Source organism: Caloenas nicobarica, chromosome Z (assembly GCF_036013445.1).
Source record: "Caloenas nicobarica isolate bCalNic1 chromosome Z, bCalNic1.hap1, whole genome shotgun sequence".
In the NCBI taxonomy this organism is placed as follows: Eukaryota; Metazoa; Chordata; class Aves; order Columbiformes; family Columbidae; genus Caloenas; species Caloenas nicobarica.
In genome coordinates this window covers 82,923,647-83,067,825 of record NC_088284.1, presented here as the reverse complement: position 1 = coordinate 83,067,825, position 144,179 = coordinate 82,923,647, and the positions used below count along the sequence as shown (strand labels likewise).

At 43.3% G+C, this 144,179-nt stretch overlaps 1 protein-coding gene and 1 long non-coding RNA gene across 6 annotated transcripts; one reads left to right on the top strand and one right to left on the bottom strand.

Annotated features, from left to right (window-relative positions):
- Nucleotides 1-21,045: 21,045 nt before the first annotated feature.
- Nucleotides 21,046-30,823, bottom strand: NR2F1 (nuclear receptor subfamily 2 group F member 1). 5 transcript variants are annotated; one of them, XM_065655817.1, is made up of 4 exons: nt 30,373-30,823; nt 28,286-28,400; nt 26,872-27,399; nt 21,832-22,116 (listed from the first exon to the last, which is right to left on the bottom strand). In XM_065655817.1, the coding sequence occupies exons 1-4, from the start codon at nt 30,821-30,823 to the stop codon at nt 21,921-21,923; spliced, it is 1,290 nt and encodes a 429-aa protein (XP_065511889.1). In that variant the 3' UTR covers nt 21,832-21,920. The 5 variants fall into 5 exon arrangements, with proteins under 5 accessions (XP_065511890.1, XP_065511893.1, XP_065511889.1 ...); XM_065655819.1 differs by lacking the exon at nt 21,832-22,116 and adding an exon at nt 26,196-26,229; XM_065655818.1 differs by lacking the exon at nt 28,286-28,400 and having other exon boundaries at nt 21,046-22,116.
- A 4,084-nt stretch (nt 30,824-34,907) lies between these two features.
- LOC136002566 (uncharacterized) lies at nt 34,908-97,282 on the top strand. The gene is made up of 5 exons (XR_010607924.1): nt 34,908-34,983; nt 78,404-78,451; nt 92,461-92,622; nt 94,128-94,206; nt 97,215-97,282. It is a non-coding gene; the product is annotated as an uncharacterized LOC136002566 (long non-coding RNA).
- Nucleotides 97,283-144,179: the final 46,897 nt, after the last annotated feature.

Below are 144,179 nucleotides of genomic sequence, written 5' to 3'. Positions count from 1 at the left end.
GAAGAGAAAACTAACCCCCAAATTTCATGGGTCACCAAACTGCGACAATCAATGTTTTATCACATATGCTAAGCAAAACCTAAGGAGCTATATGAAGTTTCTTGGGGAGTTTTTGCTCCTCAGAAAATTAAAGATTTTGTGCCTCTTGAATAGATGCAAAATCTTTCCAAGCTCTTTGTAACTGAATTCCGTTTGAAGGCAAAACTAGAGATTAGCTCGTAGATCTGGATTTCAGACCCACTAGCATTATTACTTCAAAGTGGATTCAGACAAGCAGCTTTACTGCATCTCTAAATTTCGCCGTCCTAAGGACTGTCATTTAAATGATTGTTAAGAAAAAAAAAAAAAGTGACCAAATGTGAAAAAATGCAGACAATCACCCCCTCTCGCATCGTAGTGTCCAGTGGGTTTCATTTTACCCGTTCAGAACTGTTTTAGTCTTTCTGTTGGACGCTCCATCCATCTCCGCCCCCCGTATAAAGATATAGATATTGAGCATAAACACGAACAAAAAGCATTTCCCGAGCTGCAGAATTTGTTCTGGTCCATGAGCTGCACAATAACCGCACGCTCCAGTTATGACACACACACTCCAAGTTTCCCTCTCGGTCAAAACGCCTTGTTATGAGGAGGAAGAAACCTGGTGATGGGGACTGGCCGGCGTCGAAGATCCCCCTTCTCCTCCTCCTCCATCCACACCCGGAGTGCTGGAAATGTTAACTCTTGCTTTGAGTCAATTTAAAATAAAATAAGATAAAAGTATTACGCAGGCGCCGGGGGGACCTCCCAGGCGTATAGATGAACTAAAATCCTGGGGGACATGCCACCCAGGTTTAACTTTAAAGAAAAAAATAATAATAATTTCTCTGGTCTCCAAGAAGGGAGAAGTCCCCACGGTTCGCAGCGTTGCACTTGCGGACCTCTAAGCTCTTGGGAAGGAGAAATTTTTTTAAAAGGGGCTTATTTTCGGTAACATAGACCGCAATGATCTTCTGACCCCGCGGTGGGGACAGCTGCGCCCTGGAAGGACCCCGCAGCCCCACGACACTGCGTGGGCTGTAAGTCCGGAGGGGAAAAGCGTTTCTGCTACCCTGTCGGTACTTTTTCTTTCATTAACATCACTCCTAGAAGCTTTTCCCGAGGGATTTGGGTTTCCAGCAGTAGACTGGCACCCGGGAAGTTTGCGGGAGTTACGTGGGGAAGTTTTGACTCCGGAGCGGTTTCCAAACGCCTGCTCCAGGCAGACACCAGCCTCCCACCGCCTCCTCGCCTCGCAGGAACAAGGTGAAACACGAGTGGGAAATAAAAAACAGTGCTGGGAGACAAGAGTCTCTTCGACATCTCTCGCTGGGTCCCAGGGAGATGCGGGACCGGGGGAGACCCGCAGAGGAGACCGCGCTCCCAGTCACCCCCTGCCCGGCGGCAGATTGAAATGAGGCACTTAAATACTCCCGCACGCCCCCCGCACCCCTCAGCCGGGGTCAAGTAAGTATGAATATTTCCGGGGAACGGTTCTGCAGACTGGTTTATCCTGGCGGAGACAATAGCATCACTTATTTCCCACTAAATGCGGCGCAGGAGAGAGCTGACCCCTCTGAGGAAAGGCCTGGGACGTCTCCTTTTGTCTTTTCCATCTCTCTTTACTCACGCCCCACCTAATCCCCTCATGCCTGGCAAAGGACTGTCTCCAGACTTCAGCCTTCAAACTCCTTCTTTAAAGACGCTATCTCTGACACAATTAGATAAATAACCTTCCTGCGCATCTCCCCTCCTCCCGGGACCGTTTTACGCCTTCTTTTTCTAAGCTTGACTCGCCAAACCGACGAGATATTGTTTTGTTTTCTATAGCAAAGCCTTCGATGTAAAGGGTCCTCCGTGTAGCCCTGCAACATGCAGGTACAAAAATAACTTCCTCCGCAATATTTTCCACGGTCCTGTTTGCCGGCATTTTGTGGAGAAAGCCGCTAAAATTACACGGAACTTGTAAACATTGATCTGGCGGCTTGCACCAAGTCAAGCGCTGCCAGTTCGCCGATCGCTTTCGCCAGCTTTCCTTACCCCTCCATCCCCTTCCCTCACCTTCGCTCTCACCGACTTTCTTCGCTAATTCAATTAAGATCCAGCCTTTGTTCCGATCTTGGTGAACCGCCCCCCCACTCCTCACACACCTCTCTCTACGTGCACTTCGGATGTTTTTCGTTATTACGAAGTTTATTCGGATTATGGATGGTTTCCCCTGTACTTTCTGCCAATTTTGCGTGCATCCTCTCTCCGTGGGGAGGGTTGGGGGCAGCACCAGAACTACCAGCAACGACAGCCGCGGGTGGGGGTTGCGGTGTTCACCGTGGGGTCTCAACGCCACTGACTTAAGTCCAAAAAGCCACGACCGTTCCGGAAAAGCGACGGCGCGGTCTGGACAGGGCCCCCCGGCCAGGATGTTGTCCTTCCCAGGGGTTTTCGGAGCATCAACCCCCTCCTGTCCCCCTTCCCGCCCCCTCTTTCCCGGGGGCGGTGGGACCGGCGGCGCTCGGGGCGGGCCCAGCACCATGGACAGCGCTACCGCCGCCGCTGCCGCCGCCGCCGGGACTCGGGGGGTCCCCCCGCCACCCCACGTCACCCCCTGGGGTGATACTTTCTCCCCAAACGCAGCCCAGCCCCGCTGAGCATCTCCCAGAAGTGTGGGGACCGCCCCCGAGACCCGACCCCCAACCCTCCACTCGTCCCGGGGCGCCCCTGGGAAAGGGGTCGTGTGGTGGGGGGTCTGCGCGGTGTCGCTTGGTCACTTGGCTGTCGTGACATAAGTAGAGCAGAGGGGATGGCAGGGAGAAGCTCCTCGTCTGCCTGCGGCTGCCGGGCAGGGGAAAAAGAGGAAAAAGTTGGTTGCGCTTCTCGCCTCCCGTGTGGCGGGAAGGAGCAGGGGGTGTCACAGCTGTCCCGGGGCTGTGTGAGCGTCTCCCGGCCCCCATGGGGCCCAACCCCGGAGCACAAGACCCCGCACCCCGTTCCGGGGAGACACCGAGCGCGGTTCCCCTGGCCCCAGAGCAGCGCACCAGGGTGCGGGGACTGTCCCTGGAGGGGCTCAACGTGGGGCCCTGGCGGCTAAGGGCACCCCTCCCGGGCCACCCCCCGAACCAGGGTCCACTGGAGGGGCCGGGGGCCGGGAATCCGTTTGCTCAGTGCCCCTGACCCACCGTCCCACCGCCGCGGCTGTTTGGGGGCTGTCCGGTTGTTCGTTCCCCCACCCCCATTGTGGTTTGGGGGCTTCTCAGGTGTGGTCTGGAGGTGACACCCGGCCTATCTCAAGACACCACCGTCCCACAACTCCGCGGAGGGGTGCGGGCTGCCCCCGGGGGTACCTGTGGTGCGACCCCCGCTGCGGGAGGCTCCGGGCACTTTTGTCTGCACAACCCCCCCACCACGTCTCCCCACACCACAGGGGGCTTCGCCCAACGACTTCAGCACGGAGGGAGACGCCTGCATCAAAGGCTTCGCCACAAGCACACGAAACCGAAGGCTGTAGTATTTTGCAGCGCTGAATATTCTTCTAGAATGGTTGGGTTTTTCCTTTCAATTTCTTTTCATTCCTTTTCTTTTTTTTCCCTTTCTCTCTCTTTCTTTCTTGCTCTCCTTTTCTTCTTCTTCTTCTTTTCTTTTTCTTAAACGGAAGGTGGAAACAGAGCTGGCTTCCACTCTCCACTTTACTATGGACAGGAAAATAGGACCCACAGACCTCCAGCGAGCCCCGGGCTCTCCAAGCACTTTGCAAGCAAAAGTAAACGCTAGAGTTTCCTTAGGATCCGCCCCAACTTCTTGGATTTTGATCCCCACTGCTCAGATTCAGTTGCATCTTCTGGTGGTTTGAAGGGTATGAGATTGGGGGGGGGGCGGATTTTTTTTTTTATTAGATCTCTGTTACTGTCTCCCTTCCCAGGACCGGATCCATCTCTGTCTCTTATCCCAAGCCGGTAGAGTCAGCGGCACCATTGTCTCCCCCACGCCCCCCGGCGCTGCCCACCCGCCGTGCGTGCCCGTGACCACGGCCCCGCTCCCACGCGGAGCCCCGCGCACTTGGCCGCGCTCTGCGGGAAGAAAAGGGTCGTTCAAACGCGTTTCATCCCGTCTGAGCTCCCCTCCGCCTGGGGAGGACAGAAAGTTTCTCATACGATTAGAGTAAAATGTATTTTATTTTATTTTATTGATACTTTCCCCCCTCACTCCCCTCTTTAGAAAGAAATAAACAAATCTTCCCCAGCCCGAGCAGGAGTCCGGAGACATCCTCTGCTCTTTCCCTGCAACCCTTCACAGTCGTTGGAAATTACTTTTCCTGTCTTTCGGCCATTTGTCAATGTCACATCCACGCTGCCCGCTCAGGGGGTGGGAATGTCCCCGCGCGTTCGCGATCTCACTGACCCACGCTCCATCCTTCCCCCCCCGGCCCCTTCAGTGCGGATCCGTGGCAACCACCCCTGACTTCGGGCGACCTTTTTCTTTTTCTTTTTTTTTTTTTTTTTCTGTCACGACATGCGGCATCTTCGGGACGAGCGGGGATGTCCCTAACACGCACCCCCCGCACGGGGAGAGCAGCGGAGACGTCGGCCGGCAAGCGGGGGGGGTGAGAAGAGGGGGCCAAGCTTGGGATGTAGCCTTCCTCCCGAAAGGCACAATCTTCCACAGCGAAGGGAGCACTAACCAAGGCTGCCGTATGGATTTTTGCGCTGCGGTAGGAAGAGAAAGAGGAGAAAGAAAAAACAAATCCAGACTCCTGAGGTGTTGACAATCCTGGGGGAAACGGAATGCTCGTCTCTCTGCGGTGACACCCCCGATGAGCTGGGGGGGCTGTTCTGGCTTGGCCATCGAGCAGCGCTCAGCCCCAGGAAAGCACCGACCCCACTTCTAGTTCTTCCCTGAAACGAATATCTGGCTGAACTTAGCTGGCGAGAAATTCAAAGCTCAAGGCATCCACAACTCCGGCAGAAGGGCGGTTGCCACGGGTCTCTTCCCACCTAGATGAAGTTTCGTGGGTTTTTTTGTCTGTTTGTTTTTTGGCTTTGTTTGTTTATTTGTTTGGTTTAATTCTTTAATTTTTTTTTTTTTTTTTTAATTTCCCGCAAAGGTAGAGGAGGTTTGTTAGCGTTTAAGTAACTGGAGTTAGAACAAAAGCCAAACTCTTTAGCATATAAGTTTTCATTATCATCTTTCAACCTCGCAAAACTAGAGCCATTTGCTTAACTTAATCCGTAACATATGTTTGCAACAGTAGCAGATTTTTTTTTTTTTTGGTGTGTGTGGTTTGGAGCTGATCAAGTTGTAAATTTTCCGCCTTAGGTTTTCAGCGCCTCCTAGTTACAGCCTAACACCTATTGAGAGAGAGAGAGACTCCACAAAGATCCCACGGCACCAAATCCGAATAATCCGATCCAAAATCCCTAATAAAGTTTACCAATCAGGCCACTCAAACTCCTTCGGATTCATCCCACTGAGAAAGGAGCTGCCACGTCTCTGAGAAAATGAGTTCAAATGAGCAATTCAGTATCATTCCCATCCCGCCTTGTCTGCGAGGCAGCGTCTGGTGATTCACTGTTTACTATTACTTTTCCCTATCTCATAGGCCACTTTCCTCAAGGTATCGCAGAAATGATGCAAATGACAGAAGCCTCCGATTCAATTAATAACAGTGATAACAACAGTGGCAGCTTTAGTGGTGACCGCACCGCAAACCGATAGTTTAAAGCCTAATTCGCTCTTTGTTAGCTTTATGTCCTACAATAACTTTAGAAATATCTGTCCTGGAAGAAGAAAATTTCTGCTGCACAAAACTAACGATTAGTCTTTAAATATGGGGGTTGTGATGGAGCCCTAACAGGGCAGGAAGTGAATTTGGAAAATATCCCCCCCTCCTCCATCTTTACCTCGGGTGCTGACACTGACCAAAGAAAAAAAAAAAAAGAAAGAAAGAAAGAAAAAGAAAAAAAGAAAAAAACCGCACAGAATGCCTCACAGCCCTGAAAAGATCAAAGGCCCGTATTTAATTTTTTGGCCCTTGCACTTTGAATGCATCATAATTGTTTTGATGGGTTAATGACAGAGTGACATGGAGGCTAACTCTGGGTGACGTGATTATATTCCTGCTGAAACGGGACCCGAGGAGCCTTTTCCACCGCACCCTCGGCGAAACACCCTCAACCCGCGGACCTGCGCCCTTCGCCCGGGGCCGCTCAGCCCCGAGGGGATTCACCGGCTCATTTAGGACACGCGTGGGCCTCAAGGACCCTCCGCATCCCCTTCCTTCCCGCGGCACAGCGGGGCCAACCACCCACCCGGCAGCGCAGCCCCTCCAAGCCCCAGCCGGTCGCCCCTCTTGCGCCCCGCGGGACTTTCCGCGGATGCCAGCACGGGCGCGGTGCTGCCCGCCGCGACGTGGGCAGGTGGCGCGGCGAGTCCCGCGTGGCCGAGCGCCATCTAGTCCCCGCCGCGGGAAGCGGCAAGGCGGCGGCGGCGCGCAGCGGGCGCGGAGCGGGTGCGGAGCGGTCCGAGGGCGCGGAACGGTCGGAGATGCCCGACGGCGGCCCCGGGGGCCGGGGGAGGTGCGGGGGGAAGCGCCGCTCGGCTTCCGAAGGGACCGCTCTGCTCTTTGTCCTTCGTTTGTTCGCCTGTTTATTAGGATAATCTATGACTCCAAGTTGTTATAGTTTATTTATTTGTTTGTATTTAGTTAAAAATATATACACATGTGTGTGAAGACGTGCGGATTTGGGCGCTGGCGGGTGGGGGGGCTAGCGGCGCGCACCGAGCTGTTCACCTCCAGGACTCGCCATCCCAGCTCCAGAGAAAACAACAACGCACAAAAATATATATGTTTATACCAAGAAAACCTCTTCTTGGTGTTATCCAGAGGAGCAATGGCTCAGTCGGGTTGCGGGTGCCCAGGGAGCCAAGGCAATTTGTCAAGGCACTAAAGGGAACCAAATAGTCTGCTTGAAATGTTACTTGATAGCAGCAGCGGTGCCTTGGCTGAAACTTAGAAACTGAAAATGTCCTTATCTACAAACAAGCAAACAGGCGAACAAACTTTGCGGGGTTATTTAGATCCTCCTCTCAAAGAGAGCAAAACAAAGGGGTGTATTAAATGACCACTGCGGCTCCCGTCCTGTCAAGGGTCGCCTTTTATTTTTGAGACTCGTAGGGATCTCAGGGACCAAAAAAAAAAAATCCAAAACAAAAACCCAAGAAAAGAAAAGCAAAGCTTCCACGCCGTGTTATTATTTCTGCAAAAATAAACCAGGCGGACACCGGAGTGATGTAAGTGCATCCGAGCGCTCAGGTTCATCACAAACCCTTCGCCCGAATCCTCGCCCGAGTATCGGGAAGAAAATGACTAACACCAATGCACGCCTATATTAAAATATCTTTATTGTCAAGTCCTTTAAATTTTTTACTCGATGATTTCAAAATTTTGAATCACCTACAGGTACTTCCTAACAGAAAACCACGCCGTTTTCTCTCCTACAATATTGCTTTTGTTGTTTGGGGGTTTTAACAACTTATTGATTCACGTTGTGTCTACACCAGCGTGCTAAAATGTTACTGCAGGTCTCTAGCTTTTCTTTCTTTCTTTCTTTCTTTCTTTCTTTCTTTCTTTCTTTCTTTCTTTCTTTCTTTCTTTCTTTCTTTCTTTCTTTCTTTCTTTCTTTCTTTTTTTCCTTCTTTCTTTCTTTCTTTCTTTCTTTCTTTCTTTCTTTCTTTCTTTCTTTCTTTCTTTCTTTCTTTCTTTCTTTCTTTCTTTCTTTCTTTCTTTCTTTCTTTCTTTCTTTCTTTCTTTCTTTCTTTTTCTTTCCTTCTTTCCTTCTTTCCTTCTTTCCTTCCTTCTTTCCTTCTTTCCTTCTTTCCTTCTTTCCTTCTTTCCTTCTTTCTTTCCTTCTTTCTTTCCTTCTTTCTCTCTCTCTCTCTCGCTTTCTCTCTTGCTTTCTCGCTTTCTCGCTTTCTCTCTTTCTCTCTTTCTCTCTTTCTTTCTCTCTCTCTCTTTCTCTCTTTCTCTCTCGCTTTCTTTCTCTCTCTCTTTCTCTCTTTCTTTCTCTCTTTCTCTCTTTCTTTCTCTCTCTCTCTCTCGCTTTCTCTCTTGCTTTCTCGCTTTCTCGCTTTCTTTCTCTCTTTCTCTCTTTCTTTCTCTCTTTCTCTCTTTCTTTCTCTCTTTCTGTCTTTCTTTCTCTTTTTCTCTCTTTCTCTCTTTCTCTCTTTCTTTCTCTTTCTCTCTTTCTTTCTTTCTCTCTCTCTTCTCTTCTCTTCTCTTCTCTTCTCTTCTCTTCTCTTTCTCTCTCTCTTTCTCTCTCTGTCTTTCTCTCTCTCTCTTTCTCTTTCTCTTTCTCTCTTTCTCTCTCTCTTTCTCTTTCTTTCTTTCTCTCTCTATTTTCTTTCTATCTCTTTCTCTCTTTCTCCCTCTCTTTCTCTTCTTTCTCTCTCTTTCCCTCTCTTTTCTCTTTCCCTCTCTCCCTCTTTTTTTCTTTCTCTCTTTCTCTTTTTCCCTCTTCCTTTCCTTATTTCCTTCCTCCGCCCTCTCCCTCTTTCTCTCTGTCCTGCTCTGCTCCTGTCTCCTCTCCTTTCTCCCTTCCCTCTCTCCTTCATCTCCACCTCTTCCAGCGTTTGTGAAAACAAACCACAAATGTGATCAGGCGACCAACGCCCGAGGTCCCGTGGCGAGCAGGTGCACCCAACTTCTTCACACTCACTCCTGAACACTCTTAAAATGGAGAGTTATCACTGAAAAAGGGAAAAAAAAAAAAAAAGCAGAGACTCCTGCCCCTCTGTGCCGCACGCCGTGCATCCGTCTCGCGGTGCAGAAATTATGAAATTAGTACGGGGATAAACACAATATCGGGCTATTTTGCGATATTCAGCCCACCCGCAGGTGTGGGCTGGGGGGTTGGATCGGGGGGGTGTCACCGGGAGCCCTCCCGCCTCCCCCGGCCGCCCCCTTTCTCGGCTGCCCCCCCGTCCCCCTCCCCGGGTTGGGGGGCAGCCGGGGGAGGGCTCGCACGGAGCGAGGTGTCCGGCTACACCTCTTCGCCGGGGTTTGCTTAAACCTGAAACCTTCTCCTATATAGGGAGCCCAGCTGTTTAATTTAACATTGATTTATTGCTTTTAAAAGTAAATTTACACACATGCCAACAGCACTCCGTTTTGTTTCCCCAGACCTAAAGATTTATTTTCTACTTAGCGCTTGTCTGACAAAACAATGTCCTTCAACTTTATTACACATCGATGAGGAAACCTGTCTTATTTTTGGTTGGATTTATCGCTCCGCTACTTGTGGGGACTTTTTGTGATACGGCAAAAGCTAAGGTCAGAAAATACACATAAAATGAGAGCCAGGCGTGGAAGCAAACACCAATAACGGTAGCAGCGAGCTGATGCTGCTACCGCCCCTGCCAGAGTCCATCTGCAGCCAGGATCACAATTAGGAAAGGGGGAAATAATTTTAACTTGGAGTACGCAGGTAGAGGTTGTGTGGTTGGTGTGTTTTGTGAGTGGCGTAGTGGGTTTTTTTGTTGTTTGTTGGGGGGGGTGTGTTTGTTTGTGGGTTGTTTTTAAATTTATTTTAATTTTTTTTGTGGTGATGACTAGCTCTTCCTTCATTTGTAGGAGTAAGAGGTCTCCAGTATCTCATGACTGTGCAAAGACAGTGAGTGAAACGTATCTATTATTATTGAAGGGAAGAAATACAGGGTTATCCACACCGCACTGCCTTTCCTCTTCGCAGTAAACTCCCAATTACCAAATCTATCTGATGGCTGAACTCGGGGGAATTAGACTGTACTTTGAAGCAGCTTTTACGGTACACTTCATCTATGTTTTGGTTTTCTTTAGTTCTCATGTAAAGGCCACTTTCTTCTTTTCACTGATACACTGTCTTTGTGTCCTTCATTTCACACTCTCGGGGTGGGGGGGTGGGGGAAGTTCACGCATCTGGAGGGTGACAAAAATAATAATAATATTTTTTTAAAACTATGAGCTGGATTTCCTATTCTTGTCCATTTTTTCCCACCCCTGGTGCAAATCTTTTATTTTAAAGCAGGGGTTGTTTGCACTGCACTAACGAAAGGTCCTTCAATAAGAGTGCGGGCGGAGGGATACTCCAGGGGTATTGAGAAGGTAAAATAAGAGATGGACACAGTGTGAACAAATCTCTCTCTCCCTCTCTCTCCCCCCTCTCCCTTTTTTTTCTTTTTTTTTTGGTGTGTGTGTTCCAGGCTCGGTCTCACAAACTGATTTCTCAGAGAGGCATCTAATAATCACTTTAGAGATGTTCAAATGAGGACATTCGCTCTTTTCTAGCAAGAAGTAAAGATGTGACAGGTTTTGTTATCGGGGGTATAGTGAGAGCTTTGTGAGATATTCCTTTTCTTTCCCTATAAATACACCGTTTTAAAATAAAGACCCCCTGTCTTAAAGCGTGACTCTCGCTGCTGGCTCTGTCCACTTTCTGTCTGGTGTGTCCACAAAAATCCAAACTTCATGTCACTTAACGTATTTTAATGATTTTTACCAACTCAGGCAGGGTTATGGGAGGTTTGGAGTGTTGGGTTTGGTTTGCTTTTTTTGTGTTTTGTTATTTTCCCTCTCCAGAAATTGTATATGATTTTTCCCTGCTGACCTCCAAGTCCGCATTTCCCTGGACCGGCCTCGGTGTCAGAGAGAACAAACTACCCCACCAAAGCAAATACCAGGGGGGCTCTGCGGAGCGCTGGAAATTCCCCTGCCCGTATTAGCAGCGGTTTTCTAGTCAGCCTTTGCGGGGGGAAAAAGGGCAAAAAAGGGAAAAAAAATAATAAAGAAGCACCCTGTCACTCAGAAAGGGGCCGTTCTCTTAACCTCTCTGCCCCACAACCACGGGGCAGGCCGACCGGCTCTGCTCCCCACGCACATGGACACGGAGGGGCACAGGGACCCCCCCGGGGAGGGGGCAGCAGCCCTCCCGTCCCCTGCCACCCCTAGATTGTGAGGCAGGGCAGAGTAGGCCCCAGGCCTGGGGGGGCAATGAGGAAGGTCCCCCCGAGACCAAACACCTTGCCGGGGGAGCATAAAAAGTGGGGCTGGGATTTGTTCCACACCCCACCACGCCCTGACCCCACACCGAGACCGCCCCAGCCGAGCTCAAACCCCCCAGGTACAGCTGCAGCCCCTGAGGTCCGTCTCCTCCGCGCCCCCCACCCCCCGAAGCGTGGGTCAGCCCCGGCTGGGGGTCGCCTGGTGGTCCCCCCCGCTTCCCTTCCCAGACTCGGTAGGTTTTGACATCTCACTTCTTGGGGGACAAGGGGAGGGGAGCATCTCAAAGCCCTTTCCTAGGGAGGGGGGAGGAAGCATCAGCGGGTCATTTTGGGTGCAGAGAACATCTGCAAAACGTTCCGGTGGCTCCTCCGGGAAAGGGTCTGGCTTTTTATTGCAGAAGTGGTAAAAAGACACGGGTGGTTGTAGATCCCGACCCCCCCGCCTCCCCTCTGCCCCCCCCCCTCCCCAAACAAAGGACAAAGCTTGATGAAATAGCCCGGGTGTGAGCAGCGCCGGGAAGCGTCGCCTCGGTCCCCGGGACAAAGGTGGGAGTGGAGGAAGGAGAAGGAGAAGGGAGATGGATCGCACCTCCCGGGCATCTGGTCTGAAGGGAAGAGGGGAGGACGTGTTGAGGACGCAGGTAAATAACGTCTGAGTTGGAGCGGTATGAAACGCAGCATCCGGGGCCATGCCTGTGCACAGTTCCGCCTTGATATGCAATTAAATTACAGCAAATTCCTCTTTAAATAATATCGTTGGGAATCCTTCTTTAAGATGCAAGGATGTCTGAGGTTAAGTAGCTTTTAAAACGTCAGTTTTAAATGGCTTATGCAATGAATAGCTACCTTCAAATCCTAAAACCATTATAAATACGCTATACATATGGATGCCAGTTTATCTCTACATATTTCTTTTTAAAATGAGGGAAGCATTCATAAAAACCTACTTGCAACACTTTATTTTAGGAAAGCAGATGTTAATTTTTTTCACATATCATTTTATGACCAAGTACATGTGTAACATTGGAAAGCATCCAGAGCGCCTCTATTATTTGCTAAATGACTGTTAGTCGAGGCATATTATTCTCGGCATAACCAAGGCATAGGTTATATCAATAAAATAAACATCTGTGATTTTAGCAGGAGAGGAAAAAAAATTTAAGAGTTCCTATAAAAGTGGGGAAAGCGTTTGTGGACGGAGAAAACACCTGCAAAGGAGTAAATGGGTATTTACACAGCCACGCCAAAATCCGCTGTACAGTAAAAAAAGGGAGTTGCGAAACTCCATGAGCAAAACGCGATCCTGGCTGCAGTTTTTCTGCACGACTTGCTAACATATCCCGGGCAGTGGATTAAGAGCCCCTGGACGTTTTCTAGGCAAGGATTGCCCTCTCTCTCCTTAACAGCACAGCGTTTAGCTCGCAGGAATGTATTAGCCACAGTTTCCTCCTGTCAATGTTTAAGAATTCCCCGAGACTTCAAGGGAATGGGTTTTTCTCTCTTCGCAGCAAAATATCTGTGAGAGATGTTCTCGTTTTCGAGGAGTTTTACGAGGGGCTTGAGTACATAAGAGGAGCGAGGCACAACGCGACGGCATAATAATTAACCGTATGCAATATTTATCGCCCCTGTGATGTTTGTTATCAGTCAGGCGAGCGCACTCAATTGAGGTTTAACAAATAGGAGCGTTATTGATCAAATATAATGAATAAATATGCATATGTATTATTTATCTGTGCACACATGTATACACACAGGCAGGAGCGTCTCATTACTGAAGATGAGATGTCTGTAAATCCGGAGGCAGCAGCCGCCTCTCCTGCCTCTGTCAGCCCTGCCCCTGTGCCAAGGGGCCGCGAAGGACAGTTTTGATTTGCGGGGTTTTTTTGTTTGTTTATTTGTTTTGTGGCCTTTTAAAAAAAATGCTGCAAATATGAAAAAAAAAATAGGTCACCAATAAAATTGGTCTCAGCATGGAGTATAATTGTAACAAAACGCTGCTGAGTAAAAACCGAGGAGCTCGCTGGCTGGGGCAGCCTCGTCGCGAGCCATCTGGTGCGTATTAAAAGCGGTTGCTGTAAATATTGCAGAAAACTAATGCCTTATCAGCTCCTATAGGCGCAGAGGCCTGCGAGCTTTCCATATGTTGGGGTATGTAGATGCGGCACACGGAGGGAAAGGTGTCGCCTCGGCCAGGAGCTCCTCGGGCGCGGTTTTGCATAATCCTTATGGGAGCTTGTCCCGACAGAGCGGGGGAAGGAGGCGGGTGGGCAGAGGGGAGGCCCCTCTCTCCCCGTCCCGCTCTCTCTGACGACGATAGGGTACGCAACTGCTGACGTCACTTCACATCAGGGCCGGGGAACAAACGTGACCCAGGCAGGAGCTCATCTGTTTCTCATCACTTGGGAAGTTTCTCTCGCTCCTCTCTCTCCCTCCTTCCCTCTTCCTTTCTCTCTTTTTTTAAAAATTCCTTTTTTATTTTATTTTTTTTTCTTTTTCCCCCCACGTAAATAAGCCGGGACAGGCCCCATCCCCATCTTCGCCCCCCGGCTTTCCTGCGGGGAAGGGACAGGGGGTTGGGGCGCACTCCCACGCGGGGTGTACCGCTGTCGCCCCCGCCCCGTTCCCCGTCCCGTCCCACTCCTCTCCCCATTCCCATGCCATTGTTCGCACTCGCAAGCCAACTTGGGCTGCTGATTCAAAGCCAGGCGGTCCCCTGGCTCCTGCATTGTACTGAGGGTCACTTACTCTTTTCTCGAAGTGGGGCTCTGCTCCTTAATCTCTTCTCTTCTCTGCTCCTCATGAGCTGACGCCTTCTCCCCACGCACTCGGAGTTGCCAGAGAGGCTAGTCTTGATAAACCTGCTGCTAATGACGGCCCAGTGTAACCAGCACAAAAATAAGAGCTCTCTCGCTCTCTGCTCTTTTTTTTTTTTTTTTTTTTTTCCTCTCCTCCAGGCTGCATTCCCCTCTGACCGCTGCCTTCTTTAATTATGGGAGCTATATTTCTTCCCTGGGAGTCATTCGTGGGGATTTTTTAGGTGGAAAGGCGTTTCGGCGGAGTTATTTTTGAGCAGGGACCAGTGCCCTATATCCAGAGGCTTTGAGTGAAGTGCAGATTGAGACATATCGGGTTCCCTATAAAAGGATCATTTCTTGTGGGAGGTTGGACACGAAGTTTGGACTCGTGACTTGCATTCCTGAGAGACATGCATATTTTAAAACAACAAAGCAAGCTCGGAAGAAGGCTTAGAGGAAGGGAGAGGGAGGGAGGGGCGAAAAAAAAGAAAAAACTTGGAAAGAAGTTACTAAGTGACAAACATCTGTCAACATGGACCAATTTGTATGGATCTCTAGGGGAAAAAAAAAAAAAGTACCTTCCTAGTTTTATTTATCACTTCAGGGAGCCGCAGCTACTTTCTACTTTGCTGGAAGTTTGTGCGGCTCTTCAGTCGCTCAGAATTGCAGTTTGTCTCAAAACGGGGAGTTTAAAGCGCTTTTCTGGCCTGTGGATTTAAGTCCCAGCTCCTCTTTATCGGCTTTTTGCGTGGAGCACTTCAAAGGATATCTCACCCCCTCAAAAATAATAACCCCGGGAGAGGGGCTAGGGGTGCGGGGAAAGACAAAAGGAAAGCGAACGGGGATTCATATGTCTGTTGAAGGAAGCCACCGACACACCCGACCCCTCAGCGCAAACAGCGTCTCTGGAAAAGTGAAGAAACGCGGTGAAAAAGGGGCTTATTGTGAACCCTGCGGGACGTGGGGACGCCGTGGGGCCCTGAGCAGCGCTCCCCACTTTCCACGACCAAAGGGGAAGGGGTGAAAATATATATAGATGTTAAAAAAAAATAAAAGTAAGCGGTCAGGGAAGTGCGTTGTGGGGGGGACCGCAGGCAGCGGCAGGTGGGGGGGTGGCTGGTGGGCGGGCAGCGGTGCGGGCAGCGGTGCGGGCAGAGGGGCGGGGGGTCTGTGCTGCCGGCGGGGGTCTGCAGACAAAAGGAGAAGGCCTAGCGCTGAGCTGGATATCTCTGTTAGTTGTCAGCGCAGGACCACGGGCTGCCGGGGAATGTAAATCAGCCCCTCGGCGAGGGGGATGCAGATCCTGGCACAGACACACACACACAGACAGACACGCAGACACAGCCGAGGGGTCTCTGACACACACCCCTCACTGCTCGCAGGGATCGATCGTGACCCCACGTTTTGGCCGGTGCATTTATTTATTTGGCCGACCCGCGGTATGACCGGCCTTAAACGTTATATATAGCAAATGTCTTCCTAAATCAACACAATAGGATAGCTCACAGCCACCAGCTCGCTTCTCCTTCAAGAAGCCTTCCCCCCCCGCACTTCCTCATCCTTTCTTCTTTTTTTTTTTTTTTTTTTTTTTAAACAACTGGGGATATTTTATACCCTGTAGTTTTGGATTTGATCCATTGCTTTAAGCTTGATGGAGGGTTCTGCAGACAAGGAGATGTATATACACTATTATACAGCCATCATTGAGATTACTAACAGTGAGTCTCTTGTCAGCCAAACGGTCCTGCTTTGAAACACTACTCACATTATCCTGATTTTTCAAAATTGGGGATAAAGGAAGGGAGGGGAGATACAATTTCCCACTGTCCCTTTTGTTAATTGTTTTCTTTCCTCGCAATTACATTCACAACCCGATCGGGCCCATTTTCACGTAGTGTCTTTGTATTTCTAGTGGAAGCCACGTGGGGGTGGGAGAAGAGATTCTGACATCCCTCCTCAAGCCTCCATCCGAATACTCTCCGCACACAAGCCCTTGCGCACCAGTGACCACAAAAATGGGGCAACCTGCCCCCCACCCCCACTGCGGTCCCGAAAGTGTCAGGTCGAGGAGCCTCCGACCCCTCCCTACAGCTGGGTAATGTCATTTTATTTTTTCAGGTGGCTGCACCTTGCACCGAGGAATCCACGGGAAAACGTCCAGCGGGGATGCCCTCATTTAAAAGAGAGACGAGGGGTGAAAAACATCCCCAAACCATTGTCAGACAAGCCTTGAGAGAAAGGGGGAAAGAGGGAGAAAGGGACAGGAGCTGTGATAAGGGAGTCACCTTGGGCAGTGGTTGCCTTCCCCACCTCTGCAGTTCCAGCCTTATTCTCCAGCTATTTTGCGCTGAAGGTGATCACAAGGGAGAAGGGGTAGGTGCTGAAATATTTAAGGAAGCATTTAAACCCAGAGTCTTCAATGAATGAAGAAGGAGGTGGTGGGGGAGTGGGGGAAAAAAAAAAGTTGGAAAATGGATTCGCTGACAAGTAAGGATAATAAATGAGAGGCGCTTTCAGATAGATATCTCAGACGTGAAATTGCACCCAGCTGGTTGTGTAAGCAAACAAATAGTTTCATGTTAGGGACTCTCGACTTGTGGCTTGATGAATAGAACACGACAGAGGTAAATGGCTCTTTAACTCATTTAGGAATAAAACTCTTTGGCTTCCTAAGTAAAAGACCTGGTGACGCCATGGATCCTGAGCAAGCACTTTAACAAGAGTTTTATTAGTTTCCACTTGTACTCTTGGATCTCCACCCTAGCTCGTCTCCTCCATTACGTATCTGGATTTTTTTCCCCCCCTTTCCCCTTCTCTTCCACCTTCTTTCTCTCTCTCTTTCTCTCTCAATCTCTCTTTTTTTTTTTCTTTTCTTTTTTCTCCTTTTACATTATTTTCCCCTCGAAAATGCATTTTCGTAGGAGGAATCCCCCACGTCACCAGGAAACCTGGCAGATTTGCAAGGTACCCAGGCAATTCGGGCGAGGGGTTTGCTGGTGGCAGCCGTGGAGTTGTGGCTTTTGAAATGCATTTATTTCTCACTCTTACTGCACTACGGAATCACTGCAGAACACTCATTCTCAGCCGCCCTGACCCACTGGGGATTAAATGCGGGGGGGGGGGGTGGTGTCTAAACAAAAAAAATCTCACGTCAAAGTCAGTGACTGTGAAGCCAATTAGAAAAGGAGACTTTAAAAACGAATATATAGACACGTTTTGTGGAGGTCACGCCGCTTCTGAAATTAGCCCCAAGATGGAAAGAAACGGGAATAAAAGTGGGGAAGGGCGAGAGGACCGACTCCTGCCTCTCCCAAAAAAGTAGACACCAAATAGGATAAAGATACGGGACGGGGGAAGAAAAAAAAAAAGACCACCAAGAAAATCCACAAAAAACAAACCCCCAAACTCACTATTTCAAGACTTAAAAACTAACCCTTTGAATAGTGAAAATGCCCCATGAAACCGGAGGAAGCATGTCGACAGTGTCTGTAATAGCCGTGCACACGCGTTCGCGGACATTGCCTATGAATGGTTGCGCGCTCGGACTCCGCTTGGGGGGCGGCTGCAGCAAGAACTGACCCCCCCCCCCGCCTCCCTCCGTCCCTCTGTCCGTCCGTCGAAGAGTCCATCCCCACCAGCCTTGCCTGCGCATCCCTCGGCCGCGGGTCACATCTGCTGTGTGTTGGGAAGTTGCCTGGCTGCCGTACCCCACAGGTAATGTAAAGTATATATATGTATAAAAAAAAAAAAAAAAAGCCAAAAAAAAAAAAAAAAAAAAAGCCAGAGGGTCTGTTAAGCCCTTCCCGTCGGATAATATATATTTCTCTCTTTGCGTGAGGAGCCAAACTCTTTCCTGGGCGCGAAGCAACGCGGAATTTACTTTTTCTTGCATTAGTTCTGCTGCCACTGGCTATGACCCCGAGCCGGAGCTTTCCACGCGAGACCCTCCACGTACCTCGCAAAGAAAGACCCTTTCTAAACCTGGCCCCGCCGCTTTTCGTGGCGACTGCGAGAGAGGCCACTCGCCGTGGGGTCACATCCCCACGCCCGCCAATTCCACTTAATTTCGAGGGGTCCGAGGGAAGTTTGTCGTTACCTCTCCCCACGGGAGCGAGCTCATCGCCTTCTGCCCTGCGGAGCCCCCCCGCCTCACCTCGGGTTCAACCTACCATTTAGCAGCATTTCCAAATATTTATTCGATTGCACATGTAGAAAAGGCCTAATTGGGCAGTGGGAGGAGGCGAACTAGTTAGCGAGGAGCTAAGAGGTGGGGGGGCCTTTTGTGTCTGCCGTGCCCTGAGCGAGTCCCCTGCCTTCACTGGGGTGGGAGGGTTGTTGCTCCCTCCTCCGTCAAATCCCATCTACCCCCTGCTTTCCCCCCACCTTGAAGCGCTGCCCGGGAGAGTGCGGAGGGGCCGCGGAGCCCTGCGCAGCAAAGAGGGATGGAGAGGTGGAGGGATGGAGAGGTAAAGGGATGAAGGGATGGAGGGATGGAGGGGTGGAGGGGTGGAGGGATGGAGGGGGGAGGGATGGAGGGGTGGAGGGATGGAGGGGGGAGGGATGGAGGGATGGAGGGGTGGAGGGGTGGAGGGGTAGAGGTATGGAGGAATGGACGGGTGGAGGGATGGAGGGGTGGAAGGATGGAGAGGTGGAGGGATGGAGGGGTGGAGGGATGGAGGGATGGAGGGGTGGAGGGATGGAGGGATGGAGCAGGGGGCCCTGCCCAACCCCCCAGCGGAACTTGTGGGATCCGAGCCCTGGGGGCAGCGCCCGAGCCCCCAGCGACAACAAGGCAGGAAAAATATACCTGGAGTTGGTTTTAAATCAATATATTGTAGGTTATGAACAACTCAGCAGTAACTTGCAGAGGGACCCCAGCCCCTCTCCATATTAATATATTCTCTTTTTTTTTTAGCAAATAGCGCTCGGTGACGTGATGATACAATATTTTTAGCCACGGTATGAGTGCCCAAGAGGCTGGAGACTGGCAAAGGAAAACATCCACCAACACAATGCAGACTGGGGTAGTTAACGCTTCAGAACACGATACCGTCTTATAAGCAAAGTTTAATAAGGGATTGAAACACTTCTTTCTAGGCACATACATGGAAATAAGTGCATCTCGTACACCCCCTCTACACCTGCAAGTTTCTGGGCAATCGGTGTGTTATTATTATTCATAAATATGAAAATTAATTGAAAAATACGTTTCTGACCTACGAAAAAGTTTATCTGTTTTCATCAGTGGGATAACACTGTAATGAATATATTTACATCTCATTGGAAGAAACCAAGACCTGTCTTTCTCTTCCATATCCCCATTTGGTTTATTTTTTTTTCTGTTTTGTTGGTTCTGTGTGTGTGTGGTTTTTGTAGTTGTTTGTTGTTTTGCTGTGTTTTACGTTGTTGGTTTTGGCTTCTGTTCGTTTGTTTCTAACTGCCAACCCAGTTGAGTCCCTAGTCACCCATCCCACCAAAAAGCGATGCTGAAGAACTGCTCTCAGCACCTCCCAGGGCTGAACATCCCCCTTGGCAGCCTGGAGGGGCTCCTGGAACCCCCTCTGCCCGGGGAAGGTGACCAGGGTGAGGAACAAAGCTGTCGCCTGCACAGCGTCCATACGAGAAAAGGGAGGATGTATGTCTGTCTGTCTGTCTATTTCCCGTCCTTGTGCGTCCAGGTCTGGAATCATCCATTCCCTGCCCCCAGCACCTATGAGTACAGGCCGCTGTCACCCTGAAATGGGCTCTACCCCCATACAGGATCTGCCCGCAATGTTGATTATCCAGCTATAAGTGCCTACTGTATAGAGCTGCTCTCGCCTCGGATCTGCTGCGCCTAGAATATTAAAAACCCCAAGCGGGTTGGATTGAAGGATCTTGTTAATGCAAAAAAAAAAAAAAAAAAAAAAGAAGGGAGAGAGAGAGGGAGAAAGAGAAGGAGAGTATGGAGGACAGCAAATTAAAAGGAAAACATTGCCTGTGACTCCACAAACTGAAAAGCCTGCCTCATCCGAGCTTGTTTGGAGGGCACAGGAGGTGTCTGTGTGAGGGGGGGAATGTTATTTTTAAAGATCCAGCTTTATTAATACGTTAAGAAAGAGCTCCCTTGGTAGTATGTGTTCTTACAGCTCCGTCTCAGATCCTATAAAACATTAATGCACTGAAAGCTGTTACAGAGATCTGCACCACCAGCTAGAAGCATTGTGAAGCCTTTACCTTCAAAGGAGCTCCATTACAGAAACAATTCTAAATTTTCTTTGCCAAAAAAAAGGATGAGCTGAAACCAAGCAGGGCTTTTGGCACAGGGCTCGGGCCCCTGAGGTGGGCGACCACAGCATGCGCGGCCATGGCACATGAGCACACACGAAACACGCCGGCTTGCCACCCAACGAGCAAGCATCCAGTTGGATTTCTATATTAATGGGCTGGGAATACCCTCCACACGCAGCGACTGGAGTCAGGAGAAACAGCGAGAGGGATGTTTCGGCTGACAGCAAGCACAAGGCATGCACATCGGAGCACACGCCAGGGTCTGTGAGTCCTTGGGGTGGAAAAGAAGAGAAAAGAAGCAAAAAAAAAAAAAAAAAAAGAAAACCACCCCAAGACCCCCAAAAGCAGAAAGTCACCATGTCTGCACTGAGCAAGAGTCATGGTGACGGTGCGCTGCTCACTGCACACGCAGCAGTGGTGGCATATGGTGACTTCAATCCGTGCGCGTGGCGTCTAAGAACAAGCAGCAAGGTGTGAACTTGGCAGAAGCTCCAGCTGATGGGGAAAAGGTGTTTCAAAAAAAGGGGTGGGCCAGCATGGTGGGCTCATCAGCCTTGTTGGAGGGGACATTCTGAAGTCCCAGACAGGTGAGGTCACCTACAGCACTGCACCACATCCCTCTCCCTCTTCTAGGCCTTAATAAGCTCAGTCCTAAGCTCACACAGTCAAGTCAGTGTTGGAACATCACGTGGTTTGCACAACTTGGTTACCCCTCACAAGTATTTCCTAAGTTCTCCCTTTTAACACCAATACAGGAGTTAAAAATCCAGGGAGATATTTTTTATTTTATTTTATTTCTTTTTGGTGAACTGTTGGCATGTTTCAAGCAACAAGACTCATGGGTTGTGGGGTGATAAGTTGGGGTTTTTTTGCTAAATTCTTTTATTTTTGTTTAAATTCTCACTTCAATTTTAATTCTTGAAGAACAGCTTCGACAACATATATCGCACTCATTATAAGAAGCAAAGGGTTATATCAAAAATTATTAGTATAGAATCACAGGAAACCTGGTTTGGAACCAGAAAAAAATACAAAACAGATATAGATACATAGACACAGGACAATTTTTTTATAATTATTTGGAAAATGTTATTTTCCCCTAATTCTCGTTTCTTTTTTTTTTCCTTTATGCGCATACGATGCTGTAAGTTTTACAAAAAATGAAAATAAAGACTAATATTTTACAAAATGAGTAACAATGCTCGTGGTAAGTGTTTGCGCGTGGAATTTTTTTGTTTGCTTGCTTGCTTGTTGGTTTTTTTTTTCATTCTACACAAGGTTCAGTTCAGTTTCAACGCGTTTTGTTTTGTTTGTTACTGTACAGCATATATCAACAACAGTCCACAATAAATCCTGGAAGATCCAGTATCCCCTTCAGGTGTGATTAATATCCCCTCAATACTCATTTTTTTGTTTGTTTTTTTATTTTTTAATATTTTTTTGCTTTTTTTTGTCTCTTTTATTATTATGATTTTTTTCCTCCTCTCCGGAAAAAAAAAAAAAAAAAAAAGCAAAAGAAAAAAAAAAAAGCAGAAACACCACAACCTCCACGGACGCGAGGTCCGTCCTTCTCCCCACCACGGCCACACCTCTGCTCCTACTCGGCCCTTTCTTTTGTTCAGTGTCCGCCTCCCGGGCCCCCCCCGCACCCCGACTGCCCCTCGGTGCGAGCGCTCCCGCCTCCGCCGCTCCGCCGCCTTTCCGCCGGGGGTGCGGGACGGGCTCTAGGAGCACTGGATGGACATGTAAGGCCAGTTGAAGCTGCTCCCCGACAGTAGCATGTCCCTGATGAGGGTTTCGATGGGGGTTTTACCTACCAAGCGGACGAAGAAGAGCTGCTCGATGACGGAGGAGGAAACGGTGCGCAGGGAGGGCAGCCGCAGCAGCAGCTTCCCGAAGCGGCTGGGCTGGTTGGGGTACTGGCTCCGCACATACTCCTCCAGCGCGCACTGAGACTTCTCCTGCAGACTCTCGATGTGCGCAGCATCCGACAGGCCGCAGGCATCTGCCCGCCGCGCACCGCGCCCGCGGAGGCAGCCGCGGAACGGCGGCGGCGGGGTGGGGGAGGAAGAGAGGAGGAGGAGGAGGAGGGGGGGAGATGGTTAGTGGCGGACAAGTGCACGGGGAAACGCCGCTGGGATGCGGGGGCACCTCCAAAGGCGCACCCCCCACTCCCTCTCCTTCCCCCATCATCCCATCCCGCATCGCCACCGAATAAATAACGCGACCTTTCCGCGCCTCGCCGCTCCCGTGGGTATTTCCACGAGGGATGCGGTAGGGTGCTCACACCCAACTCAGCGCCCCTATTTCCCCCCCAACTCGTCCCCGGACACTCCGACCCGGCGAGGGCGGTCCTGGCTCCAGGGAGCCTTTGGCCAAGCTGCTGGAAACCGGGACCAGCCCCCGTCAAATAACACCGAAGGAGGGTGAAAAGGGGAGTATTGAGGAAAATAATAATAATAAAAGATGAAAAAATCAGAGGCGCGCACACGCAGAGGGAGGCAGGGGGAGTTTGTTGACATGGCTGCACATCAGAGGGAGGCAGCGGCTGGGACTGCAGCGGCTGGCAGGGAGACGGCCGGGGGGTGCCGGGGGAAAAGGGGGTCCCCTCTGTCCCTGCCCCACCGTCAGCGATGGCAAATCGGCCGCGTCTTTGCGGAGCAGTGCGATAAATCGTGCGGAAAGCGGCTGGGTTAGTCCGGGTTTGAGCTGAGCCGGCGCCTGCAGCTCTCAGACACAAAGCTGCGGCGGGTGAGCCTTGCCTAAGCGTGGCCTTCCTATAGGTCCCTATGGCACGTATACGACTAGAAACATCACCCTGGGCACCTTGCAGAATGATGCGATCTGGGCAAATGCGTACTAATCCGAGAGCAGAAACCCTTCGCATCCGTGCATTTGTACCTATGTAGGTTATTCTGCGTGTGCGTGCGTGTGTAGATACAGGTAGAAAGGTATAGATGCATCTGTGCGTTCACACACACACGTTCACATCCTATCTCTGTGAACACATAACCCCAAACAGGGCATAATTCTGCACCGGCTGCTTGTTGAGGGACTTGTGCAGGAAACTGCGGTGGTGGAAAAGTGGTGGTTGTGCCCGGATGGTTGTAATCATCCACATTGTTTCGGAGATTAATAATAAATATTTAAAATAAAACATCAGGATCAGAGGGAGGCAGTCAGCTGGCAGTGCGGTTTAACACAGATCAAAGCCAGACTTTGCTAATATATAGATCCGAATATGAATTAATGCATGTTAATGGCCCCCAAAAGGACATTACAAAATTTTGAATGTAGAATTATGACCCTGGAAAGACACCACAAATTATTCAAAGCCAAAGCAAAAAAAAAACCAAAAATCTGTCGCAACCGCATTTTTGAAGTTTAAGTCTTCCCACATGAAGAACTGGCTTTACAAAGATTTCTGAACACCTTCATCTACAATACTATGGCCTCGAGCAAAAATACAAATAAAACAAGCCATAATTCAGGAACTTCTGAGAAGGAGAACCTTTGACCTGAGCTGCGGACTTGGCATCCCTCAGATATACAATTATCTGAGCCAGGCTGCTCTGCTAATCCATACTGTACCTTTAATGCAATGATATTTTGCAACATCTAAAGCACCAGGTTGCAACATATATATCTATCAAAAGCTCAGGCCTGTTCTTGTTTGCAATATATATCAAAAAAACCAGGCCTGTTCATATGTTGATTGCCACAAATCACACTCCATATTTACATATATCTTGCTATTTTACATGCATTATCTGCCCATTATGCATTAGGATCCTATTCAACTTCCAAACAATGCAATATGAAAGGGTCTTACTGACACCCTAGCAAGGCTTTTTTCTTTATGCCCCATATGTCATACCCTTAAGGTTAGTAAAATATTTATCAGATATTTATGATAAGTGCACCTATAACTGCAGGTCACTGGACAATGTGGATGAAGAAGTTGTTTGCTAGAAGGGCAGCAGCCTTGGGAGGGGGGCGGTTGGAAAAATACGCCATGGGTTTTGCCTTAGACATCCAAACACTCAGGATTTTCTCATGCCGATAATATCTATTGAGTTTTAATTATTTTAAATGGCCTGGCATATGCCTTTACTCGAGTTTTATTCTGCTTCCTTAAAGGTGGCAGAGCGATGGCTTAACTCTTCCCTCAGAACAGGATTAAAAATAATAATAATTAAGGGATGTACAGCTCGATTAGATTATGGAGCCCAGAGAGGTGCAATCCATGGGAGAAATAAAGCAATCCGTGTTTACTGGATGTGAATTATTATTCCATTTCAGAAAGTGGGCTAATGTGAAAATCCTGTGTGTGCCTCACTTTTTTATATGGCAGTGTGTCAATAAGGGAAAGCTCTATATTTCTTCCTGCAGTCTATGGAAAAGAAATTATGTAAATAAATAACCATTACTGTTCAGCACACTCCAGCCTTCCTCTTTGTAGTGGCGGGAATGTATTTCATATTACACGTTCAGAAGAGTTTAGTGTTCAGAAAATATAGATGTAATCAGCTGGCATCTAACTAGAAATCAAAGTTCTTATTGCGCTGCAAATAGATTTATTGGATTTATGTTGCCTGGCTTGGTCTCTTCCTGGAAACATTTATTTATGATGAGGAAGAGGTAGGTGTGGGAATTAATAACTTTAAAGTTTGGGGACCAAAAAAAAAAAAAAAAGAAAAAAAAAGAAAAGAAAAAAAAAGAAAAACAGGAAAAAAAAAAAAAAAGAGGCAAGAAAGGAGCAGATTTTGGGTCACGACCCAGTCGTTGGATGGTGTCCAGAATTTTACGGATTAAATACATGCTATCCGGAGCCCGAATGTAAAAACCACAACAGGAGAAACCCATGCCAGCTTTAAGTACTTAGTCCTTAGCAAAGGACTTAGGACAATATGCCTAAAAATGTCTTTTCCATCAGTCAAAGTTTGTTTAAAAGTTGGATGACTTTGAGAAAGGCTTCCCATGAATTCCCCTCTGGCTAAGCAATCAAAACAAGTTTAGTGAAAAGTGGAAATGTGCGGATGGGGGTAAGGGGTAGATTACTCCTGACAGCTGTATTTCCATTTTCTGAGATGCCCCGTGCGATCCTGCCCCAAAATAATATTATTGTTCCCTTCCTCAGCCCCATTCAGGCTCCACACCATTGTGGGAAGGAGTTTCTCCCCTCGCAAACAATTAGTTATTACATTTTTTCCTAATAGATGTAAATGAAAGTCTCCCTTAAGGCCACTAACTGCATTTCTAGCCAAGGTCGATTGTTTGGGGAAGGTGAAGGGGGGAGATGGGACGGGTAAGAAACGAAAGTGAGGAAAAAATAAAATACCCCCCTCCAATAAGTCCCAAACCGCCTTCCTGGGGCCTTCGATGTGTGGAAGGGCCAAGGCACAGGCCAGCCCTTCTCTGCTTGGGAAGAATCTCTCGAAGTTGGGTCTGGCAAAAAAAATAATGATAATAATAATATAAAAAAAAGAGGAGAGTTCTCCCCCACTACTGTCCCTGTTGTATTGATGGGCACCCTGAAATGAATGGGAAAGGAAAGTCTCTGAGTCTGCAGGCAAGCTGCGGAGTTAAATCAGCCTGATAAATGCCGGCAGGTCTCTTTGTCACTTTTGAAAAACATGTTTCCATCAAGAAGACTTATTAAGATAAAACACATTAAAATGTCGAGCTGGCTATTCAGTAAATCTTCCATTTGTTTTAAGATTTGCACTTTATCCTTTACAAAGAAATATTCCCTCCAACGCTGCGAGACTGCATTTGCACTGGAAGTAAAAGGGGGCAGTCACAGTACATGTCTCCGACCACCCTGCATACAAATTAGATACTCCTGTCTAAATAAATTATCTGATGTTCAAATCGATATTTATACTACATTTGCTACATTACAATATTGTGCAAATTTAGGAGTCATTTTAATACAATGTAAATACTATTTTTCATGCATGAAAGGCAACAAATATTGATGGATTATAAACTGCTTACTGTTAAACAAGGCCTTTGAACGATTTGCCATCTTTGTTCAGGAATGCTTTTAATTTTGCCTCGGCCTAGTTTTAAGCCAGATTTATCGGAGCTGTTTAGTCATTGCTAACCGGGACGACTGGTTTGGAAAAGGCGGGGAGAAACCGGGACAAGAGGGGAGCAAGGGGACAGGGGAGAGGGAGGTGAAAAAAAAAAAGAAAAAAAAAAAGGAAAAACAAACAAGCAGAAAAAGTGGCAATTAGCCCCATCGTGGCGATAATTAGAATAATAATTAAAAAATGACACTGCCAGGCCTCTTATCTCGCCTTGTTTCCATTTCCTATATTTCCTCCACATCGTTCGCCTTTGATGTTTATAAATTTCTCCCTTGCAGGTTACAATAATAGAAGATGTATTATATTCTTATAGGCTACGACCAGAGCACTTCAAAGGCGATGCTAATGCACTTTCCCGCTAGTTAATTCGAACCATCTATCACAGGGAAAAATTGTTAACATGCATGTTTCCACCGCCTCCACTTAATTTTTTTTTTTTTTTTGGGTATTTTGGGGAGGGGGAGGGGAGTGCAATACCAACATTGTGGGGCTGAGGAGGAGGTTGATCCCTGGGCCGGGGTTTACCCCCTCGGGCGCTATGCTACCTCGGCCTTATGCCTTTTTTCTTTTTTTAAAAAATTTTTTTTTTTCTAATTTTTCCGCTTTTTGTTTTTTTTTTCTCGACACGACCGTCCCCCACTCCCCCCCCCGCCCTCCTCCCTCACCTGAGGTGAAGAGCACGATGGCTTTCAGGCAGCTGTACTCGGCCGAATCGACGTGCAGCGCCTTCAGCTTCTCCACCTGCTCCTGGAAGATGCGGATGTGGTCCATGAAGGCGACGACGCGATCGGCCGACATGGGGGAGGCGTGGAGGCCGGCGGCGGCCAGGAGCGGGGCCACATGGAGGGGCATGGAGCACTGGGCGGCGTTGAGGACGAAAAGCTCGCTCCAGGTGAGCCGCAGCAAGGCCACCTGGTCGGTGATCTGCAAGTCGGGGAAGAAGGGGATGTTTCGGGCCCACTCGACGGCGCTGAAGAGCAGGCGGGCGGCCAGCTCGCAGATGTTCTCGATGCCCATGATGTTGTTGGGTTGCATGCACTGGCTGCCGTAGCGGGAGGTGGGGTAGGGCTCGGCCCGCAGCAGCAGGGAGATGTATCCCGAGAGATAGCAGTGCCCGTTCAGGGGGTCTCCGTTGGTCAGGGCGTACTGGCCGGGGTTGGGTTGGGTGGGCGGCATCCTTCCTCGCTGAACCGCTGACAACAAGAAGGAGAGAAGGGAGAGGAAATGTGCATCCAGGAGGATAGCAGGCATCGCCCCGGCGGCGCTGCCAGCCAGCCGGAGACAATGCCGGGCTTCTTTAACACACACCAACCTCCCCCCCACCCGCCTCGCCCCCGGCACACGCACAGGCACGGACAGACAGAGGCATGCGGAGCCGGGCAGCTGCAGCCGACCTGCATCGCCCCCCCGGCCCGGACACGGCCCCGACCCCTTGCTCGGGCAGCCCCAGCCCAGCGGCAGCCAAGCGCTCACCCCCCCACTCCCTTCCCGCCCCCAATGCAGACAGGCTTCACAAAATAAACACAGATTAAAAAGAAAGAAAAAAAGAAAAAAAAAAAAGCCAAGGCAAACAAGACAAATCCGTACCTCCCCCCCTCCCCTCCCGTACCCCCTCCCCTCTCGCAACAAAAGGCAGCCCCGCACGTTAAAAAAAAAAAAAAAAATTAAAAATATTAATTAAATCCTCCGGGTAGTGAGAAAGTGAGGTTAAAAATCACAGCCAGCTGTTAAAAATATAGCCAAGCTCTGTTGTGGATCCCAGTTGATTGCCCTGGTAGCACTGAGATTTACAAGTGAACTGCTGTGCCGCTTTTCGAAATAAAATGAAATTTTAAAAATAAAATTCATAAAGGTGATAAATGCGTCCGTATTATTCAAAAATACCGCGTCGTTACCCTTCAGGCTGGAACAGGTCGCAGCCCCCCAGCTCCCCACTGCTAACTTTATTACACAGAACCAGCTTTCCATAGAGGACCCCCCCTCCCCCGCCCAGCAAAGTTCTCCCTGCTAAAAGGAAGAGAAAGATTAAATATTATCAAGGGAAGGGGAGAAATAAAACAAAAAAAGGTCCGAACTTACAATAGCCAAACATTCGTGGAAAAAAAAGGGGACGGTGTAATTAATATCTTTGGTGCGCTGTTGCCACTGCAAAAGCCTGCAGTCAGCGTTGCACAGTGAATGCACAAGCTTGCAACTGCAAAAACACTGGATTCATTAACCATCTCCACACAGAGCGTAAGCATGCCTCGAGTCCCGAAAGCTGACCAAAGTTTTTTTTTTTTTTTAGTGTGTGTGTGCGTGTGTTTTACTCCATCAGTACCACCGTTTGCAGCCGCATGCCATGTAAACAAAGGTAACTTCAGGGGGAGATACAGCTACTCAGGCTCGTTCCCTGCATACACAGACACGCACACGCACACCCGCACACACACACAGGTCACTCATCTTTCCGGCGTGCCACATTTTCCCAACTTTCTCTTTTCTTCCCCAAAGAGCCCTCCCGGGCCGGACCTCTCTCCTGCTGCCCTTCAGCCCACCTCTCCCTCTCAATCTCCTTGTAAACTTGGCAGTTATTTTTCAATTAACTGAGAGCACAATTCTAACTTTTTTTTCTTTTCCTCCCCCCCCGCCTCCCCCCCGCCCCCCCCCCCCCGACGCCTCCTAACAGCCCCTGAAGCTATCAATGAAGTCGTCATATTTGCGAGCTCTTTCAGATCTGGAGCAGCTTCAATTCCTTTTTCTCGTGGCATATAATATATAATTTTAAAACCAATTAAAGCAGTGGTAATCCCCGCTCCGCAAAACTGACTGTTTCGCTGATGTGACTCTAAGACATCTTTAACGACAGTCACAGGGTAAACTTTAACTGCAAACCGAGATAACACATTTCGAGGAGAAAGGAGGGCAGGAAATCTTCCTACGCGAGAATGAGCCTGAACGCAAGGAAAACCACAGTGACTCTTGGAAAGGAGGAGGGAAAAAAAAATATCAGAGCAGTTGGAAATGGTGAAGAGCCCGCTGCCAGATGCAGGCTGCGGATTCTGCTAAAACGAGAAGGACCGGTAAATAGGTTATAAATCGCGATTTGTATGCAGGCTTTAAGGAGAGGGTGGAGTTTGATGAAGAAATAAAATGAGCAGCGTGCTAAAAAAAAAAAGAAAAGAAATGACAGAAGTGCAGCAGAAACCCGGTTCAGTCACAAACTTTCCTTTGAACGCATGGAGTGAAAACAAGGCCAAATCTCGCACAGAAACACACTCCGGGGCACAGTAAAGCAGAGGGAAGCGGAGATACAGTAGCACATTTCCCCCTCTTTTTTTTTTTTTTTTCCCTTTCCTCTTTATAACCCCCTTTCCTCTTTTCTTCCCTACTTACACGTCTTTCATCTTTCTTTCGTGAAAAATGAGGCTGGGAAATGGATCTACCGAGAAGTGTTGCGGGTTTAAAAAGAAATGATGGGGCGGAAGGGGGGGTGGGGGGGAAGGAAGCTGAATGGAAGCATATCTCGTACGGGAGAGAGATGTATCTCCCCCCACCCCCCGGTCTCATGCCAACAATAGACAAAACCACATCCAAACACACACACGCACACACACACGCGCGGGAGCGGAGACAGCGGCTAAATGATAAATATTTAGCGAGCGATCGCAATAATTAATAATAATAATAATAATAATAATAATAATAATAATAATAATAATAATAATAGTAATAGTAATAATAATAATAATAAATTTTCGGCACAATGAGCGGGGAAGGGGTGAGCGCGGCAGCGCCGGGGAAGGGGGTGGGGAGGAGCGGGAGGAGGGCAGGAGGCACAAACCGAAAAGCAAAAAAGAAAACACCACCAACCACCATCAACAATAACAAGAAAACCTGGCGCAAAGCTGCCAGATGGAGTGCAGGCAAAGGGAGAGATTGACATGTGCATGGAAATACAGAGAGACCTAGATCGCCACGGAGAGCCGTAAATTTTGTATATATGTATATATATATATGCACGCCGCGCGTGTGCGCGCGTGTATATATATGTATATGCATATAGGTGCGCGTGTGTGCGCGTATGCACAGGCAGACACACACATAGAGGGAGAGCCCTGGCACACGCACGCCTGCACAGCCGCGGGGAAGAGGGAGCGATAGCATAGTAGGGAAGAAATATTCACCTTCCCGCCTCATGCCCACTTTGAGGCACTTCTTGAGGCGGCAGTACTGGCACTGGTTGCGGTGGTGCTGGTCGATGGGACAGTTCCTGTTGGCGCGGCATGTGTAAGTTAAGTTCCTGCGGACGCTCCTCTTGAAGAAACTTTTGCAGCCCTCGCAGGTGAACTGGCCGTAGTGCTTGCCGCTGGACTTGTCCCCGCACACCACGCACTCGATGTGCTGCTGGCTCTGCCCCGAGCCTTGCTGGCCCGTTCCCTTGTCCCCGGCCGTGCCCGGCGTGGAAGGGGGTCCCGGCTGGCTGGGGGTCTGCGGGGTGTGCGGGGCGGCCGAGCCTCCCTGCTGCTGGGGCGGCTGCTCCCGGGCCGGCTGCGCCGCGGCGGGGTTGGGGCCGCTCGGGGTGCCCCCGGCCACGTCTTCCTGCGGATCTCGCCAGCTGCTAACTACCATTGCCATATCTCGGGCCCAAAAAAGTGCTGGGGAGCGGCGCGTCTCGCTGCGGGCTGCCGGGGAGAGAGGCGGGGGGCGGGGGGGAGGCGGCCGGCCGGGCGCCGGGGGCGAGCGGGGAGCGAGGGGACCCTGCCTGCCGCCTGCCTCCGCCTCGGCTGCCGCCGCCGCCGCTGCCCTGCTGCCGCCGCTGCTGCCGGCTGGAGCCGCTCCTGCCGTTTTCTTTATTTTATTTATTTTTCGCCGCGAGCCCCCCTCCTCTCGCTCGCGCTCTCGCTATTTTTTTTTTTTTTTAGGGAGGGGGAGGGGGCAACGGAGGATTTTCTCCCTCTCCCTCTCTTTTTTTTTTCCCTTTCCCTTTCCTCTTCCTCCCTTTCCCTTTCCCTTTCCTTCCCTTTCCTGCGCTACCCCCCCTTCTTTAAAAGACCCCCGCCTGGCCGCTTCCCCCCTCTACTCCCGCTCTCCTCGCCGCCTCTCCTCGCCCTCCCCCCCCCCCCGCCGCCACTTCAAGTTGCAAAATCAGAAACGGCAAACAAGGCTGTCGGGAGAGGCATTCAGGAGAGTCACACGCCGGACACGCACACGCAGGCACACGGCTCCCCACTCGCGCACACACGCACACACACGCACGGGCACAGGCACACGCGGTCCGGGCGCTACGAGCGCGGAGGATGTGCAGGCATAGAGGAAACCGCCGCGCCGCCGAGGAGGAGGAGGAGGAGGAGAGGGAGGAGGAGGAGGAGGAGGAGGAGGAGGAGGAGGAGGAGGGGAAGGAAGAGGAGGAGGAGGTCGCCGCTCGCCGCTCGCCGCCGCCGGGGCCCGGCCGCCGCCGCTCCCGCGGAGGCTGCTGCCGCTGCCGCTGCAGCCGCCGGTGCCGGTGCGGGGCTCTCGGGAAGGCGGGAGGTGCAGAGAGGAGCCGTCCGCCGGCGATCAGGGCATGGAGGTGTCCGGGGGCCAGGTCCAGGGCAGGGCGCCGTCAGCCATTCAGGGCGGTGGAGCCGGGGAGCGCGGCGGAGGCGGGCGGGGAGCTGAGGCAGTTTGATCTCCTGTCGCGGCGGCGGAGGAGGAGGAGGAGGAGGAGGAGGTTGCCGGTCGCTGCTCTTTCTCTCCCGAGCTGCTCTCTCTCGCTCTCTGTCTCTCTCGCTTGCTCGCGCTCTCTCTCTCCCCTTTTTTTTTTTTAAAAAAAAAAAAAAAAGAGAAAGAAATTCTCAAAAAAAAATCGGATGTGACTAAATTCGCAGAGGAGACGAATTCACGGCGAAGTGTAAAAATAGAGAACGGGAATAATAATGACACGCGCAGGAAAAAGAGAGATCCAAAGTAGGTCGGGGAAATAAATCCTCTTCTTTTCCTCTTTCTTGCGCCTTCCTTCTTCTTCTCTTGTGAGAGCGCACGATGCCGGTTGCGAGGAAAAAAATAATTTAAAAAATCGGTGGAAATCGCCCCCCAAAACGTTCTTTTTTTGTTTGTTTGCCTAAAAAAAGTATTTCGGGTAAAAACTCATCAGCCAGAAGCGAAGCCCTCCCCCAAAATAAAAAAATAGGCAGGAATGGTCAAAATAATAACGGTATTAAGATGTGAACGCGTTCTCTCTCTCTCTCTCCGGGCTTTTTTTTTTTTTTCCCCCGTCTCTCTCTCTCTGCTTTTTCCCCTTTTTTCTTTCTTTCCGAGATTTTTTTTTTTTTATAGTTTCACCTCTCTCCTCTTCTCCTGCAGGAATGAAGCGAAAGACACAAGGAGGAAGGGTGGAAAAAAGAAGAAAAGGAAGGAGAAGAGGGAGATGAAGCGGGGGGGGGAAGCACACAACTAATAGAATATGCAAGAAAGGGGAGGGGGGGGGAAGAGAGAGAGAGAGACCCAAAAAATGAATGCGTTTAAACGGGAAGCCTAGCAGAGCAATGTTTCCGAAAGGGGGATCTGCGCGAATGTCTGTATATAGTGAACTTTGACACTACTATTGAAACTGACACGTTTCTATGGAGATCGCTGCCTTATATGGAGCTCGTGTCAAGGAGCCAAGAGAAGGGCTGCTGGCAACTGATAATCAAAGGCGACTGACTGGTCAGAGCCCTGAATTGGGGGGAGAGAAAATGGGAGGCTAAGGTTAGCCAAGCCTCCTTCACTCCATTGGTTGCCCCCCCCAGCGCTTCACAGCCCCCCTTTTTTTTTTTAAATTTTTTTATTTTTTTATTCTCCGCTATCTACCGACTGGGATGGGGAAGGGAGGGGAGGGAGAAGGGTGGGGGGGAGCGAGCGAGGGAGGGTAGAAGGAGGGAGGGAGAGGGGATTCTTCTGACAAGCACAATTTACATTGAGATCGCCCTGCGCTGCTATTTACTTTGAGACCTGATTAGTATGGGTCGTCTACGGTCTCTCTCTCTCCCCCTCTCACACACACCCCAGCACACACATCGACAGAGGAGGATGCATTGCGATAGGCGGAAAGGGGGAATTAAAAGGGAACGATGTGGGCTCCCCGCGAAAAGTTGGTGGTTTGGGTTTGTTGTTGGTTTTTTTTTTTTTTTTTTTTTTCCCCTCTCCACGTCTGAAATCAGGATTTCTCTCTCCTTTCACAATTGCAAAAGCCACGCCAGGGGTTTTAATGATAGAAAAGAAAACCCTCTCGTTACGCGCACCCTTGCACACGCACACACGTTCGCGCACACACCGACATCCCCACACGCTCCCATTCCACTTTGGGCTATTTTTTGCCGCCCACCCCTCACCCCTCATTCCTCACCTAGTATGCCCCCCCCTCTTCCCACAGCCCCGCTGGGCTCCGCGCTTCCTGCGTGGGAAATCATCACTCCCCTCCTCTTTAATTCTCTTTAATTTTTTTTGGGGGGGGGGGTGGGAGCGTCCAGAACTACCCCAACCGTCCTGCGCGCAATGCCGCATCCCGCCCCCTCCGCCCCGACCCGCGGATCCCCCCTCCAAAAGTGAGTTGATCAGCGTGGGGAGCGGGAAGGGAGGGATGCGCAGGGGGGGCGGTCACCTCGTTCCGCTCCTCTCCTCTCCTCTCCGCCCCGCTCCGCCCCGCTCCGCTCCCCTCCGCGGCCCCGGCGGTGCGGAGCGGGAATCGCTGGCGCCGGCTGCCATCTAGTGGCATCGATCCGCCGGCCCGGGGGAGCCCGGGGGGGCCGCCAGGCCTGTTTGCGGCCTTGCACACCCCCTTCTCATTTTTTTCTTTTTTTTTGTTTTTCTCTTTCTTTATTTTTAGTAGAAAACCACACTAGAGAGAAGAATCTCCTTTTAATTTCTGTCTCTTCTTTCTCACACGCCTGCATTCCTGCAAACTTCCCTCTTCTGCTCAGAGGTCTGAAATCCGCTTTGGGTAGAAAGACTGCATGTGACAAAGAAGAAACAAACTTAGGAAACAAAAAAACAACAAAACCAACCAACCCAAATTCCCCAAACCAAACCCTACTCTCCTCTTATCTCCTATAAAAGTTTATAATCAGATTGGAAGCCAGGGGAAAAACCTGCAGGGGGAAAGGGGATGAAGTGTATGTCAGAAATTTTATTTTATCTTATTTTTTTTTTTTGTAAAGGGATGTTGCTTTCAAAGAAAGAAGGGAAGAAAGAAAGAAAGGCCTCAACTCTGATGTATCGTGATCACTTTTTTTTTTTCTTTTTTTTTTTTCTTTTTTTCCCCCCTTTCTCTGTCAGCTCTGAAATCTGAGGCTGAGAGCCGGCTGGAGAGGAGAATCCTTCATCATTTCTGAGATTAGAATAAACGCTTGATTTTGTCTCGAAATAATGAAGAGATTTTCAATGAGTCCCTTGGCCAAGCCGTCTCTATTGTATATTGCATTGATAAAAAGGATGTTATTGACTATGCAACAGTAGGCTCCTTTCCTCTCTCTCCCTCTTTCCAAATAACTCTCGGTCCTGTCTCTTGGTCAGTGAAAAGGTGAAACGAATAAGATTAAACCGGACAAAAAAAGCAAGCTCGGTATGTATATCATCTAGATTTTACTCCCCAGACTGTGAAGAGACAGGGAGTAAAAGAGGCAGAGCAAGGCACGGAGAGAGAGGGGGAGAGAGAGAGAGAGAGAGACAGAGACACAGACACAGACAGAGGCAGAAAAGCCTGAGAGAAGGTGGACGGACCCAGCAGCCCGCAGCTCCTCCCGGCCCCGGCTCCCGGACACCCTGGGACACCCCAGGCAAGTCACCGCTGCTCTCCTCGGGCTTTCGGGGCGGAGGGAGGGGAGCGGGGCCGCGGCACTTGGCGGGGAGACCTTCCCCAGCCTCCCACATCCCACCTCGGGCTGCCCCCACCCCCGACGTCCCGTTATTTGGGCGGGGGAGAGGCGCCTAGACCTTATTTTGTCCCGAGACTTTCTTCACCCCCCACCCCTCCTCCCGGCGCCCTCTCCTCTCCCTATGTGTGGGTGTTGCACCCCGCTTCACCCGCAGCTCACACAGCGCGTGTCTCAGGTCTGACCCCGCGGGTTTCCACGGGCACTGACCCCACGGCGATGCGAAGCGCAACTTCTGTCCCCAAACAGCAGCAGGACGCCGGGGTAGCGAAGTGCGAGCATCCTGACGCTCTTCTCTTTCACCTGCTCTGTTTGTTATTTGATCACCTAATGAAAAGATCGATGGCAGCCTGTTTATCTGGGTGATAGTGTCAACAGATTAAAGGGGCAGCGGTCAGATGCTTCCCAGCCGGGCTGGGCGCAACCGCAATCAGGAGGAAGCCTAAACCCGCTCCAATTGCGCTGGGCTGGGGAGGGGGGGGTGTGCGGGAGGTGTTTTCTCCCCTCGCCTGGCTGTAAATGCTTGGCGGTTTTCATTTGCTGCGTGCTGAAGGAAAGCTGTTATTAAATGTGGGTTTAAAAAAAAAAAAAAAAAGCCGATACGTGAAGGGCCGGTGAAGTTTGCGGGAATCCCGGGGAAAATCCCGTCTGCGGCGTCCTGTGGTTGTGCAGGAGCCTGGGGAGGGAGCCGGGACGGAGGGCATCCATCAATAAAAGTAGCCTCATGCCTCAGCTGACCAGGTTAAAGCACAGTTCAATCGACGGGAGACATTTCCTCTCCCCGACAAATTACAGGGACACTTAAAAATGGTCACAACTCACATTTAATTGGGAAATGAGCTTTGATTGCTTTTTAACCTCTGCGGATCTGGAATGGGTAGAGGAGACGGCGCTGGGGACATGCTCAGACTTAATTTTCCCTTTGTCGCCCCAGACGCCGCTTTCCTCGGGACCGGCTTAAGCTGGGATCTGAAAGTGGCAGGGTTTTGAGAGAATTTTGTGGCTTTTTTTTTTCTTTTACTTTTTCCCCTTCTCTTTTGCTTTCTATGTCTCTCTTTCTTTCTCCCCGGTGTAACTCAATCCGGGACGACGCTGGCTCCTCTCTCCTCTGCAGCCTTCTTTTCCCCTCTGGAAAGGAAAAGTTCCTCTGGAGATTAGTGGTGACAACTCCTACACGTTATTTCTGTATGGGGAGGAAGGCGAGGGGGTGTAGAGTATAATATAAAAACCAGTTGAAGGTATTATTATTATTTTGTAAGTGGCACGGCTGCATGTGAGCTGGGAGCTGAGATCCGTAGCCTGCATTTTCCAAAACGAATGTTACGTGCCTGCTTCATCTGCCAAGCTGCACAAGGCAATATATATATACATAAATACACTCGGGCACGCACGGATGTACATATATACATGTATATATATATATATATACACATACGCATACATGCACGGAGGTAGCAGGGTAGATAGAGGACAATAAATGTGCAGGCTGCTGTCACAGGGAGCGACAGCAGCTCTGGTGTGCAAAAATGTCCGGCTCGCTTCCAATTTTTAGCATTTTTAGCCCTCTTCTGCTCTGACCAGCGGACACCTTCAATCTGGGATACTGTAAAACCAGAGGGTCGCTTTTGGGCCCCTTTCCCTGCCTCCCCAACCCCCCCGCTGGTGCTCCTCTCTGTCGGAGCCGTCGGGGGAGCCCCTTCCCCGGGCCGGGCTTGTTGCAAACGGGGGGGTGACCGGTCACAGCGGGACCCCCACAGCCGCCACCGTGTGTCCCGACCCTGCTGCCCCTCCCGGGGCCCCCGCAGCCGGGCTGAGGGCGGCGGTATCGGGCCAGGCCTCGGCAGCCAGCGATGCGCAGCCAGGCCTCATTTCCCATCAGCGGTGCTGGGGCCTTTCCTCTCAGGCCTTTTTCTTCTTTTGCCTCCCCTTTATTTTTTTTTCTCCCCTTCTTTTTCGCCTTTTCCCCCGCCTCCTCAGCCAGACCTAGAGGACAACCAAATTCTTTGAAGAGCGCAATACAAGGTGTGCAGGGGGGAAGTGGTGCTTTACGAAGGGAAGCGGTGTGTGTTCTCCCCCCCGCCCTGGGAAGGAAGTCTCCGGTGGGTTGCAGCACCCTGGGCAGCCGGGGGGGCCGGGCTGGCTCCTCCGGGGACTGGTTCGGGCTGCTCGCTCGCTGCCGCCCGCAGCACCTGCCCGCAGCCGCCTTGCGGAACGTGCACCGCCGGGGACGCTTCGTGCCGACCCCCGCCGTTTTCTAAAGGAGGCCCGATGCCGGGGGGATGGATACACCCCCCCGCCTCCCTCCCCAGGCCTCCGGAGTGGGCATCTTCCCACTCCATTCCAGGTATCCCTGACACTATCGCCCAAGCCCATCGCCCAGGCCGTTTCACGACATCCCACTGAAGGCGAATGGCCTTGGGAAAGAGGGGTCTCTGCCTTTCCGCCGCTCAGCGCCCCCCTGCTCTCATACCCCTGGTCACCTCTCCACGCATATCCTGCCTCATTTATTTATTTTATTTTTTTTTAAATCACTCGTGGCTGCGGACTTCTTCCTTCCCCGTCTCACTCCGAAACACGCTCCTGGGGTCACGGGCGACATCCCCACATTGTCCGGAGCGTCCGCACATCCCAGCGGGTTCCACGACCCCCGGGAAGGGTCCCCTCCCAGTCCCCCCCCAAACACACTTCGCTCTTCGCCCTCCCTGTGTGCTTAACCCAGAGAGGCGACCGCGCACGCCGCCTGCTTCCCTGGAATTATTTTAGACGGGATTGGAAAAAAAGCGGCGTGACAGCGGCCCCCCCAACCCGTCCCCCCCCCGCACCCCCTCGGGAAGGCAATCTGCCGTCCCCGCAGCCTCCCCGGCAGCGAGGCCGCGCCGAGCCGGGGGTTTGTCATTTCTTAGAGCTTGAAAGTACCGGGCTGCGGTGCCAACCCCAAAGCAAGACGCTGAATCACAAGTTTTCATTCACCATGCATTCAAACTGATAAGCCTGAGCATCCGAAAAACTGCCTTTTTTAATTAAAAAAAAAATTAAAAAGGAAAAAAAAATCCGTGCCTGGAAGTAAAAATATTTTTTTTTAAAAAAAAGCCACAAAACCCAACCAACCAACCAAATCACCAAACCCTAAACCACGTCTGCGTGGGAAGGGGAGAGAAAGCACCCAAACCCAAGGCAACTTGTCTAACAGCACAAGGCACGGCAATTCCCAAGTAGAGCTCCAGGAAAAAAAAATTTATGACCTCTTGATGCAAATCAAACCTTCCTATATAAGGCAAATCTGGGAATAATTTTCAACACGCTGGTGGATCCAGGACCAAATATTTACTTTCGGCACAACTAAAGCTGCGGTGATCTGAGCGCCGAAGCCTACAGTAACAAAAGTGTACAAAAACCATTAGCACGAGGCTTTGCGTTGAGACACCTCTGACTGTATTTTAAACCCCCGCCTTCTGTTAGGGATGAATTTGGTGTTATTTATCATTCCGAATTGGACTGGAGCTTTTGATGAAGAGCTGACGTTTGGAAACGAGTTTGAAAGTTGTGAGATTGTCCTGACAACGCAATCGACGGCAGTATATAATCATTTCCTTAATAGTTACCTGTCAGAGATCCCATTTCTTTTACTGCGGGGATTAGTCCGTCAGGAGGAGATTCGAGCTGGACTTTCCGCAGACCAGACATCGGCTCCAAGACGTTTAAGTATTTAATGTCACTTTCTCCCCAGCACCCGAGATAAAAAGGTGCAAAAGTATTTTGCTGGGGAAAATGCAGCAGTGCGGCTGGTAACAACAGTAGCGCTATAATCATATTTACCTCATCAGAAGTTGATCTGAGTAATAAACCTTAGAGTTTTCACTTAAACTGTCAAGAGTAAGATATGTTTATTACAGCGTATTCTGTCTGCGTGGGGAGGACGGGGATGCGCTTTAAATAAAGTTTAAACGAAACAGAATAAACAGAGCAAATCGCTCGAGCCCAACACAGAAGCTGTAAATGACTGCTATGTATTGTACCACGCCAAGGCTTTATTATTATTATTATTATTTTTTTTAATTCACACGTTTCTAGGGGTGAAGCCCGGGCATATCCAACGGTGTCGTTAATAAGGTATACAAAATTGCCTGATCCTACCAAACGGGGCTAGAGTTATATGTTTTATTGTTAACCCCTTGCACTGAATCTTCTGAAGCTGAAAGGGAAAAGGAAAGGGCTTTTGTCCGAGTTGATCCTTGACTATTCTGGGGCTCAGGTTGGTGTGAAAGGGACGAGGAGGTCACTTGAAATCTCCTTTTATCTACTCCTATTTTCTCTCTGGATCAGCAACTTTGAATAGACACCATCTAATCGCTCGTAATGGAAAAAGAAAAAAAAAAAAAAAAAAGAAGGATGCGTGTGTGCTCTGGGAGCAACGAAAATGTTTTTGCGCTGGGGCTGCCCGGCCGGAGGGGTGGGTGCCCGTGGGTGCGTGCACGCAGGGACACGCGTGGGCAGCCTCTGCCATGAACGCACCCTGCGCGCCGGCGCAGACACAGGCGCGCACCCCGCGGGGCAGGTTAGCCCTTGTACCCCTTGCCCAAATCCGGCAGGGTGGCTTGGGGGTGGGGGGGGCAACCAGGGCCACAGAGTCCCCTCCGATCCCCCATCTCAGCGCCCGGCCAGTGAGGACCCTCCCCGAGGGGCGATGCTCGGAGGCGCAGCGCGGAGAAGCGGCCCGACGTTATTTTCCCTCAGACCCCGGGATTTTGGTAGTTTGCACTTATTGAGGGTGGCGGGACTGGGAGAGGCAGACACGGCCACCAAGACAGGGCGGCTTTTGGAGGGGGTTGCTGCTCATCGGTGGGCAACCGGCTCTGCTTTGCTGGTTGCCCGAGCCCGGCTCGTCTGCAGGCGGTGACGGGGGTGCCTGCGATTTTCTGGAGGTCATCTTGCAAAGGATTTTTTTTTATTCCCCTAGGCTTAACCAAAAAAAAAAAAAAAAAGGTGAAAGAGAGGCGGACAATATTGGGGGTCGCTGGCAAATAGAAAAAGCTTTGTTCTAGAGGCTCAAGCCAGGGTACTATCTCTTCCCTTCTAGCCGCTCAGAAATTGGTGTTTCTTTCTCAGTCTGGGATGCTTTCGCTCTAAATTCCTTCAAGTGACTACTTTGTTGCTAAGGCTACAAGTTCCCATCCCAACACACAAATCTTTTCCACTCCAGGACCAGCTCGGGCCCTGGGCAGAAGTCTTGACTTAAGAGACCTATTTCAAACTCCTTGGAGTGCCTCCGTGCTAAATACCTGCTAAAGTCTGCAGTTCAAACGAAGGACTAAACAATCCTCCCCCGTCCCCGTCCCCCTCCCCTCTTCTCTCCTGTGGTACGTTTTGCTGGGACTTCTGGTGAATAGATGGCGAGAAGAAACCAAGTCCAATAAAGATTAAATTAAGTAGAAGAAATCCAGCCGGTGTATATTTTGAAGCTCCGGTGGGGCGTCAAACCGATGTTTAACACATTTTTTCCACTCACTGTGCACAAGTCCTCAGCCGCCGCTACCTTGTTTAATTTTTCCACCCTCCAGGAGGAGGTAGTTTCGGGGGGAGATGGGACAGAAAAGGACTCCCCCGACCCACAGACCTTTCCCCGTCCTCCGGTGCCATGGGAAGGGGCAGGGGGGCACCGTGTCACCAGGCAGGGCTTGAGTGGGACACACGGGCTCCTCCAGCCAAGAGACACCTGCTATTTGTGGTGCTGCGGGGTCATCCAGGCTGTGCCTAAATGCAGAGCGCGGGTGGAAGGGGGAATTAAGGTCTTTTTTTTTTGTTCAGGATCAACCTTCTTCCTCCCTACCGCCCTCGCCCTCCCGCTTGGCTGCACTGGCCGGAAAAATTGGGTTTTATCACCCGGCTCAGCAGAGTGGACACAGGTTTGTGAACCGCTGAGCCCTCCAGCACGGCCAAGATGGGAGCGTTGGCTCTCCTGGATGCAAAAAGGAGAGAGCGAAAAAAAAAATAAAAACAACAAGCCAAACCCCAAAACAGCCCCAGAGACGCTCACCGCCTGGAAAAGTTAAGCATGACTTGGTAAACGTTTGTAAATGCAAATAGAAATGAAGAAATAAACCTCAAACCAGGTAGTTTGGGTGTAATAGTTTAGCAGGACTAATTGCAGACAATGGAGCTGAAATGACTTTTCCAATTAGCTGCTGGTTGGAGTTTAGTTGGAGGAACCGTCAGCTCCAGCGATGGGTAATTGCTTTATTGCTCACAAAACTATCATCTATTTAGAACATATGTGCTAATTACTCTGGATGGGCGTCAGAAAAGAGACCATAAATCTATTAGCACTTTAAAAAGTCTAGGGTACTCGTAAGCGACCAAACTCCCTTCCTTGGCGTGTTAAGAGCGAGATTCGCTCCTGGATGATAGTCTCTCCAGAAAATAAAATAGTTTCAGCCACATGTGTGCTACGGTATATTTGCGACCTCAGAGGGGAGGAAGAGCGGTCATCTCCAAGCAAAGAAAGCCTCTTTCTATAGACCAGACTGGTGCAATAAATCACTGTCATAAAACAGATTTTCCTTCTCAGCCTTGCACTATTTTTTTCCAAAAGATTAGTTTAGAAATCTTTTAATTGGATTACTCTGGAAAATTAATCTCCTTTAGGCTCCTAAGTTTGTGTACCAAATATTTGGAATTAATTCAGTGCCACAAAAAGCATCCTGGATGCCTTTTGTTCGAATTAGCTAAGAAAAGGGACAGGTAGGGAAGGTGGCATTTTACCGTACACATTCATGTCCCCTCGCAGCTTTCTATGCATATTCATTGCTGTATATGTCGCATTGTGCCGCATAAAATGGCTATTACAAAGGAGATAAATAGAATTGTTTGCTGGACTGTGGTACGGATTAGGGCTCCAGCACGGCGTGAGGAGTTTAGGGGGGGGGAAATAGAAAAAGAAAAGAAAAGTTTTGGCAGCTCAAGAAGGAGTCCGCCAGGTACACGATCCTTGCGCCGAAGCTGCGGCCCCCGCCCCCGGCCCCTCCGCTGCTGCCGCCTCCCAGCGCGGGTGCACACCCGCTCCGCGCCCCGCGTCGCTCCGCCCGCCTGAGCGCAATTCGTCTGCACGGCTCCCCCCGTCCGGGCCTGACCCTGCCCCGCTCCAGGGGGTACTGCCCGGGGCGACCTCCTCATCCCGGGCAGACGAGAGGATCCTTCAGTTTTCAGCCCAATTTAGCTGTTAGCGGCAGGCCCTTGAGGTGTGGTTAATTGGTGGGGGATAAGGGCGTAATGACTTGTCAGGGAGGCGATAGTGACTCTTTAATGTACTTTCTTCTTCCCCCCCCCCCTCCTCCTTTTATAAGCGGAGACACGCAATCTCTCTACTAAAAGAGCAATAAAGCCGGCTTCATTTATTTATTTTTACTTGTTTATTTTTCCCCAAAGGAAAGGAACCTGTGGCTTGTTCTCCGTGATTTATACGCAGGATGTGACACCGCTCGGAGTCATGACGGCCGCGCGGGGGGCAGAGGGGCAGGGAGTGGAGCCGGGGGGGAGCAGAGACGGGGAGACAGGAAGCTGGAGCAGTTAGGGACCAAGTGTGTGAGTGTGAGTGCGTGCGTGTGCACAGGCTGAGCAGGTTGAGCGAGGCACGACCCGGGCTGCAGCGGGATGATAAGGATGATGATGAGGATGGTTTTTAACCTCTTCGGCACTGGCCGAGCTCGGCGCAGAGGGGAAGCAACGTCTCTCCCCAGACTCAAATCCTAGCCGCTCTTCCAGAGGTCCGTGCCCGACGCACCCCCTAATTAGCGTGTCCCACTTCCGAATCAGCATTAAATTTTTAGCGTCAGCCATTGCTGAACTGTGAACAGGCGAGCGGGATTATCTGCGTTTAATAAAACATGTGACACGGGATGCGCGCAGAGTTACACGGAGGGAAAACTTACAGAGAGAGGTGCATGTGAGGAGATGGATGTAAATATCCACATCCCACGCTACAGCCTGACACTCGGGTGTATTACAGGAGACAAAAGCCCGAAACTCTGCTCACAGGCGGGACACCAGCGCACGCTCGCAGCCGTAAGCGCACGACACGCGTGAGATCCCTGCGCGAACGCGCACAAGCAGGTCGCTATTTCCAGCCGGAGTTTATGTGCTTGCTAAACAAACCTGTGGTCCACAGTGAATTAATTATTGCGGCGCCGATCCTGCCGTTCATCAGCCCGGATTCTCGCTCACCTTGTACCCCACCTCAGGTTCCTTCCTGCTGCGCACAGGTAAAAGTTTCTCAGCTCTGTGTTGTAGCTAAACAGATTAATACACGTTGACAGAGTCTTTATCCCTCCTCGCACGTTGCTAAATGAATCTTAACGTCCCTTCCGAGACAAACGGGGAACTCTCTCTCTCTCTGTCTGTCTCCCTGTCTATCTGCGTGAGCTTCGGATGTGCCCTGTGGAAATTGTTTACAGTTTGGAAGACTCTAACCTTGATTTTCCAGCTTTGAGCTCCCTCTGGAAGCGGAAAGAGCAATTACTCCGCATTACTCTACATTGTTCATTGCCGTGATAAATGGCAGGCGTTGCAGCCGCCGCTATTATCTGTCTCTTTCCCGCAGCCCAGAGGATGCTCCGACTCCGGGTCGGATGGTGGCTCCGAGATGGTGCCACGCAAACCCCTCGGGTTCCCTCCACGCTAACGACCCACGGAGGTGCAGGGGGGTGCAGGCTGGCGTTCTTAACCCCCCCGCCGCTCTCCGGCCGCCTACCGACCTCTCCCTGCGTGTACCCAGCGCGGAGATGTTGCCCTTCGCCCACGCGTGGAATAGACATCTCAAGTGTGGACAGGCATCTTTCTCAGTTTAATATCAGGAGCGCTGAACGCCTAACGCGGGGTATAGCGCACGGCAAGGCGCGGAGATCCCCCGATATGAGCCCTTCAGCCCGAGTTTGGGAGGGGGGGGGTGAGGACAGCCGCTGGACTGAAGGACCCGAGGCAAAAAAGAGTCGGGAGACACAGGCAAAACAAACTCGAAACAGGGAAATAGCTGGAAACCCCGAACACCGCGCTTTTGGCCAGAAAGTGACCGGGATGATGGCTTTTAATTTAGGCTGCGCAGTGGTCCTTTGGAGAGGATCCAGGGGACACGTTTGCAGCGAGTTACAAAGGTGCAGGGTGAAGGCAAGAAGCTGTGATGTGCCGGAGCATCCCCGCATAGTATTAAACTGTGTCATGGATCAGTGTCATGATGACGTATGACACACCACAAGGAATCATGATGAGTGACTGGCATAATAGACATGGATAGTGGACCAAAGTCTCCTTGACAATTCTTAGTCATATGTCTTGGGGGGATAGTTTTACATTCGTGATCCGTTTATTTGGAGCCGATTTCGGGAGAGAGACACACGACTGAAATCTGTCTAAGTAGGATGAAGACGGGCTTAAATGGCAAAAAGGATTGCGGGGGAAATCTGAAGAGGTCACTGGTTTAGGTGCAAAGCACTTGGCAAAAAAACACCTGCTACACCTAATTAAGCAGGAGTCCCCTGCTTTCTCCTGTCAGCCTAGGAAAAGGACGGTTCAACTAAGTGTAACTCAGAGCATAGCTGCTGCAGAACCGCTGAAGAGCCGCGCACCTCCCAGACCCCACGCTGGGATAACTTTCTATTCCATCACAACTTGTGGGATGCCGCTCGTGTCCTCCTCATCACCCGTGGGCTTTGCTGCAGGCTGCGAAGCGCCGAGACCCGCTGGGAAGCAGGGAAAAATCGCATCCCCCCAGGTTCTCCGCGCAGGCAGAATGCCTGCCTCTTAAACCACTTAAACTGAGGGAAACACGCCCCAACATGCCTCTCACTACGAGGTGGAGAGCCCGAGGAGCTGACGCTGCGGTTTTTCTTTTGTTTGCAAACATCCCAAGCTACCAGCGGGAAGTTAGGGACCTTTTTTTTTTTTTTTTTTTTTTTCCACCCCGCCGCACACTTGTCCCCAAGCCTATGTCACTCTCGGCGGGTGTCTCAAGCAGGTCAAGCGGGCACCCCGAAACCCGCCTGGGCTAGCTGGGAGTTCTTGTCATCCCAGTGGGGATCCCGGACAAGCTTTTCCCCTGGATAGGGAGTTCGCACGGCTCTCTCTTCTCACAGCCCCGTCGGGTACACTGATGACCTCTACAAATATCCAAAGGCGGCATTTATCCCGCCTGGAGCAGAGTGAATGGTATTCGCCCCGAAAAGGAGAGTCACAAGGGGGAAACCACCTTTCAGTGTGACACTGCAGAAAAGGGAAAGAAAAAAAAATCTGCTGATCCAGATGCTGTAAGAAGTTCACTAAATGCGTGAGCAGGTAATACAGGGAATAGCGACATTGTTAACAGAAAACATCTAATTAACAATGACTTCATTTGATTGGGAGGATGAAAAAGCCTTTTTAAATCAGTCCAGATTTACTGGCCTAAGCACAGCCAATTTATGAATATGGAGGCTTTATTGAGTCTGCCTTCTTTCAAGATGTCATCTGAGGGGTAATAGTATAGGTGAAGTCATTTAGTTACACTGTGGAAACTTTTATAGTCCCTTTCTTGGGAATTAAATTCAGTGCTTCTTCATTTTATTAAGAACAGACTGACTCCGTCAACGGCGATCTCCATGTTTAGAGGCACGACTGCTTGAAGCAATTAGGCTTCCCAATTAGCATAGTTCTACTGACCCCAGCAGCACCACCAGGTCCTTACGTTATCCATCTCTTCAAAGTAGGGGAAAGCCAGAATAAAACATGCCTTCCAAGTATCCAGGGTAGTGAAACCGACATGCAAGCGGGCTACCAAAATTACCCTTTTGCCTATAGAGGGGAGAGGAGGGAGCGAGTAAAAAAAAGCAAAACCAAACCAAACCAACAAACCCCTCCCGATAGCACCCTGGTGTCCGTGTTTCGGCAGTTTTACTGTTTCACGTGTTTTGCGTCCATTTCCAGCGTATTGCCAAACTCCCGCCGTCGCGGGGGTGTCCCAGGGAGGAGTGTGGGAGGGTGGTCGTCTAGGAGGGTGGGGGATGCTCCCGGCTCTGCCCCGCTCCCGAGACGTGGGTCACATTCACGCGGTGAGGGACGAGCCATCAGCGAGGGCACCGCGGCCTCTCCACGGGTGGTGTTTTGGTTTTTTTTTGTGTTGGTTTTTTTTTTTTTTTGGGTGAGGGACCGTGGCCAGCAGCCCCTTCCCTCTCCACCCCCTCCAGCCCTTTGGGTACCACCAGCTGACTTTTAAGCACGGGTCGATGGTTTCAAATCCGTGCCGCCTACCCCCGCTGCGTGGGTTTCCCGAAGAGATGACCGCAGGGGGGTGCGAGGATAGGGAGTGGGAGGGTCTGGTCTGATCCTGCCCGGCCTTTCTCCCCCTGTGCCCCCCCGCCTCTAGCCCCACATCCATCCCATGGAGCTGAAATGGTGGATCAGGATCAACGCCGCCGGTGCCCGAGGGGCCCGATTCTGCAAAGCCCGCGGAGGGGCTTCGGGGACCCTCCTCTCTCCCTCCACGCCTCCAAAAGTCAGTATCATCCACTCACCCATCACGGGTAAAAATACTTTTTTTGTTTTTTACAACCCCTCTGGAAGCCCATGGAGGAGATCCGGGCAGCCAGCATTCAGCAGATAGAGCCATCCGCCCAGGGCTTTGCAGCACTACAGAAGAAAAATCTCTATAAAACGAAATAGGCAATCAACTGAAATCTATCCTCTTTAAATAAACTGATTCCTTAGTATTTTCCCAGTGTTGCTGTAAGTTGTTGTCTGTGATGTCCCCCAGGGCTCTTTCCTCTGCTCTCTGATTTGGTGTATAAAAGCAGCTCTGAATGATGGATTACTGTGTCATTGCAGCCTGCGAAGGATTAATTTGTTTCATTGATTTCTCTTTAGGCAGATTGCCAGAATTCTCTGCTTCCCACCTTTCCCCGGGACTTCCAGCAGTAATAGACAGTAATAGCCTAAGACAAATCAGCCCATTCTTGTAAAAATAGAAACACAGAATCCTGAAGTCCCGGGAAAGCCATAAAGAAGTTTTTTCCTTGTTGTGCTGTAAACCCACCGATTCTTAAAGTGAGTCCACCTTGCCTTGTCTCCCCACTCCCCTTTCACAAAAAAAGGTTGCTGGGTCCTTGCGGGGGCTGGTTTAGTCTCAAGAACAATTTCAACAAGTAGCTGCGTGTGAAGAGTGGGCATTTGACAGTCACAGAGAAATGTTTTGTTCACACTCAATAACAGGGGTAGGGATCACAGAAGGACTACATAAACCTTGCAGTTCATTCTTTCTTAAAATCACTGGGCCACCTATAGCTAATCTGTTATTGATCCGTCTGCCTGTCTGGGGTATCGAGAAGAAATGTAGTTTGTGTCAGGTCCCAGAGCCACCGGTCTGATGTGGGAACGGGTTGAACTGGACTCTCCTGGATCAATTCATCTGCCTGCTGAAAGCAGGATAACCTGATGGGAAAATCCAGCCTCTGAAGGCTGGGATGTGGTGGAAAAAGAGACCCAGGCACCCCTTTCAGTTCAGGCTGTGGGAGGAGAGGGGATCCTACATTATATGTAGCCCACTGCTGCTCTTCTGCCCACAGTACTATTCTTTTCAGACCTGCTTTACCGAGAGCAGACATGGGTCAGCTGTGCTAATCTAGTTGTTTCCACCACGCGGCACTAAAAATTGTATTGATTTAGTGTTCTCAAGTAAAACTTTGGATGTAATTAGTCCTATAGTAAAAAGTAACGTTGTTGTGTGATAATGTCTTTCTAGCTCAGGCTTCTGTAAAGCTGTGCTGTGCCAAAACAGCATTTTTAGATAACATCGAGGGTAGAGAAGCATTTATTTCACCTCTGCATCTGCCTTGTGATAAGAGTAGCTCAATAGATACTTTCAAAGGGATGGTAAATTTGTTGTACTGGATAGCACACATTCGCTGCATTGCAAACACAGGAAATTCTGAAGATACAGTCTTATTATTTCTCCCCCACTCCCCCAGCTCTCCAGAAGGCTGTTAGCCTGCTACTTCCCATTTTAATTTACTGTAATTTCAGATTGAATCCAAATACCAGTACTTGGGTCACAGCATGATTTCCTTGATATCATGCCAGAAAATATGCCTTGCCCTGCCTGAGCGATGTTCTTGTATTTACTCTCATGAGACCCCTCTGTGGTGTGTAGAGTCTCACTTTTTCCTTCTCCGCTCAACACAGGTTCTGAAGGAAATATAACGGTATTTATAAAGAGGGTTGTCTGTTTGCTCCCGGGAATCCCTAGAAATCCCTACATTGTCTGGGGAAACCCTGCAGAGTGGGTTAGCCCGCAGTAAGACAAGGGTGGTTGCCTCCAGGAAAGTGCTGGTGTCCTGAGGAATGCCTCAAGTCTCCCTTCAAAGGCTTCTCTAGTACAAGTGACTCCTCCCTTTTTCTGGTACAACACAGACTCACTCTGCCTGGCATTCCCACTCCTGATGGTTCTTCACTGTCACGCGACTTTGAAAGGAAAAGTACAAAATGCAACAGTTCACTTTTTTTCCCTGCTTGGATAGCCAAGCCTCAGGGAGGTTTGGCTCTGAACACATGGCTTGTCTTGCTTGGGAGCAAATGCTCCCATCCCCTCTGCCCCTTCCTCCTTTTCAGCTCACACAGGGGAATCCTTTTCTCCTTTGCTAGGCACTAAGGAAAGTTTTGCTCTTGGTAAATAATGATAACAATATTCTTGGCTTGGAAAGCCTGAGTTAGGAGCAGAGACAGATTTCCACCCCCATCCCTCTGGTTTGCAATAAAACAGGCAGAATCCATCACAGAACCAACTTAAAAAGCTTAAGTGAAGCTCACATCCTTTCATCCCTGCAGGACTGGAGAGAAACAGAGTCTGTTAGATTAGCAAACATTAACCTCTCGCATAATTCTGGATGTAGGATTAATGTCTACTGAAGGGACAGCTGTATGACCCTTGCACATACGCTAACTATACATTAGGGCTGTCACCCTATTGATTGGGAGAAGTTTGTGTGAAGAAGCACTCCCCACCAGGCTGCAAAAGACTAGAGCTGGAAAAAAGCTATTTGTGCTCTGCTAAGACACACTTTAAAAAGCTCGGTTCCCCTTTCTGGCATCCACAGTGCAGATGAGCTGAAATCTGCGTGCTTCAGCCTGGAGTTCTGCCGCATACAGACCACACACAATTTCCAGCTGTGACCCTGGGATCGGCTCATCTTTGGGCAAAACACAGACCCATGCCAATTCTGGATTTGCACATAGCAGAGCATTGCTTAGACTCTGCCCGTGCGAGGTTTCGAGTCCCTGTGGGATTCTCACTGGCTGTACATTAGCATATCTATTCCCATTTAGATAATCTGGAAGAGACTCCTCTCCAAGATTTTCCTTCCTTACCCACTTATCTGAAAAAAACAGGGATGAATAATATGTTTGTCAGATTTCCTTCCCACTAAAATATGAAAACTTCATGCTATGAAAACACAGGTTGGTTGTTTCCTAGGGTTTGCTGGATTAGGTACAAACACTGGGCTTGACTCTGGTCACACCCTATTTTTGTGTTAGTCTAACTCTTCTCATAGCACAGGAATTCTACAGATGTAACAGTCAGTTCAGTGCATTTCTGAAAACAAACTTATTTTAGTTGTATAAATGAAAATAAATGCTTATTGTTTAAGCCAGTACATGAAACATTAATGGTTTCTTGGAGTCTGATCCACACAAATATTTGGATGTCAAATATTGAACTTTCCAGCCCTTGATGGTAGGAGAAATGATTGTGCTGTTGGCTCCCAAGAGCCCTGTAGGAAGAAAGGAGAGAGGAGCATCCACCAAAGCAAACTTGCCCCGAAGGGGACACTGATGACCAGTGTGGCCCATACAGAGCCTTCAGCCAGCGTTAGGTGTCTGGTGAAGGCAGCTGGATGGAGAGAAAACACTTCTGAAATGAAGCTGGTGCATTTTTACACAAGCCTCCTGTGGCAGGGGCACGTACTTAAAAGATGAGCTGTCCATGATAAGCTTGCAGACAGATGTGTCCTCTACAGGTCACAGAATCACAGAACAGTTTGGGTTGGAGGGACCTTCCCAGCTCCCCCAGTGCCACCCCTGCCATGAGCAGGGACATCTTCACCAGCTCAGGTTGCTCAGAGCCCCGTCCAGCCTGGCCTGGGATGTCTCCAGGGATGGTTCATCCACCACCTCTCTGGACAACCTGGGACAGGCTCTCACCACCCTCAGGGCCAACAATTTCTCCCTCATGTCCGGCCTGAATCTCCCTCCTTTAGTTTAAAACCATCACGCCCTGTCCCATCACAGCAGGCCCTGCTCAAAAGTCTGTCCCCATCTTTCTTATGGACCCCTTTTAAGTGGAGAAAGGCCGCACTAAGGTCTCCCCGGAGCTTCTGTTCTCCAGCTGAACACCCCAGCTCTCTCAGCCTGTCCTCCCAGCAGAGCTGTTCCAGCCTCGGATCATTCCTGTGGCTCCTCTGGCCCCTCTCCAACAGGTCCATGTGTGTCCTGTGCTGAGGACCCAGAGCTGGACCAGCACTGCAGGGGGGTCTCACCAGAGCGGAGCAGAGGGGCAGGATCCCCCCAGACCTGCTGCCCACGGGGCTGGGGATACAGCCCAGGGCACCATTGGCTTCTGGGCTGCGAGCGCACATGGCGGCTCATGGCCAATCTCTCAGCCCAGTGCCCCCAAGTCCTTCTCCTGGGGGCTGCTCTCCATCCCTGCATCCCAGCCTGGACTCATACCAGGGGTTGCCCCGACCAGGGGCAGGACCTTGCACTTGGCCTTGTTGAACCTCATGAGGTTTGCATGGACCCACTTCTCAAACAGAAGTACAGATGGTTGTACTCGTTATTACACAGAACAGAGCTGTGCGCTACTGAAAATATTACACTTTGGTTAATTGTCCCTCTGGACCACATGTGTGGCTGGAGAGAAAGGTCGTGTGGGCAACTTCTTTGGTGCCTGTTGAGCTTGGCAATCTGCAGTAAATTATGCACTCATGTTCTTCTGCTGGAGCAGCACAGACTGAGTCCAGACCAGCTGCTGGGAGCAGGGACAGAGTACCAGAGCTGAGATGTCCTTCTGGGGATAGAGAGTGGGCAAAGTGGACCTCAGACCCCTGGGGCAGAGGGAGTAGCCAAGTGGTAGCTTGCAACAACCAAGCCAAATACTCCTTAAACGGACCCAAAATGTCTCCTACGTGGTACTTGGCAGGAGAGGCAGTTGGTGACATTCCAGACCTATAAATCCAGGCTTAGCTTAAAAGAGGTGGATGTCAGAGACCAGGATAAGCTTGAAACCCTGAAAGCTGAGCTGGACATTGCCATGGCCAGCACATGTATCAAAGGGCTAGGGGCCAGGCAGGCTAGTGGTCCTTGTGAAAGGGCCATGGGCACAAATGCTGCTCAGTGCAATGGTGAGCTCTGTCCTTCGCAGGGTCAAGGTTTTTACCCAAAGCACATTTCTGGCAATAGTTACCTGACCCAGTAGTTATACTGGAGCTGCCTCATTCTCAAAATCTGCTATCTTCCAGCATCGAAAGATACAACAGAAGGAGCTGCAGTATATGCAGTAGTGCAGAGACAGTGACCAAGCTGTGAACTGGCCAAAAACTGTCCTACCAGAAAATTTCCAAAGAAAATGCTGATTTGGCAGAAGAGCATTTCAGAGGAATAGATCAGTTTCATCAGCTCTTTGAACAGGGGAACATCAAAATGCTTTGCTAGAGCAGTCTCAAAATATTATCCATGAATTTCAGGTTCATATTAATAAAAGAAGCAAGACGAAGGCAAAAGCAGCTGTTTTAAAATCAGATCTTACAGTCAGGTTAAAACAAGGTGTTTTTGATTGCATTTAGTAGTCTTCCTGACAAATTGTGAGGTCTTGGACTTCGCTCTTAGCTGCTGCAGCGCTGAAACCCTGCAGTTCTGGAAGATTCAAATATTGGCTTTGGTCCGCCTGAACCGACAGGTATAGGGAAAAACAAGCCTGTGGTAAAGAGAAACAAACAATCTCCTCTGATGGGCACAATGGAGATCTGTGTCTTGCTAACTCTGCATCCATCTCTTTATATATTTTGTGTAAGACAATTGCTAGGCCCTGGGCCCAACTTCTGGATAGTATTAAAGGGAAGATCCTGACTGAAAAGGTAAACATTCAGTCAGACCTCTGACACAGTTTATTTTTGGTGTGTTCAGCAGTGGGGAGTAGTGTTTTTGGTGTTTTTTTTTTTTTTTTTTGTTACTGAGGGCCATGCATTTGTAGATGTATGTGTGGGTAGGCAGGGAGCTGTTGGATACGTGAAAGCTGCAGAGACCTTCAGTGCCTTGCACAGGCAAGGAGCTGGAGGGCATCATCACATTTCCACAAAATTTAGCTCAAATGGCCACATGAAGGTTTAGAAAAAAACTGGTACACCAAGGTACCTCAAAACTGGGCACCACCACTTTTCCAGAAACATGTTCTCCCAGCAAATAATTTGACTTTTCTTTTGAGGCAGACAAGAATGAGCAACAGCTGGTGTGTTGTGGGTCTCTCAAAAGTCTGCTGAGAGTTAATTGCAGCTTTCCCAGGAATTCACTTGTTTTTAATGCACCTAGAAATTTGAGGTTGCTTAATGTATGGAATGGCATTCAAGTGGTTAACACTCACACACTTCTGAACAGTATTTGGAAAGGAAGTATGGTCTCTTGCCCAACCATTAACCTCTGTTATTATGGGTCTTTTATACCAGCAGCAGTAAAATTCACCTCCCTGCAGTATGTGTTGCTGTATTGAAGATCAAAGTCCTGTAGTTTGCAAAAACATGGAAAGTATAGCATAATTAAATCTATTTGTTTAGTTAGAATTCAGTGTTTAATGAATAACAAATTTCTGCTTGTCCACAAATGACATGAACAAAAACACCAAATGAATGAGCAGGGATTCCTTCCATCAGATTTTACAGCCATCACCATGTTGATACTTCATTTTTTCCAAGTGAGTAAAAGTTAAAAGCACATGGCTTACCACACTAGTACCTCATTACTATGATCACAGGCAATGTATTAAAACTGGTGGGATCCTGCATAGTTCCAGTGCTTTACATAGCTATTAAATTTAGCTGCACCAGTAATTTCTTTCAATTTACACCATGTTAAACAGCATTAAAGAAATACAGCTCTGGCTCTAAGCAGCTTTTCAGCTTTGCTGTTTTCCAGGGTACCAAGAAGACCATCACTAGTAAACTGTATATACGTGTTGGTGGAGATCATGGCCATTGAAGAGAATCATGATGATTTCATCCCCAAATCCACTGATTTTTGACACAATAACCATAACATATGTGTATGAGATTGTGACTGGAAAACGATCCCTGTTAGACATCCCTTTCTAGAGAGCTCAACATGAACTTTGTTACACTAAATTAAATTTTGACCTGTTTTTTTTTTTTTTGGTGTTCTGAATACTTTTTAGAAACGACATTAGCAGACAGAAATGGCATTAAAATTAACTGTGATACTTGTCTATCAAAACTGGTTTTTATCTTCTGAGTCATGTTTTTGGGATTTTCCCTAGCACTTAAATAGTAACCCCAAAAGTATTTAAGCATTTTATTATGCTTTTTGTAATTTTTCTCAACTTCATTAACAGAGTCAAAACTATCTCATCATTTTTGCCATTTCAGTTTTCAAATTTCCTTTCTCATTTGCTGACACAATGGCACCTTGTCTGGGCTATGAACATTTCCACAGATTTAAGTTCAGAATGCCGTGTTTTTACCAGAAATAAAAAATGTCCCGAGACATGCCTTTTGCAACCAGTTACACTTCAGTTGTAGTTTACATTTTATTTGATATTGTCCCTTCAAAATGACAACAACTTTAGAGAAGGTGTAAAATGCAGGCAGTGATCCCTTGCGATCATTATAAAATAGCATGAGAATGTCTGTAACTGTAGCAGCAGCGTCCTGGCTGTATTCCAGTCTGGCTAAATACATCCTGTTTTTCTAAATTCAAGTTTATTTGTGAGTTTTGATCCAAAGCCTCCTGAAATAACTGTTCTCCCCTTGCCACATTCTGGTCCCAGACTGGTTGAGCTTCATTGTTAGGTGAAGATGTGTCTATATCCAATGTAGTTTCTTAGTGAAGAAATAACCTTTGGTTTTAATGGGAAAGTCTAAACCTCACATCTGGATGGCAAATAAAGGGTCAGTAAAATCCCTAAAATCCTTCTGGCTAAAATACCACCAAAATCTATAAAAAATTTAATTTTATTGCTTAACGCTTCTCTCTTTGTCATACATACCCCCCACCAAGAAAAATAAAATTATATCGGTATAAATGTAAATGAGAACAAGGAGCAGAAATCTGTCAACAGACCTGGTCTGTAGGGAGGGGGAAATGCCAAGAATAAAGTAGCTTACAACATGGGTACACCGATTGTTTAAAAATCACAGCATATTGTCTGATTCAGTTGTCAGGATATTGAAAACATATGTTTAGAAATGCATGCGCTAACAATAAATAATATAGCAAACAGTGAGCTAAAATTTAAATGCAATAGATATCTGCAATTAAGAGGCTTTCCATGTCACGCTAAATACGTGGTATAAAAGTTTTGTTTTGCAGCAAAAGTCAGAAGAAGGAACTAAACATTAAAAATCTGCAGTTTTGAATATAATTAACACATACTAAGCTATGACTTCTGCATGGTTTTGTATTTAAGGTGGTTGTTTCTTGTTTCCAGCTCTGTCTAGAACTATCTATCTGAATCTGCCAGATAACTGGTAAAAATACAGAGCTGGAGGTCACATCTTATTAGATAATCACAGAGTGTAGAGATGCTTCTCAGCTACAGAAAGAGGGTAAAGCAGTTGCTCTTTAACAGATGCCACGCTATATGAATTATGTCATTTCCATAGTTATAAAACAACTCAAGAAAATATACTGTAACAATATGATGTATGCTAGGATTGATTACCCCAAAAATCCTTTCAAGAGGAAAAACACAGGCGGGGAAAGGGAATGACTGTTTCTATTTGAGCTTCACATCCTAAAGGTTTAGCTTCTGCAGAGAAAACCTCACATTCAGTTGTTACGTAGGGTGGTCACTCCATTTGTGTATTCATTATGCACATTAAACAGTCAAATATATTCCTTCCAGTAAATATGAATAGTTTAATTTGTTCTGCTGAAAGAGAGACAACTATCAGAAATAGCAATAAAAGTCACATAATGAAATAAGAATACTAGAAAATCCAAGGATTTTAGTATGGTCCATTATTCATTCAATTCCTGGCAGCCTTTATGATTACAAATCACTTGATTGACTAACTAGACATTCTCAAAGTGAATTATGAATCAGGTTCATTTTTCCTGGTTGAGAGTTGGTACATGTTGTAACTCTTCCACTTTGTGATATATCAAGTTCTTGTAACAGTAATAAGAGATATAATCAACTCTTTATTTCAGGACAAATAAATTGCCTTTTCAAAAATGAAATGTGGTCGCTAACATTTTAACAGTGTGCAAAGTAATTCCTTCCTGCTATTCTCAGAGAGCAATCTGCTGTGATGACAGAGCTTTTGAGTATTTGACTTTGCTGGAATTATTTTAAGAGTCTCACAGCCTCAGTCCATGCATGCTGACCTTGGTGGAAATTTGGCACTGGGGTAAGAGCAGGGAGTCGCTCTTAACCTTGCTGAAAATGCGCCTCAGACACCTAAATTCTGGGCTACAATTTGCCTTTTTGTGCCTGGCTCTGATCTCAGCTTGGGAAGGCTGAACAGTTTTAAAGCTGTTTAAGTTTACTTTGAGGAAAAAAAAAAGTAAAATGAATCTCTTCTAAAGTGTGCTTGACCCTCAAGTCCTCTGGCATGAAAAATTCCCTCAGGCTTTTGTGGAAATTATGCAGGGGGAATGACCATCAGATTGGAGTGGGAGGTGTTTGCAGAACGAATGCACAATCAGATCCCAAATCCCCCTAGAACAGGTTTAGTGTGAGGTGCAGTTTACCTTTGAACAGCTACAGGGAAACAAAATTTAAAAAAAGGGAAAAGAGAAGACCAGAGTGAGGCTGCTTAAAATCTGTGCAAGTGTCTGAGGTGAAAACCACTATAAACAGCCTTTATGTCTTGCATTTGCACGTCAGATGTAGCCATGACTGGTGGTTTGTCTTTCTTGAGCATGGTGGCCTCCTGATCATAGAATCATAGAAATGCTGGAAAGGGCCTCCCCAGCTCCCCCAGTGCCACCCCTGCCATGAGCAGGGACATCTTCACCAGCTCAGGTTGCTCAGAGCCCCGTCCAGCCTGGCCTGGGATGTCTCCAGGGATGGTTCATCCACCACCTCTCTGGCCAACCTGGGACAGGCTCTCACCACCCTCAGGGACAACAATTTCTTCCTCATGTCAGGCCTGAATCTCCCTTCCTTTAGTCTGAAACCATCACCCCTTGTCCGATCGCAACAGACCCTGCTCTGTCCCCATCTTTCTCATGGGCCCCTTTTAAGTGGAGAAAGGCCGCACTAAGGTCTCCCCGGAGCTTCTCTTCTCCAGCTGAACACCCCAATTCTCTCAGGCTGTCCTCCCAGCAGAGCTGCTCCAGCCTCGGATCATTCCTGCGGCTCCTCTGGCCCCTCTCCCAACCAGCAGAGCCAGCTCCCGTTTGGGGTGACACAGACTGGGGGGCTGTGGGTACAGGATGCACCACCGGGTCTAAGGGGCAGGGTATGTGATGTCCTCTGGTACAAGAGATGCATCTTCTCATGTGGGGTTCTGTGCAGCAGCTTCAACACAGCTCCCAGTTTTGTAGGGAGGAGAGGATTTTTCTTCTGGTTAGGGAGGTGATCGCGGTGTTTGGGTGCTTATTTTGGCTCTGGTGAATGGACAGGCTGATACTCAGTGGATTCACATTATTTATAGAACATTTTCAAAGACTTTAATCCCCTCCCGAACTCAAAAGCATGTTTCTAAAGCAGGATCTTGTGGGAGAAAAGATGTATTACCACTTTAGTTTTTGGAAGACCTTAATGTGGTCATTCATTTTAGAAACAATGGTTACAGACTTCAGATTTATTCCTTATTCATTTTTCTATCTCATTTCTAATCTTCTAATAACCTTAATTAAATGCTGAGTAGTTTAAAATATTATTAAATAGCTTTCATAGGATTTAAAAAAAAATTCTGATTACATCATGAGTACAGATTATTGAATATTCCATTTATTTTAAAATTATGATTAAGAGGATAATCCCCCCCCAAAAGATGTTTGTAACAATTTTAACTAAGCTGTGTTAATTGAGTTAGAGGATGAGATTTAAAGGTTGAGGAAGGGGTAAAATTAAAGCCCATGTAGTTTTAAAATCAGGTGGATTTTAATTGGATTGGTCAGAATGGAGGAGGTGGCGTGTCAAAAACTGTACGAATGGTTTGAATAGAAAATTCACTTACCTTTAGGCCACGTGCCTGTCTTTCATGGAAATGATGTGCAATGGCACCTGATATAATGTGGTTAAACACGAAAGGTAAAAAGTGCTCATTACGGATCAACAGACTGCACATTGCTCATTGTCAGGCAAAGGTACGCAACATGAAAGGACATGGGAAAGCCTGCTCAAGTGCTACCGCATCTGACAGGATTCTGTCCCTTGATGTGCCCGAGAAGATGAGAACAGCCCCTAGCATGCCTGTGTCAGACAGTTTGGGATCGTTGTTCAAACCAACACATTGAGAGACACTGAGACAGCAATGGTTTTGATGAATTTGGCTTAGGATGTTGAGCGTGGGCCTTTCTTTCGCCTGTCCTTACATGTGTTTTTAACTCACTCATTGTCAACATAGCATGAATTTTCATAGAATCATGGAACCATAGAACCATTTTGGTTAGAAGAGACCTTCAAGATCATTGAGTCCAGCTGTTAACCCAACCCTAGCAGTACCCCATGTCCCTGAGAACCTTGTCTCCATGTCTGTTCAACCCCTCCAGGGATGGTGACTCCACCACTGCCCTGGGCAGCCTGTTCCAATGCCAGACAGCCCTTTGAGGAAGAAATTGTTCCCAAGATCCAACCTCAACCTCCCCTGGTGTAACTTGAGGTGGTTTCCTCTCATCTTGTTGCTTGTTGCTTGGGAGAAGAGATCCACACCCTCCATCCTCCAACCTTTTGCTAGGTTATTTTTCCTATTGCTCTGAAATATTGGTTGGGAGTTGATTATTGAAGCTTTTCTGGTGACCACTTTCTCCTTGGTGGCCATCTCCCTCTTCCTCATCATGCGGAGAGCTTTACATGTGATGTTCCCAGCTCACCACCTCCAGAGCTCTAACACGTCTGTAAACCAGGCAAGATATTTTCACTTGTGTTGCTAAAACTCTGCATGAGTAACTGGAGACGCTCGCATACTGGAGGAATTTCTGGAGTTGTTGGTGCTTATGGAAATTACAGCATGCTTTGAAGTTCCCTACTGGGAATGTGAGAGGAAACCAGTGCCTGTGAAACTGAGACTGGGGAGAAGAAAGACAGGGAAGGAAATAAAAAGCAAGGTGCAGAACTTAATCTACCAGTAAGGGATGATGGAGGTTGGGTCCCTCTGTTTAAAAGATGGACAAAGTCAACCTGGTAAAGACACGTTAATCATAGGACCAACAACAGAGACACCATCACATCCATATCACTTGCACATGAATTCCTTATGCTCACAATAGTGTTGTTTTGTGAATTAAAGCAATATTAGGAAAAGCAGGAAAACTCAGCCCATGAGCTGTGGACACTGGGAAGACAGTACATGTTACCTCTTTCTTTGTAGTGTTTGCTGGTTTCACAGGATTCATACTGGTTCAGGGCACAAAGGGGAATATAAAACATCGTACATCCCAATTAAGCTGGAGAGAGGCCTACTGGGAAAAAAACAGCTCTTAAATCCTAGAGAGAAAAGCATAAAATGAATTTGAATTTAACCAGGATGAATAAAATACTGCAATGACTGATAGAAGAATTAGTTTTGTAGGCTCAGTTAGGTAGGCTGGGATTTGATCTGTTTAGATCTTCTTCTTCCAAGCTTAACAGTTTTAATTATTTTTCCAAAGAAAATAATAAATGCAACCTTACACACTATTAATAAAAAAATAAAGTATCATTTATATTTGAAAACAGAAATCATAAAGAACATATTGCATTCACACCAAGTACATACCAAGCAGAATGTTAATAACATTAACCTTTACTCTATCAGATATTTTCAAGAAATACCACTATATTTTTTGCAATGGCTCATATCTGTCATTTAACTGACATGTGATCTTTGCTAAGTTTGCCAAATCACTGAGGCCTGAATACCATTCAGCAATGTTAATTTTGTTTTCCTATTCCAGCCTTTACACAATTATTCTCATGGCAATCATTCTAGCCTTGAGTATAAATAATACTTCAAGTGGTTTGTTGATATCCAGAAAATGATGTGTATCTACATTAAGAGATTCTGGAATCTAATGGGAGAACCATGCATATTATTAAGCTGAAATGCCTATTTCTTTCCTCCCAGATGGGAAGTAGTACAGGGTAGTGCCATGGAATATGCATTAATTTTATTCCTTCCGCAAATTTTAGCACATATTATTTTTTCAGATTTTGAGTCTTTACTTCCTCCCAAATATCCAGGAAATTTAAACAGGATTTTACTGCAGAAGAGATCTCCGTCTTAACACTTAGGACTCTGCATAATTCTCAGGTGAGTGGAGGAAGAACAACATGGGAGCAGTTCTGCTCTGGCGAAGAGCAAGAAAATAAATGAGAGCTTGGTAGGAGGAATCCTTGAGGATTAACAGAGGAAAAAAGAGAAACAGACAGTAATTTTCTTAGTTCCCATTGTTCAGTCCTACGAATTGGGTGTACTTGCTCTGAAGGTTCTAGCAATAAATAAAGAGCACATTTACAACCAAAGGGCAGTGAAGAACATAAATCCCAATATCTGTCTATCAGCATTGTTACCCCATTAAGACACATAAATACTTTTTAATTTAAAAATTAGTCTGTAACAGATTTCTTCCTAAGCCCGAGGATTTCTTGCACATTATCTCCCACAATTTTTATTTAACATTACTTGCCTTTTCCAGTTCCAGGACTCTTCTTCCTTTTTCTTTCTTTTTGATCCAGCAGGACTTTTTATGTCCTTGGGACCTGAACAAGAGGAAGGAGCACGCTGCATTGCATGCTGAGTGTTTGTGTGGGAAGGAGCTGTGTGGGAGCATTTCCTCCAGCACTTTACAGATACTCTAAAGGCCACGTTTAAAATCAGGATTGTTGACGTTTGCAGATATGCAAGCATAGAGGGGCGTCAGCTGGAAAGAGTGGTGGTCTGAGGAGACACAAGGCATTACAAAATCAGGGTTAGACTTATGTGATCACTGTTTCTGTTTTAACTGTTTTACTTTCTTGGGCTCCTGTAACTTGGTCATTGTATACATTTGGACTTTACAGCCTGTAGCCATTACTCATAAGGAGTTTTAAGTTGGCATCAGTTAATAGCTGTGGCTCTGAAGACTGGAGTCTAGAGTTGGCATGAGTCTTGAGGAAAGCCCTGGAGAGAACTGGCTTAGGAGAGTGGTGCAGGTTCAAAATCTGATTGTCCTTTCAACCTGGCTCAGCCAAAATCTGCAATAAAACATCTCCTGCAGTCAGCTGAAGGTGAAATTACTCTTCCAGCTCCAAAGAGGAAAAAGCACATCCACAGGAGAAACTGTAGATGAAGACAAGACACATGGTGTTCTCCACAACCCACCACCCAAAGTAGGTTCTGGGAGAAGTTCTGCCTGTTGTAAATGCATGATGGTCTGCAAAGCAGGAGCTCTGCAGGACTTCAGTGGGGGCTGTGGTCCTCCCCATTGTCTGAAGGCTTTCTGAATGGAGAAATGCATCTGTCTCCAGAGCAAAAAAGAATATTATGGCACAGGGGCACACAATGCTTGGTTTGAGTGGCATGTTCCTCAGCCAGGCCAGCCCCAGCAACGTAACACATTTTAAAAGTACAGGTCTGATGGCCACACAGAACAGTGTACACCCAGCTGCAAATCCACATATAAGCTGATCTTCTCAGTCTCTGCCTGATCCATCTTGGTTTTAATTCATCCTACTGTTAATAAATACCTCAGGATCCTCTCTCTCCGTACTGAGTATCTGTGGTTAAAACACCCTTAGTTTAGACATCTTGAACACCCTGCATTCAGACATCTTGGTAAAGTGCTACCACTAGATGGGATGAAGCCAGTCCTTATTTCAGCAGCTCTTTTTCTGTCTTTTTTTTTTTTTTTTTTTTCCCCCTTCCCATTAGCATAGATGCAATTTGTGTTAGGATAACTTCTCTTGTGTCTGAATCTCTCTTTGTGCTCTTCCCAGCATTTCAGGCAGCGCTGCACTGCAGCATCACACCCTTCTCTGGAATGTTATTCCCTCAAGACTCCCATGGCACAGAGAGATGGGTAATGTTTTCTGAGCTTCTTCCACTATTACCGCATTTTCTATAGAGGATCAAAATGGATTATTTTCATCTTGACATGCAAATGCCTAGGCTGTACCCTTGGCTGAGGTCTCGGCATTGACTATAGGAGTAAAAGATATGGGAGCAGGAGCTTTTTAATATCACATATGGAAGTGGCAGTATAATTTCTTCAGAAAAAAAAAAAGAAAAACCAACGGCAGTCCATTGTGGCTTGCAAAAAAAAGCCCAGTGAAAATATTTTCTCATGCACTTACTGCATACACAGGCAGTCGTCGGTCTGCACAGAGGCAGATGAACATTGTGTGCAGCTCAGAATATTACTGTTGTGCTCTGATCTGCCCATCACTGTGCCAAGGTATTGGTGGGAAGAAAAGACACATGAATAATTTTATCAAGTCAGATTACAAGCCCGAATACAAACATTTAATAAGTGATGGAATTAGAACAGAAGTAGGAAGGATTTCTAAGTTTCCTTATGAAATGCTTGTAGAGCTAGAAAGGTCAAATTCTTCACCAATTTTCACTCTGCACAACAGCAGTTAAGTAACTGAAATAACATGACTTGCAAATTGGTGCAGGATACAACCTGCACAATATGTCGATACACTGTAAAAGTCATTGTGTGTTTTTTTGTTAATGTGAAAGAAATGATATCTGACCGTGAGAGCAACCGCACCAATTCAGTATTTCTAATTATTATTCTTTTTCTGAAACAACGGCAGCGACAAAACAACATCAAGCAATTGCCTCCTGGCTAGTGTTCTCGGCAAACCCTCATGACTATTGACTCAAATGAGCAGCCCAGCAAGTAAGTTGTTAGCTTAAATGAAAATTATAGTAGAGACAAAAATGTCAGCCTGGGAACTGAACTAATAAGGGAAAGAATGTGCACGAAGCTGCTGGCATGGTTTTAAACCTCAGGAAGAATAAAGGAAAGCACAGCTACCGAAATTAACTTGGGAGGCTGAGGTAAACAGGAAAAATCCACATCCATCGTTATGTTGTGCAAAGCTGGTGAGTGCAAGATTCTCAGCAGCTACGGCTTAAGTCTGTTTTTACAGGCTAAAACTTGAGATAAGGTTTATGGTGGCTGGTGAATTAAGCAGGGGCTGAACAGTTTAGAGACCCAGTGCCACTGCCAGCCAGTCTAACATTCCTGCTTTTTGGCTTGTGCACAGGAAAAGTGACAAGACGAGGTTAGGCGACCTGGATGTGTCCTTCGAAGCAGCTCCTGAGGAATAAAGAGGCTATTTGTAAGCGGGGGGAACACTCTGGAGCAAGATCCTGAGCTGGCTGAATGTGGTGAGGATTCGGAGGGGAAAGGTGATAAACCATGTTGGGCTTGTTCTGCAGAGCCCCTGGCTGCTGTTCAGGCTGAGGTCTTGGACACAGTCCACCGGCAGGCCTCCTGCCAGGGCATTTGTTACTGCGAGAGCTTGGCTTAGGCAGGATTTTATTATGAAAATTGTCTTGATTCTTCTTCTGTCTTATTAAAATCTATCCCACCCTTCCCTTCCACCTCAGGAGGAGGAATATTTTGTATATATCTAGGCGAAACACACAAACAAATTCATTTCCCATGGATAATGTATTCAGGGTGATTTGCTTTTCAGAGTCGGGAGCTCAAAATGATGAATTTATTATCCAAAGTAATAATTGCAAATTATATTGGCAAACTCCATTCCAGAAAAAAAAAAAGGGGTATTAATATAACTAAAAGGATTAAAAAATACTGGCTGTTAACTTGGGGCTACTGCAGATATTTTAGGAGGTTATATATCTCTGTTCCACCTAAACCACCAGAGGCAGTAGCTTTCATTTTAAAGGTCTAGTAAGATATCGTAATTAATGGGCCCACCTAACAGCATGTGTCGCACTTGTATTGAGTAGTAGGACATGGTACATATTATGAAAGAAAGTAAAGGAAATTCTTAGTATTATAAAAATTTACATCCTTTTCTAGTTTTTTTTTTTTTTTTTTTTTTTTTTTTTTTAGTGCAAAGAAATGAAATATATCGGAGTTGAAACACGAAAGAATTTGACTCCAGTTTTTGGGTCAAGCTAGCTTGTGCCTTTAGTGAGGTAACTGAATGGCATATTTGGACTTTATGTGGCCTTTCAGGATCCAAAATGCTCCATTAACAATTCCTTGGAGATATATAGCACTACCCAAGGATGACTGGAGCAGCCCAGCTGCTCCAGGTGAACCCAGAGACAGGTGGCTGTTCCTCCTTCAAGTTGCCCACGAGTTCCCTGCCAGATTTGGTCCTTTATGGTCATCAGCAGGAAGGGGCTCTAACAGTTGCCAGAGTTCAGGTCTCCTGTGAGTGCTTGTCAACTACATGAGATTTATTTGTTCTGCTGGGTCTGTACGTTACGTCAGGGGTACTCAAAGGATTAATTTTCAATCATGGTCTTCACAGAAATACACAGCTCTCTGCTGCTACAGACATATTTTCCTCTCTGGCACACATGTCCCGTTAGGAAGTACTCTGCAGAAGAGTAGGTTCTCCAGGATAGTTCAGATTTGTGGGTAATTATGAGAAAAATAAATGTAATGTGCTTGTAAACCTTGCAGTTCTAATGCTGTGATGCATAGACATGGTGCCATTAGAAACTGGTGGAGCTTGTTAAATTAAAACGCTAATGACATTTTTAATGTAACTTTCATGAAAACGTTATGATCTGAGTGCAAGGATGGGATTCAAGTGCTCTGCAAGTTGCACTCCTCCCTCCAGCACACGTTTGGGCTTTGGTCTTGAGATGGTCCATGATGCTTCATTCCCCGTGAGGGAGAGCTTGAGAATCAGCTGGTGCCACCAATCCTGGGGCAGCTTCTCCAGAGCTTGTGCTCTGAAAGCCTTAGCCTAGCTGGGCTTCCAGGCCACTCCATCATGCATTTTAAACCATGCCTAATGTAGCTAAAACCTTAAGTGGTGTTCCTTTGTGAAGGCGGGGATAAGGGTGATAGTTATTTAGCATTTGCAAGGGACTTTGAAGACATAGGAGCTGTGGGAGTTTACACACCACTGCAAGCTGAGAACAAACTGTCTAACACTTCCTCACATTGTTTCTTTTAATGTGCCTTATCAACAGTCATCGCTATGAAAGGATTTCCACCTTGTGGAAAAAAGCCACTGTGGAAAAAAAAAAAAAGGGCAATTAAGATGTTTAATGTATAAACATTGAACTTATGATCAACAACTTCACTGAACAACAAACCTCTATTTTGCTTTTCAAGCAGAGCAACAGAGAGCATGAGTCACATATTTTTACGCAGATCCCAAAACCAACATGTGTTAGGACTGACAAAGAGGAGCAGTCTGCAACCTCCATCATTGCCCAGCAGCCCAGCTTGCAGTATCAGTGACAAGCATGAAGGTGAACCTCCTCCCCATGTATCACAGCCCACGTCCTCCAACTAAACATCCAACTGTGTTTTGGTCTTGGTCTTCCCAGCCAGGTAAGGACACAGACCAGTCAACTACTTTAAACGCAGCCTAAGTCCAACTGAAAGCGTAAATAAAACCAGAAAGAGGAATTGGAATTCAGCAAAACTCAACAAAGCTGAATAAATACTCAGATAAGGCCAATTCTCTTGTTGCTTGTAGAGTTATGCTTGTGAGGGAGAGGTTTTGGAAATGACTTTGGCTCATCCAAAACACTGGTTGATAACTTTTCCCAGAAACGTGCCACCTTGCTTGATGTGGTGGTGTTTTGATATGGTTTGAGAAGGTCCCGCTAACTTTTGTTGTACGTTCTCAGTGAAATTGCTATCATGGCTGATGACATCAGTAGCAAAGAATGAGGTAGTAGGACTTGTATCACTGAGAAGCCATTGCTCCAACAGAACATGTGCCATAATGTTTAGCAATCAGTGGCGAAGCATTATAAATAGTTGTAACTGAACTCTAAATGAAAAATAAATGAAACAAGTATGTCTTATTTCCTGCTAAGGTGCAATATAATCAGGCAAAGCTAAGTACAGAGGCTCCAGTGCAAGCAGAGAATGGTCAGATTAAAAAATGTGTTAGTGGTACCCAAACTGCATGGAAAAATAATATAAAAATGTGAAGTCCGTTCTGTATTTCCTTCTAGGGTCTAAAATCTGTTTTTGAGGCTTTGGTTGTTTCCAGTGTCTTGAAATATGCAGAACTGTGGGATTTTGCCTAATTTCATCCTTTTAAATGTTTGGCAGTATGGACTGCTTCGACTACTGGTGAAGAAGACAGGGATGCCCAGTAGTTAGTTCAGCCCATCAGGTATGTAGGAGAGGCAGGTTCTGGGTTGCTGACTGGTGAAGACATCAAGGTCATCCCGGAATGAAGTGCCTCCAAGGCTGGTGTTGCTGCGAATGTCTCCTGGCATGCAATCCAAAATGCCAAATGAGCAGCCCGTGTTTGCTACCCAGCACCTCAAAATGGATTCAAAACAGCTGACAAAAACATCTATTCAATTGGTAGTCAAACAACCTCATGAGCGTAGGTCTTATTTTTTTTTCCCCTTTGTCTCTCAGCGAGCTGAGACGGGAGTCACTGGTTTCTGTTAAAATACTTTGGGAAGAGGAGATAGAAAGCAATAGTGCCTGCCCCTTTCTCGTAAGGCAATAGCCTTATTGTCAGAGCAGTCACAGAGGAAGGGGGACACGTGGGTCCCATTTCCCCTTCTGCCTCAGGCGGCTCAAACCCATGTTTCCCACCCTTTAGGGAAGCGGCTGTGGTCAAGGGGAAGATTCAGGATTCAAAGATGAAAAGGAGCACAGCTCCAGGGCTCAGGGCATCCTTTTGGTTCCACTCTCTGCTCCCAGGATTGTTTCCATCTTTTATTTAAAGACTGTTTTGTGTAGGAGCACGTGGTCCTGGGATGACATGGTGGTGTGGTTTCAGTGCCTTCTGCTGACCCACACAACATGGACCGCGCCTTGCAAAAAAAGTATAAAAAGCACACGTTTTCCTGTGAAATGAAATTGAAGAGATTGGGACTATTCAAAAATGAATAAGAAGGCATATAGTGTCACTATTTGACATAATGAATCACACTGAGAAGGTAAAACAGGTTCTTCTGTTTACCCACTTGAGAAATAGAGTTTAATGAAGCAGAAAAGGGGAAAAATGTAGTTAAAAGAAGCATTTTTTTTTTCCTTTTCTCCTTTTTCTTAAACAAAAGCTGTAATTAACTTGCTGAACTCATTGCTACTAGTTATAACCTAGGCCAAGAGATTAGTAGGATTCAAAAAGGATTAAACATCTGTATGCATAATGAAAATATCCATAAGCTACAGTGGGTAGAATATGATCTCAAACCCTTTTATAGAATAGCTTGCCTCTTAATACCAAGTGAATCCCATGTACCAACCTCTGTCTAGTCAAGGACCTTGTGAAGCATCTCTCTTTTTATCCAGAATGTTTATACATCATCTGTATAAAAAAGGAAAAAAAAAAAAAAAGAAGACAACTAAAATATAATACACTCTTCTGCATTACTGCTGTTCCAGGGAAGCAGCTGTTATATTGCTTACATGGAATAGTGATTTTACAGACTTATATGATATTTGTATAGGTCTTAAATTGGCATTTTTACACAGTAAGTGAAATTCAGCCCTGGTAAATAAAGAGAGGGAGAAGCACAATCTGACCACCCAGCTAGGAATGAAATGTTGGAGCCGTTTGCACAGGAGGCAATCAACAACAGTGAGGGTCTGATTTCCCACTCTGAGTGTACTCTTACTTGCAATAAGAGTGAGCTGACAGAAACAGTCTTTACAGAATAGTTGTATACAAAAAATATAGTGAGAGAAATGGATGGCTACCAAATGCCCTGTGTGTGCATTCTGTGCTGGCTGAGGTTAAAACTTCATTTTTCCACTCAGTGAGTTATAGGTGCATACTGATGTTTGGAAAATTAGACAACCTTTCTGAAAATCAGAGCTGGGTTCTTCTTCCTTTCCTCAGGCTCAGTTATTAAGAAATAAATAAGGATGGGCAGACTTAAAATAACTGTCGAGGTTATATAGCTGCTTTTGGTCTCTGAGAGGCCGTAGAAGTTAAGGAAACACTAACACTTAGATTATATTAAGTCAATAGTTATTTACTGTCTGTGGCAGCAAGCCCCAAATTTAGATTCAGAATTGCGATTTAATTTACATAGTCTTTTCTCCTCTGACTTTTTTTTCTGGTCCCTCTGGCCACCTACTTCTTTGCAGTCTGTCCTTCTTGCCCCTCAGTGTGACCCTAGGAGTGAGAAGCCCACCTGGTTTTCCAGATTGTGCAGAATATATTGTTTAACTGCTGTGAGATCATAGAAAGGTCTCGCCTTGCTGCCAGAGACACTGTCTTGCATTTTCAAATTTAGAGAAAAAATCCCAACATCTTTATATAAACCATGATAGTTAAGCATTGTCTGAGCTCCCAAGTGTCCTTGCAACCTTACGATCCACTAAAGATTTTGCAGTCCAGAGATGTTTGATGTTCAATATCTTAAGTGAATGGGACTTGAGAAAGTATTTCCTAGTTAAAGCTCTTTTTATGGATACAAATTTACCAGCTAAATTTAGTTGTGAGTGATATTTAATAATTCCAAAATCCCTTTGCTCTTGGTTTACAGTTTGTCAGCATTACTTTATTACTGTTTGCAAAAGTAACAAAAGGTGTTGCAACGGGGATTCATTTGGGCAAATTAAACCTGCAGTGGGATTTCAAATGCAGGCATTTGTCCTCTGGGATTAGACATCAACAGGCTGTGGAATTATTTCTGACATTTCATCCATCATACACTCAGAATAACTAAACAAACTGGTGCTGCTCTCTCCCTGCTCAAAGAACAACTTTCACAGAGCCTTCCCACAGAAATATCCCAACCTATTAGTGTCAGCAAATTGTGCTTGGAAATTTAAGAGAAAAAAGAAAAATCTTCTGGAAGTGAAAGGCAGAGATGTTCTTGTACATCAATAATGTGCATTGGGAAGACTGCTTGTAAACAGCTCTTCAGGTGGTGTAAGTCGGGATGACATAACTGGCGCAGGTATATTGATTTTGTTCTGTCCAAGAATTTTCACCATAGGAGCGACTAGATCCACAACTGCAAGAATCCGGACTTACTATTCTTAAAGTAAGCTGCCAAACTTGTTTTAGGTGGAATGGGAGGAGGACTGCTTCTTTTCCTCTTCTTTGTTTGAAAAAGTAAATTTTAAAACACATAAATTTCCAACATAGCCTCTTGCACCCTGCGTTTTTCAGCCTTTTCCTGAAATGCTGAAAACATACTTCAGTGGCCAAATTATTTATTTCAACTTGATCATTTCTGAATAAATATGATCAAACTAGATTAGATGTAATATCAAAATACCGTAGCATCAGTGGGCAAAAAACTCTGGGCTAGCTCATTATTAGAGGATAATACCTTTTTTATTTTATTTTATTTTATTTTATTTTATTTTATTTTATTTTATTTTAAAGAGTTGTCTAATAAACCTCAGATCGGTTTCCCATTCTGAAGAGACCTCCAAGGATATATTACAATTACAGGAGGTTCTCCCCCCTTTAATAACTAATATAATGTGCTTTGAAGTAATGTGGTCTTACACTGAAATCTACAATCAAACACCTAAACTAACAGAAAAGGTAAAGCCACCACAAGGGAGAATTTAGAAATGGAAGTGCATAATCAGATAAACGAGAAGAAAGTTTTGAAAAGGATTGTAGAGGAGTAATAGGAGATATTGCGGGTGTGTTTCTTACTTCATTGTTGTTTTCCTTCAGTAAAAGTTCTATCAGCTGGGGAGAGTTGCTCGCTTCTTTGAAGCTGGCTCTTGTTTCTCTGAAATCAGATTCCTTATTCCCAGGGCTACACTCTGCGATGCCAGCACAAACACACATCAGCAGCTGCACAGCACTTTAAAGACTTAGCAAGGAGCTATCAAGCAATTACTTATTCCATTTTAGATCTCTGTCCATTATTTTCACTGAGCAAGTTTGAAGTTGGGGAAATAAAAATCAGAGAAAGCAAATAAATATTTTGGAAGTCTGAGCATCTCACCTAAGGAGCTGAGCTCACCTGCTGTTAACTAAAGAGATGAGACCCGTAGGTGAGAAGCGCAGATGAGAAGAATAATCCCTTTCCCATCAATAAAGCCTTAAAAAGTACTTGGGTCTTCACTCTGATGAGTAAAGGGAGTTTTGGTGCGCTGAGCTGGTGTCAGTTGGGTACAGTGAAATGAGTTCAGAAACTAAGCTTGAAATTCTTGGATTATTATTATTATTATTATTTAAATTGAGCCTCAATTTCTGTTGTTTTCTGGTTTGTACAAATGTGCCTCTGCGTGTGTAAAATACAAGCTCTTGTAAACAGAGATTGACTTTTCATCTAAACAAGTACATTTATCCTTTGGCCTGAAGTACATGATGAATAAAACCATTAACAATCTTCCCATGAAATAAGCAATAGTGGAACCTTGAACTGTCTTTGCTTCAGAGGTGTTTTTGTGACGGAGGGTTGTCAATAACACTTGTAGTGTCGCGCACTTGACACCGACAAAGCCAAACTTCATCCTGACAAAAAAGCAGTAACCTCTCAAATGGTCCCATGTAAGCTTATGGCAAAAGATGGGTTTTGCTGTTTGCCCTCCATTTGTCTACTGGCCTGCATGGCATTTATTAATTTTATCAATGGATGTGCTACACTGAATAGTCTGAGGAAAAGGTAAAAAATATACAGATACTATTAACCATGGTGAGGAAATCAGAAAATTTCAGTCCATAAGTTCCTAATGCTTCAGAGTTTTATAAATTTTTAGTTACCTTCAATCTATCCTTTCCTGCATTTTCCTAGGAAAAAGAAATTCCATTTTTTTTCCTGAATGGAGTGAGGGAAATCTTCTCATACACATAGTTAGATGTGCCTGATTGCTGTGGATGTAGGACTCAGATATTTTGACAGGACACTTTTGACAGTTTTCCACAGTTGTCCACCAAAGCAAAACTGTGGAGGAAAGGACCTTTCCCCTCTGCTTCCCTCCTTTCACCCCAAAGCTTGAATCCCAGTGGCAGGAGTGGCCAATATTCCTGTGAGAAAGATCACTCAAACTCTGCCATTGATTTACGCCCTGTCTCTCCATTTATCCACCTTTATTAACCTATGTGTAAGTGCACACAACTAATTAAATGTCTCCAGCACTAGAATTTCAGAAAACTGCTGTAGATCGAGTGAATTCTTGCCCATCAGAGCAATTTGGTAGGATGTGCGAGTGAGTCCGTGAGCAGTCCTGGGAGCCCAGGCTGTGGTCACCTTTCTGGGTGGCTTTTCCATCTTTGTCCCAGATTAATTTAATTTTTCTGAGAGCATGTTTTTATGAACTGGGACGGAAAGTGAGAAGGAACAAGGCAGGGCAGGATGACTTGGGAATACAGCCAGGCTTTGCATAAACCGGTACTTCAGTCGTTCACCCAAAACATCAAAGGATCAGTCCTAATCCCCGAGTCAGTTATAAAATAGCATCACCATGGAAGACAGCGCTGCATGTTTTTGGAGACACAGGGTTGGATGTCAGCTTCAGGGGGACATGTGCAGATCTGAGTAGCAGCAGAGCAGAGACAGGCATCAACTCAGGGCTAAGGATTTCCCCAGATGCTGTAAAAATAGGTTACTCTCTCTATTTTTTATCCCTTTAGACTTTTTTGAAAATCTGGTTCTGCTTCTAAAACATTTGCAAGTAAAGAAAGATATTGTGGAGGGTACCTGTAACTGAGTAATTTATAGCAGATAGCTTTTTAAATGACTGATGGATTTTTTACTTTGTTCTGTCCAGAAAAATTGAAATTATTTTTTCTACCTTGATGCTGGGATTGGAGAATAGAATTTATGTGTGGCCCCTCTGTGGTGGCAACAACTTTGTTCCTTTGTGCAGACATGAATATTTTGGGATAAAAAACTGTCAAACAACAAACTAGACGGAACTTAGTCATTTTGATTTCCAAAGTGGTCCTGAAGATGCTGAGAGAATAAAGCAAAGGTTTTCTTTAGTCCGCTCTCCCATACTGATCAAATATTGTAGTTAGGAAGTGAATTTACATGCCAGACTTGATCTATCTTTCTTGCACAAGAATGGAAGCCCAAAGAGGACCTGTGCTCCCTGATGAACTTCGTTCCCTATGTCCCCCTTCATGAAACAAAACACTGTAGAAGTTAGATCATGCCTTGTCTTATATTCCCCAATTGCTTTGTATTTCTAAGCCTTGTAGACCTGAAACCTTTGAAAAAAATTAACAAATAATAACGGCAACGAGAGAGGACAAGATGCCTACAATACATTGTGATAATCCCACCCAGCTAGAGAAACCTCTTTCAGACAAAGAGGGGTTTGGTTGGGTACCCAACCCAAAATCAAAATGTCAGCTTTATTGTATTTCTCTTTGTTTGCTGCCTTTTTATATCTGTGGAGGGAAATAAACAGTTCTAGAATAGATGAACTAAATTTTAGGCAGCTAAGGGTGGGTGAGTTGAGTCCCACACGTTTTTTACAGCTAGATTTTTCTATGAACAGTGAAAAACAAAGTCCCTGTCGAAAAAAAAGTTAAGTTTTATAACATTTTATGGTAGTAACTACGCATCTCCCAAAAGACACGAAAAAGTTTCAAAAGGTGGTGATATCATTTCATGTATGACAGCTGCTGGGAGAGACAGCACAAGGCCCTAGGCTGCAGGGAACAGCTTGATCCTGTATTCCTGAAAATCCTCAGAAATTCTGCCAAAGGACTGGACTAGGTGTACTAAGAATGTTAAGAAGAGATAGTAGGCTGGGCTTGGTATACTAAGATAAGGCTAATGAGAGATACGGGAATACTTTCTAGCTTCTTTTAGGCTCCTGGCTTGTGGTCAAAGGTTAATAAATGTATGTAAGTGATGTTCAAACTGTGTTGTGCCATATGCATATGCATTCTGAGAAGAAAACCTGACTTTAACTGTTTCTACACATCAAGGTTATACAACACTGAAATGGTCAATAACAGCAAACCCAGGCAAAATTATGGCCATGTTGATGCCAAACACAAACTTTGCCTTGATGCAGGAGAGGGAAGCTTTCCAAGTAAAGTTTGCAAATTGCTTCATTTGGACATCATGTCCTTTGCCTCAAGCAGCTATGGTCACAAATGCGTCGAATCAGTATGGTCATAAAAGGCATATAAAGACTTTAAGTGCTCAACCATTGTTGCTAAAATGATGGTTTCCTTACAAGAAAGGTTAGTCCTGACTAGGAAGTGTGTTGTGTGACAAGCTCACAAAGATCAGTCTATGACTCCAACAGACAACAATGGTATAGGGAGTTTAGAGTAAAATGCTCATCCCTGCCCTGCCCTGTGGATCACCTGGTAGTTCGCAGTCACTCTATGCATCTATTGACATCAACAAGTCTTGTCACTCTGCCAAGGTGACTCTAATTTCTGCTTTGATTAATTAACTTTATAATTTGTCACTTTGGAGGGGGAAAAAAAGGAAACATATCATTAACCTCTTTTGAAAGAACTGTACCTCAATCAAGTATAGTTATTTTTCTAGATTAAACCATTACAACCTTTTCCTACACCGACAAATATTATCTTAGCTCAAATTTGCGCTAAGGCTTGTTTTTGTGTGGTGCATTTGGGAAAGGGCTGCGTCTTTTTCATCAGAATAATTTACAACAAAAGCCATACATTACAAAGGACTGAGTTCCTGAAGACCATGGCTTTCTAAGACTGGATTTACTGTAAATTACCAATAATAAGTCACTGAATATTTAGAAAAAGTCCTGAGCAATTCACAAATACCAAGTTATTTTTTTTTAATTGAGCTTTTTAAAAACAAACAAAGAAACAAAACCAAAATAGCCAAATTTTAAGAAGATGTATAACGTTAGGTTATGTGAAGTGTCAAGATATGTTTAAATACATGCCAAGAACTGAGTGGTCTTTCTTTATTCTTATCGGGGGATCATTTTTCCTGATCAGAACTTTAATGTTCCTTTCTTATTCTGGGTGTAAGACCACGTAATTCACACTGGTTTCCAAGTATGACAGATTCCAGCCCAATCTGATACCGCAGTGACTGTTCATTTCCCACTGGTGATCACCCCCTCATCTTATGGCTGCAAAGCAAAACACAGAGAAGGATCACAAGACTCTCTATAATAATAATGTACACTTTACATGCATCCAAATTCTAGCTCTGAAGCTAAAACATTGTGCTCTTCTTCCTTACTTTGCCATTTTGTTTGTTGTAAATCTTAAAAATTAATTGGAGAGCAGTATTATTTCTTGGGCTTGTTTCATTTATTGTTTCTTGTATCTTTCTTGCCAAGGTAATTTGTGCAGACCATCCCATGCCAAATAGCAGGTACATAAAATAAATAGAGATGTTTGTAGACAACACATTGGTAAGGTATTGAAAATGTTATTCTTAAAAAAACTCCTGAGTACTTTCTTCTCAATGTACAATTTGGACTACAGTAATGCAATTTCTCGTGTATGTACTTTGTATATAGGTGCTTAGAACATTTTCATTTGTGAGGCTATAGCTTTGCCATACACCTCTGTCTGCTGCTTTTTCACTGCTTTTTAAAAGATTTTGGTTCTAGCCCTGGTTGCAATGCATGGGTTTAATTAAAATCTGCAGATGTTTTCCATAGACAATGTAAAGTGGGATTTACGTTTCGTCTATGAATGTACATTGGGTCTTGTTTGAATATATGCATGCACACTTCAAATACATGGGCAACAAATAGAACCTTTCTCAAGAAATGAGAACAAAACACACAAGTGTGTACCCTGCATGGCGGTGAGAAACAAGACCTCGACATGAGGGCTATCCCAGATCTAGGACCTGTCATTTGTGCCTTGTATGCAGACATAAAGAGGAAGCTATGACATATACACAGAGAAAAGACTCGGTTTTCATTCCAGTTTAATTTGCCAGAGCACGATCTTTCACCCACGCGCTGAAAACAGGGACGTGTCCTCTCTCAACCCCCAAACCAGCGAGGTGAAAGATGGGCAGCTGCCTACAAAAGCAGAGACACCTTGCCTTGGTCCCAGGCAGGAGACATTTTACTCACAGCTATGGTGATGAAAAAGGGCTGGGAGGGCTCACCTTTCACCGACCGACCTACAGGAACACAACACAACGCCTCTGCCGCAACCCAAGCTGGCTCCTGCTTCGGCATTCCCCGCACACGCTCGGCTTGCTTGCACGCCCTCGAACGGAACTCATTGACGTGCTCCTGTGCTGTTTTACACCACTGAGCCTGGCCTTTTAGAAACCGCAGGATAGTGCTTCCCCGTTGTCGCAGCAAACTGCAATCTCGCGTTCACTGAAAAACACGGAAAGGAGCGAAGTGAATTTCAAAAACTCTCTTAATTATTGATATGTATAAAAATTGTCCTCTTGTGTTCTGAGAACTGGTGTAAAATGTCACAGCTAGAGAGTTTCTTTCCAGTAAGTTATTCTCAGTAAATTTGGTCTGCTCGTTGCACGCATACACATATAGATATCTCAGATCTGTCTTCATATACGCTTTCTCTTCATGAAAAGCATTCTGACTACTTAACAGGCATGTGGGATCCTGCATAAATTATGCTGATTCTGTATGATTCAAACTATAAAATATAAAATTACATTGCATTTTCAATAACCGCACACACAAACCATGTGGAACGTGAAAGGTCAGACTGGAAATTCCTCATTCTCATTTGTAAATAATTTTTTTTTGTCGAACAACCCCATTGATTTTTACTGGGCTGAGTAAGAGTCTCACATAAGAGCATCATCTGGCCTTGTTTTAAGACCACCTCGGGGCTCCAGTCTTGCAATCTGATCTGTGCATAGACAGACATGTACTTAACTGATGTCAGTGGGCTGCTTTTTTGGCTTGGGAAGGCATCTCATGGATCAAGGCCATAATCGTTAGCTACCCAAACAAGAACACAACGAAGCTCCACTACAACATTTAATCTGATGTCTTTGAGACTACATTAACTTTTAGCTTCATAGATGTGTGGTGGTTCTCCACCAAAAAAGTATAATGTTCTTACAGTATTCCCATGGCTTTAAGAAGACTGACAAACATCACACAAAGGTTAGATAATGAGGAGTATTTAGTATATACAGCAGTGAATGGCAGTGTCTACAGAAAAGATGGTTCTTTCAGGACATCCATTACTCCCCTTGAATTCTTGCATGCTTGTTCTTCTCTGTCTTTGCTGCCTTATACTGAAGTTTCCAAACTTGCTTCTGTATATGCTATCATAGGAGTTAGGTGTCTGTTTTCAGAAATAATGAGTTTCTATGAATGCTGCTCAGTTCACACAAAGATTGATGCGACCTCAAAAACCAGCTATATTTTGGTGCTGGAGATGCAATTTCTAGCTTTAGATTTGGAGATATTGGTACTTAGAGGCCAACTCTAATTGCTCTCGTTTACACAGGGATCTGCTCTTGCAGTTTGGTGGGTGCTGAGCCAACACCCTTTGAAGTCCATGGAAACTCTCCTACTGACTTCCAAAACAGACTGAGTTGTGCCTGAAATCTACAGCCTAATTTTTCCACCTCAGTCACCAGCATGGTCTCCCTTCTGGGTGTCATGAGTTTGGAAGCTAAATTAGCCACCCAAAAAATTTGTCAGACTGTTGGACAGAGACATAATTTCTGTGAGAGTGGAGCAAAGGTACCTACACATTTTAGAGAGCTTCACAGTGCCAGTCTGCTTTCACTGCTATTCATTTTAACATTATCTGTGTTCAGAAGTATGAGTGCTCTCTACAGGGTACTTTCCATATACTTTTTACTGGACTCTGCCTGGCACATTCACTGATCGCTGCAGCACTTCAGCATGTTCTCTTTTTATAGACGTATCAGACATCTCACTCCTTTAATATACGATGTACAGACATATGAATGCACCTACATGAACCCTGTTGTGTCAGTGTGCATTGGTATGGCAGTCAGGAATGCATTGCAAGTAGAGAGACTGGGGCTTGACTTAAATAAAAGTGTCCTGTCATATTGTACACAAGATGATATTTAGTGAGTTTATCTGACCATTATTTTCCAAAGCATGAACACCAGTGTAAGCTTGGTTGGTTACTAACTGTTAAGGACACTATCATGAAATCCATACGTACTGACAGTTTCAGTATTTAAATATACCTTCCCTGAGTGTAAGTAGAAATGGTGGAGGACTTAGAAGAAAAACTTTGCTTTAGGGCTTCAGAGTCTCTTGGCTCATGAAGTAACGCTGGTGTGTTACGTGTCTACAATAAGTTGTCCAGGTTAGAGCAGGACTGGAAGGTCTCAGGATGGATCCATGCAGAATTCAATGTTTTTTGCATCTCCTCGGCTCATGCAAAGCCACATTGCTGCCCACAAAGGCGCAGAGGTTGAATATACCATAGTTTCAGGTAGCATGAATCCAATCCATTATGTGATTTTGGATGGTTATTTTGATATCTACCAGGAGCTGCAGAACATTTCGAAGGGCATCCCAGTGGCGTTGCTCCTTGCTGGATTTACATGGAGCTCTTCTCACCCCTTGAGCATACTGCAGAGGGTAATCAAGACACGTACAGGCTTTCTTAAGGGTTACTGCTTCATCTTCCATTTGGCAGCAGTGTCACCCATGTCTGTGTTCAGCACAGTCTTCTCTGGCTGTGCACTCAATACGACCTGAATACAGCCATCAAAATCTGGATCAAGGCACAGTTCGATTTAGAACTCTCTGTCACAGTGGAAGGAAAGGTTCTTGGAAAGTTGCTCCATGTTATATTTCAACTGTTAGTTGTTTTGGATTAAACATTCATTACGGATAATAAAAGTATATCTTGGTGGTTAATTTCTTGCTTTCACTTAAAAATGACACCTTGGAGCAAAGATGAAGACCACAAAGCTCAGCCTGAAATGTAAAGGCTTGAAAGTACAGCTTAGGAAATTTTGAATACTTAAATATAGGAACTTAAACTGGAAACTGGTACACCTCCTTAGCCATGGTTATTTTCTATAATAATCTACCTGTCTGTATGAAACAAGGAGACGGACACATCACCAGTTTTAAATTGATTTTGCTGTCAGTGAAGGGGATAACTTTAACAAAATAATTATTTGCATGAAAATATTAATAATAATGCCAGAAAAACTAATGCCACTGAGTACAAAAGAATGCGTGGAACAAATAGGGGTCAGGATCAGAAACACTGAAATGCGAATATTCAATTAACAATAATAGAAAAGATGTGGGGCATGGTATGTAAAATGAATGCTGCCTGGGGCCAAATGTTCTCAATAGCAAAGCCAACAAGATATTAAAAACACCCCACACGACTTTGTTTTTCAGCTCATGAGCAAATCCATGTTGAAAATACGTTTATCTGTCTTAACAGCAGAAATAAACACATTCCACAATGTATGTATTAAGAGGATCTATAGCTTGCACAGCATTCATGGCTAAGAGCTGTGAAAGGGGAGGGGGAAACAAGGAAGAGTGGCAGAAAGGACAGATGCTTGAGGAGAAAAAGCTTGCTAACCAGAGGTTTTTACATGGACCACAGCATCCCGTGTCCCACATGCTGATTTCTTGGGCAGACCCTTTGCCAAGATAAATTTTTTCTTGGACTCTAGAATTTATAGGATGTGCTTGGCTTGCATCAAGAACACAGCAGTTCCTTCCTCACACAAACAGCTCTATCTAGCTAGGCTGGATAAAAACAGAAAGGCTGCTTCACTAATTATTTATACAAAGACAAAGATAGCTGCATTCTGGAAGGTTCGTAGGAACCGGATTTTTGGTTGTTTGTTTGTTTTGTCTTGTCTTGTCTTATTGTGTTTTTGACTTTCAGGGCTGTTGGACTCCACTGAAAAGCATCTAGACCTTCATCCGCAGGAAGGTAATTCACAAGTTTACTGCTCTGATTCATGCAGTGACTTTTTAATTTTATTTTTATTTTTTTTTTCTTGAGAGTATTGATGCCCCTTATTAAATGGTGAAGTATTTGTATAAAACAGGATCCTTCTGTGATCAAGGATTTTCCCTTCCTACCTGCCCCACTGGATTTTGAGACTACCTGTGGTACTCCAGAGCTACCAGCACTGACCTTACTGTAAAAGTTTGTATTATGAGAAAAAGATTCTTACACGTCCTGGAAAAGCACTTCACTGACATGCTCCAGCACACAGTGGCTTTTTCAAATCAGTATGACTACTTTTATGAGTCCAAGTGAAACTCATTAATAAGTGTTTTCAGATTCAAGCCAACAGTTTTTTAAATTATGCCCCATCTTCTTTCCTCCTTTCTCCCCACTTTTAGACCAAGGAGTTGAAATACTGAAACAGGCTTCGCAAGGCGAGTAAGGGAAATAATTTTCTGAGTGCTTTACATGCCATTACTCTACCTCATCCTCTTGCTTTTGCATGAAATACAGCTGAAATATGGAATATACGAAATAAGTTCCTAGCAGTATACAGCAAAGCCACAGTGAAAGGAGATGAGAGAAGAGAGAATAATGCAGCCAGTGGAAAAACAAGCAGCATTTCGGACAGGCAGAATTCTGTTGAGCTGCAGTCCATAAACTAAACCTTAAAAGTAGTTTTTCTTTATTTTAAGCACATTTTAAGGGCCTGTGAGGTTGGGTCTCAGTTTAGGCTCTGGGATTAGCATTCCTCTTGTGCAAAGTACCATGGAATTTTAATGAATACAAGTAGTCAGAATTTTTGCTGTCTCCCAGAGGTTTGTTTATCTACTAATTTAGAGACATGTTTAACATCTTACTTCAGTGGTGCATCTGTACCAGCACCATACTGAGACAATGGTTAAAGATCTGATGCAGAGAAGAGTGGTGTTTGTGAGTCATATATGGTCCTAGGCACACATATAAATGATCTTTGAAAGTCTTGTCCCACGCTTAGATAATGAGATATTGAAAGATTTCAATGGATATGAAGACATAGCATAAAAGACTCCAGTCCAGTTTGCTTTGGGAGTGTTCAGCATTATAAAATAAAATTAAAAAACATGATACGATTTGAGTTTCTATTGTAAATTTATGGCTCTTTTTTCCTTCAGACAAGGATGTCTCTAGGACCTGATTAGCTTAGTACCTAGTTTGGTCAAATAGAGTTTTATATTGAAATTACACAGCAGGCACTTCATCCCAAATCCTCAAAGGGAGCTGGCCATTTAGCTCTACTTGTCAGACTCAAACCGACACTTTTCAAGGTCTGTGTCTCAGCTGCTCCTTTTCTTTATTTCCCGTTTTCTGAATTATTTTACCTTTTAAAATCTTCCTTTAGAATCTCAGGGACCCACCAGCAGCACAAGAGAGGGGTAAGAAGCTTTCTGAAGCCCTTGGTCTCAGGACTAGCTGAAACACTTACATTAGACTGAGAATTAAGGTGCTCGGCCCAAGTATCTTGCTATGTCCAAAACCTTGTGTAAGTGGTCGTTATGATTTTAAGAGATTTGATCAAGAAAGTTGTTTTAAGTTCTAAGATAAGGCATTTTAAGCTGTATAGTAGGTGGTTTGGGACAAAGATTTAAACCTTTCGTTGACATTTGCTTTTGCAAAAATTGAGTAGCTGCGTATATGAAACCTGGTCACACAGTCTTGAAAACCTGGCTGTGTTCTTTCTGTTAAACAGAACCAGACAGTAATACACAACATGGTCATATTTATTTCAATAGTACGAGATATTTTGGATATTTGTTTCTTCTTGATATGAATATAATTTTCAACAAATACCAGGAAAGTAAACAAACTCAAACAAGAGCAGAAAATCACACCTCACTACAACCCCCAAATTTTCTCAGAGCATTTTATATGGTTTCTGAAGCTTCGCTGCATTCTTGACAATCCTCTGGTTCAGTTTATGGAGCTACAAGAATCTATCCTCTGTCACTTAATTTGTCTAATAATGTCACAGGTAAATGATTACCTGCTGAATTTTCATCTTCTTGAAAAAGGATACATGTTTTTGTCATGATTTAAAAGAGTCACTTGAAAAAAACCAAAACTGTTATAGACTGCTGGAACCATGCCAAGCTTTGGTAAAATCTGGCTAGATAATATATTCTCTTTATGATATATTCAGCAGAGTGAATATTCATAGCTGAAGTAGTGTTCCTTGAAATCCAAAATTTATAATAGAAGTGAGATTGTATTCTTAATGGCCTATATGAGGCAGTTTTTTTTTTTTTAAAGCAGCTATCTAATTACCTTTTAAGTCAATTACTCTGCTTGTTTCCCCAGTGACTCTACTCTCCCCAAGAGCTATCCGAATTTTTCATTATTGTTTCCCAAACAAGAAAACAAAAACTGAAAAATCAATAGCAAAGTTCACATGAGCAGAGGTTAATCTTCTGCGTAGTTCACCATACATTCAAGATAGTGACCTTATTGAAATGAGGCCTGATATTTTTAACGGAGCTTATTTTAGTTAGTAAAGTCAGTAGCAGTAGAGCCTTGGAACTGGTAGCAAAAAGTCAACTGCACATTTGAATGCTTAATTCTGTGGCTATAAACAGCCATGTCATATTTCCAGCAACAACAATGGGGTGGCTTTCAGCACTGCTCTATCAAGCAGGCATGTTTTCTATTTTCTTCTTGTATATACAATTAAAAGCATTCCCACCAGAGAACTGCATTCACTTCTGAAACAGAGCATGAGAGATGTCTTTTGAAAGTCAAAATCCTACTTTTCCTTGGGCCAAATAATGAAAGAACAGCCCAGCAGTACCCTGTTACTTCTGAGGCTTCTATTAAAAGTTTGAATTTGCTGACTAATTGTCAATACTTGCCCCAGTGTGCAGTTGATAAGAAGATCTCTGGTCATGAGAAAAGTCTTTTGTTTTCTTCTGCATGGAAAGGTGAGTTTACCTTTTATCGAGAGAGAGATAAGGAGTTGCACACATGGAGTATTGGCAGGTCCTTGTCTTGCTCTAGGGGATATCCACCAGCGCCTGCATCCTTGTTGAGTAATAATGAGATACCATAACCAAAGAGTAGAAGATGCATGTCAGATGGTTCTCCAACAACATTAGAAAAAAAGCAGCTGATGTACGGGATATTGAAGGCAGATTAAGTTGTTAATGTATATTAGTATATTCTTAATTTCCTTTTAATTGAAAAAGACATATTGACTTTAATTAGAACCATTTCACAGGAACTGTCAATTAGCACATGTCAAACTAGTTAATTCAGAACAGAATTCTTTTAATTAGGGTCTGCTTTCCTTTAACTGTGGGGCCAATGAAATCAGCCTTTCCTTATCAAGATTTTAAATGTCTCTAAGACACACAATACAAATGTAGTCTCTTATCTATTATTAGAAGCCCATATGGATAACATTAAAATGATGATGTTGGCATTGTTCATGCAGCACAAATCACAGTTTCCTTTATGATTGTTTGAAAAAAAAAGAAAAAGATGGCTTTGAAGAAAGACTATTTTAAATACACAGATTTATCCTACTTTAAAGAGACTACAAAATTTATGACACGCATGTTCACATTTAAAGTATTATTTAATACGTCTGCTCAAATAAATGGGCCTATTCAAACGTTTTGTGTGTTCTATCAGCCAAAGACACATAAAACATTTTCAAAGCATGCAGCAACGTTCTTCCCTTAAATGAACTGTAATCAAAAGGAGAAAACAGACTCGATGATTTTTTTGGGACAATATAAAACCAGCATTGTTAACTTTCATTGCATGTGAAGATTTAACACTGATTGCTAATCCAGTGGCTGTGAACACTAGTGAACTAATGTCATCTCAGTTATCAAACAGCATATAATCCTGGTCTTGACTTTCACATACATTTTCTGAATATGTGTGAGTTTGTGGTTGACATCAAGACCTTCCCCATGGATTCTGGATTTGCCGTGCGCAACACCTGCAATGCCAGTCACATCCCTTCAGTAGCAGGAAGAGTTGAGAAAAAATTAACAAAACATATAAAAGGAATGATTGTGAAATCTTGACTTAGTTTTATCATACGGGGCTTAGCCACTGTTTAACTGACCTATATCAACAGAGGATTACAGAGATTAGTAAAAGGAATACTTAATAACTGAACTGTGGATTCCAAAGAGGATTATCTGGTAAGATATTTCATGTATCCTGATGCTTTGTTGAACATATTAAGGACCTGATTATGGGTCTGAGTAACTCAACAATGAACAAAGCATCATTTCCCAAAATACAGTACTACTGGGATGCATTAAAATTGAATGTGTCCTAGAAGAACACTTTGCTTAGGATCTTAACCACACCATTTTTCCCCCCAGTGCTAGTCTTTGGTATGTGGTGGGTAGTAGAGTTGTAAGAGTGCCTAGTCCTAAAAAGTGTGTTAAGGTTTCCACAAAACTTTGAAAACTGGAGTGACTTTGACTAGATGATCTGCAAAACTGAAAAATTACATCCTGAGAGACACATCAGTGCCTACTGTCCAGCGTAGCCTGAGTATAACTAACAGCTGTAGTACTACTTTTAAATGTGATTGTAAATAAGTAACATAAGACCCTGATATTATTCATTAATCCTATTGTGGCTCATATTAAATCTCTGCTTATCAGTTTAAATTCTTACCATAATTTAGAACTCTTTAAGCAGATCTAAGTCACTTTGGCCCTGAATTGCATAATCCAACGTCTTTTATAACACAGCAGAAACAATGCTTTGGATTTTGATCACATTGCTTAGCCTGTAAAGTATTTTTTGTCTCAAAATGACAATTAGCAATAACTCTTCTTTTGAGATCATCCCCACATTGTCTGTGCATAGGAAGCATGGGTAGGTTCACCACCAGCGTTATGAAACATTAGGTGACTGCCTTTATGCTCACATATTTTGCATTATGCAGAACTTTAAACTTTAGGAATATCTGAACACTTAAAACTGTAGAATATTCTCAGATTACAGTGAAATTTTTAATCCTTGCAGTATCCCAGTTAGGTGGGTAATATTTTATTTAATCCATATCTTATGACTGGGACAAATGAGAAGCAGCTGTGTGGAGGGAAAGTAACTTATCCAAGCCCAAAAGCGAGTCAGTTAGAAATGAAATTTAAAGCAGAAGCTCCCGATTCCCTGAAACTGTATGATCCTCCTTGCAAACACACTAATGCAGTGCAGCCCAATGTGTACCGTGTCCTTAAAGCAGTGCAAACCATTTTTTTTCCCTAATTAATAGTAAGGCAATTCATTGCTTAGCAGCAGCACTAATATTTACACACTTATGGATCTCATGATTAAGTAGCAAGCTTTGACTTCAATTAAACCTGACAGTTTCTGATAGCAAAAAGTCATTACAGAACTTCAAAAGCACTTGAACAGCAGCAAGATCTTTATAATTATCTATATAATATCTTTCAGCCTCTGTTGGTTCCTTGATCTTCTGTGGCAGGCCCAACTTCTCTGTTAACTTTAGTTCATGAGAAGTTGAACCTTAACATATGCTACTTGAAAAAATGTATAAGAAAATGTTGCACTGTGCAATGGATTTCACCCACTCTGACATTCTTTTTGGAATAAGTGCTTAATAAAAATTGTCCATGTGAATCATGTACTGTTCATGTATTGTTCATGAATCAAACCAAGAGCCATTTAAAAATGACTAGCATTAAGGAAACGTAATAGCTTTTTAACAGATTATTTAAATGTCTGTAGCTCTGATTTCCAGTCGTTTTAACCAAACAGCTATGGCAGAACTATCTCTGAAAAGGGAGTAACTTTCTGATTAAACTCTTTTGTTGTTGGATTTAAGAAATATTTTAGAAGAGAGAATTTCTCAATTATGTATTCATCTTTCAGAGCGCAGGCATTGAGGCTGTAACAATTTGATCAAACCCAGCTGAAAGCACTAATGGTTTGGAGGATTCATTCCGTTCTTACAATCATGGCAATGAAAGACTTCAAATACATTTGGAACAGAACAGTTTGTTCAAACTGACCAGTGTGTAAATCACATCCTCGGTAGTTTCTGCTCTCCGCAGCTCAGATTGCCTGGGGCTTTTGTAGAGTGATACAACAGCGACCAAGCAGTGAATTTGTGCATTTTTGCAGCCAGATTATCAACCCCTCTGATTCCTTGATTTTTGCTTTGGTGGCTGTATACATCCCAGTGTAATTGAAACCAGCAGGTACCTTCATCTGCTCATGTGCTGTTGGCTCCTTGGCCTGGCGTTGCCAGCAGCTGAACCCTCCATCCTTTCCTCCTTTTCCAAGGAGGGTTTTTAACCATGACAGTTGTGCTCCTGTTAAACCATTACAGCAACTGATTTGCGGCACCTGAAGATGGAGCTCCCTTCCATTAAGCTGGGAGAGTTCCTTGCTCAGTCCTCCAGACCAATGCCTTTTATGTACTATTGTTGTTTTGAAGCATGGACCACATTTTCTCAAAACCCACAGTCTTCTGGACAATTGTCCATTCCACCAGCTGTTTTCAGCTAAACATGTGCATCTTTGTGTTAATGATGAAAACTAGTTAGTGGAAAAACAATGCCAAGGTACTTAATATATGCTTAATTATTTGCTATGTGGTTTAGTAGTTGTGAACAAGGATGGTCAACGGGCTGCCCTGTCCTCTTGAAGTAGTGACCTGTAGACCATCAGCAGTTCTCTGATCACAGATGAGGAGCTGCTGCTCTTGCTCCCATGCTGTCTGAGGGCACATTCCTCCAGGTCACTTTGCCTCGTGCTACAGCACCCTTAACTACTCTGTTATTAAACAATCCTCCAAGCACAACTAAAGCATTTGGGTTGTTAACATGCATAATAAGTTATATTTAAGAAGGTTTCAAATCAGCACATTGTATTTTGCAGCGAAGTCATAAAAATATGCTAACATGATAACATCTAATGAGGGAAATGTTGCATGCAGATGTCTGTTTGCCTATTATCCCATAAAATGACTGTATATTTTTATTTATATGAGTAATGTTAGACACAAACATGTTACCAAAAAAGCATTCGTTTAGGAAATGTATAAACACAATGAGTCTAATATAAGAAACTGTTTTAAAACACATTTTTTAGTGTTTATAAAATGAAGAGAAATTATTGAAAAAATTGTTCCAAAGTACACTTTTTTTCTCCCTCATGATGAGAAAGAAATATAGGTTCTCAGCTGGCATATTATTTGTGATGTGGCAGCGAAGTGAAATTTGTGCCTCACGTCATGTATCCTTTACATGATGCAAAGGAGTATAATTTTATTTTTGTTTTATTTGAAGGTTCTGTCTGGGCACATTGGCCACCAATTTCATTTTTATTGCAGTGCATGGATAGCAAAGTCACATATCCTTATGTTAATGCAAAGGGCATAGGAAAGGAAAGGGAAAGTATAATTTTTGTTGTTGCTGTTGTCATTTGAAATTTCCATAGTGTCTGTGTACATTGGGTACCATTTCATTTTTATTGCACTGCACTGATAGCAATGTCACATATCATTAAGTTAACACCAAGTTAGAAAAGAAAAAAGAAAAACAGATTTCCCTCCCCCCCCCATTACCATTGTTTGAAATTTTTTGTACTGTGTGAAAATAATTTCTCTGTGGTGGTGAGAGTACTGAAAAATCTAATATCTAATGTAAAAAAAGTATGCCAGTTTATGTTTTTGTAATGCTCCATGTGACAGTGGCTAAAAAAATAACGCTACTTACATTTCTTATCGGTGAGACGAAGTTTTGCTCAATGTCTAGAAACAGTTAATGTGGAAACTACCACCTTTCAGGAAAATCAGAATAATATGAGAGTTTAATTTCCCCAAATTATTATATTTTATTAAAACACTTATGTCATGTGTCCTAAAATACTCTCTATGTCCGCACCACTGTATGTAACCCCTGAGCGCAGAATGTGACCCTCACTTTGGGAAGCGGAGGGTTTGTCAGTCGTTGTGTTGGGCCCACTCCTCATTGCTGACACATGTAAATAAGCACCACCAGGGTGGACATGGTGCTCATCAGCATGGGGAGCATCAGGTAGCTGCATGGCCACTTCATTTTATGTAGCAGGCCATCGTACAGGTCAGCACTAATAGGGGGCAGGAGTACAACCCTTGGGCTCCTTTGGGAAATTTGTGTCTTACTATGGTGAATCTATCGCCAACAATTGTCTCAGTTTTGGAGAGCAAAAGAGGGCAACTTGCTTTATTTTATTCATTCTATTATTAAGCATTCCCATATCGCGCACAGCACTGCGTCTTCATCCTTGACCCTTAGAGCAACTCTATTGTGGTTCTGTAACTCAAAATCCACTTCTAAGGAACCACCCTTGGACAGATGCATACAGGGCTGCCAACAAGAGATGGCAAGCTCCCATGTGGTCCTTCTTGGTCTACAGTTGTGATAGGTCTACCATTTTGAGACAGACCCCATGCATTGCAGCTTGGACCATGCTCTCTAGGCAGAATACCCCAAGCTGAGCAACGAAGCTGGTGAAAGGGCTGGAAGGCAGGTCCTATGAGGAGCAGCTGAGGACTCTGGGTTTGTCTAGTATGGAGAAAACGTGGCTGAGTAGTGACTTTATTGCTCTCTACAGTTTCCCGAGGAGGGGACAGGGAGAGGAAGGTGCTGAGCTCTTCTCCCTGAGATCCAGTGACAGAATGCGTGGAAATGGCTCAAAGCTGCACTAGGAGAGTTTCAAACTGGACATTAGGAAGCATTTATTTACTGAGAGGGTGTTCAAACATTGGAACGAGAGAGGTGGTTCACGCCCCAAGTCTACCAGTGTTTAAGAGGCCTTTGGACAATGCCCTTAATACTATGCTTTAACTTTTGGTCAGACCTGAAGTGGTCAGGTGGTTGGACTAGCTAGTCATTGTAGGTCCCTTTCAACTGAAATTTAATTAATTTCTATTTCTATTTCTATTTCTATTTCTATTTCTATTTCTATTTCTATTTCTATTTCTATTTCTATTTCTATTTCTAGTTCTAGTTCTAGTTCTAGTTCTAGTTCTAGTTCTAGTTCTGTTCCATTCTATTCCATTCTATTCTATTCTATTCTATTCTATTCTATTCTATTCTATTCTATTCTATTCTATTCTATTCTATTCTATTCTATTCTATTCTATTCTATTCTATTCTATTCTATTCTGTTCTGTTCTGTTCTGTTCTATTCTATTCTATTCTACTGCTGTAAATAATACTTGCATTAATGGCTCAAGACGAGGAGGTTGCATCTAAGGGGCACCCCAGACCCTTTGCATTGCTCTTGCAGTGTTCCCACCTGGTGCTCACAGTGGAAATCACTCCATGAATGGTCTTAGACAGCATATTCAGCATCTGTAACATCTCTTTCTTTTCTGCCACATAATGTTTTGCACGTGAACCTTTTTGGAGCAATTGCTTTGGCCCCCACACGGTCATACATAAAGCTGTGACAATTCCAAGCTTGCCCATGGGCCTTTGGAGCCCCTGTTACTTGAGGTGGGATAAAACAGCTTTCAGTCTCTTCCACTCTTGACTAGTAGTAGGACGAGCAAGGATCTGGGCTGAGATTTGTCATCTACATGAAGCAAGCTGAATTTGGAAGGACAGGAGAACCTTGGCCAACATGGGTTTAATGAGAGCTGTATGACATTAAACAATCGCAGATGTATGTAATATATTTTGTGGTGTCACAATAGGCTACATCCCAATAAGCCACCTGAACATGCAAATATATTACAACTAGCATGGTCTACATTTTTAATGCATTTCCTTGTGTGAGGCTTGGAAAAGCCTCCTCTTCACCCATAGCCACAGGCTACTTGTGTGTAGCAGCAGCAGTAGCACTTCATCTTCAAAACATCACGTGTCATAGAAGAGAAAATCAGAAAAGAAAGGCTGGCCAGAGGAATCCCATGAGTCCATTCATTTACACCAAATTTGAGGTGTCAGCAGCTGTACTGTTGTTGCTGTTCCTTGGATGGTGTCCATGAAACAAACACCCTTCTGCAAGTAATGCAAGGGCGGTGGAGACCTCTTGTTTTGGAAGTATCAGCTGTGCTGTTGGGCACAACCTTTGATGGTGCCAGTGTTCTTTTCCTCCTGAACCTCAAGCAAGACAGAGTAAGCGTGAAATATTTTGTAGCAGGTGTTAGAGGAAGCGGGATAATGTGGCAGTTTTGGAAGAAATGCTGGAATGGGAATATGCTGCTGAGCTCTCCATCTGGAGAGGAAACCCAGAACCACCCTTTCCTCATGAGCTGCAGGAAGAACAGGGGACCGTGTGTTTAGGGGTTTGTAGCAGACAAATTCTAGCTTGTTTCTAAAAGTCTCCATATGTTTTCATTTGTGTTGTACACTTTCCTCTCGGCTGTACAGGAGGTCTTCTGTTTTATACTAGCACGCCCCAGAACATTTTTAAGTTATAAAAAACATAATTATCTCAGGGCTTCACAAATGAACTATGACTTTTTTCCTCCCCCCAGGTTTTTATTAGGCTTGGTGGGACTAATTCTCTATTGCTCTGCACCTTGTGTAGGCGTTATGCTGATGCCAAACGGGTGTAAAACACTGGCTAAAACTATGCAACATGCGTCTAACTGATTGAGCCTGGGGTCTGGGATCACGTACCAGTAATTTGTGTCCAGATCTTACATCTCCAGTGTTTCTTCAGCCTCACCAGATGGTGGGTGATATTCCAGGTGTTAATAAGCCACTTTCTCTTCCACTTCTATTTCTGTAGCAAAATGCTGACAAGCCTTTCGTATAGTCCTTTAAATTAGGAGAGATCATACACAGACATGCACAAGAATATATGCATATACACAATTTCTTACTTTCCAAGTCATGGAGATTATGTATGTATATGATCTCTTCTACATATATACATATATATGAGGTACTATAAAATGACAGGATTTTAGGAAAAAAAATAATCCAAAGTACTGTTATAGAACATGAACTTAATTTTTGCGAAAACTGTGCTATCTAAAAGCAGTTTACTTTGCTGCCTGTGCCAGCTGTGAGCCATGGGAAGAAGGGGCAGGAGAAATGCCACATGTGAGCAGTTTGATGGTCTGCCTGTGCCAGGACTTTGGGTTCCAGAGATGGGCTGTTTGCAAACAGTTCGACTTTTGTCCAGAAAGAATGGCAATGCACCATCTCCAAGCAATGGCAATTTACTTACAGAATCATAGAACAGTTTGGGTTGGAGGGACCTTCCCAGCTCCCCCAGTGCCACCCCTGCCATGAGCAGGGACATCTTCACCAGCTCAGGTTGCTCAGAGCCCCGTCCAGCCTGGCCTGGGATGTCTCCAGGGATGGTTCATCCACCACCTCTCTGGCCAACCTGGGCCAGGCTCTCACCACCCTCAGGGACAACAATTTCTTCCTCATGTCCAGCCTGAATCTCCCTCCTTTAGTTTACTTGCTTTAGTTGGACATGAGTCCTGGCAATTTTTGGCAGCCTGGGGGTACCATGCACAGTACAAGGGCTCAAGTCTTGAGGACCAGCCAAGGCTCCCAGAGGACCAAAGCTCAAACATCAGTTTCACATTTTAAGGATCCAAGAGACATCTGGGTGGGGCTGCAAGCAGTTTGGGGTTGGAGTGTGGGATAACTTACCCATGTTGACATAGTCATTACTCATAACCATGTTGACACTGAAATTACCAAAGTTCAGCTTCAGTAATTTCAAACCCACTTTGCATCAGCTGTGTAAGGGAAGGAACAATAGCGAGATGCACTCAGAATACAATGCATTTTAATAAAATTCTTCATATGATTTGATTTCTAAAGGATCTCTCATAGGCCTATCCTCTGTATTTTTGTGACGGTCACCACAAACATTGGCATGAGACTGACTTAGAATGGAAAATATTAGCAGGAAAAATGGTTTTTCTCAAAATGTTGAAGACACTGCCAAAATCTCTTTGCAATTCACCTCCAGTCTGAAGACTCACTGGTTAGATTAACCAGAGTTAAATAACCAAGTATGGACTTTATCTACTTCTCATATGCTAAAAAAACCAGCCAACCAAACAAAAAAGACAAACGAACAATTTTAAAATCATAATCAAACTCATATTAATAATATAAATTATTAATGACTTTCTCTGATAAAATTCCTCCATGTCAAGCTGTGGGATAACTGTAATGGATGGTGATAGACAGCGGTCCTAAAATAAATTTAGGGTTTCTGTTAGAAAACTGGGGCCTTCCAATGAGCAAGTCTTTTGCCCTGGTATCAAACCACATCTCTCATCTCAGAGATTCTTCAATGGAAGATCTCTGCTCTTGTGCACTTCTTGAATAATAATTTATCATATAAACTTCAGAGTACAAAAATTCCTGCTTCTCCTAAATTGATCATTTATGCAACTGATAGCTGAGATACAGACAGACTGGTGTCATAAACCTTTGGAAAATTAAAAAAGAAGAAAAAGAAAGAAATGGACTTATAGTAACTAATAATTGTTTTTGCCCTGTTCTTTACGAACAGGACAAACTGAGTCCTGATAGCTTATAAACATTAGCATGGTTCAGCAAAGCTAATTTATTATGAAGCACAATGTTGAATAGTAACTATCTTGATAGTAACATCAGGAAAAGACATAATTTTCCTGGGTGCTGTATTTACCACAGTCAAATCCCTATTCATCTCTCACTCAGGCAAGGCTACGTTGAATAGGAATTTTCTCTGAATTGGAGAAATAGACATTTGGTCATATGTAAAAAGTTAATTTCCACCCTTCATGAACTCAAGCTCTGATTAAAAAAGAAGTAATTATAATTTTTCGGCAAATTAACTCTAAGTTTATTACAACCATTCAGTCTGATAATCTATATTGTCAAGTTAGGTTTAATACTTATTATGAGATTAAACCACTAAAATATCTCTAGTTCGAGGAAATATGTTCAAACTTCAGTCATACAAGAGCTATATTAGAGCAAACACTCAAATTAATTGATGATGGGATCGTTTAATCTAACAGCAAAGAAACCTCAGACTAAATCTGTTAGCAGTGGGTGAAATCTTGAGGTCATCACCTACTCTTTGCAATCACTTCTCCAAATGTTTATATATTTAAGTACTGACTAAAAATGAATTAATATCTTCAAGATTTAGTCTGATGTTATTAAATTTTTGATGATTGTTTACTGTGTCTGACCATCTTATGTAAATACTCTAAGCTGTTGTATTGTCTATAATTACTGTGCAATAGATGAAGTTACAGGCTAGTTAAAAGCATGTGTCTTGATTACAAAAGAAAAGGAATAATTCTAACTTAATTCCAAAATTTCTGTAAAAATAGATGTATCAAAATATAATAAAGCACTTAAATTTTGATAGCCAAATGTTCAAATCCCATTAAAATCCTAAATATATAATAATTAACAGATAATTCTGAAATAGACAATTTTAATCTACATTTTAATGCATTTAATACTCGTAATAAACAAGAATTGCCATAACAAACCAAAAGGCTGTTAGTGTGTCTTATAGAAGACTTGCTAATGTTTAGTGAAAAAAAATACAGAGAAAACATGCTGATACTTTTTTGCAAACAGCTTTTAAAATCTATGAATACAGATTTAGCACATTTGACCTGTCATGAAGGGTAGCAGAACACGATTTCATGCAAATACATCGAAAAAAGTTGTTGTAATGGACTGGAAGTTCAACAGAAAAGGCTTTGTGCATACCTTGATAAATATTATCTTTCCAGACATCTTGTACAACAAGTACAATTATCGGTAACCTTCACATTTGCTTTCATTGATGAACATCAGAGCTATTAAAATGGTGTTTGATAATCTGCCATTTTTTTTTTTAGCAAACCAAAGGAACTGAAAGAAAATTATTTGGGAAGAAAATTATTAGTTTTCTACCCTAGACTGATGATTATATTAATTATAGGAACTCATGTTGTGTTCTGCCGTAAGGTGAACTTGTGTATTACTCAACAGGTCTTCCACCTGGCTCAAGGATGCACTTCAGAGATTGTCACATAAGGAGAAAGATGCTTGCTGAATGAAAAATTTCTCTCTTTACCTCAGAACATGAGCATCAGAGCATTTATCATAGAACACTGCATCCACATGGAGAACTTCTTGCAGCAGAACGAGAGGGTAAGGAAAGACCTACAGATTTCCGGTTGATTGTCTCCTGAAAGTGGAAACACTGCTCGTGTCTGGTGCTGTGACTTGTGGTGTGCAAGTGGAAGCTTCTTCCCCTTAAGAATTGATGTTGTAACATCTCCTAGTCTGTGTTAGTGACAAATAACCTTGCTTGGTTTAAAGAACCGCTGTCAGGAGCTTAAGAGCCATTGGTTTTGGTGAGCACCAAACAGGCTAAGACTGGTCTCTGTTTTTTGTGGTTTTTTTTTCTTTTTTTTTTTTTAAGAAACATTTGAAAAACAACTACTGCCATGGTCACAAGGGAACAGTGATCTCTCTCCATAAATTCAATTTGTTCATAACCTTTTGACACAGACCATAAATAACCTTTGTATATTTCACACGCATGGACACAAAAATTAAATTACATGAGCAACGTATATAAATATTTACTTTACAGAAATACAACCCAAATATAAAGTGCCATATGAACAACCCATCTGCTAGCAAATGGTTAATTCCCTGTGTCAATCGATAACTGGATTATATGCCTACCTGCTCCTTTGCTGTGCCAGTCTACTAGTTGCATGCACAAAATGGTAGCAAAGAAAATATTAATCAATTGACAGAGGGGCTGTTTCAGCAAAGGTTACATCAGAGACAAAGGAAAGGGAAGGCTGAATTCTGGCTCCAGGAAAGGCTTGTGTAATTTTCTGGAGCAGGCTACGATGTCTAGAAAAGGCGAAAAAAAAATCATGAAAAAGAAGTTGTTTTTATTTCTGAAAATTGTTCTCAGTGGGTTTATTTAATAAGTTTTATTCGCGCACACGATTAGTGTGATAACAATAGCAAAAAACCTAAAAAAATGTGCCAAAATTCCAAGATGCTAAATCAGAAAATATTTATGGGAGAGAATAGTTGCTATTCCTTCAGCTTTATACCTAAACCTGAGGTATCCCACAGGAATTAAAAACATTGATTTTCTGATTTTTTTTCCAAATTCCTCTTTGTGCAAAGATATCCTGTCTGGAGCACTAGATGCTTTATTTTTTAAAACACAAAGTAAAAACCACTGATAATATTTAGGGTAGAAAAATAACTGGAAGTGATATATGTATGGAAGTATTGAAATTTGGTACGTGTTTCAATGTTAGTATAACTTCTTGCCGAAGATTCAGGGGAAAAGATCAAATTCATAAATGATTTTATTTTTTTTTCCAAAAAAAGTTATTAGGTGCATACCTTTCAATTATAATGATGGTGGTTTTCATTTTTGAATTTAAAAAAGGGAATTGTTAAGCAGTGGAAAGCAGAGAACCATTGCCACTGCTGGAAATGTCCATAGTACTTTTTTTTCACCTTTGTTGAGCTTACATCCTCTTCCATGAGAGACTGCCAGTTTGTCCTGTTACCATGAGGTAACATAGGGCTGGACAACAGCTAGATTGAACAGTAAAAAAAAATATATATATATATATGAGGAACATAGAAACTCTCTACTTCTTGTATAACTTTAGGTGACCAGGATTGCAACTCTAGAAAGTTCAAGAACAAAATGGGCAGAGAGCTGGCAACCTCCTCCTTCCCAGGCATGAGGTAAGGAAACCTTATTGATAAAAGGATGCTGCAAACTCAAACACATCATTCTGAAGCAATGAGCAAACCCATCCATCCATTCTAGTGAAAAGAGACCAAACTTCCTGGTGTCACACGTAACAGTTATGCAGACACTGCCACAGGTTTGGTGTCACCCACAATCAGCCAGTTGCCACAGCTGGACTGTGGAAACCTGAGAAGGGATCTCACTGTCATGAGTCGCTGTGGACCCGCTGAAGTTGGTCTATTTTATGACTATTCATCAAAAGAGTTACCTTTTGCTAATGCCTATTTAATTCAAAAGTACCTAATTTGGTAGTCATTAAACCTTTTACAGCATCAAGTAGTTAACTTTATGTCATGACATGTAGAGGAAATGATGGTAGCACAAGGTATTCCCTTAACTAAATATTAAAATATAGAGTAATAGAATCATAGAGACACAGAATGGTTTGGATTGGAAGGGACCTTCAAAGCTTCCCCAGTGCCACCCCTGCCATGAGCAGGGACATCTTCACCAGCTCAGGTTGCTCAGAGCCCCGTCCAGCCTGGCCTGGGATGTCTCCAGGGATGGTTCATCCACCACCTCTCTGGCCAACCTGGGCCAGGCTCTCACCACCCTCAGGGACAACAATTTATTCCCCATGTCTGACCTGAATCTCCCTCCTTTAGTTTAAAACCATCACCCCTTGTCCTGTCACAACAGGCCCTGCTCAAAAGTCTGTCCCCATCTTTCGTATGGGCCCCTTTTAAGTCTGGAAAGGCCGCACCAAGGTCTCCCCGGAGCTTCTCTTCTCCAGCTGAACACCCCAACTCTCTCAGCCTGTCCTCCCAGCAGAGCTGTCCTGGCCTCTGATCATTCTTGTGGCTCCTCTGGTCCCTCTCCAACAGGTCACTGTCTGTCTTGTGCCCAAGTCCTTCTCCTGTGGTCTGTTCTCCATTGCTTCATCCCCAGCCTGGACTGGTACCGGGGGTTACCCTGATGCAGGTACAAGACCTTGCACTTGGCCTTGTCGAACCTCATGAGGTTCACATAGGCCCACTTTTCCAGCCTGTCCAGGTCCCTCTGGATGGCATCCCGTCATCAAAATCTAAGGTATATGAGCGCCAGTGATGAAATAAGAAATAAATCTGCGGTCAATAAGCTTGAAATGATTACATGGCTCTACTACAGTTTTAATTGTGACTACTTGATTTCATTTGGGTCCACCTTTCCCCAGAACTTTCAGTTTTTAAATCAAATGAGGGGCAAAACTCCTATGCCTTCGTGTTTTCCCCAAAGCAGTTGGAAATGATCCTGCTTCAGCTTTATTTGTTTTAATTTGAGTTTAGGAAAGTAGAAAGTTAAGGCAGGACCTCAAGAACTCAAATTTCAGAGTTGAAACTCTGCCAGGTTAACATAAATAGATTAGCGCATACACTGACAGGCCAGGAGCATTTAAGAATAAAAGATCAAAGAAACTATGAGAAATAAAAATAACCAGAGATCTCTAGAACAGATAAAATATTATTAAATTAATTTTCAGTGCAAGTGGTACATGTGTAGACAGTACCACATGCTAAAGCAAGGGGACAGCCAGTTCAGATGTTGGATTTCTCTGTTCCTTCATTTCTTCTTTTCTCCCCTTCATGAATGATATAGGAGGGCTGTTTCTGACCATGCATTTCACTAGAGTTTTATCTGTTTAACGAGGATTCTGCAAATTAATCTGGGATGCTACGGCATCAACCAGTGGATTATGCTTTCAAATAAAGTTTACAGACATTACCTTCTATTTTATTTTTCCTATTTTCACCACATTATCTAAGTTGGCTATCTTACAGTGGTTGTGATTAAAGATTTAAAGTAACGCCAGTTACTATACCACAGTGTCTGAAATAATGAGCCCATTTTCTCCAATAAGATAAATATGTCAGGATAAATATCTTAATGAGTCAGTATTTTTTTTTCTCCATGATTATTGTTAAAAGCACTCTAGTATTTATAGATTTTTGTTACATGTCCTCATTGTCAACACTTACCAATACTCAGAACTTAACCTTTTTCTAGTGAATCAGTTCCCCCACACTTTTAATGCATTTTTGTTTCTAAATTCTATTCCAAGGTCACTTTTCACAGGAAATAAAAATGTGGCCTTAACAGGCTGATGTATAGCATGAAAATGGGCGAGCAATTTGAGGCATTCAGTAATAGCAAATTACCAGGACTGAATGACCTCCCTCCAGAATTCTGAAGTGAGAAAATTAAGTACAGTGTGTATAGATGAGAATATATATTGTCTTTTTAAGATAGTAATAATAATATATAGCACCCCCATCCCATTTCTTAGTGCTTGAAAGGCACTAATACTGTTAATTTCAAGGTTTTGAGGTTTTTTTAAAAAAAGGTGTGGAATTTGAGGCTCATTTCAGTGCTGGGAAAACTTTTGAGTTCTTCTGAAGAAGGTGATAATGCAGGACTTGGCAGGAGAATAACCTGAAAGGTCCAAAACAATAATGTTTCTGCAAATAGGAGCTGAATTAGGGCAAAACAGGTAGAAGTGAGCAAGGAGTAAAAAATCCCTGGACTTTCAAAAATCTTACAGTAAGGATAATGTAAATAGAGTGTTTAAGGAAATAAATTGCTGTGTAGGGAGGAATGGATTCCTACCTTGGATTAAACTGGACATTATTTTATTATTTGTAGTTCATTGATCCTCTCCCCACAGCATGAATATGAATTAAAACTGTGTTGCTGTGTTACTCTGGATGTGTCTGTACAGCTGGCTGGGAAGGAGAAGGCTTACTGTCAACAAGTTGCTCTGAGGGATCTGTAAAACTAATTTGGCCAGTGAAAGGCTGTTGGGACAACCAAGATGGCTGTTGACCTATGACTGTCTCTGCCACATTTAAAATAATAGCAATACCTCAACTAGCAATTAAATAAGGTTTTTTTTGTGCTCTAACCCTGTAAATAATACAGGCATCAGTGTCATATCATCATACTAACTAGATTTTGTTGGGTGTAGGAGCACGTCCAGGTTTGTTCAGCTCACTTTGGGAAGGACATCCTTGTCACTCAGTGACACACCTTGGATACAGGTTTTATTTAGCGAGTAGGACTGCAAAGCAAGTGGTTAGACCTCAGTCTGAGACTGACTCACCTTGGGTTCACCCAAAGACTGTAAAAGAGAAGACTAGTTGAGTGGAAGTAAGTGAACAACAAAGAACATCTCCTCTGTTCTATCCAGACCCACAGATCAAAAATAGAAGGGCACATGGATGGACAGAAATAAAGGTTAATTCCTCTATCTGGCTTGAAATCAAACTGGAATCCAGTACCATTCAGTCAAATATTTTGACTGGATATTAAAAAGGATTGGATTAGTTCTTCCACAGAATCACAGAGTCAGGGAATAGTTGGAGTTGAAGGGACCTCTGGAGATCATACAGTCCAACCCAACTGCTAAAGCAGGTTCACCAGAGCAGATCACACAGGAATGTGTCCAGGTGGGTTTGAAAGTCTCCAGAGAAGGAGACTCCACACCCGCTCTGGGCAGCCTGGTCCAGGCTCTGGCACCTCCCAGCAAAGAAGTTTCTCCTCATGTTCAGGTGGAACCTCCTGTGTTTCAGTCTGTGCCCCTTGCCCCTCATCCTGTCATTGGGCACCACTGAACAGAGTCTGGTCCATCCTCTGACACCCACCCTGGAGATATTTATAAGCACAAATAAGGTCCCCCTTCAGCCTTCTCTTCTCCAGCTGAACAGCCCCAGCTCTCTCAGCCTTTCCTCATCAGAAAGATGCTCCAGACCCCTCAGCATCTTTGTAGCTCACTGCTGGACTCTCCAGTGATTCCTTGTCCTTCTTGAACTGGAGAGCCCAGAACTGGACACAGTACTCTAGATGCAGCCTCATTGTTATTATTTACTGTAGTTACTCATATAAACAGATAACTATGTGACTATTGAAGCTGAATGCTCTTTTCCAGCTTCAAAATTATACAACTGAGAGCAAAGTTTGGCTATCTAAAAGTAATCAAACCCGATGCTTCATGCTGTACAGTAACCCTTTTGCCTGAAGAGGTCAGGAAGGAAATATTTTCCCATGCTAATGGGTAACCTCAGTTTTATTTCTCAGCAGTTGACATGTTCCTGAGATTCTTGCTTGTTAACTCTGGAGACACAACATGCCACTGCATAATTCTTTGTGGCAGGGGTGTTACTACTCCAGTTAGGAGGAAACATTTAGCATCCCAGAAAAGAGGGAATAGTTGCTCCCTTTGCTTCTCGAACTACAGCTCAATCCCTCCTCTATGGTCCTCCAAGTTTCTGTCTACTTCCTCACACTTTCAGTCAATAAAATGTAAATTTTAAGGTATCCAGTAATTCTCTGTGCCCTATTAAACCACAAGCAAACATGGAAGTGATGCAGGGCACGGGATAATGTCAGCTTTCCTGAGCGCATGGGTACAAAACTCATTGAGTACACCTCTGCCTAATGAGAAAGCACAAGTGTTCTGACAAGCAAGAAAAACAAATAACAATAAAAAAAATTGCTATCCTGTCAAATACTGTATGCATATCAAGGATCTGGAATACAAAGCAGACTTAACAGCAATCACATTTTGAGTAGAATTCGCTTGAATGTAACACCTTCTCCCTCTAAGGTTTTGAGTGTGGTATCTTAAAGAAGATCACACAAATTACTCATTCTGGGAACAAAGGCTCTTTTTTGAAAGTTGTCAGCTTGCTGACAGTTATGATGAGCATTTACTTCAGGCTTGTAAAACATATTAATCAAACTTGTTCCTATAGCTGTAGTCCAAGGAGGGTTACTGTTTCTTTTAGAGAAATGTTTTACATAAGTGAAGAGCTCTGAATACGTATACACGTTGAATGCAAAACGCTATCTCTGCCATTTGTTTATTCATGATGAATAAATACTAGTCTACACCAGGCTTAAGGAAGATTGAAGCAGTATATGGAAATCTGTTTATTACAAGACTATTTGCCAAAGACCTATGCACCATTCATTGAACTTTGAGAAACATTTGAAAATATGGGTTGCATTTGCAAACTTCGATGTATGACATGGAGAGCTGGCAAGCTGCCTGGTTTCTACTTAAAGGATTGTCATTCTGGGAAAAATAAATTTCTCTAACTAGACAAAAGTCAATGTTTTCGTGTTTTACTGCAATCAAACTGATATGGCTGACAATTTAATGTCTCAACACTTAAAATATCTGTGGATAATCAGTTACCTCAATCAATCATAACTACAAGATTTCTCTATTTTCAGAGCCTATATACATATGACTGAGATATTAAAGTTTAGAGAAACCTCCCTATCCTTAATCCTTCATAATTTCTCTTGAGTTGTGCAGTTCTTTTATTTTTATTCTATTTTTTTCCCCAAATGCATGATTTTATAATTGTGGGGAAAAAAATCCAACTCTGCACTGTAATCAGATTTTGAAACCTTTTGTGTTAATGTCCTGTTTTATTTAATTTTATGTATATTTTATAGTCTGCTTGCCTGTCAAAAAGATGTGGAAATGTGCTGGCATTCCAGCTGAAGACATCATTATGAGTGAGAAAATGCTCAAGGCTTTTTCAAAGTGGGTGCTGAAACATACGTTTCTCTTCTTTGACTCCAGGGGATGCTAACAGCTGCCCCAGCAGACAGGTATTGCAGGGTCAAAGGCTAGCAGAGCTGTGCACCTCCAGGATTTGACTGCCAGCAAAGTAGATCGGTAGTTGCTCAAAACTAATAATAAAAATAACAACAATGATGAGAAGAAGAAGGAGCTGACAACCAAAATGAAAAGGAACCCGCAAGAAGTGAATTCTGGGTAGCACAACACTTGGCAGAGCTGATTTTAATATCTGACAGGTTGAGTTCACTAATCTTTGCTATTCATATTGACGTGAAACTTCATACAGTTTTAGAGATTTGTATCTATTAAGACATGCAGCAGTGTTCCTACAACATGGGAACAAGTTTGCTAACGCCTGCCGTTCTTCTTCCTCCGTGATAAAAATTGGTATGAACTGTTTTAAACGCCTAACAGATAATTACTCTCAACACTCAATAAGGAGAACTACATCTTTAGAGCCTCCTTCATCTTTAAAAAACAATAAAAAAACCCAAGCCCCCAAACACACCAACAAGACAAAACAACATTCTTCCCCCCAGTTCCCCGCCTCTCTTTTGTTTCTTTGATTACTTGGAGCCCTGTAATCAAACTAAGCTTAGTTTTGGGACCCTTGGGGCAGTATCTCTTAGTTCCCTGTCAGGCTGCATTGCAAAACAATCAATCTTGCTCTTGCACTGGCTTGGTGGAAGTGCCACGACATGAGGACTGCAATGCTTTGCTCTCACTGTGTGAAGCTTCGATGACAAAAGTTTTTATCAGAAGCTGACTGTATTTAGGGTTATGAATATGCAATGACTCTCATTAGTATTGAAGCACAGGAGCACGGGCTGACATCCCCCGCCACTTTTAGCTGCTGCAGAGTCGTCTAATGAATTGTCTTGCTCTTTCATTCGCACAGCCTTTGCTGTTACGGCTCCCCGTTCCAAGGGGAGTTGCCCGGTTTGAGAATGCTATTGACGGCGGAAATTAATTGCCACGAACTGCTCTTGATTTTGTGAAACGTGGTTGAGACAGTGTTTAAATTGTCAAAACAGAAAACCATTAGGCTCTCCAGGAGACAGAATCATCGCGAGTGAGAGGACCTGTGTGTCTATACATGTGGCCGTGCACGAGTTCCCAGGTGTGGCACAGGTGTGTGTATGGTCTTGTAACCACACCTATGTGTATAAACACTTGTGTGCATATCAGTGATGGGCCTCAGAAACCTGGCACCCTACTGATTTATCTGTTATTTTTCCAACCAGAACAAACAAGGATAATGGAAAGCTCTCCAAATGAGCAGGACTCTAACACATTGCTATTTGATCAACCTTTTAATACTCTTCCTTTCCCCTTTGGGATCCTGCCAAACATTTTTCAGTTCACACATCTGCAATCTTTATGAATAAGTTACTGATAAGGATGTTTCCAACAAATGATTAAGATATCTGGCTTGATTTGTCATATTTGAGGAGATGTGTAAGCTTTCAGAAACAAGTGGAAATGACCCTTTTTTCCCCAACTGGTTAAATTAAGTGTTTTTTTCCCCTATTCATCTGAAATTTCTTCTGACATAAAAGGAGCTTTTGTGGCTCTCTGCAGATTGTGAAGGATAGAGTGAATTGAAACAGATAATATATTCCAAGAAGTGTAAGTGGCATTCTGAAAGGTGTGCGTGTACTACAAATAATAAAGTATATGAGGTTCTCCCAAGAAGATATCAACCCTGTGCAGCTCTTTATCCATTTAATCAGTAATGGAAATGGTCCCAGTGCAAGAAAGGAGGATCTGTTTAATTTTTACTGCGATTTTTGGCACCATTGCTCTAACACAAGCTTGGCTTACCTCTTGACCCAGCCCCAGGAGTGCCTGTTCTCATCAGCTGGAGAAAAAATAAACATAAAGAACATCTACATGTTGGGAGTATCAAATACAAGAGTGGTTTAAAATAAATGCAGTTCTGACAAAAGTGGCTCAAGTATCATACATCAAACACTTGTTACCTCTCTTGGCCTTAGTGATTGCACGTGACTAAGAAAGAGTGAGTGATAAAATCTGAAGAAAGATGAAACCAATCTGGGCCTTTTTAAAGATCATCAATCATTCTGCGCAGCCATGATATTATTAGTTCCAGTAAGCCCTGTTCTCCCATTTTATGGACATCATAAACCCTCCACCCCTAGACCAATGCTACCATGGGAAATCATTTTTATGGGCAGCATCTTAGTGTGGGCCAATCAGATCTAATCACATAACAAGCTACTGAATTATTCAACATTCTCCCTAATTTTGCATTCTTCCTGCACTTTGCTGTCACTGCAGGGTTTTAAAAGTATGTATTTTTACAATATTTATTAAGAAGATAACCATACGCAGGAATTTTGCTTTCTCTACGTCTTTCAATAATTGTTTGTTCCCTTAGATTGTTGCAGTATATACATTACTATATTGAGAATATTTTTTCTAAAAGGAATAGCAGTCCACAATGTGTCACTAGGCTTTAAAGTCTTTCAGCTTTTAAAATACTGAATGTAAGGACAACAATAGTGAAACAATTGTGTTCAAACACAAAATATTCAGATTTACTGAGCAAACTGTAACCAGCATGTCTCTTAGCTGTTGCTATGAATACAGGGCTCAGATTGTATATGAAAATATTTCAGTTTTAATTGCAAATCTGTGCAGAGATGATTTGGGGTCTGTAATTAGCACATAAATTCCAGACTTTGTGACTGTTGTGAAAACACACATTATTTATGGAACGATTATCTAAATATAATTCAGTGTTTTTTGCTTTCAACAACCACTGTAAAAGTCTGATTTAATAAAATGTGAAAAATTTCCTGTCTCTTGCACTTCTGTTTACTTTATGAAGCATTCATTCCTCATCACTGCCATTTCCCACTCGACCTGCAGTGGACTTTGCTTTCAGCATCTCCATACTTCACTCACACCTCAGGGAGGTTTCTTCACAACCACAAAGTACCAGGCACTTAATTTGTTTAAAATGAAAGCTTGGATTATGCAAATATCTCTGAACTGCACGAAGAGAGTGAGTTTAAGTGACCTCCATCCTCACGCTTTTCATCCAGGCTTGAAGTGGGAATAGATAGGAGCCCTGTCTGAGCTGATTTTAAGCTGCTGTATGCAGATTTCCAGTTATCTGGACAGGGTTACTGGAAGGACAAAGTGGTCTCTTATTCCCACCCACTTATTGTAAACTGCAGGCTCAGCCACTTTGAAGTCCCATCAACATAGGGTGCAACCAGTACAAAATAACCTCTTTGCATCCACTGGAATCCTTTACCACCAATCCTGTGCATTTTCAAAGCTGGTTACTCACACAAGCAGTTTTGCAGCAAAGTTTTTTGAGACCTTCTTCCATTCTAGAGTTTAAAAGTGTATTTTCAGGTAATATGGAAGTGAGTGTTTCCCTCGCCAGTGTTGCCTTATGTCTCGGTTAAGGGCTGGAGCTGCTAGTGAAGGGGCTGGGCACTGGATATGCACAAATAACACAATGGCAGGCTAATTAATAAAACACCACCTGCAGTGACAACAACAGAAAAAAAAATCCATAATATGAACTTAATTTACATCAGAATCGTAGAGTCATAGAATCATCTTGGTTGGAAGAGACCCTCAGGATCTCCGAGTCCAACTGTAACCTAACTCTAGCACTAAACTATGTCCCTAAGAACCTCATCTAAATGCCTTCTAAACCCCTCCAGGGATGGTGACTCCACGCAACACACCTGAAACTTTCTTTCTTCTTTGTTCATTCCTCATCCTCTTGAGTTGCTCTGTATGTAGTCATGCTGTATTTGAGGGAAAATCCTTCCTCACTCTCCTTCTGCATCCCAGCTGCGAGACACCAACCACCTTGCTGCCTCCAGCAGCTCTGTGCAATGCCAACCTCAACAGCCACCAATAGTAATAATAATTGCCATAATTGCTGGCAGGGTTGTCTCATGTCTCTCAGGGCTGCCTCTCCTTGCATCAAAAGCTCTGCCTGAAGGACCATCCCCCATCCCACCCCGTGGGAAGAGTGTGGATGGGCTGTTCACCAGTGCCAGAAATACGGAATTTTTTTTGCATGAGGCTACCAGGATTTGCCCAGACACCTCCCTGTGTGTCTGCTGGGTTGCTGGCCATGGAGTCGGGCAGGATCCGTGCACAGCATGTAGCTCGCAGCCCGGCCCCTGGGCGTGAATTTCGATTTGAACAGCGATATCAATGTCATGGCACACACACTCCGGGAAGGGAGTTACGAAGAGTAATTGAGAGATTCAGCGTGAAGCCACTGAAAGCTGTAATGTAAAGTTCCAGTACTACTATTACCATTAAAATTTAAAGTGACAGAGGCCCAATTATGAATGGTTATTTTCTTAAATAAGACCGTGTTTTTAAAAAAAATTATTTTATTCTCTGCAAAGCACTCATTTCTGCCTTGCCATCACTGTCATCAAGACCTGTCTTTGTGGCTTCTGATGTCAGCGAGATGCTGAGCCTCCCGCCCCTGACAAGGAACAGATCAATAAGGCAGTGTGGCTGGAAGCCTTGCAGGAGATGTCAGAGCAAACTGCTCTGCAAGTGGTCCAGCCTGTTCTCCTGGCAAAATTAGGCACAGCTTCAGCATCTGGAGGAGACCCCAACCCTGTAAACTGGAAATGGCATCCAGGGACAGAGGAGACATGGAGCACATTGTTAGTAAGGAAAAAAATGGATGGGTCATACTGGGGATCTTTCCTGACAGACAAGTGAGTTAGTAATTATTATTATTGTTTCTCATAATTTTAATGCAAAAATTTGTAGGGTTGTTTACAAGACAATTTTCAGCATGCAGTGCAGCTTCTTAGACTGTTTACTCAAATAGTTCAAGAAATTCTCCTGGATATTTATTCAGCTGGTGCTGCATCTAGATTCACTTCACATTAATAGGTTATACTGTCTCTAAAACATCAGTGGGATAGATGGTAGGAAAGATACAGGACTCAAGTGCTTGCAGGGGTCTCCCAACATTGGTGTATTTTTCTCAGTGCCTGGTGTGATGAGATGTGATGAGAACCCGAACTTTCGTATGAGAAGGAAGGACCTACTTTCTGGAAACACAAAAAGTTCTAATACAGAATCTTTGAAAAGTGTCAGAGTTCTGCTGCCTTTCACACAAGGACTTCCAAAAGTGAGAGCAGCATTTGACATACAGTAAGCAGAAATTTAGTCTAAGAATTTGCAGAAGCAGAGCTGTCCTAAGAATATCAGCCAGGCCATCTGATGTACATACATACACAATTCAGATCAATGACTTTGATTTTTTTCATATTATTATCAGCATAAATGCATTTTAATTCCAGATGTGGAACAATGAATCCAGTGTTTTCAGGTGAGACCAGTCATGCACAAATAACCTGGACAGTCACTAATAAATATCCTGGTAGAAAGGAAAGCAGAGCACTTTTCTGCAAACCTGACAAAATAATTTATTTATCCTTAAAAGTGATATCAGCATACTAGGTTATTTTGCTAGCCACCTGTCAAGCAGCTGCACATAAGACCTTGACATACTGTTCTCACCTTCAGTGGTGTTGTTAAACAGAAGAATGTGAGATGTTTTCCATACGTTGGTCATCATCAGCCTGAAAAGATTTGGTTTTTAATCCCTACATTTAACTGAAATGGGAGTGATCAGAAGAAAATATCTGAGAAACCCCTCAGACCACACTAGGGAGTGTTCACCAGGTGGGGTATAATGTAGAAGCAGAAGGATGTTCTCTTTGAGGACACTTCTGCAGAGGAAGAAAGGGGTCGTAAGAGCAGATGACAGAAATACACCCACCAACCCACAGAATAAACCCTGCTTAATAATCAGGAGTATCCACACTACGAAAGAAAGCTATATAAGAGAGCAGGGAGGCAGTCTGGTGGTGTGGTGGACCTTGTCCTTGGCTACTCCCCATAGCAGAAGTTAAGGTCATCAGTGGAACAAATTTTTTATATACTGTAGACTGCTGTCCACAGCTGCTTTCTGCAATACTGGCAAACTCAGTGATGCTGTCCATCTGCTGCTAAAAGTATTTGAAATGGCACACTGCATAGCAGCCAGGGGCCAGCATCCCTCTGTGCTAGGTACTGTACAAACGCGGGACCAAAACATCTGCTTTTCATGGCCAAGAACTTGCAACACTGGAGAGCTAACTGGAGACACTTCACCATCCTGTTGAGGCCTTGCTGGCTGTGATGCTGAACCCGAGAGGTAAAAATTCATCCCTATGTCACTCCAGTGACATCCGTGTACTCATATCATCACGTATTTGGTTCTGAGTTTGACCTGGCCAGGGCTGGTCCTGCTCTTTGAGTAAAGCATCGTTGTGTAGCATCACCAAAGCAGCTCCTCCAGGCACCATGCCCACAGATGGCTGAATGTCGGGGCCAAGTGACCTCTGTGACTCATCCAGGGCTTTCCTGCAAAGACCGGTAAAGACTGGTCCCAAAGAAGGCTAATTAGTGCTGGCCTAGAGCATGCTGGTGAAATCATTCAAGGAGGGACACATGCTCTGTGCAGATGGACAAAGCTGTGATCTGCTGCCAGACTGAAAAAAAAAAAAAATTATGTTATGCACTGTAGACACTCCTCTTCTGTTTTAATTTTTAATAGAAATGTTCCTTTTAAACTACTAGGAGCAATACGAGTTTAATGTGAGCTCAGAGCACTGTGCTGCACAAGCATAATTGACTCATTGCTGTCACTTGCTAGATATTTTTTCCTTTCCCTTTCCTAAGCCTTAATATTTCCTAAGTTCCTAATGGAAACAGAACATGCTAGCGAGCCAGCATTTGACATAGAGCTTACAACCTGGTAGTCAATATTGAAATTGGATTTGAATTACTGTGTAAGTAATTGCTGATAAGAAAACTGGAGTAAAAAGGCCGTGGAAAGACATAAAGCACCTGCAGGTCATAGGCAAAGGAAACCAGAAATAAAAATGTTTACAGAGGTCAAAGGTTTAAATTTGTAATTGTTATTGTATCGGGGAATGGAGGCCACTTTTTATGTGTGTGGCTTTCCTCTGCAAAATTTGAGTTTGTCTTACATGGAAGTTTGGTATCTTTCCACTAACCAGTGTCACAACTGAAAAGCCAAACAGATGAACAATATTTACACTGAACCTTTGAACTCTTGGCCTGATACTATCACTCTTTTTAATCAGAAAGTAGCTCAGTGTTTAACTAACCTTACTTTCATCATCTCTGTCTCTGCTTGTGCTACATTACGCCATCTGCAATAAACAATGAAGAAAGCTGTAACATCCCGAGGAGTGACTACAACCTGTCCTCCACTTAATGACAGCTTTATGCAGTTAGTCAAAAACCATCACCTGAGCTGATAAGAATGAAATCAGTGACTGGTGAATCGGACATACTCTGAGCTGAAATAGGAGTAGCAAGGTGTCTGTGCTTGTCAGGGGATTACTGATAGGAGAAGCCGTGGTGTTTTACTGAAAGGCAGCCTCGCTGTCATCTACAGTGTTTTCTGGAAGCTGAAGCTGTAAAAACAGGTGAGAAACAATATTTGCTCTATTCACCAGGCAAAACCCCATAACGCTACTTTAAACGGGAAAAGTACATCGCTACTTAAAAAGCCCTGGAGGCACTCCCAATTTTAGGGGTCGGATTAGGGAGATGAAGTCATCACATCCTCACCCTGGACTACGAAAAATGCTGTGTATCACACACAAAGCTCCCAACCAGACTGATGTTTTTGTTAAAAAGTTCAGTAGTGATTGTGTCAGCTGGGATGTAACCTGAAGTTCTCAGTTAGGTTTCAGAATAAGAAATGCTTTGGACAGAACAAGAGCTCTTCCAGTCTCCCTTCTATTTCCAGCTTTAACAACAACTTTTCTGGCATTCTTGATAACGACATTTATTTTTTCTGCTTTTCAGTATATTCATCTGAAAACGGGTATATGAATACTTTTCCATTGCATATTGAGGCTAGGGTCTTGATTTATGCAAGCAAAGTATTTTGAGATCCTTGTAGGAAAGAAGGTATAGAAAAAGAAATCTGTAATTGGAGATAAGCTGGCAAGTAACACCAGTTTATGGTACCACCACCTTAGGGTGATACCATCACCTCACAGTATACCCTTTTCTCCCTTTCCATTAACAGACCTTAGTTCAAACCTTATAAAGATATTTTTTCCACAGATGGAGAGGTGAGCACTGCCCTAAGAACCATCTCTGAGACAAAGGAAAATGTTTTCTTGTAGAGAAAGCTCACTAACAGTCTAAGCAACGATAGAATCAGCACTTGGGGTAACTCCAAAACCACCTACTCAAACTGGCGAGGAAGAGAGTTAGAGACAGATCCTGGTGGCAGGATTAATATTTCCCTTGGCTTGGCTTGTGTGATTTATGTTCATGGCTGTTGAAAGCAAAAGAAAGACAGGTTTCAAAGCTGTGTTTGTATTCCCCAGCAGACCTGTTTGTGATCCCCATTTTGTAGCAGCTTTTCATTTCTCTTTTATCCATTATCAGGCAGACAAAACCCAAAGACTTCTACTAATTCTTATTCCCCTCCGTTGACGTCACCACCAGATATAAATTTGGGAAAGCTACTCTCAGCATTCGGTTCAATTAATATGCTGGTGTTGTCCTTGAGCTGGAGAATGTGTGTAACTACATATATTTGCTGCTCATTGTCCCTTTAGTAGAGAAACTGGAGAGGAGAATGAAAGGAAATTTTTAACCTGTTCAGCTTCTTTCCCCTATCTGTGCAGTGTCTTTTTTTTGCCAGATAAATAGAAAACTAGGATGTGTGCCAGTTAACATCTTCTATGAGCAATAAAATGACTGTATATATGAGACGAGAAGTGGATGCTCCTTCAAGTGTTTGAGTTTATGCTTTGTTTATCCTTCTTCTTGGTCCTGTTCCTCCCTTTGTTCTTTAATTCGTATAAGCACATAACACACGGAGGCCATTCATGCAGCTAGCCTCACAGTGCATGGGGTGTGGGAGAACGTGAAGGAGTCATCATTAAAACACCTTTCACTTAACCACGTCTGCATTAGGAGTACCTCATTAGACACACTGACACCAACATTGTCAGAAGCAAAAGGAGCTTACAAGAATGGACTTCAGTTTGACTCTGATTCCTGAGAATTAAGCATAGTTTTAAGACTACCTTTGCTCAGGAAAGTCCTCACTGAAACCTATTTAAGAAAGGATGAAAGACACCCATTCAAATATAAGCACTTGTTGTCTGGATAAACAGACTTTTCATTTTGTAAATTTAATTTGCATCAACAGTGAAAAAGAAGTGCACATTGATGTGTGACTTTCATTTTAGCCCCGATATCACACCCTCCACTTCCCCAGGTAGTTCAGACTGCGTTCGTAAACATGTGTTTGGACAGCATCTGCACTGACATTTCGCTTAATGATGAAGCTTCTCTAATGAGCCTGAATTACATGAGTTTCAGTTCATGGCTACTGGGACCACTGGGGCACTGCTCCCATTGCAACTCTACCCATGCATGGCTCTCACTGGAGGCAGGAAGAACATCCCTGGGTGTCTGAACAGAGGACCAGGAATGGGATCATCTTCACAGAATGTGGTTGAGGGGTCTGGGGTAGCCTAACCTGAAATCTCAGCAGAGATCTCACCGAGGGAATGGCAGGAAGATGTGCCAGGGGAGGGTCAGCTGGACATGAGGAAAAGGTTCTTCTCCCAGAGGTGCTGGACACTGGAACAGGCTCCCCAGGGAGGTGTCCCGGCCCCAACCTGACAGTGTTCAAGCAGAGACTGGATGACGTCCTCAGACACACGGTGTGAACTGTGGGGTTGTCCTGTGCAGGGACAGGAGTTGGACTCCATGATCCTTGTGGGTCCCTCCCAACTCAGGACATTCTATGATTCTGTGATCCTATAATGCTTTGTAGGGTAAGATCCTTGATTTAAAGCAATAGTAGAAATCTTGAGGTAGGTTAAATGGTCAGACACAGTTAAATGATGACAGATCTGTCTGTGGATGTCCTCGGATATTCCTCAGTAATCCTGAGGACTGTAATCACGCACAGCAACATGGACACATAATGGAGGGAAGAAAAGAAAAACTCTCCTTCATCCCTCACTCTCTCAACCCACCACCCCGCATAACCTCTTGTAGCTTGAAGCAAGACAAACTCAGCATTTCACACCCTCCAACAGCTTTGACATGACAGGTATGGTATTTTCTTACCCACAGTATTGCCAAGGAAATCCACCCTAGCAAAAGTGCAAAAGTTTCCAGTGTAGGGAGGTGGGGTGCAAAAACTGGCTTGTAGGCAAAGGTTGAAATGACTCAATCTGAACAAAAATGTAAAGCAATTACTGCTGGGGAAAAAAAAGATCATGCTGACATTTAAAGGCTGCAGTGATAGTATCTGTCCCTTCCCAGGCTGACATAAGCAGCCTTGATTTGATCCCCAAATGTGTGGTGTTTTTTTTTTTCATATATTTAGGATATCCTTTATTTGGAGGTGGGGGGCAACAGGATGGGTTGCCTGAACTTCAATTGTTGATGCAGAGAAATGATTGCCACCCCAGAAAGGTAATTACATATGCTATTGTTTATATACATAATAGGCCTGAAAAAGCATGTTCTGCAGATTGGGAAAAAAAGAAAATCCTGCTTTCACATCAGGGTGGAACACTATGTAAAGTGACAGATTACCACAAATAGCATTCAAACCTTTGCACATTAGTGGCTGATTTTTCTTCTGGGGAAGAGGGGGAAGGGATGAAGGCTATGGAATAGGGTGGAGGGAAAAAAAGAAGACAATTTTTTTCAACAACCGTAGTAACTTGTCCAGTGTTTTTTATTCTCCTGATTGCTGCGAAATGAACCTGGTCTTTAAGAAGCTGTTTTTAAAGTCACTGCCTCAAAGGGACATTTTCTCTTGTTGCCATCTTGTGCAAATACCACTTCTCCTAAAGTGGCCTTAATTTGAATTGCTTTGAAAGCAGACCAGATAATCTCGTGGAATATGGTGTGGGACGATGCATCTCCTCTTTGTACATATAGTAACACACAGAATGTGAATTTAGGCCTCAAAAGGACAGATAAAATTTCTTTTTCCCCCTCCCAATGTAATATGTCTAACAAAAAAAGAATAAAACAGTGTGCTGTCATGTCAAACCTATTTTTTTAAAAAAATGCAAAATTTGTATTTCTTCAAAATATAGAAAGTATCAGGACTGAACAAAGCAAAAAACCCCCCGAAACATATGTATTTTGATATTGAACCAAACATTGTTAGACACCAAAGCAATTCATAGCAGGGCTATTCTCTGCCGCAGTGTCCAGCAAATTGCATGACCTGCTTGTTAGGCTTGACAACAGTGTTTTACCTAACAAAGGCCTCAACAGCTCAGAGCAGCAGAGGAATGTCAAAATGAGCACATTTCACACACAGATGTGTGACCGTAATAGTCTATAAGAAGATGCATGGGGTGGAGGGAAGGGGCTGGGGGCTGGGAAGGCTAACAGTTAGCAGTAGGGACATGGCCCTGCTGACCACATTTAATCAACCCTTCTGTAAACAATTCAACATTTTCATTGTTCTCTAAAAACTAATAAAGAGAAACAAGCACTTTTCATTCATCTTGAAGTAATTTTCTGTCAGGTTTGAGCCCCTTGTGGCCTACAGCTTGTGCATTGCTAGCTGTGTGATACAACAACTATTTCAATTTATTTTACAAACTCTGGCCATTCACATGTCAGTTAGTGTTCACCAAGCCGGCATCTGAAATTGTGCAGTTAACGAGTTTTACAACATTTCTATCAAGAGAAACTGTTTAGCATAACTGACTCTTAAGGAGTTATTATACCTCTAAAAATCCATTTTAAGGGGCATTATTTAAATAAAATAGGAAAACGGTTCACTGCCTTTTAAAGGGGCTACAAAAAAAGTCCATCAGATCCAGTGCAGTAATCCTCAGCTTAAAGCACTCTTGAGAGCACTTCTGGGAATTATCAGCATAATGAAATGTTTTGTGAAATGTCCAGATAGATTCCTCTACTCAACAATTTTACTGCACCATATTTATTTTCCTCCTAGTTTTTAAAGAAGTGAATTACTTTTTTGAGGGGATGACTCTACATTGTGCAGATTAACTGAACACATTATTGCCAAGGCTGTAGTATAAGTGAGGGGTTCAGTCTGTGTGCAGTCTATATACATTTGCAGGGGGAAAAAAAAGTCAAGCCCTTTATGCTATGCTCTACTCTAAAAGGGTTAATTCACAATGAGGCTTATGCAGATTTGCATTTCTCTTGTACTGCATTTTTCCCATACTCTTAAACAACTTTGTTATACAATGGCACCTGTAAAATGCTTTATTGAAAACAATTCTTAAGTTAATTAAACCAACAAAAAAGCTTATAAAACTGAAATTTGATTGAAAGTGCTCTGAAAAGGAGAAGTTTCTGAATTTTAACTTAAAGAGTAGATATCTATCTATTAACTGCGGTGACCAATGATCCAAAACTGCTAATACCAAGAGTCCATAATGGTAGAAAAACTGCAGCATATGAGTGATCCAATCTCAGCATATTAAACCACTTAATGGAGTAAAACCCACGCCTACCATGTAAATTAGTGAGTGTTTCCACCTAAATGAGCACTAGTAAGAGAAAAATTAAGTTACAGTACAATTACAGGTACAGTAGGTACAATATCCAGATGTACATATACAATGTGCACAGATGTAGTGGCAACACGTATGCAATGGTCTATCTGGCATTATTTGTCCAATATCATTTCTATCTAGTGCAACTAAAAGCCTCAAGATTAAGTGCCAGAAAATAAAATTAAAACAAAAAAAAATTTCAATTCTCCCCAGGCCTTGAGAGTTTTTTACACCAATTCTAAGACAAGAGTGCCTACTGTTGTCATATCTGGAGATGGATGGACAGATGCTCAGTAACTCTGATCCACAAGACACCTGCACAATAACTCGTGGTCTTGGTACCTTCTCAGAGCAAAGGTACAACCTTTCCCAAAGGTAAAACCTTCCCGCAATCACTGCAGGCAGTGACAGAGGACCTGTATCCCAGGGTCTACCAAGACAGAAATGCATACTTTCCAGACTGGCAAATCTATGATTTACCAACAACATTAAAGGGCATAGAACCGTAGAACCACAGAATCATTTTGGTTGGAAAAGTCCTTTAGGATCATTGAGTCCAACCATTAACAATCTTGATATACAGCTGCTAGAAGGATGATGCCTGATCTCAAGAGAAAATGGTGGCTTTTTTCTGGAAAGCTTTTAATAACATTCCACACAAATTTAATTTTGATGCTAGCATGTCCACCAGTATGAAATTTTAAAGCCCCTATTATGCAGAATATTTAAATTGCTTTTAACTTCGTGATGCCGAGAACATTTAGAAGCAAGTGTCTTCATTAATATGAACTTCAGCATAGGTAAAACTTCTATATTTATCCACATTCAAGTTGGAATTAAAGAAGCTAGTGAAAGAAAGGAGCCTAATAGGGACTTCATGCTAACAGGGATTAAGCTGGGGGTTTTATTTTTTGTAATGCTCTTCTGTTATTATGAATACAGTGTAGTGAAAAAGAATCTATGAAAATGGGTCCACATTCAGGATGTGGAATAGTGGACGCTTTCCTAACAACTGGGCTACAACTCAGTTTTGCCAGACGCTAAATATTTGGCACTGACTGTGTACACAGTAAGTTTTGGACACACAGTCACTGGCAGAACTGGTTACCCCATGGTTAAGGCAGAGTGCTAGTTTACGACTGAAAGCTTTACTTGAGTGGTGTCATGCTCCTTAGGATTCTGCTTCAAACCTTGGCATAGCTAAACATGTAAAACAGGAGAAAAAAGAGAGGGTTTTAAAAATATATTGCTCAAATATATGTTAGGATCAGTGGAAAACTTAACTACACTTAAAAAATGCATCAGTGTTTGGATGACTAAGAGGTAGGGAAGGGTGAAGACTATCAGATTTCTGGATACTAAAGATTTTAAAGGGTGGCATTTAAAGCACCCACTGTACAGAGAAGAAATGTGTCTCACTCCAGAGAGCAAACCAAGGAGGGGGAAGACCAGACCCCTCATTATTTATACGTTAAGTATTTGGCCAAAATGCAGGTAAATATTTTTCAATCATGCAAAGAGGTGTCAATGATTTTCTGTTCTGCAGTGGAAGATCTTTTCCTTTTGGGGAAGCACCTATGTAAAACAGAAGAAGAAAAAGAGGGTGAGCTTTAGGCATGACAGATTTATTTCTGATAAAAGAACACTCAATAACTGATTTTTCCTGTGACCAAAACCTTGACACTTGCTCCGCTGCTTTTTAATTTGTTCACACAGGTTCAGCTTTTTGTCCGCCAGTTGTTTTGTTTCATTTTTCTCTTTTCTGGAAGGAAAAGAGCCTTCTAGAGAAGGCTCGTGTATATTTTGCAACACCAGGACTGAACTAAAAGAATACTATTTATGGCATTTGAAACAACTAAAATGTCATCTTTCAAGTTTAGATTGACATGTCTTTCTTCAAATTATAATTTAAACCATTAAAAACCATATAGAAATACAACAAAAACTGAACAGCCACAACATCAAAGCTGACACTGCATGGTGAAGAAGGAATTTCTGTTCACAACCTTTGTGCCCAGGTTGGTGACAGTCTAAATGACAAATTCCCTAGAGTTCAGCAAGATAATGAGATGCAAGTCCATTTCAGTTTGGTACTGTTAGTAATAATATCAAAGAGCTTTTTTCTGAGATACTTGTGACCTTTGAAAGTCAGGAAGAAGCAAAACATGAAGAAAAAAAAAGGAAAAAAAATACATTAAAAGAAAAAAAATTCAAAACTTTTCTTTCAGCTCGTCTTTCCTATATTGTCAGGTGACTTAGGCTGACTTTCCTTGGCCTTTTGGGGTGTGACAGCTATTTGCCACAAGTCCAAAACTCCAGTCACAAACTTTTAAAACAAAGTTTCTTTTGCCTGTCATGTTGAGGCTGGTTGGTATAATCACCTCTGTGAGAGCTGGGGATGCAGTCGGACTCCATTGCTGCCACAGCTGCCCGTAAAAATAAAGGCATAACAGTAAGACTATATCTTCTTTTGCTTTTTTTACCCTGGCTTCCAAGAAACTGAACTTTTTTGGTCATGGTAAGGTTGTGTACATGTCCCAGTAAGTTTTCAACTCATTAGCTAATGGCAGCTGAATTGCGAAGGGTATGGAAGAGATTGTGAGCCCAGAAGCAGAATGAGAAACTGTTTGCACTGGTGCCTCACCATGGCCAGGTACATCCAAATGATGCGTGTGGCAGGTCCTGTCCTATCCCATAATATGCCCATTGGCTTATTAATATCCAAGTCAGCTGCCAGATGTTTTCCCATTTATTTCTGGATCACTTCTGCGTCAGTGGTTTTGTCCCTGATCTCTTCTTGTTCTCTTCCTCTTTCAGTCAAGCCAAGCACCATTATAAAAAATGGGCTTGTTTCAGCCTCATACTTCCAGTGGCCCTAAAAATGCAAGACTGGGCCTGAACTCATGCAAAAGCACATCACTTGCTACTTCATACGCGTGGAGATCAGCTTGTTTTTAAAGAAAGGTATAAAAGAATATAGAAAAACCCCATACTTCTGTAACCACTTGTACCAACCATAGACAGTAGGAATAATGTGTAAATGGTTACCACTAACTGAAAAGAAGTCTGTGAACACAGCCTACCCCAAAAAGGCTGTAGAAGCCACACTCTAAAAGTAGGGACAAAAATCACACTGCATGCTATCGTACAGAAGGAAGAGCTGAACGAGCAGAAGAAAGAAGAGGGACCATCGATGTTATACAGGAATCCTGGAAAAGACCAACACCTCAGCTGGCAAAAAATGTAAAGATACACCTTTTGCAAGGAATGTTAGGGACATTTTTCTGAGCAACAACGTCACCTAGAGTTAATGCTCCTCTGCTGCTCTGGGTAATTTGGCCATGAGCTGGATGTCCAAGGGGCAGCCTTGGAGCAGGGCCAGAAGCACAAGTACCGTCAGAAACTGAGCAGGGTGGATGAGCAAAACAGAGGCTTACACGTCATAATTTAATAGATTTCTGCCATCAAAGTGGTCTGGGAACTGTCCTGGTATATGAGAAGCTTTTGAGAGCAAGCTGACAAGGAAAGCAAGCCGCATGTTCCTGGGGCAGACCGAAGCCTTGTCCTTCTTTTGTCATCTTGGCTGGCATCAGGACTGCTGAGATATGTTTCCTCACGGAGGAGAACACCCTGTTTGTTTGGGCACCACCGTTTTCTTCAACTAAACTGCAATTTCTGCTTTCACTGCGTGCAGGATTCACATGCTTTCATCTGTCTGTGGGGAATTTTCTTCATATGAATAACAATGGCATCATTGATACGGTGATTTTCTTGGGAAGGCCTTACAGTAGGTTTGCAAGTCAGGCAGAAGCTCTAGCTAGCAATCACTTGAGCAACAAATAATATCTCTAAAGTCCTGGAATGCCAGTGCCTGATGTTTCAGGAGTAGCTTTTATTTATCATTCTGTTTGTCATCTACCTACCTCAGATGATAGTGTTAGCTGCTCTTTCAGGACGAAAGGCAAAAAATGAGTCTTGCTGTATTTTAGAGGCACTCCAAAAAGATATCTTTGCATGGTGAAATCCATACCACCTTTAGAGTAAAAACCATCTGAAACAGAAGAGAAAGTGGACACTTAATTAACATTTGGCAGCATGTTGTAGTCAGTCAACTGCTATAATCACAGCCATGTTGTGCCACGGCCTGTTCTCAGTTACCAAAATTCACATTATAATATTCAGATAAGGTGAGGCAGATATCTCGAGTGGCCTGATCACACTGAGGCCAGCAGATGTCGGCTTTAATGGATTCGGACCAGATTCCTTCTTCTCCATCAGTGGAAACGTGACGCTGGATTATTTACTAGTCTTCTAATGATCTGTAATCTTTAGTGTGCCAAGGAAGAGGAAAGAAAGGGAGAGTGGAAAGATTTTCCCTAAAACACTTCTAAGAGTATTTCCTTCACTCTAGCAAGATCTTGCAGTATTTCATGTGCTTTTGCATTAGTTTGGCTAAAGGTGAAACACATATTTGCAAGTTTCACTTGTAGCCTGCAAACATGAGAACTGAGTTTATGTGTTAAGAGTTTGACCAACGTGTCAAATTCAGATTTAAAAATTTCATAAATGTGATCTAACCACAACACACACAAAGTCAGGAAAAAAACTAATAGCTAAAGAAATCGAATAGTGATTTGTCCTGTCAAAATAAGCATAGGTAGCAAAAGTGCAACCTGTAGTATTTTTCCTTGTGCAACACCATTTGAAAGGCCATAGGAAAAAAATTTCCTGTTCAAATATTAGTATGTAGATCTTTGACACAGGGCTTGCTAAAATGATTTCCCTAATTCCTTTGAGTGTATTTTCCAACTGTACATCGAACTACTCACAGTCTCAAGCTATGCTACAAATTTATCACATTTCTGTGATGCTGTAAGTAAAATACTTGCTAATATAAGTTGTTCTAAATGTGCTCTCAAAAAGATAGGTGTAACTTTCTTAAACATCCGGATGTTTTCCTCAAATGCTACAGTGCTGTCCATGTACAAAATGTGCATCCATTTACCTAGCTTATTTTACATTTATTTCATTAAAATGGCGTGTGGACTTTCAAATACATTTCTTCTGGGTTGATACAACTTTATGATCTTTGTTAATTACTAAGTTTTCCTAGACTTGTATCTAAATAAATGTGTTCTTAATAGGGTTATTAAACAGATAAATTAATTTTAAAATGGCAGTTGTATCTGTGAACTTTTCATTTAAGGTAAGACAAGGTCTAAGTTAGCATACATCTAGTAAGTCAAGTGGTAGCAAATGAATGCGTATCCATTACCAAAAAATCCCTTTATTTTTTTTATCATAACTGACTGCCTAACTGTCTCTGTGTTAGCTGTTATATTGTTTACCACAGAATAGGTCCATTCAGGGTGTAAAAGGTGGATATGTGGCTTTCTCAAATTCCTGTGCAATAATTCCTATGTAAACTCTGAAAATGTAACTGATAATATGTCAATGATTGCTATACAAAGAAGTTAAATATTACAGCTAATTTTCTCACTGAAATCCAATCCAGGGATTAGCAACAATGGGGAATCTGTTTTATTTGCATTTAATTTGTACCTTCACACTATTATCTCCCATGTTTTAGTTTCAGGAAATGTGGTCTCAGGCTATTATAACCACATTTCATGCTGCAGTTGCACTGTTATTTGAGCTCTATGCTTGGAAACGACTTACTGAAAAAATAAACCCAGCATACTTTATTTTAATTATACTAGAGCTGTGTCTAAAAAAAAAATACTACAGTATATATTTAATATGGAGCACAGATTAACAGTTTTATGAGACATAAAATCTATCTATATCATTTTCTATTTACAAATCAGTTATATATCTTTCAGCAAAACAAATGCCTATAGTGTAAAAATGAATAAGGAGAGCGTCAAACTAGCAATCATGTAAGCAGTAAATAATGTCTTAATTGGCCTGGAATGCCGGAGTTTGATTTCTTGGGGACCAGGTTTTATTTATTGATCTATACGACATATTTATCTTTCCAGTGAATTTGTACAAGTCTATTCCCTTTCCTTCATATCGGATCCATGTATGGTTTTATACTGCAAATCCCACCTGGGGAAACGGCCAAGTCAGAGAAGCACTGTTGTTTCTGGAAAAGCCATCCATTTAAAAGCTTTCACTGAGGCAAGGATAACTTCTCAGTTTTTGCACTTTGTCTTCTGATAAAAAAAGAAGGGGACAGAGGGAGAGGGAAGAAATGCCGCTATTATGCAGTTGCCACCCAACGCATGCTTCAACAGTCCTTTACTCTTCACGGGTTTGGCAACAGGGAGAAAGCAAGAAAGGATTCTGCGTGCTCTGGGAAATGTCTATAAAATGCTCTTGCCCAGTGAGCCCACCAGACAGAAACAGACAAGGTGGGCTTTACGCATCATCTGCAAGCTCTGGGTTGGGTTCTTCTCAGGAACTCTTGTGCAGATTTGCTCTTAATGCTCCCATCGTATATCAAGCATCGTGCTCCGCTGTGTGGCTGAGAACTGAGAAACTCAATCATGCTCAGCCCAGGCGAGGAATTCCTCTCTTTGCTAAAACATAGGTGTCGACTGCTGAAGTCAGCACCAGAGGAAGAAGGAAATCTATCAATGACCCTCTCATTCCTTATAAAAATATTGCTGGAAATGTCACTTTGGAGATGTTGCTTGGTTGTTTTGCTTAGGACTGTTAAAGATTTGCCCTTAAAAGCACTGCTGCTGTTGGCAGTGAAGGAAAAAGTTTACAAACAGCAGTGTTTCACTTGCCTGACTTCTGCTTTTGTGAAAGTGATGTCATAAAACCAGAAAATATCGAGCTGTGATAGCTGTCATTGCTCTGGTGTAACCTTAGCTGTCTGAAAATGAGCTAATGAAATTTTTTGGTATGTCTTTTAGAGAATACATTTGCATTTGACATAATTAGTGGTAGGCAGATCCAGCTACATCCAGGGGGAATCTCAAGACAACTGCTTTGCCAACTATTAGTGCCTAATTTCTGAATGTCAAACCCTGCACATCTTAATTTCTAGAGAATAAGCTCAATTGAACTTGCTCCCCAGTTATGCAAAAACTGCTCAGATAAAACCAAGTGGACACCAATGTAATGAATGTGGTTATTAAATTGTTTCAATTGAAAGAACCCTATTCTTACACCATCATAATGGGAACAATTTATCCCCACTGATCGGCCTGTCTCTTTTTTCTGAGCTCTCTTTGATCTTGAAGCATATTGCAGTGGTGTGTCCTATTGAAAAGCAAAACTGGGGCAATTTTAATGCTTTTGTACCTTACCAGTGCTCTATTTTTTCGCTGTTTAAAAATAGCTGTTAATTATAAGTGCAGTTTAAATGTCTCAAGTGACCCAGAAATGCAGGTTGGAATGAGACAGATTGTGTGTCTCATATAAAACAGATGTACTTTCACAGAGCAGTCTGAATTCAGCCCTCAATATGTATCTTTCTCTAAGGTTATTTCAGTCAGGTATTGAGCTTGTCTAGCACTAAGCTATAAAATCCCACACATTTTGAACAATGAAGAGAAAACTGGATCTATATTTACCTCAAAAATAAAAAGCCTCTTTTTTCTGTGTGGGTGTATTTTGCTGGTAGTTGTTGATGGGATGAGGGCATTTCCCTGCGACTTCAGAGACCCGGGAGACCAGATGCCTCATTTAATCTCCACCTCTTCTGCCTCTTGACGTAATAAGCCCATGCTTTTAAAGAACATTTAGTGGTAATAAACTTTCAGGAGCTACTCTTATTCTGACTGGATTTAGCACTGCACGAGTACCAGCCGTATCTTGCAGATATACAATTTCAAGACTTTTCCTGTGTTTTGAGTGGCTTCAAGAAGTCTTTTTTTCTTTTTTCCCTGCCAACAATCCCTTTTAATTCCTGCCTGTGATGAAGTTCATCAAGAGAAGTCTGAAAAGTAAAAGGCAAATTAAATAAAGGCACGCTAGTGATTTACCGGAGGGCCTGAACAAATCAGTTATTTATATGTCTATTTATTTGTGTGTTGTTAGGCATCTATTTACAGACATTTCAATTCAGCAGCAAGACTCTGTTTTAACTTTCATATTAGAACAGACTGTCAAGTGCAATGAGTTTGATGAGCTCTCCCCTGTCCCCGAAGATCAGTGGTACACATTTCAAAGCCACCACCACTTCATGAAACTGAATGGTTTAATGGTGAAGGAAGGCAAGGGTCAACCGAGCTTGGATTGTACATTCAGATCTCACTCATTAAGAGCGACTGACACCCAATGAAGTGGTGGACGCCGCAGGAAGGACCAGTCTGCAAGTGTGGAAGAACCCACCTGCTCTGCAGCTGAGCAGGAAACCTGAGCCAAAAGAGCATTTTAAACTTTTCCCTAAGTTACTAAGCATCACACATCTTTTCTTCCTCATGCAACCTAAGAAAAAGAAAAAAAAAAAAAAGGAAAAAACCCCCTCCAGCATATTCAATTCATTGTCTCACAAAATCTTTTTCTTTAAAAACCAGAATTTTGAGATTCATACCCTTAAACTTACATCCTTATGTAGTCAGATATTCATGTGATGAATAGAGAAATATGATCATTTGATAGTGGGAATGAGTGCACTACTTTGTTTTCCATACTCTTGGAAATAATTTTCAATGAGAAATGTTTTAGGAATTCAATTCTACTTTCTTACTGTTTTCAGTGCTTAGGAAACATCTGAACCTCAGAGGGTTTTAGAAGAATAAACTGGCTATGATATATCGCAATACTCTGAGTCCAATGTCAAAAGAAGCCACAGAACTCACTAGTTTCGAACATCTATCCCCAAAAGACCACAGTGATTAAATCTGCCTTTGGGAACTTTCTAATTGTGGAAACAAAAATGCTTCCTTTAACTATTCCCACATTAACACTTAATGTTATCATGATGGAGAACACAGATTTGATAGCTGAAACAATAACACATCTATATCTGAAACAAGAAAATTAGCATTTTAAAAAAAAAAGTTCATCAGCTATCACTATCTTTCCACTTCTTTGGGACTATATTTTGGCGCATAAAGGATTTCACAAGACAGTGATGTCAAGACAAAATTTTCTACTAAAACTCCATGGGCTTTGTTTTAGACTGTAAATTTTCACATTGCTATTCTGTGAAGCATCAGGACTGAACGCCATTTTAAACATTTGTGTGAGTTAATCACCTCTTTGACAAAGCAGTGCAAACTCAAACTTGAACCTACACTTAGAACCGAGTGCTGTTTTAACATAGGATGGACACACACTTGAAAGTTCTGCAGCACTTAGATCTTTCATTTGAATTTTGGTGAAGGTATTTTAACTGCACTCATAATAGTACCTCCTAAACCGAGTTAAGTAGGGACAACTCTGCTGCTAGAGGAATTACACTCAGAGCCAGAAAGCTTCATTACAGTGGTGGTTTGGGCCCATATTATTTTTGGTGCTTTAATTTTAAATTTGCCTTCTATACTGGGTGACAGTGCCTATGTTGCTATACTAAAATCAAAGTATTTTCATACACAATTGTGGATTTTTTTTTCCACAAAGAAAGGGCAATCAGGTTAGAAAAAGTTTTCATGTTTTGCTTTTCATAGAAACAGGCAAACTAGAAAATTTGTGTCTCTGAAATGAAAGAATGACCTTATGAAAGCCGAGTGGGTTGCAACATGTGGGGAGAAAATATGGATACAAAATCCTCTAAGGAGGTAGAAGTCACAAAGGTTTTTCTGAAATCTACAGGAAAGATTGTATAGATCACGTAAATAATAAATGGGTAGCAAAGAAGAGCAGACTGCAAGGTTAACAGGCAGCAGTGATAGAGGACTCTGTTGCTTTAGGTCTACCTTCATGGCAACATTTCTTTGTGTAAAGTCTTAAACTGGCCTCTATTGAACAGCTAAACCAGGTTTATGGACCAGTAGTTCTACTCATGCTTGGCAAATTCGTGCAAACATGCTGACTTTTTGTGTTGGTAAGATGAATTAGAGCTTTTTTTTTTTCAGATTGAGAAACAATCTTTTAGTAAATTCGTATTTGTCAGGGAAAAAACTCACTGTGTCTGGGAATTCATTATGCTTGCTGGGAGTAGTTCTGTTATGATTTCTCCCCTTATTTCAGACATAAAACAGAACAGCTGTATGTTGCATATCAGACAGAACATACACATGCATATAAATGCTTTCTATCTTCAGTCTTTGAATTTGCTGTCATGAATTGTAATGAGTGAACCTCAAATATTTGGAGACACAGTTTCAGAGAGTGACCCAATGATTTAAATATCCAGGATCCCTCCCATGAAGCCATCTTTCCACCCAGCATTAATGAAGCTTCTGCTGTCATCCTTTATCTCGCTTCAGACATTACATGACTGAGGGCATTTGGAGAAAGTCCAGAGAAGAGGAGCAAGAACAAGGTCAGTGAAACATGAACCATGAAGAAACTCTAAATTGACGGTGTTCAGCCCATAAAAATGAAGACTACCAAGGGACATGGTCACAGCCTTCCCCTACCAAAAAGCCTTGTGCAAAAGAGTAAAGATATTTGTCCTCCTTGAACACAGAGGGTAGAACAAGTAGTTATTGGCTCCAGATGAAGAAAGGTGGAATCAGGCTGGATACTGGGAAAAAGTCAGATTTTTCGGGGTGTTTATGGGAAGACAGGACAACCATAACATGTTGAGGTGCTAAGGGCAGGTTAAACAGGAACAGAATAGCCACAGTTTGTCCTACTTTGAGGATGCACTTGAAGTGTTTACAAAGTCTTTGACTTTATTTTCTCCTAACTACTCTTTTGATTTCCCTTCTCAGTAGTGTGTAATCCACTTCATTGCTTCCTACTAAAAAACTTCCAAATAAAAATTTCTTGTCTTCCGTAAAAATGCATTTATCAGCATGCTGCTCCTTCTCTCTCCTTCCCCTTCCCTCTTGCAGTTTTCATATCTCCATTGCAGCTATCCATGAAGATCTAATCGACAAATCAAAATAAATTCAAAAAATACAACTGAGGAGATGAATGGGATTTTTGGTGGCCCGCCAGTGTCTCTCTGTTTCTGCATTTACAACTCTCTCATAATCAGCAAATTTATGATTTACGTTTTGTGCTTAGATCCAAACTGATGGTCCTAAAATTGATGCCAACATTTTAGCTGAAGCTAGATTCATCTGAGTTTTGTAACTGCTTTATATTGTATTTTCCTAATGAGACGAATATTTTGCCTTCATATTTGCCCGCAAGTTCCTCAGCTTTTACAGTGATGAGGGGCTTGAAGCCAATTTCATGCTTATGTTATGGTAATCTCAAAACTGTTTCATGTCAACTAAATAAGCTGTCCTTACAGGAGAAGCAGAACCAGGATCCTTTCCAGACAATGTCCTAATGGACAAGATTCCCTTGGCTGCCTATAATTCCTCCTCTTTGCTTTCTTTGTCACACTTTTCCTTGTACTTACTCTCTGGCTTGATGAACTTTTTTATGGGTGATGGAGCTGCTTCAACAAGATGAGAGGAAAATATTCTGATTAAGGGTTTGTGTGGTAGATAAGGCACTTTTTCAAAGATGAGGACTTTGAATATGAGAGGCAGAAGATAAGCTTTAGATGGGGTGGGCTCTCACATCACTGAGTTATTGCAGAGACAGGAAAGAAGACCACCTCTGGCCATGGTTTAGAAGGAAAGAATGAACACACACTAGGCTTTTGTGTATTTTTTTTTTTTTTTGATGTAGCCCCAAGTCTGAGATACTGATGATAGTAACTAATGTTCATAGAAATTTTAGGAGTTGTAGCTGGACCAACCCCCTTTGAGGAGAAATCAAGTCAGTGATTACTCACACCGGTGCTCAGGCATTGCTGTCCCAGGGGCTGGATGGAGGCCAAGTCAATGAATCTGTAGCATGCTGTAATCCTGGACCATACTGAACAACATCTGGGGTTTGATTAAAAATATATTTAGTTACATGCATACTTTCAAATTATTTCATGCGGTGGATTTATCATAAACAGCTTAGTCCCATTTCCCAGGGCTCATGGTTTGTGCTCCCACTCGTTGCATCCTTTGGCTCCTACCAGCACCGGTACCCAATTACAATGCCATCAACCACAGGTTTATCAGGTGTTTGTCACCGTGGAGAGAGCTGTGGGCAGAACTGCCAAGCAGATTCTTCTTATTTCCTCTTTTGCTGTATTTGCTCTATTTGTGAGCAAAACTAAAGAAAAAAAATCAATAAGCTGCATAATGCTTCTGTAAATTGTATTCCATTCAAAATGGCTAAGCAATTTTTTACTGCCCGTGTTTTGTGCCACGCTGTCCTTTGAGACAAACTGATGTAAAACTAAGGATATTTTCCCAGGTGCTAAATCTACACTCATCACTGAGCGGGTAGGGAAGAAGAAATCTGAATTTCTGTAATTCCTGACCCTTTACTCCAAATCCATTAATACATGTGGATTTAGCATGATTGGACCTGCTGGCAGCCAACTAATGGACTGACTCTGTAGTTGGTGATAAGGAAAATGATTCCACTACTATTCAAGCACTTCATTCCCTCCTGCCCCAAGCCCACATTATACATATTTGCTAAATTTTAAGATTGAAAAGATATATGCAGTATAAAGACAAAAGCTTCATGCACATCTTTGTGCACAGAAAACCGTGATACACTCCTTGATTTTTTTAATGTGCACTGAAATTAGAGGACATTTTTTTTCTCTCACAATTCCTTGCTGCTGCAGTGCCGCAAGGGTAAACTCACTGTATATTTGGTTTGAGGAGAAGGAGTCCACTCTCAGAGGTCAGTGTAGTTAGTAAATAATTGTAAATTAGCTTAGTTGATTTAGCTAAGTATGTTATTTGTGCCTTTTGTCCATAAAGTGGGGGGAAAAAATATCCAAGGAATCTTAGTCCTGTTTCTAAAATAGTAGAGAAGATGTAAGCCTGAGATGCAGTGAATTTGTTTCTGTTTGATTTGCTGACTTACAGAAAAACTTTCGATCAATTACTCTTCTGTGCATAAATTTATCTTCTCTAAAATTGTGATAATGAAACTCCAGAATATCTTGGAAACAGGTTCAGACAGAGAACAAAATAAAGGCAAAGTGATACTACATCCATAAAAACAGCTGGGGTTGGATTACTGAGGCTCCACGAGATATAAATGGGGATTTTTTGGTACTAATCACAGAGGTAGCTAATTGCAACAAAGCTTTGGTGAGTATAATGAGAAGTTTGGGAAGATTTGACGTGACAGTGTGAAGTGAGACTGAAAAGATCGATTAGATTAGAGGGAAAAAGAATTAAAGCTTGATCTTGTTCCCCCTGGAGTCAATGGCAAAACTCTCATTCACTTTATGGAGCATAAAGATCCAGATGCAGAGGGTGACCAGAAAGTAGAAACATGTATACATGAATAAATGGTGTAGAGGCAGTCAATCCCTTACAGTAAAGAAATGGCCTGTCAGTTAAGCTGTAATGCAGAAAACTTAAAGCAAAATAGAGGAATTTCTGTCCTTATGCAAAACCTCTTACAGCTTGGTGCTGCACAAAGACCAGCAGATCAAAAATAAAAAAGCTTTTATAGGTAAGAATAGCCAAAATAGCATTAAATAAAAATCCATAAAAGTTGAGAAGATTGGCATATTACAGGAGATGACTTAAATCTAGAATTTTGTAGAAACAGCCTAGAATTTTGTAGAAACTATAATACTCTCAGGGTTAATTGTCTATTTTGAGACTTTGTGCAACTTTGTCTGTCTTGCTACTACCAAGGCCTGAGAAGACAATTCCATCTGTCTCCTGTTCTCATGCATCCTTAAGGTCGGTGGGTAGTGTTCTTTTTTTTCTATTCTTTTCAGATAATTTATGTATAATGGATTTATTCTGCTTTATCAAGAGCAGGAGGTATAGCACATACCAGAGTTAGAAATGTAATAATGGGAATTACTTACTGTTTTGTTGTTTTCTGTGCATCACTGTTTGTTTCCTACATGAATTTTGCATTTTTAGCCTAACTCTTGAAAGCTGTTTGTTTGTATCGGTGTCGTGTGAACCTGGATCTTACAAGTGGGACTACTACACAGCCAGGTATTTCCACACAACCACTGTTATATCTTCTCTCTGTTGTGGGAATAATAACATTTGAATCAGGCACTTGAATTGGAGTAGAAGAAAACATACGTGTCCTCCAAAACATTATTTTGTTGCATTTGGATTTTTCTCTCTTTAAATTGCTCAATAAAGTGTTCAAATATAATTTTTTTTTCCCTACAACATTTAACACAAATAAATATTTTTTATCTATACTTTGTACATTGAAGGGGATCCAAAAAAAAAGACTTGTTTTGATGACATAAAACGGTGGTGATAATGCTTTGGAATTATATTTGTAGAAACCTTACTGCGAAAGTTTTTGAATTGTTTGTGTGGGAGGAGAAAGGAATAGTTAAACAATTAGTTAAAGTGAAACTACTCAAGCATCTGAATGATACATTATTTATCTTCATGACAAAATTGTGGAACTCATTGCCACAGAGTGCTGGGAAGTCCAAAGGTATGATGAAAACCACAGAGGAAATTTTATGAATTTGCTGGGGATTGTCCTGATAATGGACTGAAGGTTGATATCTGCAGGTCTTGGACTGACCCAAGTGATCCTGGACCCTGTGTATACATGATGAAGGATGCCCCTCTTGACTTTTCTGGACTTTTTCTGTAGGAGCCTGTCTGCTCTTGGAGAAGGAATGGGACACTGCTTGAGCCACTATGGTTCTTCCCAATGTCTCACACTGTCTGGTTTGTAAGTCCATGGAGACCTGAATCTGCACAAGGATGTGGGTGCAAGGATGTCTGGGCAATGGGCAAGTGGTGGGGAATAATGACGTAGTGGGTAGGGGAATAATGATGTAGTGAGTAATTTGGATAAGGCAGAAAGCAGCAGTAGACTTGAGGAGTATGTGGTACCTCATGTGAAGGAACAGGCTTGAAATGATGGAAGGAGCTTTAATAACTTGTCATTCACAGATTTTGGATAAGGTCTTCCCTCCACTCCTTCTGCACTTCACCCACAGCTCATAGATTTTGACAGGGTTTGAAGGAGAGGGTAACAAATGCACGGGTGAAAACGGGGGAACAGTCACAGAGAAAAGGATGATATGCAGAATTTTACAGATGAAATACATGTTTAAACAGCTGATGAGACATAAACACTCTTCTTTATCTGTAGAAAAAGTCCAGTGTGCTCAAACTGAGTACGTCCAGCCCTAGCAAGCGTAAAACAAAAGCAAGGGCAATGTTTTTCGGAGAGATATGCACAGCAGCCAGAACATTAGACCTGTGTGTAATTAGAAAGTAGAGGTGGAAAATAACTTCAGAGAAGTTGTCTCATTTTAACTAGTCCTATGGGAAATGATGCTGAGAGTCAGGAGTTTTTGACAAGTATAAGCAAATCACTGCCTCTCAATATGTAGTTTAGGTAGTTAGCTTAGATCCTCCAAAATATGCTGAGGAAACTAACTGAGCATCTGAAAAAACACCATGTTTTGAAAGTGAAGGCACTGCTTAGAAGTGATTCTAGTATCTGTAATGCTAAATTATTTGTTTTATGTAACTCTGCTTATGAACAAAAAGAGAGTAAAACCCATTTAGAAATAATGGGACATAGTAGGCACTGGGGGACTGATTTTGCTTGTTAATGAAACAAACTTCTTCACTAAAGCCGGATGAACGTGTTGCAATAAGTTTGAGTCTTCAGGAAGACTGAGAAAAGCAATGGGAGATCCAGATATAAAGGGTCCTCAGTGCAGTTCTCAAGCCAGAAAATGATGGAAATATATTAATAATTTTTTACAAATGGTACCAGAGATATTTCTTGGTTCAAGACTCTAAACCCAGAGCCAGCATGATGGGAGACCTTCTTGCTGTCTACAACTACCTGAAAGGAGATTGTAGCTTGAAAGGTATTGGTCTGTTCTCCCAAGTAGCAAGTGGTAGGACAAGAGGAAATGGCCTCAAGCTGTGCCAAGGAAGGTTTAGATTGGATATTAAGAAAAAATCTTCACAGAAAGGGCTGTCAGGCACTGGAACAGGCTGCCCAGGGCAGTGGTGGAGTCACCATCCCTGGAGGGGTTTAAAAGACGTTTAGATGAGGTTCTTAGGGACATGAGTTAGTGCCAGAGTTAGGTTATGGTTGGACTCGGTGACCCTGAGGGTCTCGTCCAACTGAAATGATTCTATGATTCTATTCTATAATTCTATGAACATCAACTGGCTTGTACAAACCTGCTGAAATTCTGCTTAGTTTAGTTGTTAGCCATTACACCCGGAAAAGTAGGATGCTTTGTTCAGGAAGAAGTATGGGCCCAAATCTGACCCACCTCTAGAGTGACTTTGTCTATAGAGAAAATTTTAGGGTTCCCAGGCTGGTTGTAAGCTTTATGCAAGGGGAGGATACCATCAAAACTGCAGGGAAACAAAAAAAGTATGTACACAAGGCAATCCATGTTACTTGTGAGAAAACAGGTAGTGAAACATGAACTCATCACTCATCAGATCTCCTGTCGTTCTGACATGTCAAATCTTTTCTTTCAATAAAAAATATTTGACTGAAATATGGGCTCTGACTTGGACGCACGTTGCTGATGTACTGGTTTTACAAGGATGCAACACTTCTCAGTTAGCCCAGGGTCAAAGCCAGCCTCCTGACCAGCCTTTATTTCTCCATTTCCTATTAAAATGAGCTGTTTGTAACTCAAACTTAAACACTGCAAGATTTGATGAATGAGCTTTAACCTCAGGTCTCTTGTTAATTGGGACATCTGAAAACTGTTGTTTCAGTTAAAGCAGCTGTCTTTTGAAGGTATTTGGAGACCAAGTCTCATTCCAGAAAGTATTAATTAATTCAGTGCCTAACTACTTGTAGAGTAGAGCCCACTGGCCATCTGATGGAAGGACAATTCTTCTCATAAAAACCCCTGTCCTTTAGCATAGTAGAAGCTGACTCAAACTCCTCATGAACTTAGTCTTCTTTCAGTGCATTTCTTTACAAATTCTTGGTGCAATCCAAGCTGCATTACTGGTCAGAAATGCTTTAGTTTAGGGGCATGGTATTCCAGAGGAGCTGCTGGGCACAGGCTGGACCTTTGCTGGGAGGAGGAAGATCATTGTGCTGTCTGGGGTGGGTGGTGGCATGTTTCACAGGTGACATCTGGGGCGGGGACAACAAGAGGTGCTGACGAGAGGGTGCTGGTTGTAGGTCAGAGCCTAAAGGGTTTGGAAATGGAGACAACTTCTTGCCCTTGGTGCTAAACTTTCCCACCGGACCTCCACCCTTAACCAACAATAAATGTGAGGGTGAAGAGTTCCCTTTCTTTGCTGGGGAAGAACCAACTCAAATCACCCTGTATTTTATTCTGAGCACATACAGATGTAGTTGCGATGGAGTGGTTGCTGCGCTGGAAGTTCATAGGAAAGTCCGCCTACTGATAATTTATTCATACACTCAGGTCTTTGGTTATCAGCATCCTGAAGGTGAAGGTCAGAACAGCTTAACACTATCTTGTTTCAGTCAAGTTAAAGGTGCATTTTGGGCTATGTAAGATCCTTGCTTCATGTATTTGCTTATTTACCTAGTCGCTGTCGATTAGTTTTATTAAGTAAGTTAACAGATTTAAATCAATAGAGAAAAAAGCTAAATGTTTTCTGTGAGATGGCCATTCAAACAAAAATTCAAAACTGGAAATCAGAAAACCAATATTTTCTTTAATTGCCTTTTAGGAAATTTTTATTTCTTTTGGCCACTTAAGTGAAAGCTGAAATAGAACCGCTTAAAACAGTGTGAAGCAGAGTAAACACAATTCCTTTCAAAGTTACACATTTTCAAAGACAACCTCCTTTACCTCTGAGGAATCCTCCACTTCAGACATCTTTCTCGGTTTTGTCCAGAATTGTTGAACTTATTCCCAAGGACCTGTAACTTTATTAAGGATAGAAAGGTAATTGGATAATACATTTACCATTCAATAAATTGAGAAATGTATTTCAGCAGCATAAAAATAACTGACTCATCACTTTCCTTCCCAGTTTAATAGCCTTTTCACTTGCAATAAAAAAAAAAAAGAAAGCCCTGGTTTCATATTATACCACAACAGACTTCTCGAAATTGATTTGAAAACATGAACTGGAGAGCCTGTCTCTGGGGAGGGACGAGCACCACCAGCCCTGTCCCCACTTCCCAGGGATGCCAGGAATGCCACCCGGCAATGAACATGATTTACTGAGCCAGACCTGGCCCCAAATTGCTGGCCAGATGAGACACATCTGGAAGCCTGCCCACTGGAAAGACAGGAACGGGCATTTTTTCATGCCAGAGATATTTTTTTTTTTTTGGGAATGGGACCAAAAACATCTTCTGCGGGAGGAAATGAGAGAGGAAACAGTTTGTTATTCAGAAAAAGGGAGAGAAAGAGAGAGAGAAGTGAGCTGTGAAGGTGAGGATATCGCTGGCGAGGCAGAGGAGGAGGTTTGTGCACAATGTGCAGGGAGGAAAAGAGTTGTTGGGGTAGGAAATATCAATGAGCCAGCACAGATAAGGAGGAAGCAAAATCTTTTTGGAAGGTAAACAGTTCACGATGGAAAAGTGCAGCCTCATCAAGAATAATAATTTACAGATAATTGAGGGAAAAGGCTATCATAAACATGAGAAAAACTACAAAAGCCTCAAAGTGGACTGAAAAATACCCATTAACATTACCGTTCAGCATATTACAATTCACAGCAAACAGGAAGAGGAAAGACAGGCATTATATAATTAAGTCCCAGACAATCCACTTTTTAATAAGTATTATCAGTCAAATTTTTGTGTTGACTCAGGAAGCCGAGATTGCTTTCAGCCCAGAGTTATATTTCAAATTGTTCAGTGCTGGAAATTGCCACTTAATAGGAAAAGCTGTCGAATACTACTGGTTCCAGCGACCTGCACTCAGGGAACCAGCAAAGTACTTCAAAACCGTGATATTTTTACGTAAAGGTTCAAAAGGAGACAAAATCATTTAGGCATTAAAGGGAGACAAATCTTGATGCAAAATATGTGTTTCAAGTCAATATTAAAATATTATGGGGAAGCTTATAATGTTGTACCTGATTTGCAGATGAAACTGGTAGGATTTCACTCTCTAGTGTTCCTTCTCAAGTACTGAAAATTGCGAAAATTGCAAGCAGGAAAACATCAGTTTTCATCAAAACAATTTGAAAAAGGCTGAAATGGAAGGGAGGAGTGTCAGGAAGTAAGCTAGAGAGCTTTGCATGTCTCTGTACTCTCTGCACTGTGTAATAGATGCTCTATGGGAAAAAAATACGCTTTTACTATAGCAAGTGGCATAAAACACAGTGTTCGAACTCAGTGCTGCCCCTCCATCACTGCCCGGTGGCCAAGGCCGGTCCTTTTGCATCTAGAAAGGCTCCCAGAATAAATAAATATCGTCATGCATGACTCTCTTAGGATGCTAACAGAACTAAACAGAATTGTTCTCCTTTCCAGGAGGAGAACCTTCTGCTGTTCACTAAAATACAAGGAGAATGAGCATCCTTATGGCATTTTAACAAGAAATAATGAGAGAGGCAATTTCTGCTAATATTTCAGTGTACTGCAGGGTAACAAAAATCTGCAAAGGTTTGTGGGGCTGAATATATACATAAATACATTTTTTTTAACACAACTTTAGACATGGAAAATATACTCTTAGCAAATGGATCTCTCTTCCTACACTTTCAGATTTCATTGGTGCTTAAAGGAAGGTTTAATTCTTTTATCTCTGGGGGATAAGGATAAAACCATTTTCTGACACACACGTCATTTTTTGTGACATCTTAAAAAAATGTACAGAAGAAAATGTGAGAGTGTGCGTATGTCAGTGTCTTACCTAGCATGCCCCAAACCCAAATGTAATTGATAATTTCCTATTAAAATAACATGATAAAACTGCTTATATTTTGCATGTTGCAGAGGGAAGATGTGGTTTCATTAATACCTATCTACTACTGATGTATACATGCTTGAGTTGCTTCACAGCCGTCTTTCCTGTTCGTGAGGATGATAGCTAGAGGCAATCAAATGGGGGGCCGGTAGTACAACATCCCTTTGAACAACATTTCATAGAAAAGACATCTGTTTTGCATACAATCCGCCTTTCAAGGAGTAAAAGAGGTGTTACCAGCGTTTCACTTCCTCATACAAATCTCTAGGTTCCTTAAATTCCACATGTATGCCATCATAAATAGTATAGTTTTCTTTGTGAAGACACACAGCTTGATTTGGGTATTAAAGGCATCTTGAAATTCATACATCCGGACTGGATAAGACATTTCTTCATCTATAGGGCCTATATAAATATTGTTCTAGGGGAGATTCAGCTGAACCAGCAATTTGGAAAACTGAGTCTGCTGAAGGCAAATGTATTTCTTATTTCTTGGCTACAATATTAATAAGTGAGGTGTGAAATTCCCCTTTCATGACATGGTATTTGCAAGTAACTCAAAGCAAAATATTTGTGCTACATTCTGTTCACCTTACTCACTCCATTAGTCCTACCACCTTCAAGGAGGGTAATGCACACAGCAAGCAGGATTTGGCTCTTTATTGTACCTCAGTCTGCTGCAGTTTGCTTTTGCACAATGGCAGACCAGGGAGGCAGATGCATGCATTAAATTTAAATTGCACTGGCTTCCCCTAGCCCTAACTGCTGCTAATGTTCAGGTTTGGGTTTCACAGAGGTGCAATTTTGTGCGGCAGTTTTGGCTCTGGAGTTGCTACTGGTTTTCTGCTCCTGAAACACAGAGACATCAGAGGAATCCTGCTTTTCAACTCCCTCCAGGTTTATGTTGTTACCTACCTACAAAAGTTGACCTCCTCATTTCTGCAGGGCTGGTGGTAAAATGGTGTTATGGCGATATTTAGGCATCTGCAAGCTGAGCAAGGTGGTGGTGCTACAAGAGAAATCAGAGAAGCATATATGTATAAATGAGCAAGAGGGAAAACGGCAATGCCATGCACAGCCTGGTAGCGAGGGAGAAATGTGTGTTTGCAAATGAAATGGACACCAATGTCCATTCAGTTAATCTCGCTGCTAAACACGACCCAATACCAGCCATTACTAAAACAACCTTGTGTAGGGAAAGGCCAGACTTATTGAGAAGACTGAATGCATGAAGCCATGTGTCTTGTGAGGAGGGAGCACTTGCTTCAGAGAGGCTACAGCCTTCTTATTATATAATAATTCAAAAAAGTTTTTAACCCCTGTGGGTTTCTTTAGCATCTCGACATAAGTTGCCAAAGATTTCCTTTATTAAGGCGCTTTCCAATACTAATCTACTTAGTCAATATCTTACAGAGTTCTGCATATGCATGCGAGGGTTTGTAATTTCAGCTTTAAAGACGTACAAAATTTATTCCGACTTTCCTATCGCGGTGCTCCTCTCTTCAGTTCTCAGCAGAGCGGCCGTGGTGGGCGACTTCTGCTGGGGAGCACTGAGATAAGAGCTGCGGCTGCTGAGCCTTTCCATGGCAAGTGCCTCTAAGCCGGAGCTGCACGGAGCGGCATCTCGAATGGGCCAAGGCGGCTGACTCCGGCAGACACAACCCGAAACATCATTATAATAATGAATTCAGATCTCGAGCAGGCTGGCAGTGCTGGATTTACAAATCCCTCCTAAAACACACAGGATCGATGTTGTGCTTTAATTAGCGGCCCCGGTTGATCCCGGACTTCCAAAAGGGTGACGCCGCAGCTTGTGCAGACGTCATTAAAAGTAAACAGCACCTTTGCAAGAGCCGCTCTTCAGCCTGGCAAACCTCCCGCAGGTTTCCAGCTTGGCCGTTTGTCAAGCCCGCAGCATTTGGTGGCTGCTGGTAATGGATTTTTTGTTTGTTTTATGAAGAGTTTCATTCAAACGCTTTGAAGAACCTTGGCAGTACTTAAGTGAGCTCAGCTCATGGTGGAAAATGAAAGTCAAAGCAGCAAACTGTCAGGGTGTGCCAACAGCCCGTGAATTCGGAGGATTCAAAACTCCAAGACGATACTTTAGTTAGTTCAGTGTAATAAGAAATAATTCTGCAGATCTAATCTGAATGCAACATACCGAAATGCTAATGTGCCCTTGGGTCTGAACAACTCACAAAAGAGTGATGCCGGCGTTGTGTTGGCAGTGACATTACCTACATTATGATTTTCACAAACACATCCTGGAGAAGGAAAAAAAAAAGACGATGAAGTGATTCTACTTTTTAAACAGGAACAGGCTGTACTTATTACAAGTCTATAGGCATATGAATAATCTTCCTTCTCTGATTCCTTATGCACTTTAGTAATCCCCATCTCCTCTACTCCTTCAGCCGGCTGAGCTTATGCACTGTGAGCAGAACACATGCCCTGCCCACCGCCCTCATTTCCCAAATTTGCATGTTGATACTAGCCACCTACATTCATATTTAGGCATCCAGTTTCCAAAGCCTCAGAGCCTCTGAGAAACATTTCTTCAAGTTTGACACCAGATTGTGTGCTTGACACTCCTCAACACAGAAATAATAATTAAAAGTGCACCATAACTGAGGTATAAATACAAACTTGGATGACATTGGTTGTCATCATTGACTCCTCTATCAGCTGTTTTCTGGTGAGGAGAAATGAAAGAAAAACAACAACAAAAAATTTCTAAAAGTCTCTACAATGTGGATATTAATTAACAACTCACTTTGAAAGTTGCTTGTTTCCTCTTAATACTTGCTGCTATGACCATTGACAAGAACACGTGCAATGACCGGGCACAAGGACAGAGCTTTGGAAACACTCATGCCCTGAGTGATGCTCGTATCACCAGGAGGACAATGAGCAGTGCCCATAGTAGTCCATCCCCTGCTGAACATGGAGTTTGCTCTATCAGGGGTGTCCCCTTAAAAGTTAGCAGAAGAACCAGTGAGGAACCATGTTTTTTTGCCAGAAAGCTGCCTTCTTTCTTAATATATACATATAGCCCTTGACAGGGTGATGTGCTCCCCTCCAACCGAGTTTCCGTTGTGTAAGCTCTTTCAGCGTTTTTTAAACAGGGAGGGAAATATAGTCTGCTTGTCAAGCACCAACTGGACACATATAAAATACACTCAGAAGTCTTTATAGATTCACTGTATTTTATAAAGGATTTAGTTTCACACACTCCGTGAGGTCAAAAAGCAACATCAAAAGAGAAAACTCCTCCTGGGATCATATCTTCTGCACTGAGCGTTACCACACGCAGGCAAATAGTGGGTGACTCATACCTGCTGTTTCTTGACTCCGGGTTAAACTTGGAACATAAATTATGTCAATCTGCTCATGTAAATTTTCCACAAATCATGGCTGGCTTGAGTTATACAGCACACTTTATTTTCCCCAACTGCAGGTATATTTGAATTCAAGTAGCCTGTCAAGCAAATATTTAAAGGTGAAACTTATAAATGAAGACAAAGCACAGCCACTAAATGCTGATGTTATGGTCCTTTTTTGCAGCGTATGAGCCGGAAGGTTATCATGCAAATATAAAAAGATATCTTGATTAAAATTACATGGGCTACCATAGACTGTCTTGAGCAGTGAATAAAGATGTCTTATTTGAAGAAATTGTTGTTTTAAAACTTAAACTTTTTAAAATTAGAGATTGTCTTCTTTGCTTCCAGGCCATGATTATATTGTTATTGTTGAGGATATTACAAATGCTAGAAGATGCAAAAGACTAATCAATTAAGTATTAATAAATTGCAATTGTATTTTAAGATTGTGGAATACTGAATGTATAGAACAAGAACTGGCTAGGAATAATAGAGGAGAAGAAACTGTTAATTTTTTTTTTTGAGACAGTTTCTTTTCTGTGTTTTGATCATAGGCTAAGTTACAGCCATCTGTCTGTTTCTGCATCGATCTAAATATGTGCCTGAATATATTTTGGGGGGTTATGTCTAATTTACTAGGCCAGCAGAAATCCACATCCACTCTAGATGCATTCACTTCTTAAAGCTTCAGACAAAGGGGTCAAGGTCATAGCTGAGCCAGCTTGTAGACTAGGAATTGAATCACAGTAACTTTCCTAGGTTGAGAAATGTAGGCAGGAGTTTTGCTCTGTGATTCATTTCTTTTTAAGTGCATTCAGTTCCATCTCTCATGCTTGAGAATATTTTTAAGCTGTTCCTTTGTTTTATATCTTCCTGAGCACAACTTTGTGTTAGCGCTGAGAAAACAAGAATAGGTCGGGTTTAAAACTACTGCTGTACGTTTTGGGTGCTTTGTTCTGTATTTCAGGTGGTCCAGGGAAAAATTCTTTCAACAGATTCTTGGAGAAGTGATGCTCAATCGAAAATGAAACTCTTGTGTTTCCAAAGGAAGCATGACTCTTAATGAGTAATGCTCAAAAATCTAGCATAAATAAGGATATTGGAAAATTCAGGTTTCACCTAACTTGCAGAGGTAGATTCTACCTGGTAGCGAAATGCTTCTCCTTGCATACTACATGGTCTAAAATAAGGATCAGCTCTCAGTTTAGAAACCATGTCATTCAACATTGATGGCTTCCATCACCAAAGATGAGGTAGTGAAATTATCATGCTGCAATATTTGTCTGTAATTTAAACTAATATATCACCTTAAATTAGAAAGATAATTATGGAGATTAAAAATTCACCTTTTTTTGAAGCCTGCCTGTTGGAAGACATGTGAGGTGTATGGCTTAGGTCTTCCGTAGAGAAAATGCGAGCAGGAACCACAACTGACATGGAGTCCTGAGTTATTATCGATGGAGAAACTGCACAACGGACCATTTAATTAGTAAGACATTCTTCCTCTACAGTTCCAGGCAGATCACTAGGAATCAGTAATGTTGTTTTTGACTTCACGGGAGCATAGTATAATGGACTGGGCACCAGAATGTTGTGGGACATACAGATAAAACACACAGATGAATTTACAGGGCACGTAATGTGCATCGTGCTATGCTATGGGAAACTCGTGCAACGCAGTTGTTTGCAGCATCCACAGCTTTGTAGTGGCCAGCTCCCCCAAATCTATCCTATTTGACGATGGCAAATTTGCCAGGGAAAGAGTGTTTCGGTGCCAAACCCCACAAAACACAAGAAGCTGCAAGAAGAGGCATCCTACAGTGCATGGAATTATTTTGGTGTACAATTTCAGGCCATTTGCCAGTGAAATTTGGGCATAAGCAGACCAGTGTTTTTTAGAACTTCAGTCCAGGGCCGGTGGAAGTACATCTTAAAAATGAAGTAAGAGAGTTATCAACTCATCTGAAAAGCTCTTTGTTCACTGATTACTACACAACAGTTTATTCTCTTGAAAGCAATCACAGCAGCTGAATGCAAGATGCTATTTTTATTTTACAAAATGAAACATAATTGTTTAGAACATTTTCTAAAAGAGCACTTTGTAACCTAAGAAAAATATAATGCAGTAACAACATAATATCTTAAGATATTCCTTCATTCTGAGTATATTCAGAATATTCATTCTGTGTACATTCAGAATAACATTAAGTAGAAATATAAACTCACCATTGTGTTTCTGGGAGGTAAAAAGGCGCAGAAACCTATGAAAGACCAGAAAGTACTCCAAAAATCATCCCGTAACTCCTATGAGGATTTTGGGTATGGGATGTTAGTTTGAGACTCTGTAACCTTGCTTTATAAATGTTTTATAGCCCACATGCCAAAGCAGCACTAGTTTAGTTTTGATATACATGTTCATGCATTTACTTGGAAATTATTACTATTTTATTTGTTAAATTGGGGAGAATTCCAAATCATGCAGCATTTGTTTCATATGTTCCACCTCTGCCAGAGTTCACTACTTATATTTACAGTCTGTGTTTCACAGTGTATGCTGTTGCTTCAACATTTTATTTAACAAAATAGAAATAGAGGAAGGAATAAAGGCACCAAATGTGAAGTATAGCCAGAAGGCTTTGACAGAAATAACAGCAGGGCTACTTCATCTTTACAGCATTTGATTCAGTGACATTGCAACTGACAAGGTTTCTGCTTTGAGCATTTAATTCTGTAATTTAAAGTACAATTCAATACAACATAAAAAGGAGGAATGTCCAATTCAGTCACACACATTAATCCAAAAGTTTAAAGTGATATAAACACTAGTGTACTTGATCTCCATTTTAATTTTAGTATTTTATATGCAAACCTGCAACCTCCATGTGGAAAATAGTAGTAGTCAAACACTAATAGATTTTGCAGATGTCTGAAACTTAACTAATGCTTCATAATACAATTGTTTATTGACAGGACATGATAACTAGAATTTTAGATTCATGACAACTTCATAAATTATATTGAATTTCAGAAACAGATAAAAGCGTAAAATTCTAAAGTGATTTGAAAATAATAGAAAAATCTGTTTAGTCGAGGAATCTTTGTCCAGTCTGTTGTGATATTCAGTTTCATACATTAGATTATAACCTTATAGAAGGAAATATTAAATTAGATAAAACAGGCTAGTATGAATGTAAGAGGTCAATTACTGAGTGACTCTTTGAATAAAGAGAGAACTATGACCTTCTTATTGTTATCTGTGTTTCTTTTCAGCAATAAAACATTTTGTCACATTAGCTTCTGATTAGTTACACATATGGTGAAAAATTATTATTCTCAAACAACATCATAGTCCCCACCTCCTTGTAGAAGACAATATTATTATTGTTACATGTGGTTTCACTTACCAACTCTGATAATGTTGAACCTGATGCTATAAAAACAAAATGCCTGGACTGTCTTGAAGGGTTTGCCTGTAGCACATTATGAATAAAGAGAGAGAGGTGATTGACTGGAAATAACAAGGCAACAACTTAACTCCACAGTAATAGCAATGGCAATCATGAAGGAAAAGAGTGGGGCAACATTTCTAGTATTGTGTCCAGTGAGATCTAATTGCCCCATCTCACCAGGTCTATTGTAATATCATTTTAACAACCAGAATATCTGGATTTACTCCTAGTTGAAGCTGTCAGAGGATAAAAGTAAAATCCAGATTGCACAGAGGCTTTTTAGGGAAGATCCAACTGACCTAACAGAAGCATTGATTTTAGTACAGTTGGGGATGTTCTAGCTGTTGAACTCTGCAGTCTCTAAGTAACAGGATATCTGGACATTGCCAGTGCCTGAGCTATGGCAAAGAAATTAATTTTTTGAAGGTGAATCGGTTATATTCACTGGGTACACCTACTCTGCATCAGTTGCTCCATGGGAGTTTGTTATTAAATTCCTTCACCTTTCTGATATGGGAAATAGGTATGGCCATATTCTGTTGATCCTGAAAAGGATATTCAGAATTACACAGTAACTTCGAAAAAAATCTTGTTTCAAAGTACAAAAATGGTTGGGACTATTCACCTTAGACAGGAGAGGCATGAGAAGAGACACTGCGCAAACATATAATACAATAAATGCTCTCAAGCATGCAGATCTGTACATTTCCACTTCAGAAAGATCATCAGAAAAGTGTGAAGAGGCATTCAGTAAAACCAAAAGGTGGAAAATTCACTAATGATAAACTAAAAAAAAAATCTTTCACACAAGATATATAAAAACTGTGAAACTCGTTATCACAGAGACTCTTGAAGGACAAGAAAGTAATAGGATTTAAAAAGGATTAGACATTTATATGCATATCTGGAAGAGTCAGAGGTATAATTAAAGATACCAGACATGTCAGAAAGGCTATTAAGCCTTGCGTTCAAGCCTTACACCAGCCTCTACTAATGAAGGTATTTCTACACAGCCTCTTGCAGGCAGACATGGGCTGGACATGAACCAGGTTCACCTGCTGCAGCCCCGTTAAAGCAGCACGGAGCCAAGCAAGGGAGACTGAGTAGAGCCGTCAGCTGGCAAAAAATGGTAAATCTGAGAGATCTGGCAGCTCTGACCCTCTACAGAGACGTTCCTGAGTGCTACTCTTCCCCTCCCCATCTGCATCTTTTCACAGACATCATTCCCATGACATTTGGTTTCAGCACCTGTGCAAGGTGAGCAAAAAGCAGAGCTACACCACACTTTAAAGAAACATGCAGAATGCAAGGCCTGGTAATCCTGCCATATTATATTTATTTTTCTCCCTGGGCTTTAGCAAATTTATTAATGCCCCTTTTGTATGTTGCTGCATTAGTGAAACAGCTACTGCAGCAAACACCATGTCTTCAAAAGTTGGCTTAAATTTCTCAAAATCAAATTAATATTTCGTTGCTTCTGTAATTTATTCTCAGAGGGCTTTTCCAGGGCTATTGTATATTCAAGAAGAGCTTTTTCTCTCTCCAAAGTGCTACAGCTACTTGCCTGGCAACATAGAGGAAATACATTCACAAGATATGAAAATAAGTGATCTACAGCTTGTTTTCTGGGTTTGTTATTATGACTTTTGATACCCCAGCTGACTATTGTAAGAGCATAGAGAGGATGAACACAATTTTGTTTCTTTGTAGGTGTTGGGGAGTGGTTATTTGTTTCTTTGCACCATCTATGTCTCATCAGTGGGACTCAACACAGGCAATGGCTGAGGTAGGACAAGGAGGAACCATGCTTTCTCCTTCAACGATGTTATATGTGCAATAACCCATGGTGGAAGGAAGGAACTTAACTGTAATATCTCTGCCCTACTTGTTGGCTGAAGTAGGCTCTGAAGTCTAAGCATGTGGACTGACTTTGGGAAGCTGGAAGGAGTGTTTTGTAGAATCATAAAATCATAGAATGATTGTGGTTGGAAAAGATCTTTAAGATCATTGAGTCCAACCATTAACCTAGCACTGTCAAGTTGACTCCTAAACCATGTCCACCTCTTCACTACGCTCTTTGTGCAGCCCAATTCTCTATGGCACCTAGAAGCTATTGCTTGATTATATTTTCAAAAGAAAAACTTGATATCTTTTCTTCTCCGGTCATTTTTGTGAATAAGCTTCAGGCTCCCACATTGTTTTGGTCCCTTTGCAATATAAGCCGAACAACTGTGTGTTGCACACTGTCATTAAGATGCAACCAATGCCCCATTCAAGTTATGTTTGACATACCCAAGCAAATGGATATTACCGTGAGTTCAAGTCTACTGCACTATGCTAACAGCACATGGCATTGTGCTGCTGCTTGATCACATTGTCATTTTCATAATAATTCTGTATTGCAGAATTATTTAATTTAATTTCATCATTGAAGACATAATACACATTTGATGAAGAAAGTGCTATTTAAGAATTATGCAATAACGATACATTGAGATAGATGAGGTATTTAATATGGATGTCTTAATATACAAGTGATATCGTAAAACATAAGGGCTTCTTCAGTGAGAACTATTTTTGGAGATAATAAAGCAGAATCTGCACTAGTGAATTAATAGGATATATTGAATTTTTGCCAGCTTATGCTGCATTCAGATCAAGCTTCCAGCTTTTATCTGGCTAGGTAAGGATACACCCCTGCTTATGATTTTAAAGTATTCCTTGGATTCTGTTCTTGGAGATGCTACAACCTCTGGGGCAAATCTTGCAGCTCTTCTGTCTATCAGCTCTCCATCTAGATGGTAGCAGTAGTAGTACCATCTTACTTCACAAAAGTACTGTATAAATGACCGTATGAGCATGCATATATACAGGATCGTATATCATTTGAATATTGCAATAATTGGGAGTAAACTGACTGCTGGAGACACATTCACTCAAAACTGCAGCGGTTGTTTGGCCATGATGGGAAATCAGTCAGCAAGATCTGAATAACTCAATACAGAAACATCCCAGAAGAAAAGACCTTCTTTAGCCCCATTTTCACAGAGAATATTGGCAGTAGAGAAGGGACTCTCTCCCTGCAACCGAGCTAATATTTAAATGCAATTCAAGAGAAGGCCAGAACTGCATTAGTACAAAGTTGGGTGATGTTGAACTGCCAAGGGCTCTTCCCTGACTACCTGGGTGACCTCAGCCATCAGAGCTACTGAAGATGAGACCATCTATCAACAACTGTTCTGTCTTTTCTAAAGCATAGGCAGATCTGGCAGAGTTATTCAGGCAGTTCCTCAGGTGCGAATGTGATCTATCACCTTGCTTGTAGGCAAGTATTTCTGGAGGAACTTGTTCACAGTGAAGGTCCTCAGTGCATTCCCAGGTGCCAGACCAGACATATCCATAGACAGGGGAACTAACTAGTACAGATTAGAACCACTTGAAACCTTAATCCACCAGCCTTTGCTGAGTGTAGCACAGCTATAGGAAATGACGGTCTAATTTCAAATTTTATATGCGCCTCCATAGGTTGGTAAAGACCAATAAGAATCTAGAAGACAATGGGAGAGATTCACACCACATATATAAACATCCCACCTGGAAATACTTAAGTTTAACAGCCTCCACCATGTAACCACCACAGAACAAACCTTTATGACCGAGCCCATGATTCCCATCCATCTACTTCTTACATATGAGTATGTAACTACCATGGTTGCACTGGGGGCCTCCCACAGCAACTGGGCAAATTTTGTTCACTGTCAGTAGCACGTTGTTTTTATCTGTCTGTATTTTCACTGAATGGCACGTGGGTAAACCGCATGCCCATGCAGGCTTCCTGCTTACAGGGCAGTAAATACTGGCTGAAACAGCCGTGGTTGAGGGCTGACGACAGCCCCTCATCCATGTAATGAGCCCTTCATACTAATTACCTCCTGTGGAGATCTAACCTTCACTTCCCCCATCCACATAGCCTCCGCCAAAATTAAGAGGAGCTACATGTATATAGTGATAGGTGATCTTCTCGTGTATTGGGAGGGGGATCCAGTTTACAAGTGGAAGAGTGACAGAAAAAACAGAAAATCCTCAGCTTGTTTAAGAAATCCCTTTTCTCCCTTTCAGAGTACTCATTGCTTTCTCGCAGGTTGGTGTTTTTCTTCATATTGATGCTGAATGCTGGTAAGACTGTTCCTGGTGCAGCCTCCGGAACTCAGATGCTGAACAAACCCATGGACTTTCCCTTACACTCAATTGTAGCAAATTGCCTGATTTATACACACCTCTGGCCAAATACCACCTCGGTAATGCCAGTATAAATCCTGAATAATACCACTTAGGTTGGCAAATACGGCAAAGGATTTGCAAGGGAATAGCAGAGTGGCAACAGTCCAATAAACTGCGTTAGCTAACTTAACACCATATTTTAAAATACTTACCTTCTGTTGATACCTGTGTTTCTGTTGCCCTCTGTAGCACCAGTCGCAAGTAACAGAAAGCTTCCTATATCTGCTTTTAATTAACATTCAATAAAGTAGAACTTGCATACGACAGCTTCAGCTAAGTCTGACATCAGCCAAAAATCTTGTGTGAAAATAATGCATAATAATTATTAAAATATTTTCTTAAGATTTATTATTCACTTATTTATTCTCATATTAAATACAAGCAAGAATTATTGCAGTTGTGTGGTCTAAATTTTTATGCAGGTTGGTAGTGGGTAAGACTGCAAAATCTTGGTGTTTTAACGGGACTGGCAGACGCATGTTCCTCCAACTGCACGGGATAAAGCTGCTTATTGCCCAAGGTCCAATAAAACTCTACATCAGCCATGAATGAATCAGACACTTGATTTGGGCAGAAACACTATTTTTCAAATGTGAAAGGATTCAATATGTCCTGATTTT

Bases quoted from the DNA above. Each gene is read 5' to 3' on its own strand.
- NR2F1 (XM_065655817.1), bottom strand. From the start codon at position 30,823: ATGGCAATGGTAGTTAGCAGCTGGCGAGATCCGCAGGAAGACGTGGCC. The intron at 27,400-28,285 runs GTAAGTTCGGAC...TCTTGTTGTCAG, and splicing joins TCCACGAATGTTTGGCTATT to CGGTTCAGCGAGGAAGGATG. The intron at 22,117-26,871 runs GTGAGGGAGGAG...CGCGGCGGGCAG, and splicing joins CATCGTGCTCTTCACCTCAG to ATGCCTGCGGCCTGTCGGAT.